Raw genomic sequence first — 144,179 nt, 5'->3', positions numbered from 1 at the left:
AAATCCATAGAAATGGAATCCCATGGTTGACCAGGGGTTGGTAATGGTTGTAACTGTCAGGAATGGCACTCTGTCAAGAGTGGCACAGGGTACCCAGGTAGGGTTTGGGTGGCTGTGCTGAAGTAAGATAGCAGATAAGCACACACAGCAGGAAGTTCAACAAGAAAGAAGAGTAGGAAACTGTAGCTGTGAGCCAAAAGGGGCAAAAGATACAAAGGTACAAACAAACTGGATTCCCTCTTGGGGTGTATGCTGAAATGGGAAAGAGTGATCCACGAACCTTAGGAAACTCCAGCCTTCTGCACAAATTGCTATAACAGAGGCCCACACTGTATGCTCATGGCTGGGAACCACAGCAGTGGGTGTCTGTAACACTGAAAACGCGACAAGGGAAGGGGCAGAGGTTGCCTGCCGGAAACCAACAGGCAAGCTCTGTACAAAGGGATTACATAAGACACATGAGAAGACAAGAACAGAAATATCCAGCGAAAAGGAAGTCAATGAGCAATCTAGCAGAAGGAAATGAAGGAAAGGCAGTTAGACTGAAATAGATAACCTAAGGTGGAGTACAGAGGACTCAAGGAAGAGAACAAGGGAGCAGCAGTCAGGAAAACAGAAGGGCTGCAAAGTAGGAAGCAGGTCTGCAGTCAAGAGTGGCACTAGGTGCAGGCAAACTGTAGTGGACTGCGGAGGACTGTAGTAGGCTGCAAGGCAGGGAGTCCAGAAGAACAGGACAGAGAGAGATTAGTAGTAGGCGACAGACAGAGAGCCCAAAAGAATAGGGCCGCGAGGTAGGGAGCCCAGAGGACAAGGGTTGTAGGCAGCCGGAGTGAGGCAGGCTGCAGGGCAGGGAGCCCAGAGGACAAGGACTATAGGCAGCCGGAGTGAGGCAGGCTGCAGGGCAGGGAGCCCAGAAGAGCAGGGCAGCAAGAAGTGAGCCCAGAGGAGCAGGGCCGCTGACTGTAGAGGGCTGCAGAGGACTGTAGTATGCTGCAAGGCAGGAAGCCCAGAGTACAAGGGCTGTTGGTAGAAGGCAGCGGAGCGTGATCGGCTGCAAGGCAGGGAGCCCAGAGGAGCAGGGCCGCTGACTGTAGAGGGCTGCAGAGGACTGTAGTAGGCTGCAAGGCAGGAAGCCCAGAGTACAAGGGCTGTTGGTAGAAGGCAGCGGAGCATGATCGGTTGCAAGGCAGGGAGCCCGGAAAGGGCACTGGGTCAAAACAGGAAAATGCAGCAACAGGAACAGCATACAAAGTAGAGGGTCAAGGCAAACAGGAGCGGGGAGATCTCAAGATGCAAGACACTGTGCTCCTGCAGGCAGCTGCTTATATACAGCACTGCCCTGTTCTGAGTCAGGCTAATTGACAGCACCTGGAGCAGCACACCTGAAGACAATCTGCCTCCTCCCTCTCTGGTCCTGAGCAGGTGGAAGCAGCACTGGACACTAGGGCTTCTGGGGATTGTGGTCCCAATAGCGATGAATGAGAATGGCCAGGAATTGAGGACTGTAGCCAGGTGCATTATGGTAAATGTAGTTAATTGAATAAAATAAGAAAGAACCAAAGTTGAGCAAATGGAAATAAAAGACCAAGGCGTGAAAAGGAGTTGTTCAAGGGGTATTAGTAGGATAAATGAGTACCAAGTAGTCCATGATGGTTGCCAATGCGTGCGCCAGCGGCGCGGGCTTGACATTAACAACCCTCTTTTCTTCACATGCTCTGCCTTGTTACGTGCACAGTTCTCACACATTTTCAAATAAATCTCCATATCTTGTTTTAATGTAGGCCACAAGAAATATCTTCCTAACATCTCTTGCATTTTCCTCAAACCTGCATGCCCTGCTAATGGAGACGTATGGCACCAGTATAACGCTTTGTTCTGTAATTCCTTCGTAGGTAAATACAATCTACCCTGATGATAGGGCAAACCTTCTCTCACGGTTCGTGCGGGATGTCTTTTCCTCCATTCTTGCAACTGACTGGTAACGCCTTCTTGACCTGATCAATGATTTTCTGTGTAACAGCCCCAATAATCTTGTCAGGCGAAATGATGGTCTTCATTTCCCCTACTGCATTGTCCACATTTTGCTGTCTGGATAAAGCATCCGCTTTTCCATTCTTACTGCCTGGTCTGAACGTAACCACAAAATCAAATTCATTAAAATACTGGGACCAGCGTAGCTGTCTAGGACTCAGAGATTGTGCTGTTTTGAAGTATTGTAAATTCTTGTGGTCTGTTATCACCACCACCTGATGCCTTGCACCCATCAAATAATGTCTCCACTCCACAAAAGCTAACCGAATTGCCAACAATTCCTTATGTTATGTTATGTTATGTTATTTTGCATTTGTATAGCGCCTTATATACCATTGGTATGGTCTGAAGGCGCTGGTAGTTTGAACGCCCTTGGGAACTGAAGTTCGGGTCAGTAGAGAGATTAGAGAGAGTCCAAAGGTGCGTGTGCGCACCAGGTATGTGTGCAGCGGGTGCGGATTCATGTGGTAGCTGCTTCTTAGCGGTAGGTGTGGTGGTTGAGAGATCAGGAGTATGTGTTCGGTCTGGCCGGAATTATCCAGGCCGATTGTGGCAGCGTTAGGCCTGAGGAGAAACGCCTGGCTGGGGGGTGTGAAACCAGCGATGTTTACTTAGAGTGATGGGGAGTGAGCGGCAGATGTTGATATGAGAACAGTTATACCGAATGGTGTCATAGTATCTCTATGTTCTAGTTGAGTGGTGGTGTAAGGAGAGAGTAAGCATGGGGTGTGATATGAAGTATGCTCTTTCAAACGTTCCTTGCATTCTAAAGCATAATATATATGTCACGCAATTCTGAGAGGTCGGGTCCGTTCTATGCATTTTGTTTCTCATCGTTCTATGCACTATTCATCCGCTCTACGTACTCGTCCGTTCAGCATACTCGTCAATTCAGCATACTCATCTGCTCTATATATCCATCCGCTCCATACACTCATTCGTTCTATGCGTTCATCCACTCCACAGACTCATCTGCCACTCATCTGCTCCGCAGTCATCCGCTCCACACAGCCATCCGCTCCGTATACAATCATATCATATACACTCGTCCGTTCCACATACACTCATCTGCTCCACGTACACTCGTCCGTTGGGCGTACACTCATTCGCTCCACGCACTTGTCCGCTCCACACACTCGTCTGCTCCTCAACACAATCGTCCGCTCCACACATTCGGTCAATCTATACACTCGTCCAATCTACCCACAATTGGGCACACTTCTAAATTCCACTTTTCTCAGAGAGGCTATTGGGCGCAGCTTCAAAATGCAATTGGGCACACTTCTAGGTGCAACTTTTCTCAGAGAGGCTATTGGGTACACTTCTAAATGCAATTGGGTACACTTCTAAATTCAACTTTTCTCAGAGAAGATATTGGGCGCAACTTCAAATGCATTTCGGCATGCTTCTAAATTCCACTTTTCTCAGAGAGGCTATTGGGCGCAACTTCAAAATGCAATTGGGCACACTTCTAGATGCAACTTTCTCAGAGAGGCTATTGGGCGCAACTTCAAAATGCAATTGGGCACACTTCTAGATGCAACTTTTCTCAGAGAGGCAATTGGGTACACTTTTAAATGCAATTGGGTACACTTCTAGATTCAACTTTTCTCAGAGAAGCTATTGGGTGCAACTTCTAAATGCAATTGGGTACACTTCTAAATTCAACTTTTCTCAGAGACGCTATTGGGTCCAACTTCTAAATGCAATTGGGCGCACTTCTAGATGCAATTGGGTACACTTCTAGATTCAGCTTTTCTCAGAGAGGCTATTGGGCGCAACTTCAAAATGCAATTGGGCGCACTTCTAAATTCAACTTATCTCAGAGAGGCTATTGGGCGCAACTTCAAGATGCAATTGGGCACACTTCTAAATTCAACTTTCTCAGAGAGGCTATTGGGTGCAACTTCTAAATGCAATTGGGTACACTTCAACTTCAACTTTTCTCAGAGAGGCTTTTGGGCGCAACTTCAAATGCAATTGGGCAAACTTCTAAATTCAACTTTTCTCAGAGACGCTATTGGGTGCAACTTCAAAATGCAATTGGGCGCACTTCTAAATTCCACTTTTCTCAGAGAGGCTATTGGGCGCAACTTCAAAATGCAATTGGGCACACTTCTAGATGCAACTTTTCTCAGAGAGGCTATTGGGTACACTTCTAAATGCAATTGGGTACACTTCTAAATTCAACTTTTCTCAGAGAGTATATTGGGCGCAACTTCAAATGCAATTGGGCATGCTTCTAAATTCCACTTTTCTCAGAGAGGCTATTGGGCGCAACTTCAAAATGCAATTGGGCACACTTCTAGATGCAACTTTCTCAGAGAGGCTATTGGGCGCAACTTCAAAATGCAATTGGGCACACTTCTAGATGCAACTTTTCTCAGAGAGGCAATTGGGTACACTTTTAAATGCAATTGGGTACACTTCTAGATTCAACTTTTCTCAGAGAAGCTATTGGGTGCAACTTCTAAATGCAATTGGGTACACTTCTAAATTCAACTTTTCTCAGAGACGCTATTGGGTCCAACTTCTAAATGCAATTGGGCGCACTTCTAGATGCAACTAACTTTCTCAGAGAGGCTTGGTTATTGGGCGCAGCTTCTAAATGCAATTGGGTACACTTCTAAATGCAATTGGGTACACTTTTAGATTCAACTTTTCTCAGAGAGGCTATTGGGCGCAACTTCAGAATGCAATTGGGCGCACTTCTAGATTCAACTAACTTTCTCAGAGAGGCTTGGTTATTGGGCGCAGCTTCTAAATGCAATTGGGTACACTTCTAAATGCAATTGGGTACACTTTTAGATTCCACTTTTCTCAGAGTGGCTATTGGGCGCAACTTCAGAATGCAATTGGGCGCACTTCTAGATTCAACTAACTTTCTCAGAGAGGCTTGGTTATTGGGCGCAGCTTCTAAATGCAATTGGGTACACTTCTAAATGCAATTGGGTACACTTCTAGATTCAACTTTCTCAGAGAGGCTATTGGGCGCAACTTCAGAATGCAATTGGGCACACTTCTAGATGCAACTTTTCTCAGAGAGGTTATTGGGCGCAGCTTCTAAATGCAATTGGGCACACTTCTAAATGCAATTGGGTACACTTCTAGATGCAATTGGGTACACTTCTAGATTCAACTTTTCTCAGAGAGGCTATTGGGTGCAACTTCTAAATGCAATTGGGTACACTTCTAGATGCAATTGCTACACTTCTAAATTCAACTTTTCTCAGAGAGGCTATTGGGCGCAACTTCAAAGTGCAATAGGGCACACTTCTAGATGCAATTGGGTACACTTCTAGAAGCAGTTGGGTACACTTCTGAATTCGACTTTTCTCAGAGAAGCTATTGGGTGCAACTTCAGAATGCAATTGGGCGCACTTCTAAGTTCAACTTTTCTCAGAGAGGCTATTGGGCGCAACTTCAGAATGCAATTGGGCACACTTCTAAATGCAATTGGGTACACTTCTAAATTCAACTTTTCTCAGAGAAGATATTGGGCGCAACTTCAAATGCATTTCGGCATGCTTCTAAATTCCACTTTTCTCAGAGAGGCTATTGGGCGCAACTTCAAAATGCAATTGGGCACACTTCTAGATGCAACTTTCTCAGAGAGGCTATTGGGCGCAACTTCAAAATGCAATTGGGCACACTTCTAGATGCAACTTTTCTCAGAGAGGCAATTGGGTACACTTTTAAATGCAATTGGGTACACTTCTAGATTCAACTTTTCTCAGAGAAGCTATTGGGTGCAACTTCTAAATGCAATTGGGTACACTTCTAAATTCAACTTTTCTCAGAGACGCTATTGGGTCCAACTTCTAAATGCAATTGGGCGCACTTCTAGATGCAATTGGGTACACTTCTAGATTCAGCTTTTCTCAGAGAGGCTATTGGGCGCAACTTCAAAATGCAATTGGGCGCACTTCTAAATTCAACTTATCTCAGAGAGGCTATTGGGCGCAACTTCAAGATGCAATTGGGCACACTTCTAAATTCAACTTTCTCAGAGAGGCTATTGGGTGCAACTTCTAAATGCAATTGGGTACACTTCAACTTCAACTTTTCTCAGAGAGGCTTTTGGGCGCAACTTCAAATGCAATTGGGCAAACTTCTAAATTCAACTTTTCTCAGAGACGCTATTGGGTGCAACTTCAAAATGCAATTGGGCGCACTTCTAAATTCCACTTTTCTCAGAGAGGCTATTGGGCGCAACTTCAAAATGCAATTGGGCACACTTCTAGATGCAACTTTTCTCAGAGAGGCTATTGGGTACACTTCTAAATGCAATTGGGTACACTTCTAAATTCAACTTTTCTCAGAGAGTATATTGGGCGCAACTTCAAATGCAATTGGGCATGCTTCTAAATTCCACTTTTCTCAGAGAGGCTATTGGGCGCAACTTCAAAATGCAATTGGGCACACTTCTAGATGCAACTTTCTCAGAGAGGCTATTGGGCGCAACTTCAAAATGCAATTGGGCACACTTCTAGATGCAACTTTTCTCAGAGAGGCAATTGGGTACACTTTTAAATGCAATTGGGTACACTTCTAGATTCAACTTTTCTCAGAGAAGCTATTGGGTGCAACTTCTAAATGCAATTGGGTACACTTCTAAATTCAACTTTTCTCAGAGACGCTATTGGGTCCAACTTCTAAATGCAATTGGGCGCACTTCTAGATGCAACTAACTTTCTCAGAGAGGCTTGGTTATTGGGCGCAGCTTCTAAATGCAATTGGGTACACTTCTAAATGCAATTGGGTACACTTTTAGATTCAACTTTTCTCAGAGAGGCTATTGGGCGCAACTTCAGAATGCAATTGGGCGCACTTCTAGATTCAACTAACTTTCTCAGAGAGGCTTGGTTATTGGGCGCAGCTTCTAAATGCAATTGGGTACACTTCTAAATGCAATTGGGTACACTTTTAGATTCCACTTTTCTCAGAGTGGCTATTGGGCGCAACTTCAGAATGCAATTGGGCGCACTTCTAGATTCAACTAACTTTCTCAGAGAGGCTTGGTTATTGGGCGCAGCTTCTAAATGCAATTGGGTACACTTCTAAATGCAATTGGGTACACTTCTAGATTCAACTTTCTCAGAGAGGCTATTGGGCGCAACTTCAGAATGCAATTGGGCACACTTCTAGATGCAACTTTTCTCAGAGAGGTTATTGGGCGCAGCTTCTAAATGCAATTGGGCACACTTCTAAATGCAATTGGGTACACTTCTAGATGCAATTGGGTACACTTCTAGATTCAACTTTTCTCAGAGAGGCTATTGGGTGCAACTTCTAAATGCAATTGGGTACACTTCTAGATGCAATTGCTACACTTCTAAATTCAACTTTTCTCAGAGAGGCTATTGGGCGCAACTTCAAAGTGCAATAGGGCACACTTCTAGATGCAATTGGGTACACTTCTAGAAGCAGTTGGGTACACTTCTGAATTCGACTTTTCTCAGAGAAGCTATTGGGTGCAACTTCAGAATGCAATTGGGCGCACTTCTAAGTTCAACTTTTCTCAGAGAGGCTATTGGGCGCAACTTCAGAATGCAATTGGGCACACTTCTAGATGCAATTGGGTACACTTCTGAATTCAACTTTTCTCAGAGAGGCTATTGGGCGCAACTTCAGAATGCAATTGGGCACACTTCTAGATGCAATTGGGTACACTTCTGAATTCAACCTTTCTCAGAGAGGCTATTGGGCGCAACTTCAAAATGCAATTGGGCACACTTCAAGATGCAACTTTTCTCCGAGAGGTTATTGGGCGCAGCTTCTAAATGCAATTGGGTACACTTCTAAATGCAATTGGGTACACTTCTAGATGCAATTGGGTACACTTCTAAATTCAGCTTTTCCCAGAGAGGCTATTGGGCGCAACTTCAAAATGCAATAGGGCACACTTCTAGATGCAACTTTTCTCCGAGAGGTTATTGGGCGCAGCTTCTAAATGCAATTGGGTACACTTCTAAATGCAATTGGGTACACTTCTAGTTGCAATTGGGTACACTTCTAAATTCAGCTTTTCTCAGAGAGGCTATTGGGCGCAACTTCAAAATGCAATAGGGCAGACTTCTAGATGCAACTTTTCTCAGAGAGGTTATTGGGCGCAGCTTCCAAATGCAATTGAGTACACTCCTAAATGCAATTGGGTACACTTCTAGATTCGACTTTCCTCAGAGAGGCTATTGGGTGCAACTTCTAAATGCAATTGGGTACACTTCTAGATGCAATTGGGTACACTTCTAAATTCAACTTTTCTCAGAGGGGCTATTGGGCGCAACTTCAGAGTGCAATTGGGCACACTTCTAAATTCCACTTTTCTCAGAGAGGCTATTGGGCGCAACTTCAAAATGCAATTGGGCACACTTCTAGATGCAACTTTCTCAGAGAGGCTATTGGGCGCAACTTCAAAATGCAATTGGGCACACTTCTAGATGCAACTTTTCTTAGAGAGGCTATTGGGTACACTTCTAAATGCAATTGGGTACACTTCTAGATTCAACTTTTCTCGGAGAGGCTATTCGGTGCAACTTCTAAATGCAATTGGGTACACTTCTAGATGCAATTGGTACACTTCTAAATTCAACTTTTCTCAGAGAGGCTATTGGGCGCAACTTCAGAATGCAATTGGGCGCACTTCTAAATTCAACTTTTCTCAGAGAGGCTATTGAGCGCAACTTCAAAATGCAATTGGGCACACTTCTAGATTCAACTTTTCTCAGAGAGGCTATTGGGCGCAACTTCAGAATGCAATTGGGCGCACTTCTAGATTCAACTAACTTTCTCAGAGAGGCTTGGTTATTGGGCGCAGCTTCTAAATGCAATTGGGTACACTTCTAAATGCAATTGGGTACACTTCTAGATTCAACTTTCTCAGAGAGGCTATTGGGCGCAACTTCAAAATGCAATTGGGCACACTTCTAGATGCAACTTTTCTCAGAGAGGTTATTGGGCGCAGCTTCTAAATGCAATTGGGCACACTTCTAAATGCAATTGGGTACACTTCTAGATGCAATTGGGTACACTTCTAGATTCAACTTTTCTCAGAGAGGCTATTGGGTGCAACTTCTAAATGCAATTGGGTACACTTCTAGATGCAATTGGTACACTTCTAAATTCAACTTTTCTCAGAGAGGCTATTGGGCGCAACTTCAAAGTGCAATAGGGCACACTTCTAGATGCAATTGGGTACACTTCTAGAATCAGTTGGGTACACTTCTGAATTCGACTTTTCTCAGAGAAGCTATTGGGTGCAACTTCAGAATGCAATTGGGCGCACTTCTAAGTTCAACTTTTCTCAGAGAGGCTATTGGGCGCAACTTCAGAATGCAATTGGGCACACTTCTAGATGCAATTGGGTACACTTCTGAATTCAACTTTTCTCAGAGAGGCTATTGGGCGCAACTTCAAAATGCAATTGGGCACACTTCTAGATGCAACTTTTCTCAGAGAGGTTATTGGGCGCAGCTTCTAAATGCAATTGGGTACACTTCTAAATGCAATTGGGTACACTTCTAGATGCAATTGGGTACACTTCTAAATTCAGCTTTTCTCAGAGAGGCTATTGGGCGCAACTTCAAAATGCAATAGGGCACACTTCTAGATGCAACTTTTCTCCGAGAGGTTATTGGGCGCAGCTTCTAAATGCAATTGGGTACACTTCTAAATGCAATTCGGTACACTTCTAGATGCAATTGGGTACACTTCTAAATTCAGCTTTTCTCAGAGAGGCTATTGGGCGCAACTTCAAAATGCAATAGGGCACACTTCTAGATGCAACTTTTCTCAGAGAGGTTATTGGGCGCAGCTTCTAAATGCAATTGGGTACACTCCTAAATGCAATTGGGTACACTTCTAGATTCGACTTTTCTCATAGAGGCTATTGGGTGCAACTTCTAAATGCAATTGGGTACACTTCTAGATGCAATTGGGTACACTTCTAAATTCAACTTTTCTCAGAGGGGCTATTGGGCGCAACTTCAGAGTGCAATTGGGCGCACTTCTAAATTCCACTTTTCTCAGAGAGGCTATTGGGCGCAACTTCAAAATGCAATTGGGCACACCACTAGATGCAACTTTCTCAGAGAGGCTATTGGGCGCAACTTCAAAATGCAATTGGGCACACTTCTAGATGCAACTTTTCTTAGAGAGGCTATTGGGTACACTTCTAAATGCAATTGGGTACACTTCTAGATTCAACTTTTCTCAGAGAGGCTATTGGGTGCAACTTCTAAATGCAATTGGGTACACTTCTAGATGCAATTGGGTACACTTCTGAATTCAACTTTTCTCAGAGAGGCTATTGGGCGCAACTTCAGAATGCAATTGGGCGCACTTCTAAATTCAACTTTTCTCAGAGAGGCTATTGAGCGCAACTTCAAAATGCAATTGGGCACACTTCTAGATGCAACTTTCTCAGAGAGGCTATTGGGCGCAACTTCAGAATGCAATTGGGCGCACTTCTAGATTCAACTAACTTTCTCAGAGAGGCTTGGTTATTGGCCGCAGCTTCTAAATGCAATTGGGTACACTTCTAAATGCAATTGGGTACACTTCTAGATTCAACTTTTCTCAGAGAGGCTATTGGGCGCAACTTCGGAATGCAATTGGGCGCACTTCTAGATTCAACTAACTTTCTCAGAGAGGCTTGGTTATTGGGCGCAGCTTCTAAATGCAATTGGGTACACTTCTAAATGCAATTGGGTACACTTCTAGATTCAACTTTCTCAGAGAGGCTATTGGGCGTAACTTCAGAATGCAATTGGGCACACTTCTAGATGCAACTTTTCTCAGAGAGGTTATTGGGCGCAGCTTCTAAATGCAATTGGGCACACTTCTAAATGCAATTGGGTGCACTTCTAGATGCAATTGGGTACACTTCTAGATTCAACTTTTCTCAGAGAGGCTATTGGATGCAACTTCTAAATGCAATTGGGTTCACTTCTAGATGCAATTGGTACACTTCTAAATTCAACTTTTCTCAGAGAGGCTATTGGGCGCAACTTCAAAGTGCAATAGGGCACACTTCTAGATGCAATTGGGTACACTTCTAGAAGCAGTTGGGTACACTTCTGAATTCAACTTTTCTCAGGGAGGTTATTGGGCGCAGCTTCTAAATGCAATTGGGGACACCTTTCACATGCAAGGACATCGTTTCTGAGTGCAACTATAATGAATTTACGTTGTTGATGCTGCATTAGAAGAGTGGTAGGGTAGTATGGCCTGAAGTAGTTCCTCATGCCCCTGCCCTTGCCACATTTACTTGTTGTTGGCTGCGGATACCTGCAGATACGATCTGGAGTTGTCCCTGAAGGAGTCATCCTTTGCCTCAGGTCCTTAGCCACAGGGGCTGCATGGGCAGAGGGCTGCCCTGGGAAGTGCAGTAATGGCCTGAGAAAGGAGGCCGGATGGCCAATCAGAGGATGGTGGGCGGGTCGGGAGGCGGGCTGCAGGGAACCAGGAGGCGGGGATCGAACGCGGGCTGCGGGAAGGACGCGGGCCGAGGAAGGAGGGATGGAATCAGAGGGAGAGCAGACTGGGCGCACACAAATGGCAGACAAAGCTAACACATTGGGAAGCACTCACCAGATGGAAATCAGGTGGAAATGAGGCACTGGAGAAGGCTGCAAGTCGGTACAGTCAACACACAAGGCCGGATGGCCAATCAGAGGATGGTGGGCAGGTCGGGAGGCGGGCTGCAGTGAACCAGGAAGCGGGGATCAAACGCGGGCTGCGGGAAGGACGCGGGCCGAGGAAGGAGGGATGGAATCAGAGGGAGAGCAGTCTGGGCATACACAAATGGCAGACAAAGCTAACACATTGGGAAACACTCACCAGATGGAAATCAGGTGGAAATGAGGCACTGTAGAAGGCCGCAAGTCGGTACAGTCAACACACAAGGCCGGATGGCCAATCAGAGGATGGTCGGTGGGTCGGGAGGCGGGCTGCAGGGAACCAGGAAGCGGGGATCGAACGCGGGCTGCGGGAAGGACGCGGGCCGAGGAAGGAGGATGGAATCAGAGGGAGAGCAGTCTGGGCGCACACAAATGGCAGACAAAGCTACCACATTGGGAAGCACTCACCAGATGGAAATTAGGTGGCAATGAGGCACTGGAGAAGGCCGCAAGTCGGTACAGTCAACACACAAGGCCGGATGGCCAATCAGAGGATGGTGGGCGGGTCGGGAGGCGGGCTGCAGGGAACCAGGAAGCGGGGATCGAACGCGGGCTGCGGGAAGGACGCGGGCCGAGGAAGGAGGGATGGAATCAGAGGGAGAGCAGTCTGGGCGCACACAAATGGCAGACAAAGCTAACACATTGGGAAGCACTCACCAGATGGAAATCAGGTGGAAATTTTGTTCATACCCTGACAATTTCTTAGAATAAAAGGCCACGGGATGCCATATTCCCTTTTCATCTTGCTGTGATAAGATAGCTCCCACTGCCACATTACTAGCATCTGTCTCCACCTGAAATGCTGTCTCTGGATTAGGATGTCTTAACACAGGTGCAGTAGTGAAGGCTATCTTTAATTGTTGGAAAGCTTTCTCTGTCTCCACACTCCATGTAATCCGCGCTGCCTTTTTGAGTAGTTGCGTAATTGGAGTAACAATCTTGGAGAAGTTGCTGATAAAGCATCTGTAGAAGTTGGCAAACCCTAAGAAGGATTGTATGTCTTTTATGCATTGTGGAGAAGGCCAGTCTATCACCACCTGAACCTTTTTTGGATCCATCACAATCCCCATGTTGGTCAAAGTAAACCCCAGAAACTCCACCTGGCTCACATGAAATGCACATTTCTCTGATTTCACACATAGTTGATATTCCTGTAACCTCTTCAATATTGCTCTCACATGTTTGACATGTTGCTCTAGGGAGTCTGATTAAATCAAAATGTCGTCAATGTACACAATTACAAAAAGGTCAATAAACTCATGCAATACCTCTTGGATAAAAAACTGAAAAGCTGCGGGAGCATTGCATAAACCAAACGGCATCACCAGATACTCAAATAATCCAAACTTGGTTCTGAATGCCGTTTTCCACTCATCTCCCTCTTTTACCCGTATCAAATGGTAAACTCCCCTTAAATCCATCTTGGTATAGATCTTTGCATTATTTACTTGGTCTAATAAAACCGAAATCAAAGGTAAAGGGAACCGGTTTTTGATGGTTACCTTATTTAATGCACGATAGTCTATGCTTGTGCATAATGTCCCCTCTTTCTTAGGAACAAAAAATAATGGTGACGAAACTGGGGAAGTAGAATGCCGAATAAATCCCTTTGACAACATCTCATCAAGATACTCTCGTAAGTGTTCATTTTCTTTTTCCGTAAGAGCATAAATCCTACTACAGGGTAATTTAGCACCTTCGTCTAACTCGATAACACAATCATAGGTCCTGTGAGGGGGCAACTGTTCCGCCACTCTCTTGTCAAACACTTTCTCAAATTCCTTGTATTGTGAGGGAATACTCTCTCCCACTGCTCCCACCATTTGGGCCACTGCTCCCTTCTCAATTAACAATGCTGCGGGACCTATTTCTGGTAGAATGTGTTCTTGGCACCTTTGCTCATCAAACCTCACTGTCTGCAGTTCCCAATCAATTCGAGGGTTATGCAATTTCAACCATGGCATCCCCAGAATCAACCCGAACTGCGGGGCTGCTATTAAATCAAAGGCAATTTCCTCTTGATGTCCTCCTACACAAATAATTTCCAATTTCTCAGTCTGTTTCCGTATGGGTCCTGATATTAATGGTGAACCATCTACTGACTGGACTCCTTCTACTTGATGTTTATCCAGTAGAGGTAACCCTAACTGGGTAGCCAATGTAATATCCACAAAATTACCTGTAGCCCCTGAATCTACCATGGCCATAACCTCCTGTTCAGTCAGAGCAAAACATAACGTCACCAGCATATATAAATGAGAAGTTGTACCCCCCACCGTATTTGCAATCCATCTGGGGAATCTCACCTCAAATGAGCCTGACACCTTTGTTCCCCCTAAGGCCGGCCCAATTCTTTTCCCGCCTCCTTCGCACTCTTTTCACCACTCTTCTGAGGGGTATTTGGACATGTCCTTAAAAAATGCCCTGCTTGCCCACAATACAAACACAACTTATTGATCCTACGTTGTTCCTTCTCTGCTGCCGACAAGGGTCCTCTGACACTTCCAATCTGCATTGGTTCCACTTTACTTGTCCTACCTCCCCTACTTCTGTCTAATCGTACAAAAGGCACTGCTTCTGGTCTCTTTTTATCACCTTTCCTCTCATTCATGCGGTGATCCAACCTCAAAGCTAGATCTATCATGGCGGTACATGTTCTGGGTTGGGGTTCCACCTGCGCAATTGCATCTTTAAGTTCCTCACTCAGTCCCTGGTAGAATAATACTGTCTGTTTGGCCACCGGCCACTCGGTCTCTATGACTAGCCTGTTAAACTGGGTTACATAAGTTACTAAGTCCTGCGCTCCCTGTTTTAATCCCAACAATTCCTTATCCTGAGCTAAGGACACCTCTCTTCGATCAAATAGTCTGCCAAATTCTGCCAAAAAACCATCCCAATTATATATCAAAGGGTCATCTTTCTGTACCAAGGGCATCGCCCATGCTGCAGCGTCCCCTGTCAAATAGGAAATGACAAAAGCTGTTCTAGCCTGGATCGTCTCAAAGGCTGTGGGTTTACACGAAAAATGAAGTCTACATTGCGTAGGGAACGTCATATATTTTTTAGGATCGACTGAAAAACGTTCTGGAGCTGCCAAAGGGACACTACTGGAGGGGTGGACAATTACCGTGGAATTCTGACTTGACGAGGCAGCTCCCATTGCACTAGCGCCTTCTAAAGGAGTCCTCTGGGCAACCAAACTTTACACTTGTGTTTTTAAATTATCAGATTCTTGTCTTGCATGAGCTAATTCTACCTGAATATCTTGGAGAGCCTTTAGCACGTCGGCCAAAGGCGGAGGAGTCGCTTCCATTTGGCTTGGGTGGTTATAAGTATCCCAATATGGGGATGGCTTATTATGTCAAGATCAACTAACAAAAGGGGAAGAGAGATCAACACTCTCCCCCGAACCACAGAAGCTGAATGAAGTTGACCCTCCCACCGTGGTTGGCACAGGTGCCTGATACAGTAAACAGGACACCACGTGGCAGCCAGTGGGGGGAAGAGGGTTAGGGAGAGGTTGTGGACAGGGTGGGAAGTTAGGAACACCGGATAGAGGATTAGGGGAAAATCTAGTTTGGATAGGACAGGGAACGTAACAGGAACAAGCCCTACACTCCCTGAAACCTTGTAGTAATACACCTTGATACATATACCACATTCATTTCCTAATAGCAACAACATATATAGCAAGCATGATGGAACATACAAAACCCTACCTATAAAATGTGCTTTTGCACTTCTTGAAACCTTGAAACCTTTTAGTAATACACCTTGATACAAGTTACCACATTCATTTGTGAATAGCAACACATACATAGCAAGCATGATGGAACATACAATTGGGATTGATCCCACTGTGAAGAAACATAACACATGGCCCCAATGGCAGGCGTAAGCAACACTTATAAACATGGCTCATGACATGGACAAAAACATAGCACATGAGCGTTTTGCTCCTTCATTGCTTCAGCCCCAATGTCTTTTCTACACCAGAGCACTCAAATGCCACTAGTACCACGTTATTTGCCCAAAACCTGAGAAGAAAGGGCAGGTATATAGTGTCCCATCACAAAACGTGGTACACAACACTAGCGACTAATCAGACCAGCTGCCATGCACTTGTGTCCATTACAGGGCCGTACTCATGCCTTCATTGAACCTGGCCCCTCCCCGAGCACCAGCTCCCCGCTCGGACGCTCACACCAACATCAATTACTTATCTTATGTCCGGGGCGCTTGGAAGCCCTCTCGGACGCCGTATCATGCGGCTCGTAGCAGCAGCAGCCTTACACCATTCTTTTCCTGCTGCAACTCTCTCCAGAATTTTCTGCCGCTGCCACCGCCGCTCCTCCTACGGTCTGTGAATCTCCTTCGTTCCGCCTGCAGCACATCCGTACACACCCAAAATAAGCCACACCTGCCGTGCGCGGTGGGCCCCCTAATAAGCAGTTCCTAATCACCGTCAGCTGGCCCCACGCGCGCACGGCGGATGACTACAGACTCCTCCCAGGTGCTGCTGGGAAGTGTAGTTTGTGCACAACTCTTGTTATTTCAATTGCGGCCGCCTCCTACCCTTATTCCTGACAGCATGGCAGTTCAAGAGGAGGTAAAAGACGGCGAATACCGAGAGGGTGACAAGGAGAGAAGTGACCTTACCCTTGCCGATCAAGGCCCGTGAAACCTCTGCAAACAGAAATATAACAAACAAAGGCCAGCGTGTTTTGCAGCAGATGTCAATGGCACACAAGACCCTCCTCTGCTGATTACCAAGCCGTGGGAGAGACGCTTGACTCGGTGGTACCAACCTTGACTCCAAAGAAAAGGAAAGCCAAGAGGTTCATCACAGCCGGTGACTCAAGGGAAGAGTCGATAAGAAACCAAACTGTGTTGAACGAAAAGCAGCAAGCAGCTAATTTGAACTTTGAAAGGTTTAAAGGAACTATTGAGAAAAGAGGGGGTAATCCAGCAACAGAGGCGTCCGGCACCACATTGGTGCTCATGCAGAAAGCTCTGGGCGATTACCCACTGGTAGAGACTACTGTAACCAGAAGGTCTTGGGAAGAGAGGTCAAAGTGGTCATACAGGAGTCTTGTAAAATCTCTGTACCCTCAAAAGTCTTTGACCGACAGAGGATTGTGAAGCTAAGGGAAATGAATTCTGCATGGTCAAATCAGTATGTTAAATGTTAATGTTAAAGGACATTTGTACCGTGCACTATCACCACCGTAGTGGTCCCTTGGCGCTATGAACAGTGTGTTTCGTAAGAGTTGGCAAGATTGAACCCGGTGGAGGGATGCTAACAAGAAGGGGCTAAATCTAAAGTCCCATAGTGAACTGTGTGGTAAATGTTGGCAAGAGTGAACCCGGCAGAGGGAAGCTGATACAAAGGGGCGAAGCTAAAAAGACATTAAGACTTGTGAAACTAAGAGTTATTGGAAGACCAGGGAAGTGAATTGTCCGCCTTGTCAAGTGGGTCTGAGCCCGGTCGAGGGAGATCCAGGGGTGAAAAGTCCTCACCCGAAGTCCATTTGGAAAGGAACTTTTTATTTGTTTGTTTGTTTGTTGTGGAATACAGAAGGCCCTCAAGAGCAAGAGACTTTTTATTGAAAAGAGACTTAACCATCGAAGAACCTGTTAGCTGGAATGGAAATGTTAGCTTGTGCTGAGAAAGCTTGAGCGTGTGCTGTGCTGCAAGGTCCCACCTTGTCCCGTGCTGAAAACATGGGGAAGGGAAACCCCTGGCACTCACATCCTGACTTATTATTTGGAACACTTCTTTCTTTATTGAAACCCTATCCCGCGCTCTTCTTGTAATTAGTTGTAAGGAATTGGCAATAGGTTTTCTTTCGTATAGGCCCTTTTATTTTGACGCAACGCCACGAGGACTGCCTTATTTTTCATTTGATGGTCGAGGCTTGCTCCCATTTTAGATTTGGGTTTAGATTAGGCATTTTTCCACCCTGCATTTACAGTTTAATAAACACCCTTAAACTGTGATCACTTGTGTCTGTCATTACTGTTGCCACCATGAGTACCTTACACAACACATAAAGAACAATAACACAGCCGGGACTGGTTGCGCACGCCTGTAATCCCAGCATGAGTCCCGTAGGCTGAGGTTGTGGATGGGTTTCGCAGCTGCTGCTGTTTGCATCCACTGGTAATCTGCGCTAGAGCAATCCTGAATATATTCTGTGTAACCCCAAGTGAAGGGGCATGTGTTCTGTTCCTGGTGAACCCCAAGAGAAGGGGATTTGTTTCTGTATCAAGTGGGATCTACGAAGTACTCGAGCAGTGGGCTGGGCCTCACAGACATAACCTCCAAAGAAAACGAAAAAAAAGAACACATAACAAATTATCAAAATATGAACAAAATACTGACAAATGAATTCATTCAGAGAAGACCACTAATGTGAAAGGGGGTTAGTATGGATACATTGCCATCTCCAATTATTTTGAATATTTTGTTTTTATATTTCTAGAGGTGCTGTGTCCTTTCTCAGGCCTATTAACATTTCCTTAAATATTTCTAAACTCTTTATCAAAGTGGTTTTAGTACAAGAATATTATAGTCTACTACCAGCGACGTTGCCTATTAAGGATGCATTGTTCAAAGGCAAACTATGACTGGTGACTGTTCAGCCTGTAAAATAACTGCATGCCACATGATGTTAGGCCTATTACAAACTTGTCTATGCAATAGAAAAGATAGAAAAAGTGACAGATCATACTTAAGGTATGCGTAATCTCTTTGTAAGTCATCTACTGAGAACTTGTGGAATTGACGATAGGTAGCTATCACCTACTGGGATATATTTCACTGAGAGGTGCACAGCACCATCGGATAGACGTTGTCTATGATGTCGCTAACCCTAAGGTAAAATGCACCCAGTAGTTGCAAGTGATCCATCTGCTGTTTCAATTTGGCCCATCTGCATATGTGTACAACCCCTGCACTGTCCCTTATAGACTAGCATTGTGGGCAGGGTGGAGTGGATGCATGAGGTACTACATACAACATATGAAATATGACAGGTCAAAGTAAGAGTTTGGCAGTGGGGGCAAACATTGTCTTTCCATGACTGCCACTTTACTGCCAATGCCCCCATGCCAAAAAATTCTAAGTTTGGGTTAAATCTGAGAAAGTGCCACCATCACTTGCTGGGTGGTTTTCCCCGAATGAACCTCCAAAAAAGGGAGGATCTCCCACCAGCAGAATTACTGTCAGTGGTAGATCCTCCAAATCCCAAATCCCAAATGAAGTCCTGTGACTGCAGGAATGGGGATCAGCACCTCCATTCCACCACTCGTCATCAGGTGGATTTACCGTGGTTGTGAGTGGAGGGAACAGTAAACGAGTTTGGCGGTATTTTGACCTTTCAATGAGGCCCCAAGCAGCCTCCCCCATAACACCACTGCACCCTAAAGAGGAAAAAAATACATGGCCGAGAACATGCTATATTTCCCTGCCATGATGTTGTCACAGTTATTTGGACTCTCATATTCCTCTGCTACGAGGTCACAACAGTAGGAAACAGTGTTCGGAAATGGAAACAGTTGCTAATGGCAGCAATGTTATTGAGGTAAATGGAACTCGCAAATCGTTGCTCTATCATTGTGTAATTTCTCCTAACAACCTCTCAGAGTGGCAACTTCCAAACCACTTTCAAGTTCATTCTGATGGGTGACTTTAATGTGTGGTGTGGAGATGCCTCGGATCTAGTACCATGAAAGTTGACTCATTTCCCAAAGAAAAGGGGTTTTAACCAGTAGATACATCAAGCCACCGGTTATAAGGGTCAAACTCTCGACTGGGTTGGTCCACTTCATACACAAACTTCTGAACTCAATGTATCCCCCCTGCCTCTAGTCAGAGCACTACTTCGTCATTTTTGACGTAATATTGCCCAAGCAACTAAGGAGGCTTGAAATACCCAGAATCACTTGAACGTCCAGAAATCCTTACAAACGTACCCCTGAGGCCATGGAGGCCATTTTATCACCTCTGACTTTGAACACTTCTAGGGCAAATTCAGTCTTTGATGTAGCCCTATGCATCAAGATAGGCTATCCAAGGCGGTCAATGCTATCGCTCCGTCCGAGGCGAGACTAGTTCTGGGAAAGAAAAAAAGTGAATGAATGGTACTCGCAGGAAGTACGCAGGTAGAAAGTTTTTAAAAAAGGAAACCTTTTAACATCTGGTTCAAATCTAAAGCACCATCACCTATTTAAAGGGAGCCCTTTTATACAAGAAGGCAATCATAGAAGCAAAACAATCTATGTTTAACACCATGATCTCCACCGAGGAACATGAGATGCAGATACTAAAGGAGCTGGAGAACCCATGTCCCAAAAGAACGGCAGGTGTTCTTAAGGACAGCGCCTGGTGCGCATCGATTCAAGAAGCCATGTTCAGTAGACTTCATAGGATCAAAGACAGCGAACAAGTGCAAGAGTAGCCTGATAAAAATAGGGATGGGATGGAGGGAGCTCCTGTTCAAAACGTGGAGACTCGTGGGGAGCCAGGCCAGATGGAGTTTAGTTTCCGCTCAGTAACAGAAGGGGAAATGGTGGATATCGTCCCGAAACTGAAGCCTTCCGCTCAGTAACAGAAGGGGAGATGGTGGATATTGTCCCGAAACTGAAGCCTTCCGCTCAGTAACAGAAGGGGAGATGGTGGATATCATCCCGAAACTGAAGCCTACCAGCTGGGCCAGAGATGTATATCCGGCTATTACAGTTAAGACCCATCTTCCGTCTTTGATTACCACCATAACAGAATGCAAGGAGTGAGGATTCCCAGAATATATAAAGAACGCATGGATCACGCCACTACTTAAAAAACCAGGTCTCGACGCGCTATGGCCAACTACCGGATAATTACGAATACGCCATTCTTGCTAAAAATACTTGGCATGTTGGCATACTTGCAAGTCTTGGATCACCTGCAGAGCAATATCATTTTGAGCAAATGGCTGTCAGGCTTCAGGCCAGTCCACCGGAACCCAGACAGCTCTGTTGGATTTGAAGTCGAACATCCGGCAATTCTTTGACAGGGGCCAGCTGGTATCACTTACGCTGCTAGATCTGTATGCAGTTTTCGACCTGGTGGACCATGCCCTGCTGACAGAGAGACTGCGAAAGGTGGCCGCTTTTTCCAACTCAGCAGCGGCCTGTGTAAAAACATTCTTGGAAAACCAGTCAGCAAGAGTTTGCAGTGGTACCGCAGGGGGAGCCCCAGTTAACGTTCTGTATGGGGTTCCACAAGGAGCCTGTCATTCTCTATCTCTCTTTAACATCTTTCCTCTACCACTATGTGATTTGATGGAGGACAAGGGGATCAAGTTCACAAACTAAGCAGATGATACGCGCTCGGCGTAATTTCCCAGTCCAGAGTTTATCAAGAGGACTTGCATGCAGTGCATTAACAGGGCGTATCTACTGGTCCAGGCCTGAATGGTGAAGAACGGGCTCGCTCGTAATGACGACAAGACCCAGCTCATGATTGCTGGCACCAGGGCCAGGTTACGCAACCTGAGTCCTGACTATCAGCACTTCAAGATCGCAGGCTGTAAGATCGTCATGCAAGCTGAGGTTAAAACGCTGGGGGTCCAACTGGACCAGACCATGAGCACGCATTCCCAGGTCAGTAGTATCGTTTTCCGCGTCAGCTTACCATATCAAACTTCTGACACAGATTCGACCATTTTTGTCCAAGAAAAACTGTATCACTGTGGCTAGGCCTTCTATCGGCTCAAAATTGTATTATTGTGGCAGCCTCCTGGTGGGCATGCCAAAACTTCAGGTAATCCAGAACAGCATGGTGAGAGTGGCAGAAGGGCTCAAACTGAGCGATCACATCTCTCAAGCCAGGAGAAAGCGCTACTGGCTGCCTGTGGGAGCCCGAATCACTCATCGCCTGCTCACGATTACTCACAAAAGTCCCGCATGCAACCCCCCGAGTATCTGGTAGAAAGCCTGATTACAAAACACATGCAAAGGTCATTAAGATCCAATGACACCATTCTGCTCTCTGTCCCTAGGACGAAACTAGGGACCTAATTCACAGAAGCCTTTTAGAATGGCAAACCCCCACTGGAAAACGTTCTGTGAATCAGGGCCTAAATATAGTAGGGAAGGGTGCTTAGTTTGCTGCGGCACCCAGGGCGTGGAATGCTCTGCCCCCGGACCTGAGAAGCATAGAATCCCTGGGGACTTTCAAATGCAACTTGAAAACAAACCTCTTTAAGTTATCCCGGGTCTTATTTAAGACGCCATGGTCTGGGACGTATTCTAACATGCTATTATTTTCATGTGGATTGTGTGTGCTTATGCTATGTGCTTGCACCCCTTTTGGGGCCAGCGCTCTTATGCCTTCGGTCCGCCCAGCGCTCTATAAAAAACTAAAATAAATAAATAAACTTGTGCCAACAATACTAATGGCACCACGCCGTTTCGCACCAATGTGTATGGCACTGCACAGCATGGGTATTACAAAAAGGGGGGTGTCCCCCGCCTTCGGGTATACCAATATGCCCCTTGCACTTGGTGCACGCTGCATACGTTGGCCAGGGCGGAACTCATTGGCATGCAACTGAACTAGTTTCCCACGCAGAGGCAGAGAATATAGTGCCACGGCGGTCATATTGAATGTGCCAAAGACCACCCTCAGGTGAACTTTACATTTGTAGTGTGCCAGGGCACAATTGCGAACATGCCAGAGGGGCTGAAGGGGGCTGACCATGCCTAGGGGTCTCTGTCCTGTTGCTGCTGCTAGAGGCAAGGTAGGCTGGATGTATTGGCAGCCCCTGTGCCATCAGCCTTGCCAGGCTACATACATGTGGAACTGGGGCATCAAGGCAATGCCCCTACATACATGACGACATTATCCATCCCATTCGGGAGGCGCTAGTCCAGCCCTGGTTTTAACTTTGAATTCTGGGAATTGTAGCCCTAGATCTATAGTGGGGGACTACAAGTCCCAGAATTCAAAGTTAACCCCAGAACTGAACTATCAACACTCAAATGGAATGGACTATATTGGCATGCGTGCCCCTCCTCACATACATTATAGGGCACATACCCTATAACGAACACATTCTAATCAATTCTCACCTTGTCCTTGCCACTGTCCTCACTATTTGAGGTGAGGACGTATGCAGGAGACATACAACCTTGCTTTCCGAATTAAGAAAAAAGCTTTTGGGAATGATGACTCCCTTGTTATTCTTATGCAGAGGACTATGAGGAAAAACATCCCTCCAGATCAGTTTGGGGGAAGCAGCTCACAGGCTGCCTGGTAGGTAAGGAAGTGGGCCAGTGGTCGAAGTGCACGAAAAGAAGCAGTGGAACTATGTTCCCTGCTGGCCTGCCCCTGCTCCCCACAAACCCCATTGCCACAACCCCCCACACACAATACACCCCCCAAACACTTGCACCTGCTGTTTAAGGGAACGTTCAGTGCAGTGCACTGAAAGGGAAGGTTTCAACTTCTTCCTAAACTTTTTATTTTAAAACAAAACCATTCCGGAATGGTTTCTTTTTAAAATAAAAGTATAGGAGCTGTACAAGCTAATTTAAAAAAGTATAGGAGCGCCGCTCCCGCTCACTTCGACCACTGAAGTGGGCTTTCCCTTGCGCAGGGGGTTGTCGGAGTACCCTCAGCAGGGCTGCAGGGCATCTGCGTGCAGCCACCTGGGACACTACCCATACCTTTGAACCGCAGTATATATTGGTTCTTTGTAGTTCTTCCATGGTACAGTAAAGCACGCATGTTGCAGCAGGTCACGGTCTTTTATTGTTCATTAAATACGAGGCCCTGCGCTTCATTCCCAGGTAATTCCTTTACTGCCACTTTTTTTGGTGGTAACAGAATGACCTCCATTTTTCCTGCACCACCAAATTACAAGTTTTGGCGAAATTACCACCAGCGGAATTACAGACGGGTTATTCTGCCAATTTTGAGAGGCACAACGCCAACCAGCCACCACTTAGATGATACGAAAGATTATTCATAACACGCTTAATACCTAGAGGTTTCGATTTCGATGCGCAGACCTGGGGATCAAACATGTGTTGCTCCGTGTCCTCTTGTTTCCATGGCGAGCACATTGCCCTGAGCTATCCTCTCAATGGCGGTGAGGGGATCCGATTTTGGTGGTATTTCAGTGGAATTACCACCGAATTTCTTCCAAACTGAAAATGATGCCCACTGTTTTCATATTTGTATTTATTTTTGTTTATATAGCGCTTTACACCAAAGCGCTGCACACTTTAACAACAAGATACATATGACAATAACATTATTATTTATTTATTTGGTTGCATTTATCAAGCGCACTTGCAGCCCATGAGCATGGAGGAGCTGTTACAGATGATAAGCAGACTTAAGTTACAGGCGGGGGCCCATTATAACAGTAACAGTAGAAGCAATTTACCATTGAGAATCAGACCAACAAAACAATAAGTAGAGCAATTAACTGGGGGGGGAGAAGGAGAGTAGTGCAGTAGAACTAAGAGGGAGAGGGAGGGGAAGAGGGGGTGGAGGGAAACGGATGGGGTGAAGGGTGAGAAGGGGCAAGGGGGCATAGCCTTGGATATAAGGATAATTAAGTGCAAGGGTGACAAGGAGCCAATGCCTCGATTTATTATCAGTAACAGACTAAATCCAACTCTTTCTCTGTTTGTATATGTAATACAGGTTATACAATTGATACAACTGTGAAACTTTTTTTTGCAATTGATATGCCCCCAATAATGCTGCCTCGGTCGGGTAGCTTCATGCTGTACGCGAGGCTGCTACCCTGTCCGTTTAAAGGCACACTACCTAGAGAACCCCTGATCTATTAAAGAAACGTCACCCTGGCAGATCCCTAGCCAGCGTCATAAATACAGAGGCTGTCACGTCGATCCCGAGACCACAGGCTCGTCTTCTCAGTCATGCCCATCCCGGGGGCCATAAGATCGCGAGACTGTTGAATAATGCGTGGCTTTTGTAGTAAGTCAAAGGAGCTTCTGTTACTGTTTTTATCCACTGCCGTGTGATTTGGCTGCCAGTGGGTGGTGGCCAACTGCCCCAAATCCCTCTCCCTTCTTAAAACACATCTGAAGACACAGAGAGGCTGCGCCCGGCTGTAAATCACGTGCTCTTCTCTTTTCCTGTTTCAACAGCTATTGCCAGGAATGGGCACTGGTTGATGTTCGAATTAGTGTGAATCATACCGACTCTTTGCTAGTCCACTCTGGCCAAAATACTTAACCCAGGACAATGTGGTATTCTTGTGGACCACCTGAACCCCCAGGGCCTGTCACACTCTGCATTCATTCACAAAGGACACGGAGGCTGAAGGTGGGCTGCAACTCGTCTTTATTTCTCTGGATTCAAACTGGAACTTCTTCTTCTTCTTCTTAATTATCGAACGCGTGGGCGGACCCACGCAGGCGCTTCCCCATCCTAAAGGATGATGTGCACCAACCCCACCAATCAACACACAGGCCACACTTCCACACAAATCACCAGCTACCCAACCACAAACAACCACACCCCCCAATCCAACACCACCAGCCACCCCACCGCAAACACACACTCCCCACCACTCAAAACACCACCCAGTGAGCCCCGGAGACAGGCGCGCAGACCCGCGAGACCCCAGCCCGTACACCTACACATGCGCTTCAGGCGAGGCACCGCGCGCCGCCCCCCACCCACCGCGACCAACCCGAGCGACACCCACACTTCCACACGAACCTCCAGCCACCAAACCACAAACAACCACTACCCCCAATTCAACACCAGCCACACCCCACCAATCCACACCAACAGTCACAACACCCCAAACTCACACCACGCAGCGAGCCCAGAGACCGGCGCGCAGACCCGCGAGACCCCAGCCCATACGCCTACACATGCGCTTCAGGCGAGGCACCGCGCGCTGCCGCCCACCCACCACGACCAACCCAAGCGACACCCACACTTCCACACGAACCTCCAGGACCAAACCACAAACAACCACTACCCCCAATTCAACACCACCAGCCACCCTACCGCAAACAACCACACCCCACCAATCGTCACAACACCCCAAACTCACACCACCCAGCGAGCCCGTAGACGGGCACGCAGACCCGCAAGACCCGAGCCCGTACGCCTACACATGCGCTTCAGGCGAGGCACCGCGCGCTGCCGCCTACCCACCGCGACCAACCCGAGCGACACCCACACTTCCACACGAACCTCCAGCCACCAAAGCACAAACAACCACTACCCCCAATTCAACACCACCAGCCACCCTACTGCAAACAACCACACCCCACCAATCCACACCAACAGTCACAACACCCCAAACTCACACCACCCAGCGAGCCCGGAGACCGGCGCGCAGACCCGCAAGACCCCAGCCCGTACGCCTACACATGCGCTTCAGGCGAGGCACCGCGTGCTGCCGCCCACCCACCACAACCAACCTGAGCGACACCCACACTTCCACACGAACCTCCAGCCACCAAACCACAAACAACCACTACCCCCAATTCAACACCACCAGCCACCCTACCACAAACAACCACACCCAACCAATCCACACCAACAGCTACCCTACCGCAAACAAACGCCCCCACCAACTCACACCCCGTCCCCAGCTCCACCAACTACCCGCCACTTCCAAACGCATCCGCCACCCGCGCAACACCTCTCAACAGCCCAACCACATTCCCGAAACATGCCGCCGCACTTCAGCGTCTAGTCCCCATTCCTCTACGAGACATGTCAACCCGTCACTCCATCCTGAACATGCCGCCCTCACTGAAAACGGCTTCTCTTTATTGGAGATGGCGAGTCGGGGGAGATCACCTGGCTCTCCGAGAGTAGCAGCCCCTGCTTCTCCGCCTTGCCTTCCCTCTCGTGCAAAACAGATGACGAAATGAACGCTTCCAAACTGGAACTGATCTCCCTTCCGTTGCTCGCCCCTCCTCCTCCCACTGCCCCATGTCCCTCCCCACGTGACATGAGCCAATGACGACACCACAGACCATAAACTACAAATGAATTATGAGTCGCAGGACTCAACCTTTCATCCTTTCAAACTTGCTAACGTTATGCTATGTTAAGATGAATTATACTGCGCACCGCTGCCATTTCCATGAGTACTCTGGGCGTAGATAAAGATTAAGGACCTGAGTCGGATTGGAGTGTGGGCTGCCGGTGTAGGCCATATAGCCATGATTACCGCTGCACTTTAGGTGTAGTTGGGTGCTGATGATATGCCCGAGAGGGTTTCTCCAGTAATGTTAACGAGGTGTGGCTGAGTAGTTTTGCAGTAGGTTCATTTGCTTTGGGTTGGTCTGGCATTACACACCTCTTTAAGCCTCTGGCACTCTCAGGTCGGTGTGTATGTGTACTTGGGTGTCCAGGAATGGCTCATCTGGGCTGTTAAGTTTCTCGTTGTGGTGGGTGTGGCTGACCCGGGTGTGTGTATGACTGTTGGTTCCTTAGCTGGGCAGCCATGGCATTGGTAGTTTGCTGAGATCTTGATTTTGTAGGTTATTCTTGGCGTCTATCTGGGTTTGTATTTGGTTTTGGGAGCATGCTGTGCCCATTCGCCTGGGCACATGTCCTCCTCCTGTGTGAGCTGTGTGGTTCCTTGCTTGGTATGGGGACGAATTCTGAGGTGCTTGTTTCTTTCCGTTGACCACTGTGGGTGTGAAGGTGATTGGGGGGCTAGCTGCATGTATTGTTGTGTTACTATAGTGTTTAGCATAGGGAAGTGTCTAAGCCAAGCGTTAGGTGTGCGGAGTGAGGAGTGCGTAAGGGGCACAGTGGTCCTTTGCCATTCGCATATGGCGAGTAAGTCTGCAGCGACCTGAATTACATTCAGTTTTTCTGCCTCCGTATGCGGCGGAAGTACGAATAAGTGACCCAGTGTTTGCTAAACAGTTTGGAAACCAAACAGTCAGTGACTGCGGGCGAGAGGCCTTGGAGCCGACCGTCGGTTTGTTTTGGAACCATGCTTCTAAGTGTCTCTGGCATAACCCGTGCACCCGTCCATTTGGACCCATTACATAGAAACTGCTCATTCCACATTCAACGCCCAGATTGTTTTTTGTTTTTGGCATAAAAAGGCAGCAGATTTATTTTCCACAACATCATAAAACCACACTGCACACATTAGTGGAAATAACTCAGAAGATGCGGCGACTGCTCCGTGTCCAACCATCTGCTTCCCCCTTTCTTTCCCAAAGTCCAGTATAGGCCCAACTCTCCCAACCCTTTGCGCCTGAGCCTCGCCTGCCCATGCAGGTGTTTCGTGGGCGGGGAGAGTGCCGTTTCCTTGGGGGAAGCTGAGCCCTTGTTGTTCCCCCAGACGCCCCTGCCACTTAGGCTCCCAAGGGGCGCTGGTCAGAGAAGCGAAAGACCCTTCTGTCTTTCTCCTGGCTCATCCGGAGTCTGTCTCTTGTGCTTGGTTGCCCAAACACCGCCACAGGTGGGTTACCGCCCACCGTGGCTCCCCCCTTTTCCCCTCTCACATTTCCAGGATTTTGGTGCATAGATTCCAATAAAAAAGATCCATCCCCATTGGTGACAAGTGTACCCCATCCTTGAGATAATACTCTGGTGACTTCAAGTTGATCAGGCCGTGCCTGATCTGCCCAAATCCTCTGCCCCTGCAGAATTTGGCAATTGCGCAATTCAACTTCTGCCTGGATCTCTCCACGGCTGCGTGATTCTCCGTGCCCCTCCACTCTGGTCTTGGTATTAGCTCCGACCAGATGATTTCCGTTTCTTCCAGTTGTTCTGCCAGCTTCTGTAATGAGAACATCATTTCCCGCATTAAAGCCCCCCTCCCCAGGCTTGTCCACTCATTACCCACCAGATGTATGACTAGTATGTCTGGCTTTTGCTGTTTCCCCAGCAACTTGCGCACCTGCCCCTGCAGTTGCCCCCGTTTCATTCCGGGCACCCCGTGCCACCCAATCCTGAACTCGCCGGCCGTCAACCCCTCCTGCTCCGCCGTCCAGCTTGCCCCTGCCCTAGACACAAATGAGTGTCCTATCACCCAGACAGATCTCCTTCTCCTCCGGGCTGGTGCTAACGGGATGAGAAGACTGCATGTCAACCTTACCGTATTTCCAGTTATGCCCGATCTAGGGGGTACTTCAGTCCCCTCCACCTTTCCGTCCTACCTTGACCTGCTCTTGCACCACCAGCTCCCAGTTCTAATGTGCCTGATAACCGCCTGCCCCTGCAGGTGTTTTTGGGCTGAGAGAGCCCCTTTTGTTCGAGGAAGCTGAGCCCTCGTTGCCACCACCAGACGCCACTGCCGTTTTTTGGCTCCCAAGAGGCGCTGGTCCGACTCCGCCCCTTGCATTGTCGGCTTGGGACTCTGCCTTAACCAGGGCCAGCCTGCTCTGGGGAACACTTCTGCCCCTGCCACCTTTAAACAGCCTCTGCGCACCAATCTTAATAAATCCACTCTGCCCCCGGCATTCCTCCTGAGTTTGTGTAGACTAAACACGAGGCACTGTACATACTGACTTGTATTCTGGCACTACAGAAAGGTACGGGATAGTGGCTCATACGGCAGTGTGCAAAACCGATGCCCAACCGCCTCATTCTACTCCTGCTCCTTTGTTCCCAACAGGACCCCCTTGATTGAAACGTATCCACCCTTTTGTTTCGAACCCATGGCGTTAAATATTTCCAATTTAACCTCCCTCTGCACCCCATCAATCGTCTGTTGAGTTCTACCCCCCTAAAATGACATCTGCCCTTCGTGGGCGTTAACTATTTGCTATTATTGTTTGAAACTTATCCCCTTTTTTACTTCATACTCCTGGCGTTATATTGTTTCAATCTAACGGATCCCCGGGCCCAATCCAAAATATTTTGAGTTGTGTATCAGTATCCTTCATGGCCACCTCTGCAGCTCAATGGGTAGCCTGAGCCCTCTCCCCCGCTTCAGTGCCATTGCAACTACCAGACCACGCAGTGATATGGTACCCCACCATGTCCGAAACCTGGACCGCCTCTCTTGTAGGGTATGCCCTCTTGTGCATCCACCTCGGTGGATCAGCAATTGACCTGAGCGCCTCAGCAATCTTCACCCCTTGTCCAATTCATATATGCCTCATACCGTGAACACTAGTTTCTGTACAGATATGGTAGCCTACAAGGGTATCCATCTACCTACTTGCCCTTATTACCTCCCTGGATGTGGGGGGGCGACGGAGGGGCCCTGAAAGCCAAAGCACTAACCGCAACTAACTGAATTGCTTTGGTATGTGCTATGATGCGTTATTTATAACATGCTTAATACCCAGAAGTTTATCGAACGCATTCAGTGCCTGACCTGTGCTGTTCCCTGACCTCTTGCTCTCCAGGCGAGAATGTTGCCGCTATGCCATCCTCCCAGGACATATTGCAAATTATCAACCTCCTCTTCTCCGCCTGAGTGCACTCCTTTTAGTGACCATGAACCACCGTGTGGATCCTCACAGAAATCCCCAGAAGCTGCGCTGCTCCATCTCCTCTTGCTCAAAAGGTGATAATGTTGCCACTGAGCCAACCTCCCGGGAAATATGGAAAACTATCAACCTTTTCTTCACTGCCTGAGCGCCCTCATTATTACTGACCGTGACCACCGTGTGAGCCCTCACAGTAAAACACTTGCTTGCCACGTGGGCCTTGATCCACTTGTCCCCGTATTGTGCCTCCCTTCCCTGTGGCAATTACCATATAAAAGAGGACCATTAAATGAGAGCAAAACAATTTGAGACCCCTTTCAGCCACAATGTGCCCCAATCAATTGTGAAGTGCGCTCCTACACCTAGGAACCCTGATACCCTGTCTGCATGTGTCCTACACTTGCCACTCTCGCGAGTTGGGAAGCCAAGGACGCTAGATGAGAGGTGGCTACCCCCACACCAAGTATACTGGCCGCCGCGTGGCGTCCTAACGCAAATTGTTAATAGAACACCACCACTGGTGCCCCATGGCCCCGCAAAGCAATGGGAGGATCTACCCTCCTTCCAGATGTCAAGAGATTCCGAGTATTGGTGCCCTGCTTATCCACACCCGAGTGAGGTATATGGGAGGGGAGTTCGTCCAATTAGACTTGAGCTACCAAGCCGTATTCCCCACCAGCAGACCATCCCCAAGCCATGCCTACTTTAGGCCCCGCTGCAGGTCCAACCTGAACTCTGCTCCTTAGTTAACACCAACTATGGCTAACAACGGAAGCTACACCATCCGCCCGCAGCAATGACTATTTTGCATTCCCAATAGGTAAATCTCGTAACCTGTACCTATTAAAGAAACATGCCCGTTCATTTCACCTGTCCTGGGCCTCCTCCGCCCTGAGGGGACGATGTGCAAGCCCTGAAAAGCTCTAAATAAGCTGAAGGACAACAGTAACAAAGGGGGAACCCCAAACTGTTCAGAATAATCACAAAAAGGAATATGTCTTCAGCTACCATTCCAGCAAGGTGGGTGATCTCAAATAACACACGACCCAGGGCCTTCGCTACCCCTTCTTTCCCATGGCTTCCTATGGTTGGTGTTGCGCGACACTGTGCCAGCTACACCCAATCCCGGACGGTCCTACTTTGCAACACCACTACCACCTCCTGCCCATATTAGCAATACATTTCCCAGGCCCGCCCTGCAAACCACGGCGCAATAAACCCCACAAATCACCATACCTTACCCACATTGTTTGCCACAGCCTGCTAACTGCTGCCCAAGGGCGACTATTAATTCCTCATCTGCCCATGTCCCGCTGACTGTAACCAAGACCCAATTATATGTCCCGTTGCACCGGTCTTTGCATCTGAAATAACTACACCAATTTTTCACCCCTTACTACTCATGCAACCCTTCTCCGAAAAGTTGGTGAACAAGAGTTGTCAGCCTGCTGCCCTTATTTGTCCCCAACCACCAATGCGGAATGGGCCCCTGTGCCCCTACCCTCATGATAATGTAGTAAGTGAATCTCCTTTTGAACAACGGGCCTTGACGCCAAGTGCCCCACCTGTGCACTTTCACACATAAGAACTCCCTAAGCAAAGGCGTCCTGCCTGGAGTTTTCCGCCCCGGGAAGCAAAATAGCCGTAGAAAACCAAACGCTGAGTTTGCCGCATAGCTCTTAAAGGCATGGTCTAGTAAAAATGTTTATTGTCCCTACGAGTCGGCCATGTTTTTTTAAGCCTAAGTGGCTCGATTTTAGAAAACTTTCCTATGGGCCTTACCCGAGTTTTCGTCCATTAAACGCACGCGAAAACAAGCACCAGGGAGCCGCCATTTTCTGATAATACTATCTTTTCCCCGATCGCCCTGGCTGACCTGCTTTTGCGGCACTAAATCAATTCCCCCACCCCTGAGCCTGACATTATCAAAACATTCATATTCCCCGCCTCTCCCCGTGACGTTACTGTGCTGCGTAGGCGAAAGCGCCCAGTCGTCTTCAGCGTGACTCCACACAGAACCCGGAAACCAACACAGATCAACTCACAACACAGCGCGCCACAATCGGAATATGAAACTGTACTTTAAAATGAAACAGCAACACGGTACATTTGGTAAAGTACATTTATTTGACATTAAATGTTTAGAGAATATTCAGCAATTGCCATATGAACTCCGGAAGCCATTTATTTTCTTTTATCTGTATCCGCAATAACTGTTCCGTTTCATCTTGAGTCACGCGCTGTTCCTTTATGGTACACAGGGTGTTCATTTTCGTAAAAAGAATCACTTTGGAAGCACGGTGAACCGCAAGGCTGTTCCATCAACTAGGCACTAGTCCAGCCTAAAGGTTGTTATGTTGCTTCTAGCCACTAGTACAGCGTAAGGGCATGTGGGCCCTTGGCGATCGTCCCATAATATGGTGTTCGTGCTCCAGTTGTTGACACGAAGCTGCAGGTGTCTGCTGAAGAATCCATCCGCCGGTCTCTCAAACAGATGGCAGTGGCAGAATGGGATCAAATACCTGTTATGAAAACAAAAAAATGATAATTAGTCTCGCTAGCCGAACTTCATTAATATTACTAATTTTATTTATTACGGCCGATCAGAAAGTATTTGCTTGCAAGGGTAGTTCAATGGAGTATGTTCGTCTCTAAAATCAATGCGAAAAGTAACGAGATAAATCGAGTCCAACACACAATGATAAACGACAGTTAGTCTACACGCGTGATGAATGATATCATATATGATATGGCATTTGTAACGCGCCTATACTCAAGTGTTTCTAGGGGTGATGAGGCAGGTGGGGAACAAGGGCAGACAGACAACGATCCTACTAGGCCAGGTGTCTTTCTGATCGCGCACGGGGAAGGGCTGTACATGGTTAGTTGAATACAAATTAAATAATAGGGCCAGCTGGTGGCAAGTGCAAGGTAAATGCCGGGAGAAGGGGCTGAAGGATACAGAGACAGTCCCGTAGTGCAGGTAGGCAGTGCAGGGAGGGAAAAGTGGCTGGGCCAAGGACCGAGATCGGTGAGACCAGTGGACCTGCATGCCCATGTGCCCACTACAAACAGTTTTACTTGTTTTTCCTAGCTCTTCATTCATTCATTTATTCATGCATCCATTCATTTGAAATTTCCATTGTGTCTCTTCGTAATGCAGTCTGTAAAACGGACCGTGCTCTTGACAACGATTTTTCGTATACTGACCTAAAATGAAACTCGGTCTAGTTTCTGAATTTTCTGCCTTATCGTCTCTTACGTTATTGCGCACTCCCTTCAAATGTAGTTCTTTCGGCATGGTCCCTGTCTCAAGGTCAAAAAACAATAGACCCTTATACTTCCAGTGCGACTTGTGGACCTCATCTGGGCGCTGTCCTTCGCATTCTTTATTTGCAACATCACGTAGTATAGGCATCTGTGAGAACTTGAAGTTTAGAATCCGTCTATGTAGTGCGCCTCAATGTGCAAATGCGAACTGGCTTCTCTCCCAAATGCCACTGCCCGCTTGGCTGGCGCGTTCTAAGTGCCCCAATTTTGTCCCCGTTGTCTGCGAGCTTTGCAGCCCAAATTGAGACATTTAATTTTTGGCGGAAGGTCAGGGAAAGTATAAAGTACCACAGGAGTTGAGTTACAAGTGAGATTTATTGTTTGTTTGTTTGTTGTATTATTTGCAATACGCAAGCCTCCCCTCTGTTAACAGTGCGCAGCATTTACATTTACATGAGATGAGACATGAGAAAAATATATACATACACATATGTGAGGTGAATAGAGAGAATTCAAAGATGACACCCAGCTTGTTCGCCACCCATGATGGTGAAGGTAGGGGTTAGGTTTACAGGTACACTGTACAATAACATTTATTTACAAAAAGACAATCTTATTGCAATTATTTAAACCGGGATTTGTACTTCACAATCAGCTGTGCTTCGGGTGGGCATGGCACAGTCGCAATGTTCGGTGGCAATGGATCACTGCTCTGTACAGAAACATCCAAAATTCCATATCTGTGCTTCTCTAACACAGCAACAATAAGGCCTTTCACAAAGTCGAACTGCATTTCATCATAGACTGGTTTGATCACCCATTGCTTACTTCGTTTTGAAAACACCTTAGTGTAGCGAGGCATCCTTACTTTACCCCTAGTCCTAGATTGTTCACGTCCGACATTGCTGTTATGGGCCAAGACCGCTAGTAGAGTGCGATGTTTCATGCCCCGAAAGCTAAAATGCAAGCGCTTTGGCCTGTACTTTAGGCACATATTGTGGAACACCTCCAAATCTCCTGTGTGACAGAATTCTGTCAGTCCCCTCAAATCTCTTGATAGAGTTTTGTCAAAAACAATCTTCTCAATGGCGTTGTGTGTCAGTGAAGATGGAATCAACCACTTCTTCTTCCGTGCCTCCTCTGGGGACAAAGGGCCATGTTCACATTGGTGGAAATGTTCATTTGCTGTCCAGCGGCGAACGTTGGTACAGTGGTGCATCAGTGACCGCCATTTTTCAAGTAGTATTTCCACTGACCCCTCACAAGTTTTTGAGCTCCACCAAAGATGGTTGGTGATAGAATGTGACCACTGCAAAATACTTTCAAAACCTTTTTTTTTCCCTGCAGCCGAGATTTTCTTATTGATTGATTTAGCAAGATGCCATACGTCAAATTGATGTTTAATATGTGGGAACTGCTCTCTCATTGTCTTGGCAATTGAAATGTGTCTATCAGTGGCTATGAGGTCGATGTGCATTCCCCTCGATTGTAGATATTCCACTGATTTTATAAAACCTAGTTGCTCCATGGCCACTGAGGATGTACATTGTGTTACCTGCACGACCACCGAACTCACAATTTTCTTACTATCCATGTCCTGAAAGTGGTAGGTGCAGTACTTGGCAGAAAATCCAGGGCTGTCGCACTGTCCATCGCCGGCTAGCCTGAATCGTTTGCCTTCGAATGTACTTGCTAGAGACAATTGTTCAATTTTCCAAGCATCACTAATGGCCGGAAACAGATAATCACGTTGGTATATGTAGTACAGCACTTTAGAAATGAAATGGAGTCCCACAAACTGAAAGAAAGCCTCTAACTTTCTAAAACTGGAGCCACTAAAAAGTGATGCAGCTGCACACAGTAGATTGCCTGCTGGCAGTTTCCCCAGCATTGGTTGTGCAGACCATGAGAACCTATGATTTAATCGACAGGTGGCATTTATTTTGACGTTGCTGCCTTTTATTTGACGAGTCACATTAATCAAGGGCTTCCCACATAGTTTCCCTCTAATGGAATGCACACATTTCCGCATACTTATAATTTCCATCAAACAACTGTCGAATACAATGTATTTGCTCTCTTTCATTAGACTGTCATCCTGCGTCAACGTTGTTTCGGCCTGTGACGTTGTGGAGATTTCAACACATTGGAAAGTAATATCGCTGATATCAAGTTCTGATGCGTCTATGGATGCTGCGGCTGGTTCATTCTCTGTCATTTCAACATCTATTACTTCAACATTGATGGGAGAACACAACAATGTCGACAGGTTTTTTGGTGGCACATTTTTGGCGGGTGTAGATTGTGTAAATTGATCTGCAACTACTTCAGAGCTATCTTCAATACATTCAATAACATCTTCTTGTGGTGGTGCGGTCGCACTGTAGCTATGGTCCAATGCAACTTTGCTGTAGTCTCCAAACACAGTTACTTCATGTTCTGGCCATTGGACATGAGCATCTCGAGCCTGAACACGCCTCGCCTCAATTAATAGTTCCTCCATAGTGTACACGGTCTGGCAAGCCACATCTCTCATTCGCTTCACTGTCTGTGTGTGTATAGTTCTGACACCCACGGGTAACTGGAGGAGATATTGGAAAAGGGATGTTCAGTTTAAACACAAGATGGAGTGTAGTAGAATTGACTGGAAAAAAACATAAAATAGTCCCCAGCACAAACATTTTTTTAAAGTTATGAACTGTTTGTAACTAACCTTTTTTTGTTTTTTTTTCTTTGCAACATTTTTGACTCGACCTTCAACATCTGCACGCTGCAGCTCCAATTCGTTTCCGCATGTCCTCCCTTCCTCTTGCGCTGCAACGACTATATTTTCTGTATCCGCATAGACAGCACGGAATGAGGCTCCATCGTCTCCCTGAAACATAGTACTTTCATTACTATGTATCAAAATATTGTTAGCATAAAACACACGTGAGGACGAACACACAGGTACATCTCAATAGCCAAACATGATTTAAACATTGTGTGCAACAATCAAACGACAAGTATTGGACCAGTGATGATCTATTTCGATGGAACTGTCAGTATCCATACCTCTGGCTCTGCATGGACTGCCATGAATGGTTGTATTGGAGAGGAGGCATCCGCATCTCACTGAAACACAGTACTTGCATTAGTATGCTTTTCAATATTGGAAACACAACACACACTTGGGGTCGACGGCACAGGTACATATAAAGAGATAACCACAAATGATGCATTGTCCAAAAGAATCAAGGAAAATCCAAATATGATCACATTTCATCGACTTATTTCAACGATTCCTTTACATCTGCATCATCTAAATGAGATGTTGTGATTGTGGTGGAAGCTCCGTCGTCTCCCTGACAGTACTTGGATTAGTATGGTTTTCAATATTGGAAACATAACACACATTTGGGGTCGAACGCACAGGTACATATAAAGAGATAACCGCAAATGATGCATTGTCCAAAAGAATCAAGGAAAATCTAAATATGATCACATTTCATCGACTTTTTCCAACGAATTATTTACATCTGCATTATCTAAATTAGATGTTGTGATTGTAGTGGAAGCTTCGTCGTCTCCCTGAAACACAGCACTTGCGTTAATAGGGAAGAAAGTATAGCAAATGGAATCACGTTATATGATCACGCATGATGGAGCTGTCATTATCCATACCTCGTGCTGCTGAAGAATATCTATGGATGTTGCAAATGTAGTGCGCACTTCCGAAAGCTGTTGCGCCGATTCGTATACTTGAATGTCAGGCTCTGCATCAAGTGCAGGGGTTGACGCTCCATCAACTGCCTGAAACATAGTACTTGCATTAGTGAGGATTACAATTGTGAAAACATAACACACACCTGGGGTCGACAGCACAGGTACATTTCAACGGCTAACCACGAATTAAACATTGTGTAGAACAATCAAATGACAAGAATTCCAGCTCTGATGATGACGCTCGATGGAGCTGTCAGTATCCATACCTCCTGCTGTTGAAGAACATCTAGCAATGTTGTAGATGTGGCGGACGCTTCAGCATCTCCCTGAAAGACAGTACTTGCATTAGTATGGATAACACTAATTATAACTGAAAACAAACACCAGTGGACGATAACTAAGGTTTATATCAATTGGAAAGCAGTAACCAAACATTCGGTAAAATAATTACACGATAGAATAAAACTATTACTTGACATGCATAAAACAAGTATGTAGCAGATTAGCATAGTAAGATTACCTGATACACACTAGAAGTGGTTGATAACTGCGACCACGTCAAGGATGTAGAATGTTCTTGCTTCAGATTCAAGGGATAGTCAAGAAGTTGTAAAGGTCAATTAATGATTGATAATGAAATGCCAATATTAAAAATAGCCATGAAAGGCGACAGAATACTTGAAAAATGCTCAATACAGCACAGTTCCCTGTCCCCATATATATATACATTGCGTTTGTGGGTTATGAAATCGAAAAAGAATATATTGGTAAATGTCATTATTCAAAAAACTATACAATCATATCAATATCGAAATTATTACAAGGGATAGAACACCTACAATATCAATTAATCCGTTCGGATACCTACACACTACCCCAAGGCCTAAAGCTAAATCCGGACACTTGACTCACCGGTGGCGGAATGTGGACGAATAGAGTGGGAATAGCGTTTTCGAGCAATTTCCGTGTCGTTCGCCGTTTATTCTTCTTTGTTACCCAAGATGTTGTGTACATGTCCAAGGAAAAGTGCCGGCTGCAGATGCGGTATCGATCACCCCTCTTGTCCTGTAAGACTTGTTGGACTCTACTTTCCAGCTCATCCAGTGGATATCCGCAATGTCTGACCCATTCTCTTATTCGATCAACAGTTTTCAGGAATACATGCATGGTAGTGCCTTCAGATTTCGCATGGGTCTTCGAAGGGCAACCGCTAATCGAACAGGCAGGCATTGTTGATAAATCTGAAAAGTAAATATCGACATTATTATACAATCTTCAAGAATAAAGATTTGATACAAAAGTAAATGAATCATACAATGATCAATGCAAGGTTTGTTTTGGTCGCAGGAACTATACCAGTTCATTATGTGCGGCTTAGTATTTGCATAAGTTGCAGAAATGTATAAATGATGTGACTAAAAACTGAACATGTGACTCATCCCTTGGATGTTCTGTATTGCACGAGAAGGAAACATGCTTACATCATAGACTGGAATCCCAAAGGATGCAATTCGATGACAATTGACACAGATGAAAATAAATAGATCTATTGATAGCATAGCAATGGAAACTCAAGTCAATAGCAATGAGACCAATGAACATAGCACTATTGGGTACTCTACTCGCACATAGATAGAAATTTAAAAATCTGCGAAATATGACCAGGATACATGGCCTTACCTTGACCAACAAACAGTTGGATTCAGCAAGCAGAGCAGTTAACAGAATAGGTGAATAGGTGGATGGCCACATGTAGGCACTGATGGGTATGCTCGAAGCGGTCACAGAAGTTCACGGATAGCACGACGATGAGCAGATTAGCATAGATCTCAGTGGTTCCCTGGTAGCACGTTCAGGAGTTGACTTGCAAAGCACAAAGATGTTCTCATGAGACATATCGAGTGGTTTTTAAAGTATTAGAAACTGGGGTGTATTTGTGAATGAATGGCGTATGTATGTCGTGGTATTAGGGGGGTGCCTGCTTGAAGGGGAGGCCTGCATGGAGATACGGGGTCTGAGGAGGCCATGTGACCGATGGCCCCTTGGCGTGGGACACCTTTTGAAGTGTACATGTAGTTTGGCACCTTGGCCTTTCGGGCCCCTGACAGCCCCCCATGCCAGCGCTCATCCACTGGCGCGAACCGCCTTTGATACAGGGGGGTGGGATGGATGGCCCTGGGGCGTGCAGATAAGGCACAGGAAGACTGCTGAATGGAGACACACTTATGTGGATTGCAGGGGGGCGGCCTGCTTCAAGGGGAGGCCTGGCTGGAGACACAGGGTCTGAGGAGGCCATGTGACCGATGGCCCCTTGGCGTGGGACACCTTTTGAAGTGTACATGTAGTTTGGCACCTTGGCCTTTCGCGCCCCTGACAGCCCCCCATGCCAGCGCGCATCCACCGGCGTGAACCGCCTTTATATCAATATACAGTATATTGCCTTTATATCAATGATAGTATATCGTTGCTTATCAATAACAAATGCCACATACCGGAGATTCTTGTGAGCCCAGACCCACACTTCAACCGGTGTATTATAGTGGTCAAGACCCTAAGGCCTGTATAATCCAATGGTAATTGTTAGTATAGATATATGTGTGACTTTTATAGAGACAAAACCTACTGAAAGACTTTGAACAAGTGTTATTTAGTGCATGCATTATCAAGAATATGTTATGTTAGCTTAGATAGATAGTGACCACCCTGCTTCACAGCGACCAGACCTTCACCCATTCGGAGCACAGATGTCTGACGTCCATCCTTGAATGGAGACACACTTGATTCATTTAAAAAATCGAGACAACCGTTGTTAAAATATATGTGGTGTTTTATTTTGTATCTTATTTTCATGACACAAAAATACAAGACTTTAAAGATTATACAGGTCAGGTTGCAGCACAGCGAGAGAAAATCCCCTGTACTCACCGCTGTCACTCGGGAACGTTTCTCTAATGGCACGAACGGCACAGGCGGGTATCACTCTTCGAACGCGGTGTCCAAGCCTCCCGTGAAGCCACCATGTAAAGGAACGATAGGCCACCAGCCTGTACCACCTGTGAAAAGGAATGAAACAAACTGTTTTTAAATGACCAAGATAAGTTTAATAAACGTTTGTTGTCAATGACAATTCTTGTAACTAATGGCATTCTGCACGGACAAATGCTATCTAGACAATGCACACTATTGAACGACTTACATGCGTTACAATGATATGTAGATGTAATTTTGGATATAGTAGAAGAACATGAAATAGGAGTGGCATGACAAGCAGAGTATACTTACTCGTTACTCGGATTACGAGGACGAACAGTTGCACGAAGTTCGTGCATAAGCACCATCATTATTCTCAACACGGCCCGTGTGAGGCAGGCTGCCCTGACGTCTGGCAGTTCGGTGATGCATTGCGGTCGTGGCTCGCCTTCCGAAATGTAGGCCAGGCATCTCGAGTTTTCTCGGCAGCAGCAGTTCTCGTCCTCAGTTGGCATTAGCTTGCACCGATTGCATGTGCACCAGGTGGAGACGCCGTCCATTCGACTAGGCCCAGGCTCTTCATCTGTTGATTCGTCCTGCCAACTGCCGTCCGAATCCCCATCGTTTTCGCGTGCTTCCCTTTCCAGTAGTTCCTCCTCTGTATACTCGGGCTCGTACATGTAGAGCATTATTGTAGCCATTGTGTGTTAAACAAACTAAAATAATTTATAGCGGTGGTACTGGTATCTGTTCACACGGGCTACAAGCGGCGAAGGTAGCTGACCAGAGCACTGAAACGAGTCAGAGAATACTCAAAGTAGCACAGAGAGAGGAATGGAATCGGAAATCTGCTGCTGTGCGTTGTGAAACGGTCTGTTTATACTTATTGAGGAAAGAGGCGTCCTGACATTTCCATGGCGACACGTCATTAGCTGAAGCGCAGCGAATGTTGACACGAGACCTGCTTTGGCGTTGTGAAATGGCCGGTACGCGTCTGCTGATGACAGGCTCAGGGGCGGGGGATATGATTTAGTGCCGCAAAAGCAGGTCAGCCAGGGCGATGGGGGAAATGATAGGATTATCACAAAATGGCAGCTCCCTGGTGCTTGTTTTCGCGTGCGTTTAATGGACGAAAACTCGGGTAAGGTCCATAGGAAAGTTTTCTAAAATCGAGCCACTTAGGCTTAAAAAAACATGGCCGACCCGTAGGGACAATAAATATTTTTACTATACCATGCCTTTAACTGCATGATAGCAGCCGACTGAGGAAAATGCAATAGTCGAACAATAGTTCAGCCCCAACCATTATTTACGTGCAAAACCAGCAAAATCGAAGTGTGAATGTCCTGGGGTGTGAACTATTACAATGGCACCGAAAGGCATGTAAAGTTGAACCCTAAGTCGAGCGTTACATTACATGGGACCCAAAAATACGAGGTGCGGCCCAGCGGCCTACAGGATTTAAAACCAACGCTTGCACTACATTCACCGTTACATACATTAACAGCGCTCAATCAAGCTTTGTATCTTCGTAAAAGGCTCCCTTCAACCCCAAACAGCAGTGCACCTTCCATTTTCCACTGCTCAGTCGCAATCTCCCTGCGCTGGGGAGGCCATTCACATTTAATACAGCTGTGATCGAGGCCATACTTCCACTAATGTGTTACAGAAGAATCCCGCGGCAGATTTAAAGAACACGTGTTATCAATAAGCCTACCCAGGCTTTGGTGTTTGTATAACCTGACATAACAATTGCCAATTAATATGGCTGCATGCTGCCCGCCTTGTTACCACATGTGCCCCATTCCATGGTCATAACCCCCGTCCGGTGATACAGCCCATTGAATGAAAACACAGTCTACTTATCACTCTCGCCACTGGTGGCTGTACCAGCAAGTTTTGACAACCATGCACCCCCACTTGATATGGGGGGGGACACCCAGCTCATTACACTGGACCCAAGCGCCAGCGGTGAGCCTCCAACCTCACTAACCCTCCCCCAGCACACGGCCACCCCCTGCAGCAACGTGAGTGCCGCTCAACAGTCTCGCAAAACCCATTTATCGCTCTCCGACATTTCTCCCCACTGCCCTTCTTAACCGGAAAGCATTTAGGGATAGCCTTGAAGTTCTAATTTCCTAATTCCAAAGACAGGTAATGCTATTTTCCTACACCCCCTTAACGTATTATTCGTGTTACCATGCATTACCCGTCCCCGTGGCATCTGTGATTGTGCGACCCCTGCCTGCATTTCTGTCTCTTCTAGCCGCCATCCGCTCTGCTGTCTGATTCTACTGCCCGACGTGCCAGCCGTTAAGATGGAAGTCTTTCCTAACACTGGTGCACCATCAAGCCTAGGCCCGAGATGGAACCTTTGGATAGAACATCTCGAGATGTATTTTAGAGCCATGGGGGAGGTGAATGACCAGGCAAAGATGTCGACTCTCATTTATGCGGCAGGACCAGCAGTTCATAAAATGTTTAAGATTTTGCAACCAGTTGATGACTCCTTCGTTGCAGCAAAACATTTCTTGAGGGAGTAATTCATGCTGCTAATCAACCTGGACTATGAGAGGTTTGTCATGTGCCACGCCAAACAGAAGGATGATGAGGCATTGGACGCATTTCATGGCAGGCTGAGACAGCTAGCATCCATATGTGCATGGGACAATGAAGAGAGCATGATGTGCCAGTAGCTCATTCAGGGATGCACCTCTCGAAAAATGTGATGCCAAGTGCTGAGAAAGCCTGGGTTAACTGTGGAGCGTGTCCTGGAAATGGGCTGCTCACATGAGTTGGCAGACACACATGCGTGCAAAATGGATGCTGCAATACGAATGTTGAAAAAATGTACGATGGATATGCCATAGGACGTCCACAAGGTACTAGAGGGGCGCAAAAGTGTATGGCTCTGCTGAAAGAGAAAAGTCTTGAACCTGTCTGTGCCATGTCTATAGTGTGGGTATGATCTTCCACACGCAACTGAGTGTCCAGCCAAGGGCCGGATGTGCGGTAGGTGTGGTAACCCCAACCATTTTGCATGCATGTGTCGTGCACCAGTCGCGGTGTCGGTACAGAGGGGACCAGTCAGAATGGGTCCGTTTGTCCAGAGGCATCCTCAAAATGTGGCTTTCATGGATCAGGAAGAAGACCAGAGTGGGTGAGAATTGGAAGACGAAGATCACGAAGAAATTGCCTTCATCTCCAACGTGTGCAAACTGAAGGCGATGAAGAGACAGCAGCAGAGATATTTGGTCAGTGTCAACGGGTCTGAGGTGCCTCTGCTGGTCGACACGAGAGCCTCTGTGAATGTCATGGCGCTGAAACACTATGAAGCATTGCTGAACCCCCCCATGTGCTGGGCCTGCCAATGGTCCGCATTTTTACGTGTGGTGGAGACAGACCCATTCCACTGATGGGGGCATTCATCACCCAAGTTGGGCATGGAACAAACTTCATTAAGGCAAGATTTTTTGTTACAAACCTCAGCGATAATACTTAACTCATCTGTGCTGCAAAAGAATTGTTGAAAATTGTGATTTTTTTCCTATGGCGTCTACGTTGGGGATGTTATAAATATAATTGGTTATTTATTATGCACTTAATACCCAGAGGTTTCTAAGCACGGACCCGGGGATCAAATTTGTGTTTCTCTGTGTTGTCTTGCTTCCAAGGCGAGTGTGTTGCCCCTGAGCTATCCTCCCGCGACCAGGCGGTCATAGAGAGATTTTCTGATGTCTTTATTAGTACTGGGAAATTGGTGGCTGGACCTGTCAGGCTGCACATAGACAACTTGATTCACCCAGTAGCCCTCAAACATAGGAGAATCTCATTCCATCTGAGGGAACAGGCGGGCAAGGAGCTGGATCAGTTGGGTCAGCTGGACATCATTGAGAAGTTGGAGGGCCCAACACCATGGGTGTCTGCAATTGTGGTGGCAAGGAAACCCAAGCAGCTGGACTCTGTCTGGATTTGTGTAAACATGCGTTTGCCAAATAAATCAATCAAAAGGGAACACCTAACGCCCACCATCGATGGCATTGTTGCGTATCTTGAAGGAGCGACATTTTTCATGAAACTTGACTTAAGGATAGGATAACATCAGGTTGTACTCCATCCTGAGTCGAGGCACAATACCACGTTCACCACACAGAGAGGACAATATCGCTATAAGTGACTCAGTTTTGGGGTCTCGTCTGCGGTGTAGGTGTTTCAAAACATCATCAGAGGAGTCTTGGCAGATCTGGATGGTGTCCTGAACATTAGTGACGACATTCTCGTTTTTGCAAGCTCGGAAATGGAACACATGGGGCGACTGGTCAAAAGGATAAAATTGCTAGGGCGTACTCTACATGAAGATAAATGTGAGTTATTCAAGACGAGCATTAACTTCTTTGGGTTTGTTTTCCAAGAAGGGGGTGTGTCACCAGACCCGCGGAAGGTGAAAGACATTAAAGAGGCAAAACCTACAGAGAAACTGTCAGAAGTATGCAGCTTCCTGGGAATGGTGACTTGTTGTGGACGATTCATTAGGAACCTTGCCACCCTATCAGAGCTCTTAAGGAATCTGACAAAAAAAGGCACAGCGGGGCCTGCTGGAAAGGCTGCGTTTGACAAGGTCAAGGAGGCCCTCACAGCAATGATACCATGGTGCTTTTTGATCCATCTTTCGCGTCAGAAATTGTGGTCGATGCGAGCCTGTTTGGGCTGGCGGCTGTACTGGCTCAGCAGGATGCAAGTGGGAATATGAAACCGGTGGCGTTCGCTAGCCAAGCCCTGCTGCAGACGGAGCAACAGTACTATCAAATTGAGCAAGAGGCACTGGCGGTCCTCTGGGGATGCCGACACTTCTGTTTATACATTCTGGGAAGAACATTAAATGTAGTCACCGACCACAAACTCTTTGTTTCCGATCATGGCAGGCTTGTCATCGAAACCACCGGCCAGGAGTGAAAGATGGATGCTGCCCTACTGGAATATGGAGTGTGTCTGGTGTATAGACATTGGGCAAATAACACTGCAGATTATCTCCCAAGACTGGAGAGGCAGAGGCGGATGAGTCTGTCCAAGTCATAATTGAATCCTCTACTCCAAATTCGATGTCCATTCAGGAGTTGACCACCGTGTCCGAAGAGGACGAGTGATTCCACCTCCTCTGTGCGTTGAAAAAGGGGGAGTGGAAGTGGATCCTGGAAGGTTTGAGCAAAAAGACTCATAGTGCCTGTACAATGCTCGAGCAACTGTGGTAGGTCTGGGAGGAACTAGCTTTCTCTGACTCAGGTTTGCCACTGAGGGGGCCAAAGATGGTGATTCCTTTGTGAAAAATTCAGCAAATCGTTGCATTGGCGCATCAAGGTCATCAGGGTGCAGCCAAAACTAAGGCATGCCTGAGGCTTAAGGTGTGGTTCCCGAATTTGGAAAGATGTGTTGACGAATTTGTGGCAGGATGTGTGTGGTGCCAAACGGCTGCCCTGGCGCAACTTGAATCATGGTTCAAGTCTATGCCGAGAAGTTGCTACCCATGGGAGACAGTACACGTTGACTTTGGATCTGCTGGTCGGGACACACACTTCGTGGTGTTCATTGATTAATGGACGAGATATTCGGAAGTCGAATTTGTGGAATGCATGGCATTTGACCACATTGTATCAGTGCTAGAAAAAGTAATTGGCTTCCATGATTTCCTGAAGGAAATCTGCTCAGACAATGGATCACCACCCAAGGAGAGAGTTTTGGACAGTTCATGCTGGACTGTGGAATTCGCCACAGGAGGATTTCACTGGTGTGACCAAGGGAAAATGGGGGGGCGTACGTTTCATGCAAACTCTCTACAACGTATTTTGCATTGCCCATGACAGGGCCAGTGTCTGAGAAGGGCCCTGTGCCAGATCTTGAGGGAGTACCGAGCGACTCCCCACTGCTTGGCGGGTGTTGCCCTCGCAGAGGCGCTGTTCAAAAGATCTCCTCAGGGTCTGTTGCCGGACCTGGGGAGGATAGCACCTGCGGAAATTGATGAGAGGGTCTCCGGAGAAAGTAGTGCCAGAAATGAAAATGGTAAAACCTTTGCAGGGGTCTACAGCCACTTCATTTGGCACCCGGAGACAAAGTACTGGTGAGGAACAAACATTTGCAAGGAAAACTCTCATTGACCTATGAACCTCCACCCATGGACATGGTGGAAGAGAAAGAAAGGGTCAATGGTGACCGCATCAGATGGGAGTGCCACAGTGACGAGGAGCTTGAGCTTCTATTAAAAAGTCGGTGAGGGTGGTCAGGTGGGGGCTACGCCATAGAATGCGAATGACAAAGAACCATAGGAAGGAGCAGATGACAGCGTTCACCGAGAACCAGATGACTAAGGCGTGGCAGGTGATGGAAGGCCAAGCTGGGGAGAGGGAAGGCGGAACCCTCAATGCACTATACTATACAAAGTAGGCCCTCCTCTCAAAATTACTATTTGCTGGACGCATAAAGAAAAGGGCTATGTCAAGATGCTCACCAATGATATTATAAGTATGTTAGTTGTGTTTACTTCTATGGGGGTGGGAGAGGAGAAAGAACTGTTAAATTGTATTCCACATTACTCTTTGTTGTTATGAAAAAGGAGTGTGATGTTGCCGCTTTAAGACGGACACGACAGAGTGACGTAACTCTGTCGCAGCAATAAAAGGGTCATCACTGTGGTTCCATGGCAGTGCACGCGCGGTGCCTGGCCGAGCAACATGTGTCTCTGAGTCCTCTGTGGGGGTGTCCGGGTTTACCTCTGCGACAGGCCTTGAGGCTCTGATAAAAATAAGTTACGTAACTCCATTGCGTAGGTCTTAAAGAGGCAAAACCACACATGGCTCTAAACAACCAGTGACAGAATGTTAACAAGTGTAGCCCTTATAAGACCCTCATTGGAATGCACACTCTCCCACGTAAGCAGAACACTGTCCCCTCACTTTACTGCCTAGGGGGACTGTTTCCTCGGTGTGCCTTTTACCAAGTTTATGAGGTAAGAAAATGAAAAAAGCGTGCACAGTGTTTAACCTGTGGTGTTTATTTTATTATTTGTTTTAAATGTTCGATACACCTAAGCCCAATATTCTGAAGTAATATTCACTATCACTTAAAACGTGCCTTCACGTAGACAAGGAGCAGCGGTTTGTATCAGTGGTGGAGGAGGAGGGGGCGCAGTGGTTATGGACGTCTTGGTGAACACGGCAGAGGGGCGGGGCTATGCTTGGGGCGGGGGGCCCGCTGCTTTCACGCCAATTAACGCGCATCAAAGACCTTTTAGGAATGCGAGTCCCGTGGTAATCATGAGTTAAGGAGAAGGGGGATTAGGAGGGCTGTGGGTTACTGCGACACAGCAGTCGGGCAGCGCGGCAAGCAGAGGTACGTTTGAGTGAGCTGGCGGGCGTGCCCTTTAGACGCAAAATCGCTGCGGGAATTGCAGGTGCGTCTTTCTAATGCGGGGGATTTCTTGGTCTGTTTTATGGGGGCTCTGGCGACATGGCGGTTCACCTGGACAGTCTTCGCTTGGGAGTCGCTCCGGCTCCCCTGGGTCGCAAAGCTCTCTAACGCCAGACAAGTTCGCGCAGCGTAAAGACGCGCCACTGGCGCAGATACTCTGCGCTACATCCACTTGAAAAGTACCACGCACGATTGGACGCTACTTTGTGGGGAAGGTGGTTCCGGCTCCTTTGAATGGAAGAGCACCGGCACTTATCGAGCCTAGTACCCGCGGCACTTCTCTTTAGGGTGTCAATTAGGGGCCGGTTCACGGTTCTCTGGCAAATGCTGCTTCCAGTCCCCAAAGCGCTTAAATCACTGACCCTACTTGACATTCAGTTTTACTTTGTTTCATTTAATTTGTTCTGTGCTACTAGATTGTTTTCACGAATCCGATGAATTAATATCAATTTTACTGCGCGGGCTGGGAAACGCAGCGTGAGCGAAAACCTAAAAGCCCCAAAGCACCCCTCGGCAAAGGCTCGATTGGGCCCAGTCCAGTGTAACAAAACGACACCAATTACTTTTCGACAATGATACTGCAGACTCATTTCCTTTTCTGTGACTCGCTGGGGGTGAAACTGTGAACAAAGTATCAGTGGTCGTTACGAATAGACGGGAAGTGTCACTTAAAGTGTCAGTTGTAAACATTGCCCTAAGAAGATTAGATTTGTGTAAAACTGAACATGAGAGGCGCTGCCTAATGTGCGAATGGATCCCTCCATAGGACAGGTTTGGAAACCTTAACGACCACCTGGGGTCCTTGACGTTAATACAAGCCGTTGTTACTATTATTTTACTTGCAGTTCCTCCAGTATTATTGTTTTTATTTGCATGAATTGACCCTCTTTCAACGCACATCAGAGCGAACTGAGAGCGTGATCATTTACGTTGTTTTGTGCTGTTACGCAGGCAGTTGCTCGGATCCAATACTGCAAAACGTTGAATTGCCCACATTCCCTACCAACAATGCAACTGCTTGTGGGCGAGTGAGTGGAAGTAGTGTAGGGTGTAATCCGACCGCTATCGGGTAATATTATCTCCACCATATATATGGTCGTGGGGTAAGGCCATAGGTGATATTATTAATGGGGATAATTTATGGGCTAAATGGGACTGGGTGTTGCAGGGGTGTCCCCTGCTCCATTAAAAAAAATGATGGGGGTTGCAGGGGTGTCCCCTGCAGGTTCCATGGCTTGACTTGGCCGCAAAAATATGGTGATGTCTTGTATGGCGATTATTTTTGCAGGGATATTAACATATGGAACCATCTCAACGTTCTCGACTGATTGCACTGTTGTGCCCTGTCTTAACGGTTCTGATACCACAACCCTTGGTGAGGTGGCCACCGTCGGGTAGCCACCACTCGCATGCAGTGCATGCATGTGGTCCTTGGTGCTGTATTTCATGCCGGGAGCTTGGGTATGCTCACGGTGGGAGCTGTGTTGGCAGACACCATTGCGAACATGTTGTCCTGCTATTGTGCTGTTGATGTCCACCAAAGTCTTCTACCTCCCTCCGCTGTAGGTGAAATGGTGCCAGAGCTCCCTGGCTGCATGAGAAAGTCCACATCGGGTCAGTAAACCTGGAGGGTGGTTGTGCACAGGGTCCCCACACACATGCAGTAACGCATGTTGTACATATTGGAATTGGTGGAGGGAATCTGAATAAATATGTCCTGTGTGGATTTCTTTCCATGTCCTCGAAGCCTGGATTGAGGACTTTGTAGGTATGGCACTTCTAATGTGGTCTTGTATAGCTCCCTTCTGCCAGTTTTGTTGGCCTTGCTGTTTGTGTCTCTGCTCGACAGTGGGTTGGTAGGAGTGGGCAGTCTGTGTATCGGCCACTTTCACTTTCTAAAAATAGGCAAATACTTCTCAAAAATAAAAAATGGGGAGTAAAAATACTCCCAAAAAAAAGACATTTCGAATCTTATGCCCCTACTTTTCGCCCTCACAGCTCCATGGATATGCTTGTAGTAGTACTACAGCAAGACACTACCATTAGAAGTGCCCAATCGGAAGACCTTACATACATCTTTTAATGTGGATGTACAACTAGGTGCAAAAAATACTTTATTACAAAAACACTTTCAGTTAAAACATTTACTCGCTTATAAAAATACTCATTGGGAAATGGACTTGCATTCTGACTCCCTAAAAATAAAAATCAATTTTATTCCCAACTTTAAGCAAGCATTGGCAAACCCAACAGTTTTGGCTTGTGTAGAAGTAGTAGGCATTTGCTAGGCACTGCTATTATATGCCCCGGTACTCGTGCCATTTTGCAGCTGCAGCTCACATCGATGCAAAGTTCATTCCACAACGGCAATGCCTGTCAAATGCCTTTCCGGTGCCTACACACAAACCAAAACTGTTCACGTTGCCTCTTTGTTACGGGATAAGACCATGATTTATTTGTGAATGGGCCCCTAAGAATGTATCAGTGGAATATATGGATTTGAGTGCCGCTTGACTTCTGAAAGACTGTATTAACTATTGTTTGTTTGTTGGAATTGCTCTCTGTGCTTGTATCATGCTGTTTTCCGTCAACAAAAATTGCAAAAAAAATCGAATTCATTTGTGAGTAAGTTACTAATATAGTTTAACTTTTAGATGGTACACCTAAACATACGGGTTGTGTGAGTTAACAAAAACAATGTGCAGTTAGTAGTACAAGGGGAAGATGTCACGCGCAGCTAGGCTTGCATGGCTGATCTAATCAATTTTCACTCTTAAAGTGCTCGGTTCATAAATGCATCGGTGGTGAACGGTGAGTGAGCAGTTCTCACTGCCACCCGGTGCTCTACACAGACCCACCTCTGGCACAGACAGTTGCCCCCTAAAACATTAGTAAAATAACTGGATGCCTACTTCTTAAATCCACACTAAATTAAAGGGTGCATGAAAGGTTCTTCTCTGAGAATGCACTTGCCTCTAGTTGTCCATCTCACACTGGGCAAAATTTAAAGCCATTATTTTCCAGTCACTCGGCTATTGCATGGATCGGACCACAATCATGCGACAGACTTCCATGTCCACAGTTAAACAATTGTAAATGCCTTTGGCCTGTGGACGTGCCTGGTGGGAGGCATGTTAATGGATTCCTCGAAGGTGCAAAGATCTGCTAGATTCCATTGGAATTTCTAGCGTCACTCCTGCATCACAATCTGATATTGGAGGAGATGCCATCACATTTCTATGGCCGAGTGCATGGGGTGATGGATTCTGAAACTAGGATCCTGGTCGCCACTCTGCCATAGAAGACTCTGAAAAAGCGCTCGAGATTTTCATGTTGGGCGACAGAAGGTGCCACTGCAGGCCGCAGCATGCTGGATTATCCGGTGTGTAATTTGAGTCATGTTCTGCATCATGACATTACCCAAAAAGTCCTAGCTCCTACACACATAAAAGGACGCACACTAGACTGGATAGCCAACCATAACTGTGACATCACCATCTCTAGTATTCTTCCTCAAATATGGATGGACCACTATCTTATATGCTTTACAGCCAGCATAGAGCCTCCCAAACCCAACCAGAATAAAATAGTACCCCCCAAGCCAACGAGAAGCAAAAAAGAAATCGCGGCTGAAAAACTTCTCCCACTACTCCTGCCAGTTCCAGTGAATCTAACCCTAGCGAGTTAGTTGAGTCATTTAACAATTCTATGACCAAAGCTGTGGACTTGATTGTCCCTATCAAATTCCATAAAAGTAAACGTGAAACTCACCTTAACTCATGGTTCACCCCCCAACTCAAAGAAATGCGCATCCAAAAACGCAAACTCCAAGCTATCTGGAGGCATACCCCTTCTGCTGACAATAAAACCACACTTGCCAACTTTGCCAAAAGCTACAAGAAGGAAATAATTCAAACTAAAAAAGATTCATTCAATGAAAGAATCAGTAAAGCCAACTCGAACTCCAAAGAACTCTTCACTATTCTCCGGGAATTGGAAAACCCAATTGCCGCTACAATGTCCCCAAGGACAAACTTTGGTGCACCAGCATCCAAAATGCCCTAGCAAATAAAATCACAACCCTTCAATCTAAAATTGCTAAGAAAAAAGCCTCCTTGAGCCCTAGTGGAACTCGTACCACCCCACTGAAAGAGATACCCAGCACTTCAACCCAAAGCAATTGTAAACCCTTCAGGTTTACAAACATCTCTATACTGGAAACCGAAAAGGTTATTCTACCCCTTAAACCATCGAACTGCCAAGGCGACAGTTGCCCTGCGCAAATCATCAAGGATGCAGCCAGAGATTTAGCACCCTTCATCTCGAAACTAATCAACGCCTCCTTCAATAGGAGTACTGTACCCACAAACCTTAAAGAATCTTGAGTACTGCCCCTACTCAAAAAAGACACTTGACCCAGCAATCCCCACCAACTGCAGGCCCATTACTACGGTCCCATTTCTGCTTAAAATCATCGATAGAGTAGCCTACCTCCAGATCCAAAACTATCTGGAGTCACACCAGCTATTAGGTTCACGGCAATCTGGCTTCAGACCACTTCACGGTACTGAAACGGCCCTAATCGACCTCAAGACACAAATCGACAAGTTGAAGGAAAAAGGTATAACGGCTATGCTCCTCCTCCTTGACCTATCAGCGGCCTTCGACCTGGTCGATCATGCAGTATTATGCAACCACTTAGCGTCTGCCGCCCATTTCTCAAGTAAAGCTATAGCATGGGTACAATCCTTCCTAGCTAACCGTACGATGAGTGTTCTCCCCTGTAGCTGCAGCGAACCCAATCCAGACCACTTGTGGTGTCCCACAAGGCTCATGTGTCTCCCCAACGATGTATAATATATTTACTAAGCCACTCTTCGACAAACTTGACAGATTAGGGGTAACCTATACTAATTATGCAGACGATACGCAGATTCTCATACCACTATCAGGCAACTTTGTCGAAGTCACAGCTCTAGTAAATAAAATGTACCTCCTCATTCAGGCATGGATGGCCTCCCACGGCCTCTGCCTAAATGACGACAAAACTGAGATGCTGATCTTGGGTTCTGACGGCGCCAATTATCGCAATTTCAACATAGATCCTAACACAATCAAGGTGGCAACCGAGGTAAGAACACTAGGCTTTTACCTTGATTCCACTCTATCTCTCAAAAAACAAGTTAATACCTTGGCATCTTCTACAGCGTACACCTGTAAATTAATCGGGACCTGTAGACCTTACCTCTCCAAAACTAACTGCATCACACTAGCTACCACATTAGTAATGTCGAAGCTGGACTATTGTAATGCCCTCTATGCAGGAGCTAATAAAACTATCATAAATAAAATGCAAATCCTTCAAACGCTCTTAGAGCAGCCCTCGACATACCCCGTAGAGTACATATTTCCAACATCAGGAAAGACCACCACTGGCTAAAAATCAGCGACAGTCCTTCTCAAGACACTCTCTCACACACAAAGGGCTCAACAACGCAGCACCCCCCTACATCTCGGCCAGATTGACCAGAAAATCATCCAGCCACCACACCAGAGCTACTAACCACTTCCTGCTAGAAACCCCTAGATTTAGACTATCTAAAGCGGGCGGAGCAAGCTTCCCAGTTAGAGCTGCCCAGGCCTGGAATGCATTGTCCACTGCATTGAGAGCAAACTTATCCTATTCCAGCTTTAGAAGCAAGGTAAAAAACTGGTTCTGGTCTAACGACAACTAATTTTCGCGTTACCGGTTCAAAGACTATTTTGCCTTTACCTTCTACCTCTCTGTTAGATGTACTCTTAACATTGTAACATGCTAGCTCTCATCTCAACTGCTTGTATTGACCTGTATGCACTGTACTCCGTATGTATGTAACCTAAGTTTAAGTAACCTTGTACCTCCTGCGCCCGGGTAACCCTGGGTTTTGTGCGCATTATCAAATAATAAACATAAACATTAGCTAGCACTGCTCCTTGCAGGGCCTCGTTTAGAGAGTGGCACGCCCACTAAGCCTTCGCTCTCCCACCCCCCAAGTCACCCCCTAGGAGCGCTTTGAGTGTGTGACATGGAGCGCTTCTTCCACACGGAGGCATGCTTAAACATCCAGATCTGAGCCTCTAGTGTGGAAAGACGGCCATACAAGCCAGTTTTGACCCCCAATGAGGGCTGCAATGCAAAACGAGCATTGGCAAAGGTAACATGCAAAAGACTCGGAGGGGCAATGAATAATAAAATGGTCTCTGCGTAAGCGTTTAGAGTGCATTATTAAGGAGTACGTGAACTGAAATATTTTGGCATTTCATTTACTACCTCTTACTAAATGTAACCGTTTGAGACAGTGCCACACACTCTGATCAAGCTTGTATGTTTTAAATGGGAATCCTCTCCGGCCAGAGAGCCACTCAGGGATTTGGGCAGCCGGGAACAGAAGGAAGGCAAAGGGAGTGGAGAGGGTCCGGGGAAAGAGAAGTGCTAAAGGCACCGAATATTAAAGTTAAAACTGAGTTTGTCTCTGGACAATTGCAGAGGCCTCACGGGGTAATGCAGCAAAAAGTACTTGGGACACCCTCAAGCACAGCACCCACACGAGCACAGCACCAATGATTCTAAAATTAAATTTGAGAAATACAGCCTTTTTATAAATAGTCCTCATGTGCTGTGATCGAGGATGGGGAATTCCATCCTCGATCACAGCATGCCCCGATTGATCGAATGCTGAAATAAAATGGTGGCCCTCTGTACAGAAAGACTGCAGAACCAATGGCATCCTCCTGACATAATTATCTGCAATGCCATTGGGCCGTGTTTACTTCATGAGACACTCGAACACCACCCACAAATCAGTACATGAAGAATTTGAAAGCCATTTTACGAAACACTCAACAGTGAATTCTTTATGTTGAAAACCAGATAAATTAAAATATGTAACATATCTGAAAAGATGCAGTAAATATTTTTAGAAGCATCAACCAAGTCAAAACTTTTGAATAACATTAAAACGTGGCCGCTGCCATTTTGGAGGGAAAAATGGCTGACAAATCCACCACACAGTAGAAATGTGGATAGGTGGGAATGGGAGGAAAAAGCTCAATGATTTCACTTGGCGATGGGCGTTATGTGGGTCTACCACATACTACCTTGTATGCCAACCTGCATTGAAAAGCATTACAACAAACCTGCATCCAAAGCCCCTGTTTCAAGCTCTCATGTTAGAACTCTTATTTTAATGACAATAGTTTCGTAGGTAGCGCTTTCAGCGCCACCTAATAGCCAAAACTGGGGAGCAAAATACAAATACTCCCACTTCTAAAACTTGTCTGGCGCACTGTTTGCAGCGCCCACATACTCGGAACCGTCATTTGCTGCTCTCCTGCTTTGCAATTCTGTGTGTTTCCAGATCATTATAGTCTGTGAATGGGCTCCTCCCACAGTATTTAGAACGTGGTGCTTTCTTCCATCTGATTAAATCAAATGTTACTTAAACAATGGGGTAGACACCTTTTTTTTAAATGACTTTGGTGCGACACTCTACCTCTAGAAAGTGATCTTACCAAGTAGGGTTTTTGTCGGGGCAGGGATGTTTAAACTTGATCGAGCTGGCCTAAAACATTGTTTGTTTTTTTTCTTTCCTCCTTACAGGTGGTTCCAGTACCTCCTGTCAGCTTTACAACATGCCCCGCTCCTCAGCCTCTCATGCCTCTGATGCAGCATTTAGCGATCGAGGGCATGGGCCCAGTGGCCTCAATGCGGAGGAGTGAGTACCTTGCATACACGCTGAGCCACCCACCCCTGACACAACAGTGGATTATTCTTGTTTTCTATTCTGCATGCTATCGTGACACACATTTTTCCCTTCTTGGATGCACGTACTCCAAAAAACAGTTGCAGTGGTTTTTTTGTGGTCTTCTGTTCGCCCTTGGGCCACTCCAGATGTTTGGGACTAAAACTCCCATTGTCTCTGGTGGCAGGTTCAATAGCAAAGCATCATGGGAGTCATAGTCCTAACGCCTATGGAGATCTGCAGGATGCAGACCCCTGCATACATTTTCTCTTAACCAATGATTCCGTCCATGTCCCTAACCTGCATCTCGCTCAGTGTATTCTGGCATCAGTGTACCTGATGGGGTCAGTGTACCTGATGGGGGATCTTCGTGATTATTGCGAAAGGAGCGCGTCCGGCCTGTTCCCTGCGCTGGGTCTAAAGGCATGTGGTGTCACTTCCCTGATGTCATAATGGTGTACGTTTGTATGACAATCCTGCCTGCGATATCATTGGTTGTGAGTGCTACCCATGACATTTTGGTAAATGTATGCTACCACCGTTCTCTCCCCTTGTCCCCTGCTTTGTTGTGACTTTTTGAGCTGCTTAATCGGTTTCTTCTGGATGGCCTCCCTTCTTTGAAAGACCGTGCCCGTTCTGTGTGGTGCTTTGATGGGGGGATGCAGAGTATACAGGAAGGACAGTACAACGTCCCCGCAGTGCTACAGGACTGGCGCAGTATCTTTTCCCATTTTTGGGTAGGCTAGTGGTCCGCATGATTCTACCCCGGTAGGAATGGTTGACTGCTTGCGTTAAGAATCCCAGAAATGTTGCGCGATCCATCTGAACAGGACATACTAAGTATGTGTGTTGCCTCCAAAGTGAATGACGTTTCAAAATAGTCCTAGCCCGTTCAGTGAGAATTGGACCGTTTTATGTGGTTTCTTTAATGCCAACTCCAAAAACTCACTTGGAGGCGCTACCTTAGGTTGTTCTGAAGCTCCTGCTTCAGGTGGGTGAATGGGGTGAAGAGCAGGTGGATGTTCGGTGTTCGTGGGAAAGTGTCGGTGAAGGTGGATGCAGGGAGTTCAGAATGGAGGAGGGGGGAGGAGGTGATGCTGAATCGGTTGAGGATAGGTCATGTGGGGCTGAATGACTGTCTATTTCGAATAGGGAAGCGTGAATCAAGGGACTGTGCGGTGTGTGGGGGGCCTGAAACGGTGGGACATTTTTTGATTAGGTGTGAAAGACATGTTGCAGAGAGAGAATTGATGAGGGTTCGGTTGACTGCGTTGGGTGTGGCTGAGCTGAGTGGGAGGACTATACTGGGAGGTGATGGGGAGAGAGGCAGGAGGAGGAGTAGTGTGATGTTGGATTTTGTGAGGCAGACGGGGAGGTGGGAGGAGTTGTGAGCTTAAATGGAGCCAAATAATAATTAGTGGGTACGGTGCACATCATCCTATAGGATGGGGAAGCGCCTGCGTGGGTCCTCCCACGCCTCCGATAATTAAGAAGAAGATGACGCAGGCGCAGAAGGCACGAACGCCATGTGACTGAATCGCCCAGTACATCCTGAACAGGACAGGAGTGCCGCAAGTGCATGGGAACACAAGGAGGGGCTTTTGGTTGAAATGGTGACTAGTCGTGCCTCACTAGTACAGTGGGTGAAGAGCATGGGGGGGTTGGGTGGGTAAAAAAGCTGCGTGCTTCAGAGCAAGGTGTTTAGTATTTCCCTCGCGTGGTGATCATCTTCTGCTAATTGAGTCCGGGTTATGGTTATCCTTTAACTTGCCACACGTTTGTGCACTATTGATCGTGTAATAGTATGATTTTGGGGGGATGGAGGGCGAGATGATTTCCTCACGCTTGAATGCAAGTCCTTCGTTTCATGCGCGAGAGCACATTCGCGTACTAAAGATGGCGGCGCTTAACATTGTGCTTCGGTTTGTATGTAATTTGGTGGCGCCTTTTCGAATATAAGAGCATGGCAACAAACAATGGTCAAATAAAAATTTGAGAGAATATGGCGTGCAGGACGTCCTTTCACTTGCTATTTTGCTCGTTTTTGCATTATAATTATTATTACCATCTTGATTCTCGACCACAAAAGCACACTGCAGTGATTTGGCATTGCGTTAAGGCACTAAAAATGTACTTGGGTACCGGCTATCTCTCCTGCAATATATTCCTAGTTGCGCGTTATGTGTATGTATACACGCATGAGCTGATATTACACTTCAGCTGATATGCTGTCCCTCAATTAGGCCTGAATAGGTGGGCCCTCCCAGTTAATGATTTAAGGTGGGGAGTATAGATCCTCTATGAATCATTGAGAAGTATCCCCAATTTATTTTATAATTTGGCCTCCCTGCGACCCTGAAACTTGAGTAAAACGGTTTCCAGCTCCGCAGCTCAAGACCTTCCTCTTCTCTTCCCCCTTTGCTCCCCCTCTCCCCTGCTGATCTGTTCTCTCTTGGTACTGTGCACCTGGCCACCCTCTGTCCTTCGAGCCCAGGTACTTGCTCACCCTGCCACCCTCCTGCACTGCCTTTGGGCCACCCCTTGCACTGGAGTCTGTGGCCATACAGCCCCCACCCACTTTTCTTTTACACGTCCGATCTACCCTATCTGCTCAACCTAGCACTTGCTGGCTGCACTACCACTGTTTATCACATTTATTGTTTTACTTATTGCCTCTCCTCTGTCCCGCACTTTCCACTTCTCCTTCCATGCACTTCTCCCCCCTTTTCCCTCTCCCATGCACTTGCGTGTTCTCAATGTCACTGGGCCTAGTAAGATGGTTGTTTTTTTGTTCTCCCCTGTTCACCTCCCTTTGCCTAGTCGCGCTCTGTAACACTTGTGTATGAGCGCGATATAAATATCATTTCATTTCATTGGGCATTTGTAAGGTGCTTGTACATCAAGAAAATGTTGTTTCAAAGCACCCACAGGTAAAAGTGAAGGGAACAAGGCACACATTGAGACAATGGAATACGCCAACTACAGAAGTGGTCCTACTAGGCTTTATGAACATTTGGATTGTGCAAGTGCATAGAGAAGGGGAAAGGGGTAAGTGCTAGAGGATCCACGGAGTGAAGTGCCAGGGAGGAAGTTATTGCAACAGTTATGTGCGAGAGCCGGTTGCTATGGCAACAGGTAAGTTCCAGGCAGTGGCCACTTGATGGGAGAGGGGTCAGCAGCCCATAGTAGGTGCAGGCACTTGAGGCAGCACAGGCAGAGTGGTGCCCGAAGTCTAGGGGGAGAGGGGTGGATGCTACCAGCGAACGGACTGAAGGCCAGGACCCAGAAGGATACAGAAGGGGCCCATGCCACAATCCCAGCTACGGTGGGGTTTAGCACAATATTGGATGATGGAAATGGGAAGGAGTAACTTGTTTAATGCCAGCATGAGACTGGCTAATTGCATTCTCCTTCTGATACTGGGGCCGGTTTTATTCCTGCAAAAAAAATGCCAGAAATCCTGGACACTATGATTTTGGGGCTTTTAATGTACACTGGAAGATACTTTGACAGGGTTGATTCTGTGATCTCACTCGCAGGGCAATGCCCACTTGCTGGTTCTGTCTGCGATGAGCACCCTGCATCAACGGTCTTCTTGGTCATCTCTTCACGCTACAGGTTGCCATTTTATAACCAGCTTGAAGATTACAACAGAGGCGCAGGTGTCGCCCTTAATGGATATGGTGTCTAAACAGATTTGTGATTGAACCATGAATGAGAATTTTTTGCAGTAAAACATTTGCAAACTTTAGAGCTACAAAGCAATAGTTAACTTGTAAGGTTTTTGTGTAGAGCTGGGTGGGAGTGGGTAGATCCACGATCTGTAGGCAAAATGGTGGCAGTGAAGGGCTTAGGGGGTAACCTGCTGAGAGGTGGGCCAGCATTTAGAATGCTGCACACCCCATTGTCATAACAATGGCACCACATCTGATCCTAAACATAAATATTTGGCTTTTGCTCATTTGCATCACAACAAACTTTTTTTTTTCTTTTTGCATAAAATTACACTTCCCTGTAAGACCCAGACCATGGTCTAAAGCTTGCATTTTGGCTAATTTGCATTCCTGCAATTCCTTGCACATGAGCCATCTTGCGGGGATTGCACTGCAACCAATAATAGCCCAGCAGAGACCTATCCATGCCAACGTTGCTTAAATATATGGTCCTCCTATGCACTAACCAATGCAGTGTTACAGTTTGGCTTAAATATACTGTCCCCAAAACACTGTATATAGGATGACCATAAATTTTAGCACACAGTAAGATCCTGTTTGTAGGGCAATCACAGCACGGATAGCTCCCTGCACCCTGTTGGCAGCTGCCCACAGGGTGCACTTGAATGGCTGCAGTGCCTAAGGCACCACGCCAAACGCAGCATACTGCATGCAGGAAGTAAAAACACAACTGGATTGTTATGTTGGCGATGGGCAGCGATATGAAAACTTAATTTTTGTTCACACTATTTAGTTTCCTTATACATGTGTTTATCGACTGATTTTTCTAAATGTACATAGCTCCAGTGACCCTTCCAATATTGACTGGCAGACAAGTGGCTGATGCCAACATTGGGATGCATTTGTTGGCTCTGCCCTCGCTGATCTCCTTCCCAAGGTGGTGGGGCAAGGGTTGGCTGTCGCGTAGTGGGGAGGTTGGCAAGAAGTCCATGGACCTGCTGTGAAACCCCAAATCTAGTGACTGCTCTGGTGCAGTGCCTTGGCCTCTTGCCCTCTTTGACCTACATGGACCCTAAGAAGGCAGTAATCCTACAACACCTTAGGGTTGTGTATGGATGGTATGGGTTGGGCAGGAGAAGAATCCGTAGGCGTGGGAAAGGGAAGTAATATGTGAGGACTGATTATAGGCTGGGTGTACCCCTGGAGGCAAACTGTTCACATTGCACTGTGGGAATTAACATCGCTCCATAGGGCTCACTGTCGGGCAAGCCCGATTTCTGTTGCAACATTTTGTTTTGGTTGGATTTGTATTTTTGTATGACACCAGAGTGGACACTAGCACCATGGGGGTGGTCTGGGCTGTTGGGAGTTTAGGGGCATCAGCTGGGGGTTCGGCCTGGCTGATGTGTGAGTAAGACGGAGCATTCACTGTAATTTTCACATGAGCCCATTTCAGTGTCCTAATGGCGAGCTTCATTGCCTTCCTCTCCTGAAATGCCCGCAGAAGAGATGGAGGGAATGTCTTTGTCAAATTGTGGAGGTTGAAGGCTGATGTGGTCCTAGACTGAACAATCCTGCAGATCAGGAGTTTTTATAGTAAAGAAAATGAGTTTGTATACTGCTGTATAAAACCCCCGTTGGTGTGTGGTCGGGTCCTCTCGAGGAGGATTGCTTTTGGTGGAAACCTCTGTAGAAAATATCCGTTTTGTATTGGGCTCAGTGTATGGACATTGCAATGTCAGTAGACCGCTGTCCTGTAATTTTTTTGGACCGCAAAAATGTTGAATGGCAAACTTTTGCTTTTTTTTTTTTTTTTTGTCGAAATGCCATTCTTTCGAATGACAATTTCTTAGAAAATAAATTTGAGTGCCGTCGACATGGGTTAAGGTTAGGGTTGGGGCATGGGTTAGGGGGGGGAGGGTGGCGTGGTGGTTGGGGGGGGGGGGGCTGGGGGAGAACTCCCAACCCCCAATATACACTAAAACCTTGAAACGTTACATGGAGCTGTCCAGTGCTGTAATTTCAGCACTGGACAGCTGCATCTAACGTTGCAAAAGTACAAAAAAACATTGAAATGCTACTTTTAACATGTAAAATTGCATTTCAATTGAAACCAGTCCATGACTATTGTCTACGGATTGGGTTTCGAAATATATAGGCTCTCAGCTTTGTTTTATCACTATAAACCCAGCAGACACATCTACAATGTCAATTCTTCAGACATCTGAACGCTTACAGGGCTCAAATGTTGCCCTAGGCAGAATTTTAATTGTTATGGGTGGATTGCTCGGCAGACTGCAGTTATGTGAGGAGGAAGGGAGCTGCTAGCAGGTATGTGCACAATGTAGTATGTTTCGAAGGTTAGGAACACCCCCATGTACAAGGAATACTTTCTATTCCCTGGTTCATAATTCCCACTTTTGCCAATCATGATTTCAGATGTGCACGTCGGAACACTGTGTCAAAATTGAAGAGGGGGACCGAGGAATATTTGATCATGTACATCAAAGATGGACTGCCCCTGTGTAACAGTGGGACCATCAACTTGATCCTGCCTGAGCGAGTTCATTGAGCCCCTGGGGAAATCAATTGTAAACTACTTTGCAGGTCACATGAGTCCCGCAGGTGAACAAACATTATGGCTGGTTTTAAGGCTGTTATTAGAGGTGAGCTTCTAAGCTGGTCATGCCTTTTTAGGAGGCAGGGTTGGCTGAGTAAAAGGCCCAGGCCTCCAAGCAGCTCAGGAACAAATATGCTTCATATGAGAACTGAGGACAAGTGTGTAGTGGAGACTGGAAGGTTTAGCTCCTTAGCTGAGGAGGGTTTCCCAGTAGACGACCATGCTGGGAATGTGGAGATGGGAGATTTGCCAGAAGGCTGAAAGGATGTTCTTCCTTCATGCATCCAATATCTGGTTGACGAAAATCGCTCCAATAACCACTAAAAGGCATCTGAACAGTTTGTGTTCCTCAGTTTCTATCCACTGAAACCTGGCTCTTGAAGAGGGAGTGAAGCTGGCGAGGCAAGTCCAGCTTGAGGAAGTAACCACTGTTCTCAGCCCGTGTTAAAACTCTGCGAAACCCTTAGGCCATAACAGAATACTGGTAGAGTTTTATCAGACTTCTCGACATACTTCGGCCCAGTCTTGTGTAGACTATATAGTTGTATCCTGGGCAAGGGCATTTTCTGCTCTTAACATGAGGCTTTGATCATCCCCAAATACACCAGAAGCAAGAATGGTCACTCCATATTGCTCAATGTTGTCACAATGCATTCCAAGACATTTTGCAAATGGACTGGAGAACTGCATGCGTTGCATCAAACCAGTCTTCGATGGGCTTTAATGGGGGGAAACTTTTGCTAGGGCTATCCCAGCGCCTCTGGCCTTTATTGATGCTGGGAAAGCATTTGATAAGAATACATTGCAAGTTCCTATGCAAATTGAGATTTGAAGTCAGGTTCTTGAAGCGATGGTCTATACCAGGTGCGGTTGCAAGGCTCTGGGCTACTGAGGTCATTTTGTATGCATTCCGCTTGGAAAGGGTCACCATGCAGGCATGCCCACGTCTCCCTTTATGCGGGTGAAAAGGTGTGTAGGGTTTCTGCCAGCTTTTGGCAGTTAAAAGTGGTCAAATGCTGTACATGTTCAACCAGTTGGAGTTCAGATTAAAAGAATGCCATTTTCAAACTTTCACAAAGGTTGCACATTATGGGCAATACTTGAAGAGGTGGGCAGATTGTCTGGACACCAGATTAACTGGTCAGAAGCGAGGAATACTAGAGCATTTGGCCAGGACGGACCATTTCGAGGCCACGTATTGTATGTGGTTGGGAGAATTGTGCATTTGGGCAGGTACTTGGTTTGTGACCGCTGAAAGCTAGTGTAGACCACTGTGAATAAGGCGGTAGAAATGTGTAGGGAGACGTGGAAGAAACATTGCCCACAAGTTATGCAGCCACTTAACTTTAGAATTTAGTAAATGTATGCCAAAGAAGTTTTCCAGAGTTTCTTCTGGGGGCGTGGGAGAGCACTGAAGATCCCTCCTTTATTTACTGTCGCACAGCTTCAAAAAGGGTAGATTTGTTTATCCAAATCTTGAGGTACCACAGAGGTTTTCAGTGCAAGAAGGTGTTCAAGCAAGGCCCAAAAACCATGCCGCCATGGGTTAACATAGCTCCCAGAGTTCTTCCATTCGCCCTGAGCAGCCTATGCTTATTGGGGACAGCTCCCCATGTAGGGCGGGCCCATCCTACAGTTGGCGGTTTGTTAAAACCTCGATCACCTGGTTGGGTGAAAAAAAAAATACAAGCCTCTGGGGGGGATGAACGGAGGGGGTGGGGAGGGTTCCTTGACTATTGTTGCTGGGGGTGTGGGAGTTAGGAGGGTGGTATGTGACTGTCACTGTCCTAGTGTTTGTGAAGGTTTCTGCATAGCGGTTGGCTGAACCTGATGGGGATATGCTCGCATGGTTGCGCACCAAGATTTGGAAAGCCTTCACTCGCAGGAGTATAATCCATGTTCTAGCAAGGGCCCGTGTAACTGGGTTAGAATGGCCTTGATCATAGCCAAGAAGCAGATACTGAAGGCTTGGAATACTAAGAGCAAGCTGCAAGATTGGATCATGGACCTCCAAATTTCTATCAGAAATATGAGGGCGGTGTATGCGAGGCGAGATGACGAGGACCTCTACTTAGATATGTGGGTCTTTTAATTAACTGTATGAAGGGGCTAATTCTGGTGCAGTTTGCGGAGGAGTTTGGACCCTACCCCTCCTTTATTTGTGCATCTGAGAAGTGAAAGTAACATGCTATTTTGATAGTAGTATTTGGGTATTTATATTGTCTCTATAATCAGCTCTATGGTATGGGGTGAGTATCTTTTATTAACCTTGTTGCAGAACAGTTTGAGGGAATAATAATTTGTTGTACACCTGTTACTTGAACCTGAGGGCTGTTCAAATTGTTTGAGATCTTCCTTGCGGCCTTCGAGAAAATTCTACCCAGCAGGAGTAAAAGGATGAGTAGAGGCTAAACGGCCTACTGTTCCCGATCCCATTACGGGCAGTTGAGTGAGATGCCTACTATGCATTTTGTAGTAATGTGGGCAGAGGGAAGACCATATACTCTCGGAATGTGATTCAAGATTGGTGTGCCGCCAATGATCTTTGTCTGAATGTCAGCAAGACGGAGATCCTCCTCATCGGCACACCTTCACCATCCTTTTCCCCCTCACTCTCTGGCCAGCTTCCCTTGGCCCTCCTGCTACCCCCACCTGTGAGGCTAAGAACCTCATGGGTCATCTTTGACTCAACACTTTCCTTCTCCACCCACACCTGACGTCTCTAAAGTCAAAACCTCCTACTGCACCTCCTCCGAGGTACTCTGCCTTTCCTCTCCTTCCCCCAGAAGCTCATGATCTCTCAAGTTTTGGTTCTCTCTAGGTTGGACTATTGTAGCCTCTTTCTAAATCTACCTGCCTCTACTCTCTGCAACTAATCCAGAACAAGACTGCAAGACTTGTCCTTGGCCTCAAGCCCTGGGATCATATCTCTCCAGCTCTGAAATCTCCCCAATGGCTCCCAGTGGATGCAAGGATTAAATTCAAAACCCTCTGCATTGTCCACAAGGTTTTCTGGGGACTCGGTCCAAAATACCTTCAGCTATCCCTCCGCAAATACCTCCCCTCTCGAGCTCTTCGCTCCTCTACCTCTAACTCGGGGTCAGTCGTTTTTTGAAGAAACGAGCTGGGGGTAGATCTGTCTTCGGCTGGCACCTCCCTTTGGAACAGCCTGCCTGCCACTCTAAAACCTGAGCAGAACCATCTCCGGTTCCGGAAGCACCTTAAGACCTTCCTCTTTTCTTCTGCCTTCGCTCCCCTGCTGATCTGTTCTCTCTTGGTACCGTGCACCTGGCCACCCTGTCTCCTGGGCCCGGGTACCTGCTCACCCTGCCTCCGGGCTACCCCTTCCACTGGGGTCTGTATCTGTACCCATAGAGCCTCCGCCCCTTTTTCTTCCTGCACTTATCAGACCTACCCTGTCGGCTGCCTTAAACCTAGCACTTGCAAATTGCTGGCTGCACAACCACTGTTTGTTGCCTTTATTTATCTGTTTCTCCTTTGCTTTGCACTATCTACTTCTCCCCCCCCCCTCGCATGCACTTGCGAATTCTCAATGTCACTGGGCCTAGTAAGATCGTTGTTTTTGTTCTCCCCTGTTCCCCTCCCTTGCCTTGTCGTGCTCTGAAACACTTGTGTACGAGCGCGATAAATAAAATATCAATGCAGTAGCCACCCAAGCAGAAGTCCAAAATAAAGGCATGTACAAACAAGGTTCTATATGTAAGTTGAAAAATGCTACACAAAACCCATCCATGAGGCTAGAACACAGAATATGCATTGGGATATGCAACCCTATGGGTAGTGAATTGGGAGTGAAGGGCAAGTAAACACCAGTATTCGTTAAAGGATCTTCTTGTGTGCAAAAGGGATTAAGATGACCTAACCATTCTCTAGGGTACAAAAGGCCAACTGGGCAGCATTAGTCAATCAAGCCTTTTGCGGTTCAACCTCATCTGACCAAGCTTCTCAGTACTATTTATGTCACGTTGTTCCAGAGAGGGGGAGCATGTATTGAGGCTATGTTCATTGCTGTTTGAGGCAATGACGTGTTAAACTAACTCTGTGCAGTAATCTGGTTTGATAGTGAAGAACATAGCTTGAAATATCGGTCGAATGACTAAGGTAGGTCCTGTTCGTTTGAACTGGGTTGAATTGCAATAGTTGATGGTGGAAATATCCTGCCTGTCACTGACTCCTCAGTTGCTGCGTGTCCCAATCCAGGGACTCTAGCGTAAGGGATGTCCTTATTCTCGTTCGACAACACACATGGGATGCTGGTCCAGCACCTGCAGGGGTCCTTCACCTCCAGTGCACTGGTGTAGCTAGTGGGGGGGCAGGTCTTGCTCTAGCAGCAAGTCACCCCCAATGTGCCGTGGGGAAGGTTGAGGAGCAGAGCTTTCCTCTGGCTTAGACACATCTTCACATAACTGGCAGAGGGCTTTGTAAAATTCCCCTCTCCTAACTCCTTGGGTATTTGTTCCAAAGTGAAATGGAGGAGCATGAGCCGAGCATGAGACTCCTTCAGTCAAAAGCCCACAGGTGGTTTCACTAAAGCAAGCCTGCTTTAAGAGGTCCAATCCCTATGCTTGAGATTAGTGGTCGTTGTCTTCTGACATCGCACCCCAAAGTGCCTTGTGCTGAAGGAAGTGCAGGGGACGGAAAGGAAGAGTAGAGATGGAGAAACAAGATGACGGAATCTTCACCCGACTGGACTGAGCTCCCTCTGTCTACACTAACCCCACCCACGTGCCTTGTCAGTGGCCTCAAGAGCCCTATTGGTACGCAGCACCCTGCTGCCTGGCTAGTCCTTTTGGCATGGGTGTGTCCTGGATTCATGTTTCACAGGCCAGCTCCTGATGGAGAGGTGTTAACATGCATAGGCATCCATTCTCCTGCCTGACTGCCTGGCCAGAATACACACACACACCTTGTACATCTGGGTTAAGCTCACAAGACTGACATGTGATAGCATGTTGACCTGGCTACTAGCCACCAGGCCTTCAACTGAGACATGGCTTATAAAGTCTAACTGCCACCAGGATAGTAACTCTCCTAGTGATTTGGTTTTGGGAGCAGGGGTGCATATCTTAAATGCAGTCCATGTGCTGCAATTACTTGGCTGCCACTGCAGCTGTTGGCAGGGACGTCATTTGGGGGTCGCCAGGGGTCGCAACTGCGACCTCTGTGGTGTCCCTTGCGACCTCTGTGGTGTCCCTTGCGACCTCTACTAAAAAAAAAAAAAATTTTTTTTTTTTTTTTTTTTTTTTTAAGTTATGCAAGCTCCTGGGCTGTGGCTCTTTACTTCTGGGGTGGCTGGCTTTCTTGTTCAGGCCCCTTAAAAAAAAAGACTTGAGGCACTTGTTCTTATTTTTCTTCTAACACTTTCAGCACTGACCCTAAATAAGAAAGAATAGGTATACCAAATAATGTGTCTTTCTGGAATTCTATACAGTAATTGCTGGCCTCATTAAATGTTTATTTCAGGCACACTTCAGGGGGTGAGTCACTGATTTAGTCTGTTCTTAAACGCCTCACTAAGCCTAAGCCGTTCATCCTTCTGAGGTCGATAAATGAGTACCAACACAGGTTGGGTGATATTGGGTGTATATTTTTTCTATATAAAGCGCTTAATGATGTGTTATTATATAGCACTTACGCTTATCATTTGGTCATGGACGTCTGCTTGCATACACAGTCATTTGGTAATACGGGCCAATAAACACTGAACTTAATGATACATATGGCGATCCATTCTTGTATGAATGTACATCATATAGTGATATCATAACTATATTTTTCATAGTATACAATGCTATGTGATGCCACTTCCTGTTTTTTCAACGGGTGAAATGTTGTGTACCATCGCTACCCGCTATATCACTTTGGGGCGGGGTCTAATGACATCACTTCCTGTGATGTCATCAGAGGGTCAAGGGTCGGGTGATGTCACTTCCGCTACCCCTGGCATTTTGGTGAAATGACGTCCCTGGCTGTTGGGTGGGCACATGTGACCCCCCCCCTCTCAACCTGCTCTCACTGGGGGGGGCAGGATCCTGATGCAGCAGGGCACAGGTGTACACTATGCTTTTGGCATGCCGTGTATAAAGGGGAGCTCTTATAAGCAGACCCCCCCCTTTCTTAGGTGGAATTACCCACATCATTTTATTAGGAAAAATCAAAGCTAGGGCTTCTACATCCTTGTCACATGACTGCTATGCTAAATCATACATTTCTGTTTATTCTGAAAAAACCTAAACTTGTGGTGAAAAAAATAACTGGGAAGTTTACTTTGGGGACAAACATTTTCACAGGTGGAGGGAAAGAACCACTTGCCATGTGTTTACGTGAAGGATTATACAATGTAAGGAGTTCAAAACATATTGGACCTTTAGTGTTAGTAGGATGGAGTTGTGCCAAATGTAGATCCTCAGTTGTATTTCAACATAAATTGCACCCAAAAATAGGCAGGCAACTTGGGTTAAATAGACTCCATTCGGTCTGTTCTCTGCCCTTGAGGTGCGCACACCATGTCCCATTATGTTCTGTGCCTGGAGCTGAATCCTTGGGCGCGTGACGTTATATGGTTGTTGCTTTGACATTTATTCATATATGCCGCTCCTTATGGACGGTAGCAAAGAAATTAAATTGCTTGAAGGGATCATTAATGACACTGTTGCAACACTGTGGATTTGATCAGCAAACTAAAAACTAAGCGGATGTGCCATGTGAAATAACTTTGAGAAATGGAAATGATTAATTAACATGGAATAATTTTGCAACACCCAGAACCGACAAGAGAAACTTTGACTACAACAAGAGACGATGCTAAGTTGAATAGGACACAAGTGACACCCTTAAGGACAGGAATCGCCATCCCTAGCCAACTCAATGCCAACATCACACGCCCCATAATCGCTACCAAGTATCATACTTGTATAGAGTTGTGTAAATGTTAGCAGTTGCCACACTTGAACTAAGTTGTGGACATTGGCACGGGCACCGACCGTATGAAGTAGTGAATGAAAGCAGGTGCCGCCCCTTGACGTAATTGCAGTCTAAGGCATGTGCTACGTTTCAAAGGGGATGGGAGGAATAGCCTGCAAAAAATGAATAAGACAACGAATGCCAACCACCCGCCACATATGGATGGAGTACCCCTGGCTAGTCAATGCTTCACACCGACTGGATTGGGAATGCTCTCTGGGCCAGATTGTAAGGGACGCACACACGCCTGCATGCCCCGCATACAGACGGGTGTCAAGTATGTGGCCAAAGCCGAAGTTTGGGTAGGGTTATGAATGTGAGTGGACGCCATGTGTGAAAGGGACTGAGTATCGGACGGCCCAGATCAGTACAGAATACAAAGAGATGCTCCTGCTGCGCCGATCAGGACAGAATACAAAGAGATGCTCCTGCTGCGCCCCACCTGGAGAGAACTGAAACTCAGCGCCGCAATGCCAATTTACCAATCCACTAACAATTTCACCCCTCTGCATACACCTCTTAAACTCTAACCAAACCCAACCAAAAAACCTACAACACAACAATCCACACAAACTTCACTGCACTGCAACAAAACAAATAACAGACTCTCACAACCGCACACGACTACCGACTGCAGAACACTCCAAGCCCAGCCAACGGACCCACCAGGCTGAGGCTGCCAACAGCACATCACTGCTCTCTTGCACTTTTCCAGCTTTTTGCCTACTAACTCACCCCTTCTCTTTTTTTTTTTTTAAGAGCTGCCAGGGGACAACTCCGGTGGTGATGGTGTGCGCTACAAATATCCTTTAACATTAACTATAGCCAATGTAGGTCATATGCGTTTCCTCTCAACAGTCCATAATGAGATGGGAAGGTTTGTGCATGGCGGGATGACTGGCTACCATTTCCTTTTTAATTATTCAATCATGGCATTTACGAGTTTATGCACTAACGCATTTACACCATGTGGGTTCCCAGTTAGTGTAAATGTGGGGCGGAGCGTTTATCAATGGGGTTGATCTGGTCGGCTTGAGTGATGGTTTTCCTTTTCACACTTTCTTACACGAAGATCATTGTCAAGCAGCAATTGACTATGCAATAGGATGCATGAATTGCATTTTTGGATTACTACTGTTCTAATATTTTGTATTACACAATTAAATTAATTGTGAATAAGTGTTCGACCCTGTTTGAGGAACGCCAGAAATTTCCACAAGTATGACCGGGTCTAATTTCTGAAACGGGGGTTCAGGCAAGGTCAACTTTGCACCAATGACACAGGAACCGAGGTTCGCCGCTTTGGGGAATCTGAAGAGGCTATGGTTGGTGTTCAGGAAAGCAACCTAGAATCGTAAGAGAATTGGGGTAGATTAAGATCAGAGTAGAATTCAAATTGGGAATGATGGTTCCCTCGCCACACCCCTGAAGTGGTACTATATCGGTTCTGTGGCAACAGAAAATCAGAGCAGTGTTCATAGAAAAACCACCAGTCTGAGGGGAAATTAATTGGTTCAGGTTGCTAACCAGACGTATTCATTTTTGCGGGAGACCACAAAGTGATATGGATCAGTGTGGTGTGTTTTCTTGGAGAGAACACCAAATGAGTGGTTAAAGCAAGGCAACTGAGGCGGTGGATTTAATTGGATGGTTTATTTCTCTATCTTTGGCTGGAAGCTTGGGGTTCCATGTGCTGCATTTGCTACTAGAATGTGTGGTGGGTCGTCTACAGCAGATGTAGCCGCTGTGCTGCTGCTAATGGAATGAGTGGTGGGGCCATGGCAGCAGTCACTCTACTGCTTTGGTTACTCATTGCCAGTTTGAAGGGCCTTGAGGTAGTGGATTGACAATTTCCCCAACAAATTACTGTAACCATTCTGTGCTCCGCCGCAGCCACACCAGGAGTTCTAGAGCCCCTTTGTAAGTAAATTGAATACATCGTGCAATCCAACAAAATGTAGAACTGGGGAGCATGCAGGGTGGGGGGGTGTGGGGTTTGGGGCAGGGGGCATTGGGGCAGGTTCCTATCGGGATGCAACATCTGTCGATTGAGAGGTGTTTTTTGTTTTTTGATGTGGAAAATATTCATCCCACCTCCATGTTCAGAGCCTGAAACATTGCAAGGGTAGAGACCAGGAAGGGATGCATCTAGTTGGTGTTAAATAACATTACTGCAGCTGCTCTACTTACGGGAGACGCTGACATAGAGCATGGCATTGTTAGCATTTCGGAAGTCTTGTATCTGTTAAAATGTGGTCAGTCCTTGATGGGTCACCTGGTTTATGACTTACAGGTGCGGCTCCATCTGCTGAAGATTGATTAGATGAACCTGTGATTAGGTTTTAAGGTGTTGCCTAATGGGTATGTGAAGCTACGCGCTTCACTTTAAACTGACTTGCCTTCTGGATCCATGCTTTAAAATGTATATATACACACACACCAGCAGTAGCGGCCATGTAGTTATGGTTAAGTTGCTAAACCCATAGGAAGAGCACTTTTTGGGCGGCTTATGCTCCCCGGGGACGAATCCTCACCAAACTTGCAGAAACAGGATATGGACCGCTCTGAATTTATTTGTGAGATTTCATCCAGCGGGGCAAAGTTATAGGGGGGGGTCCCAAATGTTCATGTTTTTTCCATAGACCTAATGGGGGGGGGGGAAACTTTGCACACGGCTACAGCCCAAACCGCTGGACGGATTTTCACCAATTTCCGGCAGGAGCGACGGCTTTGTCCCGAAAGCCTGCTTTTGTTAATTTGGTGTAAATCCGTCTAGTTTTTTTTAATTTTTTTTTTAAAATGTAAGTCAAAAAAATTCTATGTCTGCCCGACAGGACACAGATTATCGGCTTGCGCCATGTCCGCGGACACGCGATGTGTTTGCTGATTGGCTGGGATGAAGCGTGAGGTGTATCGGATTTTTGGAAACGCCCGCCATCTTGGATTTGCGGCCAGTGTCCGCAGACATTGCGGTAAAAACATCTTAAAAACAACATTGCACTTGTCAAACTTATCAAATAATCTCTGGGGAGGTGAGGGGTGATGAGGATGAGATGGGATATGGCTGCAAGAAGCAAAAACAGGTGTTTTTAATCGCGAAAGTCTGAACAGTTCGAATGTTCACGAACAGTCCTGTGAAGTTCGGGGACATATCAGATGTTTGGGGACAGTTTTTGGATGGCTTATAACTTGGTGCTACTTAATGAAAATGCAATTATATTCCTGACCTAATCCCGAATGAGTTTACATAGTTTGGTGGGATTCTGTCGAGAGGGTAAAACTAGAGGGTGGGTCCCAAAATTATGTAAAGGCTTATAAATTAGGTGCCATTTGTCAAATCTACACATAGGTTTGCATAAAAATCATAGATCTAGATATAAATGTTTTTGAGAAGTTTGGTAGGATTTTGTCAAAAGGGAGCAGAATTAGAGGGGGGGTCCCAAAATACTGTAAAGGCTTATAAATGTGGTGCCATTTGACAAATCTACACATAGGTTTGCAAAAAGATCATAGATCTAGATATAAATGTTTTCATAAAGTCTGGATTTTGTCAAGTTGGGGCTAAGTTGTATGATTGTATGTGCATACATTTGACACTTTTGAAAAAATAAAACATGAGTGGATCTCCAGCAAACTTTTGTGCATTGGCAAGGACCTGAAAGCATGGTGCCCGTGTTTATTTTTTGACAAGCGTCATAATGTAGGTACAAAAAATAGTGATATATCTTTGCTGACTGAGGTGTAGCCTGTGGCCATATTGTCCAGGTCAGGGAATAAGGTCATGGCTACTGGCCATGACTATGAGGGACAACACATGGATTTAAAGTGGCCATGTCCACCTGGGACAGGCTTTGTGGTGAAGTTATTCGAAATTGGGATAGATTTGAAAGGGAAGAAAAATGTGCTCATGGTAATAATGCCTTGGGGTTCTCTTTTTGACTTCTACAGGTTTCCATGGAAAGCGAAGAGGGGTCCTGTATGGAACCCCGCCTTCCCATTCCATGGTGGCCATCTTGGAAAAGGATTTTCCTTCCTGCAGCGTCCAGGTGTAGGAAGAAAAATCCTTTATTTTTTTTTTTTTCAGCACCTAGGGTGCTAATAGCCTTCCTCCCCATTACAAGGGCTGGAAGAGGGAGGGGGGAATAATGGTCCAGAGACCTCGTTATCCACCCTCGCTTCGCTTGGGCTGATAACTTGGGCTGCTGGGCTGGCATCGACTGTTCCATTCCCTGGAACGAAGGATGAATGCCACAATATTCCCATTAGCATAACACACAATGCAAATGGAAATGTTGAAAAATCGTTTGAGAAATATAAAGTAGATGGCAGTCTTTATTTATTTTTTTAGTTCTATTTTCTAACTGTGAAAGGTGGTTCCTAAAGGAACATTTCTTTTTGTTTTTGGATTTTTTTTTTTGGCCAGGAAAGCTAAGAAGCAAATGTGGGGAGGAAATGAGGGAAGAGGCATCAAACACTAATATGGAGGGGTAGGTGGACAGGGCATAATGTTGGGTGTGTTATTTCTAAGGTAGGTGGTAGTGTTTCTCATGCTCCTTGATTACAGCAGTGGTGGTGGCTCTTGGGGAGGAGGGATGGCATTAGCTGATGCCATTTTAAGATAAATAGCAGTTTTGCTAAGTGTGTACTAGATTGTTAATGGATAATGACTAGGACTAGGTGTTGGAGCTGTGCAAGGAAAACTTTGAAGTTGAAATTTCCTAGATGAGTAGAAAATGCAGTTCCGAACTTTCCGCGAAGCACGGATCTTAACATGAAGTGCGGACGGGTTCTCGGACACGTCGTGCTGCATGCCAGCATATGGTCATCTGGCACTGTCCGGAAGGTCCGCAATGAAGTCAGATGTTCGTAGACGTCCAAGGATGCAAAACTAGTTGACAGTGTTGCAAAACGTGTATAGAAGTGTTAAAAATTAATCTAGAAGGTGGGAAATGGCAGTGTTAAGTTGACACTTTTTGTAAACTGCACACAAATATTTCTATATTGAAGTATGATATTAGTAAGTTGTGGGAAAATAGCACACACTGGAAAAAATCCATGCAAATCAATGAAAAAACATTGTTAAAGGGATGTTATGGTTGTTACACTAATAACCTTTGAAATTCAATGAAAAAACGTTGTTAAAGGATGTTATGGTTAAGATGCACATTTGTGATGTCATCTTTGATGTCCTGGGTGTTAGTCTTAGCAGTGCACGGCAGTGCACGGTGGTGGCGTGAATTATGGTTGCTTAGTTTACCATAACTGGCAAATTTCAGTTTTTTCTCGGTTTTACTTGTAACCATAACGTCCCTTTTAACAAAGTTATTTCATAGGTTTTTATTAGTGCAACTTCACCATAACTTCCCTTTTTAAGTGTTTTTTGTTTTTTATTGAGGTGTGTGTGTGTGTAATATATATATATATATATATATATATATATATTTTTTTTTTCATATTTGGGGAAACACTGAGTTTCTATCATCGCAGATAAATTACCATTGGAGAGCTGTAGAAAGGATTTCTATCCATTTAACGAGGAGAACTACTCAATCCTGCATTGTGCACTTTGGATGACCACCTTGAAACATTTGTTTTCACCTACTCCATACTTGCAAGTTGGCGAGTACCTACCACCAGCCCCCCCAGTGAATCTCATCCCAGTAATGTTTTTACCAACTTTATCTGTACCTGGCCACTAATAATTGACCTTATGCCACAGATGTAGATATGAATCTGCATCCAAGATGGAAGTGTATATCCTGACACAATTCCCTCTTCTAGATTCAAGTGTGGTTGTACACCAAGGTAGGCTTTTTCTATAATCCTTCTTGTTGATTAAACCCCCCCCCTCCCCAACTGGCAAGACATTATTACTAATCGGTTGAAATATCGCAACAGGTCGAGCACCATCCTCGCCCCCCAAGAAAATATCCCCACTAAGATCTTGCTCATCAAGGGTCCCACGTACTTGCACTAAGGAGAATTTGTAAACCACCTGTAAATCTTGTACATTCTCCTATAAACTCAGTGTCAAATCAAATTTGGTCCTTAATGGGTAATATTCACGAAAGCTCTTTACTTTTAGACACTTGTCAACTGCTGAAGATTTGCACGCTTCTGATAAAGGGAGGTATCTACCAAATGCATAGAGCGCAATTATTTTTTGATTACTACTTGTTTATTATCTGTGTATTAATAGACGACTGCCACTTGTCAGCACATTCTAAATTACTGAAGGCGAAACCAATGGTTTGAAAATTGTTGAATTACTATTGAGTTTGGGTCATTCCTTCAGTATAGTTGGTGTGCATGGGACTGGAGTGTCCAATTTTGGACACTATTTTTGTACCGATATCGTCGGGTGTCTCTAGAAGTCACCCCAATTATCAGCAGAGAACACTTCACGCCCCACAACAAGACCAGAAGAAGTTACTGTCTTTTACTAGAAAACCAATGACCGGGATCACACCAAAAAAACAAGTATCCTCTGGAGCTCTCTGAAGCATGTCACCCAGTTTCATCCTGGTGACTTCACAAGTTCAGGTTCCATCCCAGAAACTTATCTGACATTTACATTTTGTCAGTTTGGGTGTGCTAAATAAAGAAGCTATATGGGTTAGGTCTACCATTGGATAGCCATATCTAGTGGCTCATGTTGCAGGGTCGCAGACGATTGGCCCTTGCAACAAACAAATGATATCCCTATGTGAAAGGTGAATCTGGATTGGGCAGAATGTGTGCGCTCCCATCCCTGGGACCCTGGACGGTTACCAGACTGGGTGTATGGGCAACGGGAATGATAATGGAGGTGTGAAGTGTTCTCTAATGTTGCAATCTGTGATCACCTAAGCCTGGGAGAGTGCATTCAGCAAGCAGTTTGTGGGCAACACTTGTACCGTTTGTTCTCTGGTTCAGTGGGAACAGTGCACTTTGTCTAATTCGGTTGAATGGGCATTGTCCTGTTCGGCTGGGTCACGTGTTCTGAGACCACGAAATTAAGCTGTCCTGCTTGTAATGAGGAGTTTAGCCTGATTTTCTGCAAGTAGTTCATTGTCTTGGTAACTGGAATCTTCACTTGTCCTTGGCTGGGTTCCTTGTTTCTGCTTGCATCTGGTAATCATGGCGACCTTTCTGTGTACCCAAGGCATGTCTCTCCTTTCTCATTCACTTCCATATCATTCCTTATGGCCTCTCCATGTTGGTGGCAGTCAAGCATGTGCAAGCTAGATGTATGGATACTTGGCATCTTGCGGTTTCAGCTTTGGTGAAGATGTGAATATAGAGATCTGTGTGTTCATCCTATAACTACGTGGGTCATAAGCATGTGCGTCTTGCCTATATGCAATAAACTAGTGCATGTTCGTGTAACTTCATGAATGGATGAATATGTACTTCATGTATAAGTGTGGCTACATTAGTGATGTTGGTGACTGAAGTAATTGATTTCTGGCTTTGCAATCAAATTGCTCTGTCATTTCCTTATTGTCCAAATCACTGATTGGGTATGGTTTGAACAGCTTTCTGAAGGTAATGCTTCTCACACCTGCAGTACAACTGCGGTAATGAGGCATCTGTCATTTCTCTGCTGTCTTGTGGGGGCCACAAGGGTGGTATTTGGCTCTCCATCTATGCTTTCTTTCAGAAGATTGATCTTGTGCAGAAGAGGAGCAGCCCTCCTGCATGATGGTGGGAGAAACTCGGAAGGTTAAGTAGCAGAATATTAGAAAATCTCTGGAGAACCGGGTTCATCCGGCAAGTCTGCAAGACCTAATTGTAGTTGGTACTACTGATGCCAGCGTGTATGATGCAATAGACACAGAGCATGGTAAATGGATGAAACCAACACTGAACCAAGCACACACTGCCCAGGGAGAAAGTGCCAGTACTCTTACCGTCTACTGTTAGTCTTGCGTAGCTCGTGGTGCTATAACAGTCCTCGTCTTCAGCAGTTACACCTGCTGTGTCTCAACAACCTTTGCACTGCACTCTTGACACGTACAACTTGTTTGTGAAAGTAACTGTTTCACAGGTGCACAGTACAATAAAAGATAAACCAGAGCAACCTATTTAAACCTCTATAAATTAAATTCAAGCGGGATAATGGACACACAAATGCATCTCGGCCAAAACGAATCACCCCTAGTTCCGTATATTGAAGAGACCACGTGGCAACCATAACCTTCAGTCCGATCAAAAGTATAAAAGCCCCTCAAACTGTCAGTTTCCTCAGCGATGGAACTACATTCCGTTTCCTTATCCCGCCATAGACTGGACAAGAGAATGCATTACAATCAATTGGACAAAAGAGGCATTGTGCCTTCCTGCAAAGAAATGCACCATGCAGTCTAGTTAATAGAATATCAACCTTTTTAATCGGTTTTACTCTCCACTCGTGATCCACTAGAGGTGTTCCCTCAGGTTCAGCCTCTTCAGAATGAAGCAATTGCCTCCAGTCTTCCCTCTTCCACAGAGTGTAGACCCACCTTCAAGGCTGCCTTTCCCCTTTGTGTGAGCCACCTAGAAAAGGGTAGAGGGCTGTCTGTGCACGAGCCACCAACTCTTATGACAACTTCCTACCAGCAGTGTTCAAAGTGAGCGTTTGGGAGCGGTTCCCCTATTTTTTTTATATTTATTTTGCCTGTTCCTATACTATTTTAAAAAGAAACTGTTTACAAATGGTTTTGTTTTAAAATGAGTGTTGGAAGAAGTTCACTTCGTTTTAAGGGGTTTGTATTGTGCGTGGGAGGGGGTGTGGTGACAGATTTCGTGGAGAGCGGGGGCGGACCAGCAGGGAACATAGTTCCAATACCTCTTTGTACACGAAGGGCCGCTTTCAAGACCCTGCATCACTCGCCATGCAGTGGACAAGAACGGCCCATTATACCTGCAAGGAAAGAGAAAACCATACCTCCCATCCCGCACCCTAAAGTCGAGCACTGCCCTCCTTTTAGTAATTCCAAACTCTAACTCTGTCAGGATCGGAGGATCCGCTTTCTCAACCTTGGCCCCGACTCTGTGGCACTCGCTTCCCCCACAAATTCAGCACACCCAAGACTGACATTCCGCAAAACTCCAAAAACGTGTCTCTTTCCAAAATGCCAACCACAACCCTCTGAAGCGATTGAAACCCTAGCAACCCGATGACTAAATGCACAATGGAACTCCCAACAACATCCTCAATGAATACACCCATTTAGTTTGGCTATTATACATCTGTATGACTAAAATGCAGACTAATGATCTCCTTAGGTCATAACTCCTCACAATTGAGTCAATGTATGCCCAGCCCCTCTAGTCCCCTTGATGTTACTGTGTGCTACCAGCCTCTGTTGGTTCCCCATGCTGTCGCTGTGTACCTCCTGCCCTCTTGTCACCCTGTATTGTCTCAGAGTACCCCTCTAGTCCCCCATGCCATCACTGTAGGCCCAGCTCCTCTAGTCCCTGTGCTGCTGCTATGTGCCCCTCCGTGTTGTCCACCATGTAGTCCCTGTTGCCCAGCCCCCTCTAGTCCCCGTGATGTCCCTGTGTATCGCCGTGTGCACCAAGCCCCTGCTGGTTCCTATGATGCACTGTCCCCAGCCCCCTCTGGTCCTGTGTCGGGGTTGTCACTGTGTACCCCCTACGCTCTGATTCTGCATGATGTTGCTGTAAACCCTCTGGTCCCCCGTGCTGTCACTGTATGCCCAACCCTCTAGTTCCCACAATGTCACTTTGTACACTCTGTGCCCCCAGGATCTTTGGTTCCCTGTTGCTGCTGTGTATCTACTTGCCCTCTCGCTCCATGTGATGTCACTGTGTGCCCCGTTTGGTCCTGTGTTGTCACTCTATACCCCCTCCCCTCTGATTCCATGAGCTGTCACTGTATGCCCGAGCCCTCTAGTCCCTGGGATGTCTGTACCCTTCCCGCCAGTCTGCATGTTTTTGCCACGCAACACCGGACCCTCTGGTCCCTCGTGATGTTGCAGTCTGCCCAGGCACCTTGTTTTCCTTTGTCGCTGTATAGTTAACCACAATCCCTCAGGTTGTGGGTACATGGCCCAGACCCTCTGGTTCCTTGTCGCTGTGCCCCACAGCCTCCCATACCACATGCTCTCGCTGTGTGCCCAGCCCCTCATGATCCCCTTGATGTTGCTGTGTCCCCAGCACCCTCTGGTGTTCGGTCAAATGTTCGAATGCATTTGGTCAAATGACAAAATGCTCTAGTCAATTTGACCGAAAACAAAGGTCGTTTTTTTGCTCTAGTATACGTAAAAAAAAGTGTTTTAACACCAAAAACAGGGGTTTTTGGGGGTACCCCCCCCAAAAAAATCGACCTTTTTTCAGTCAATATTGTCATTCGATCAAATGCATTCGACCTATAACCACACCCTCCCTCTGTGGGCTTGCATTACACTTGTGCTACATTGTGTGTCCTGCTCTTGTCATGCTATTTCTTCTGTGTGTGTGTGTGTGTGTGTGTGTGTGTGTGTGTGTGAGGGAGAGAGATTGGGCCACTTGCTGTGACTGAGACGTGTTGGACCTCCTGTCTGTGTCTTGGTACTTGCACTGCCTGGGTGTCCCCAGGCCGAGTGCAATGGGTAGTCTTCACATTCTTGCTGTTCATGGCCCATGAGATTGTCTTTGCGTAGTCCCTTGTTCCCTCCCTTGTCATTGAGCGCTCTTGAAGCGCATTGTGTGTGGGCGCGGTGTGGATGAACCTTCAGATATCATATCACTATGCTTGCTCTCTACACCACACAATTTGAGTGCAGCTACACCATCAATTCAGCCTAGCTGCTCAGATACAAACACTTTCCCATGAACACCTCGTCATTCTAATAAAACGCAGGTTTATCCCATGAGAAAACCAGCCTAGCTGCACATATGCGTCCCACAGGCAGAACCCAGACTTGGTGTCCACCCACCGACTGCACACATTGAACCGATACCACTCCCACCACACCTAATGCTAGAATGAAGCTACCATTAAGCAACTACATCCGCTGCACACTTAACTGGTGCACCCAAGCACCTTTCGACACCCTGCTCCTTCAATTGACCTGGACTGCGGTCCCTGAGAGCGTTCAACCTACCAGCACTTTGAGGTCATACCAATGATATATAGAGCAGTATATAAATGCCAAATCTAACTTGGACCACTGCCTCTGCCTACCAGCACTTGTTCGATGGTATGCTTGCTGTGTGAACTCCACACAGCCTAACCAAACCCACAAAGCAATATAGCATTAATGGATCCTCTGTTGCATGCTTCAGGCTTCTGAATGGCAATTGACTCCCTCACCAGAGTTGGAAGCTCCTGGGCTCCTCATTTGAGCATTTAATCTCGACCTAGAATTGAAGTGCTTAGAAAACCTCTAGGTGACCTAGGCCTAATCTGCCTCAAGATCAAAAGGGTTAAGCTGTCCCTGCCCCCCTTGCCCCCACTTACACTGTATTAAAATATTTAATTTTTGTTATAAACTGTTACCAGTGACTGGAATTCAAACCTGCGTTGTCTCCCAAGACAAACTCGTTGCCTCTCAGCTATCCTCGCAGTCTATTTAGGAAAAGAAAAATGTGATTGCTGAACCAGCTATAAGGCCCTGGTTATGGAAGGGAGGTGAGCTGGCAGTTGATGTTGCAATTCCAAAATGGGGGTGATCAGTTTTAAGGCTTCAAACATTTAGCGCAATGGGAAGTTCAGGAGTGTACACAGCGTTTATGCAGCCATAGGCAGAAATGTTATCTTCTGGAGGCCATCTCTTGGTGATTGCTGCTCCCACCAACCCCTGTAGGAGTATTTGTCTTTGTCTGCAAACTCTATGAGCACCTTCACTTAACATCCTGCAGTGCCAGAGGGGCACAACATCCTTTTCTCTTCGGGTTGTCTGCCTGATGTGAATGTCTGACCTGGTGAGTAATGGCCGTGCCAGCAGCAGAGGGGTCCATATACTTGCAAGCTGCTTGTCCGTAAGGGACATTTAAATGTGAGTTATTTCAGTACCACAAGGCCCTGTGGTTTGCACTCTGCCGTTTTGAACTTCCAAATGAGCAGAAAGGGACAACCATGGGTTTGTTGGCGTATTTTGACTCCCCATTCCTCTATGGATTATGGTGCAGAGGGATGCTCGATTCTAGTTCACTGCTTTGCAAGGGCCTACTCGGGGTACCTCTTTTAATATTTACCACAGCACGATGACCATAAGCCACAGCGCTATAAACCGCCCATTCATGCATCTTGAAGGGTATGCCGAATTTTGGGACCCAACACCCACCTGTTTAGAGCCCATACCTACATAGTGCATGCAGTAGCCCTCAGGGAGCAGCCGGTCACTCTTTGGTGGCAGTGGCTAACATATCTTGAGCAGCTGACCTTGCACTATTTGGGTTTGGGCTTCCGTAAGAAGTAGGTTTTGTGAATGCCTTTGATATTTAATGAAGCCAATTACTCGGTTTGTAATCTCGCACCAGGAAGGCCATTTCACCAACATGGCAGGGGTAGTGGAAGTGACATCACACGGCCCTTGACCTGACATCACAGGAAGTGATTTCATTTGACCCGCCCCAAGTGACAACACAGGAAGTGATGGCACACAATTTTTCACCCCCTTGACAAAACAGGAAGTGGCATCATATAGTATTCCTCAGTAAAGTAAAAAAAATATGGTTACGATATCACTAATATGATACACATTTTTAGCATCATGCCTGAAGGTGAGGACTTAGTCTGTGACCCACCCCCCCTTTTTTTAAATGGTTTTCTTGGCATTCTTGTTGCTGTTCTCCCCTGCTCCCACCCTACCCACATCCTGATCTCCCCTCCTCGCTTCCTCCTGCACTTCCCCTGAGCCTCTGATTGGGCCTGGAGGCTTATTTGCATCCATCCTCCCAGGGCAGCCCATTGCCCGTGCTACCCCCTCTGGCGAAGGGGCCCAAGGCAAAGGGAAGCTCCTACAGTAGCAGCTCCAGACTCAGTGGAGCATGCAGCGCAGCCGTCAACCAGCAGTGACTGATAAGCTAAGAAAGGTGCAAACAGGGGCAACAGCCATTTCTGCTCCCTATTAAACTGTTCCACCTCTCCTATACTGTTCCACCTGATTACTCCTTTTCCCAGAATGCTTTAGTCTGCTGCAGGTCTGCCAAATTGTATGTTTTCTATATTGTGCACTGGGGGGGGGGGGGGGGTCTTTCCATGAAACTCAAATGTAGGTGTTTTGCTTTTCTGCTGTATGTTGAAACCTAGGCTTTATCCTTCTATCCAGGAATCTTGCAAATGGGTGTTCTGCTTTTCTGCTAGGCTTTTCACTAGGCTGGACACTTGAATCAAGATTGTTGCATTGGTGTTTTGCTTTGTGCTTCTCCTTCATCTGCTCTCAGGCCTCCCTTGCCCCCCACCTCCCTCTCCCTCCTAGTCTCCTTTTTCTCTCCCACATCACCTGGTAAGGTCTGTGGATGGCTCTGAGTATTATCGTGACAGGTGTGCTCCTGCTCCTCTAGAACTCCATGGATAACATTGCCTCCCTTGCTCTAGCCTTGTGGGGGATTTAGTGACCACTCCTTGCCTCTGGCTCCTTCCTGCTTCCCCTCAAGTACTCACTTGTGCACACTCCACAAAAATGCAAGTGAACTGATTCACTTGGACTTGATGTTTCCCTCTCCTGATCGTTACCCTTTCCTCCCTGCCCTGCACTTCTCCTCCTCCCATTCTCCCCCCTTTTCTGATACTGCACTTGCACCCTCCAAATTGTCTCTTGACCTAGTAGGAACGTTGTTTGTCTTCTCTGTTCGCACCCTTCCCTAGTTTCTCCTCATCGCCCCCTGCCCCCTGTATTCTTGTTGCGCCACTTGCATGATCCGAATGTCTCAAGAGCCAGAGGCGTAGCCAGGACTGTCTAACGAGTGTGGCCTGAGGCTACTGTAGTTGGGCCCACTACAGTGACATTAACATCTGTAAATGCCCACACAGTGCTGCTGAGTGGGCATTTAGAAATTGCGGGTGGGACTTGCCTGCTCAGGCCCTACCCTGTCTATGCCTCTGTCAAGACCTAGTGTTTTTTGTCCCTGTTACCTCCCCCTCCCTGGTCTTGATGCGCCTTGATTTTGCTGTATAGGCACATTATAAATGCAAGAAGGGGTCACCATATGAAGCGTTCATATCGGTGTTAATAGCATGTATTGCCAAATGATTGTGAATGTAAGCCGATATCCAACACAACAACCTGGACTATTGTACATCACTCGGGCTAAACTGTAAGTGGACATAGCATCTCGAAGAGACCTAAACCCCAAAGCAGACCTCCAGTGCCTGACAAGTGTCTGGCCATAGACTGGAAACGGCAACAGACCAACACGAGCCCAACCAGAGAAACAATTGTCTGGAGGGTTACCATAGCTCTGCCAGTGGTTAAGGATTTGAAACCTTCCAGCCACCAACTTTCTGTTTTGCTTATTTGGTAAGTAACCCAGTTAATTATTTTTTTTTTTAAGAGGGGAAGGATTTCAGGTCACAGTAATTAGTTTTTTAAAATTGTATCTTAAAATGTAAACTGCAGCAGCTCCATGTCATCACTGCTAGAAAAGGCCAATTTTATCATTTCTTTGGCCTTTTTTGTCTTGCTTAATGCCAGCCTCCTCCAGCTTCTAAGCACTGGAACAAGAACTGAACCCATGTTGCACTGCATCCTCTCGTTCCCGAAGCACATCTGTTGCCCCTGAGCCATTTTTAATTTTAAATGTTTTTGCGCTTGAAGCAACAGATGGCAGAATTAACTTCCAAGGTGAGGACAACTTCATGTAAATTAACTCTTGCCTCTCACCTTGCTTCTATCTACAGTGTGTCTGTGATGCAGGTGTGGTAGATCTGGGTCGGGTCACAGTGCCCAGGCAGGATTGTTGGCACATGCCACTGCGGCCCACCCCTCCTCACGGGCCCAGTGGCTCACTGGATGTGCAAAGCAGACAACGAGAAATGCTGAGACTTGTGTTCATGTGGTGCTGTTGCTGCTCTTACCTAGTCACAGCTAGCTAGACCTAGATCCCATACCTTTTTTCTGCTGCTACATTACTGGGTATGAGCTGCAGACACCCCCGCCTCTGGACCCATCCATTCAGGCCTTCTTCACTAATGGACTGCGAACCTGTTAATGATGGCAGCTTCATGGTTTTTCCTGCACTGCTGTTATTTCTCTAGCTAACAAGATCTAGATTCCAGGTGAAAAAAGCTGTGGCACATTTAACTGAATTTACAACTGCCTTTTTCAGATGCAACACAGATCTATTTGCTCTTGGCACTGCCTCGTTGTCCAATGGCCCAGGTGTCGAAGGGATTGCATAGGGGGAGTCGGGAGTAGCTGCTGCTACCCCTCGCAATCCCAAATGACGTTCCTGTCCTGCACATTTGGTGGATGGGGTTGTGGGGGGGAGGGGAGGAAAGAAGCAGCTTTTCTGGCCTGGAGGTAAAGTGAGTGGACGGCTTACATGGGGGTGCATATTTTGGCTTTTTAAAAATGACATCTACAGCTAGTAGAGGGATAGAATGGCAAATTCCTCCTGCTTCTTGGGGGTGGTATTTGAACTATCTCCCTTCATGGGAACCAATGGTGGTGGACAATCTGCCATTTGGGTCCTCTTCTGTTGGAAGAAAACGCTAGTAACTGGCATGCTGTAGAATTGTGTGGTTGTGATGGATCTGCACAGTCCCTGGTATGCTCTTGTATCTAGATAGTCTGCTGAAAGGGATTGGTGAGGCGTACAGGCAGGGGAGTGGCCGCAAACATGTTCTGTGTTGCTGATGCTCTACCTATTGGCAAATGGCTCGGTGTGCTTGGAGGTAGTTGATGGGACCAGGCCTCTGGATGCTTGCATTATTGATGGAGTAGCGAGCCTCCCATGGCTTTCTCTCAGCACCTTTTTGGCCATCCTGCATCGCAGGCTTCATCTGACCCTTGGGTAGAGGGACCGCTATACAGGTTCACTGATGTGGCCCCGAGACTTTGTAGCTGGTGCTAGATTCTGGTTCCTCTCCTGAGTGGGGATTGGTTGGGTGAAGTTCGTTCCCGCCCCCCCCCCCCCCCCAACAAAGATGAGGGGCAGTAGGCTGGGTGAAGGCTGGTGGTGATTGTGCCCTGGTTCCTTCTGCGGAAGGGTACACATTTCATTGGTGTCAACCCTTGAAGCAGGCCTAGAAGCTGTGGCTCCCTGAGAACTTGAGTTCAAAGGGGGACGGCATGCAGGACAATCAGTGTTTAGCTGATCTTGCCTGGTGGTATGGCTCTCCTCGCAAGCTGCTGTATGGTGCGACCGCAGTTGGATAGTGCACTCTACGACCAAAATAAATCCTGTCTTCAAGCCATCTCGATCCTTTTTGCACCAGGTTAACAAAAATTAAAGGAATGGAGGAGATCTATTGCGAGTGAAATCCACCAGCAGTTTATTTTTTATTGTTTTTTTTTTTTATTTGAGTGATGCAGTCTTCAATTATTTACTGTGTGGAAGCGCTGTTGAGCAGCCCAAGATGGCTGCTTAGCTTCTGAGCTCCGTGTGGCTCCGGCAAAAATCCGCTTACAGCTGTGGCTAACTTCACCCTGGACACCATCTTGCTGAGCTGTTGCTCGCTCCCTTCCGATTGCATCTTAAAAATTCCAGCTCGGATCGGACTTCAGAAGCCCGTCTACGGCTTTCTCGGCGGCGGCTGGCCGTTAACTTGCTGAGGTCTCGGCGCACACCCAGCTCCCGCCCCCTCTTCCCTGGCCCCCTGTGCCTGCAGCTGGCGGTGGAGCGTGAAAAGCGGTGCCTGTGTGCTCCGCCCCGCCCCCCCCTGTGCTAACCGTGACTGGCCACGAGGAGGTGGGACTGCCCTTCCTGCTGCAGCGGCCCCCCCTAGGAACGTGCCGTTGAACGAGTGGGACTGCTGCAGGGGCCTGCGCTGGAGTGCGCCCCAATCCACTCCATTGCCTCCAGTGCCGAACTTTCCACCATCAGACGGTGTGAGGCGGCTGCGCTGGAGCCTGGCTGTCGCTCGAGATCTGTGTGCTGCGGGCCTGCACAGAGGCCCATACTGATCAGGTGAGTAACGGGGGAGGTGCCCGTGTTGGTGGGATTACAGCGCCCCACGGACCCACCACCAGCCCGCTGCCTGGTCGCCCATTGGGACGGCAAGACACTTCCTTCTACCCTGACTTGGGCCATTGAACCCTGCCTACTGACTCTGGAGAGTGGGCTCACGGGAGCTCGTGCTAACAGCGCCAGACACCTTACCATCCTGCAGCACTGGGGCTCCAAGCCTCACTATAGCCCCCCTCTGCTGGCGAACACTTGCAATCAAGGGGCTCCTATAAATGCTGTGCGCTCAGCCTCCACTTTGCCCCCCTTTTGCAATGACTGGGCTCCGGGGGAGCGGGCCCTGTCGGGCTGAACAAATGCATCGCCTTCCAGCCTAATAAGGGAGTGAGCCCCTACACCACAACCACTACAGTTTTCCAGGTAACTACTCACTCCCGTGGGTTGGCGACTTCCTCTTCTTGGCCCCTGAGTGGCCCAACACTCCACCCGGCTGCGGCCTCCTTGCCTCCACTGCTGCCATAGCCTGACCGCCCTGCCGACACAGGAGGAAGTGCCTACCGTCCTCCAATACCCTGGACTCCTTGCCCTCCCCCATCGGCTGCACCTGTGGGCCCCTGCCACATCCAGGGTTGCACTAGCAATGTCAAACAGATCCAGAGGAATCTCTAAGGGGGGAGCCATGGATACATTTACCAAGACTGTCCCGAGGGCCGAGGCAGGGCACGCTTCATCCCTGCAGGAGGAACCTGAGTCTGACCCTCACCCCTGTGCAATGGCCCCTGATTTGACTACACTTAGGGAATCTATGGCCAAAAAATTTCGCCTCCTTCCACGAGAAGCTGGACGACCTCAATGCCAATGTCGCCTCCTTGAAAACGCGAGTGGATCAAGCAGGGACCAGAATCACTGATGCGGAAAATGGGATATCCGCAAATGTAGATTAAATTCATGTACTGCAGAACACAGTTGCCTCTGTGTCGCGCGACATGAAGAATGTGAGAGCAAAGTGCAACGATTTGGAGTTGCGCTCTTGCAGAAACAACCTGCGTATTATTGGGGTCCCTGAGAACGCCCTTAAGGGGCGCATGGAGGATGCCGTCGAAACCTTACTCAAACACCACCTAGGCAACCCGGCCCTTTCACCACATTTCACCCATTGAACGAGCCCACCGAGCTTTGTCACCACGCCCTAAGCCGGGTGACATCCCAAGGCCCATCATCGCCAGGATTCTTAATTACAGGAACCTCATCCTCTGCTTGTCACGCGAGAAAGTACGCTTCGAGGCCCACACCATTAGGATTTTCGCAGATTTCTCAATAGTAGTACAACAGGAGAAGCGTCAATTCCTCGGCGTCAAATTGCTTAGGGAACGCAGCGTCCCGTATGCCATCCTGTTTCCGGCGCGACTCAAAATTACTCACAATGGCAAACTGTACTTCTTCACTGTCTCTGACGAAGCGGTGAAATTCATCGAGGCGCACATACCACTTCACAATCCAGCGGGCGACTGTGCCAACGATGATAAACCATGTGCGGCCTAGCTCAACGTTGCCAAACCCATCTAGTAATCCTTGATTCAGAATGTGACGATGGCAATATTGTACTGCAAACTTGGCTCTCTACCACATGCATCCGGGCTATGGCTCAGCCCCTGAATTTTGGACATTGATCTCCTTTTCCCTCCCAGGGTGTGGAGCTGGTCATGAGCCCTAGATACTTCCTCAGTGTCATCTTGCTTTTGATAACCTACTGGCTTCAGAGGACTGACATAGGGTCCGTTTACAGCAGAAACCTGTCTGACAGCTCACGCTGTCCTACACGACATTCAAACTGCAGACCACACAGCAAAAGCACACCTCACTGCATTTGCAATGCGTATGTTTAGTTGGTTGTTACTGCTTGTTGGCCCCTGTTGGGCCTTGAAAGGGGCCTATCCCTGTTCGATCTTGCCCTCTGACGTCTACTTCCCAGCGAGTGTCGGCACAATTGGTGGCACCTGCATTCAGGGTGGGGGGATCTGCACTGCTAGTTGGGGGTGGGCAGTGAGGGTGGGGGGAGGTAATGTTGGGGATATGGGAAATTCTATTGCAAAAGGTGGAGGCAGACTGGCAGATGACAGGACATCGGGGCGGCCGCATAGGGGCAGATCCCGCCTTGCATGTTCTCTACAACAACAGTGGTGGGATGTTCCCTAGACTCTTAAAATGCCTACAACAGTGATGTCCTGGAACATCTGGGGCTTGAGTAACTACACCAAGGCTCGTAAAATCATGACCTGTGCTAATGGATACAGCTGCAAAATATTACTGTTGCAGGAAACGCACTCCACGGGCCCTCTGACTAAGTGTATGGCACCATCAGGGGGTCCCCACAGATATTCCACCTCATACTCAACTCTGGCCAGAGGGGTGTTGACGATGATTCACTAATCACTTAAGTTTGTACTCCACGAGCTATATAGACCCAAGGGAAGATGCGTCATATTGCATTGTGCAATAGCTAACAGAGAATATCTATTGGTGAATACCTATGGCCCTAACGTGGACTCCCCCCCGACTTTGTTGACCTGGTGGTATCTATATTGCTGGGCTATGTGGGGGTGCAGATCATCTGGGGGGAGAGGATATGAATTTCATATTAGACACCACTGGACAGAAGAGGCACAGCTCGCAGACCACTGTCCGGTGCGGCACGTAGACTGCTAGCGCACAGCACAACACTCGATATTCGAGACGCAAGGCGGGCTCTGCATCCACAAACACGCATATACACTCGCTACTCCTCATGTTCCTTCTATCAAGCGCAATGCTGGGGAGAGTGGTGAAAGCACAAATACTTGCTCACACCCTATCGGATAATTCACCGATCTTGATATCCCTAGAACTGGGAGCATCTGCCCCTGCCATCGCATGGCAATTCAAGTCTTCCGCCCTACAGGAGATCGTATTCAAGGCAGACATCCTTGCCGACATCCTGTCCTATTTTGAGCTCAATACACCCCAGTTCACCACCTTGGGAGTCCGATGGGATGCTTTCAAAGCATTTATCAGGGGAATGTCATATCTAGGGAGGCCGGAGTCCTCAAAACTATAAGAGCAGCCCTTGGCTGCTCCGAATCCAAACTGCGCGAACTAGAGGGCTCACCCGACGTTAGTTGACCCTGCTACCCTTTCCCAAATTAGCAAAGAACTCCAATTCTTCAATGAACAGGCCACTAGGGAACTCCAATACTTTAGCCGTCAACAAGCTGCGCGGAAATGTGGAGAGGGGGGATAGACCCGGCAAAACACTGGCCGCCTTGGCTAGGAGTGAGTGGGGTCAAACTCGGATCACTTGCGTCAAGGATAGCCAGGGGGCAGTACGACCAGCAGATCCTGGAAGTCTTTACAGACTTCTACTCAGAACTATAGTCTCAATCCCCCCCCCCCCAAAGCACAGTGGTTCCCATATGCGAGACCTCCTCGGGCAGATACCCACGACCTATATCTCCCCCGCAACCAGAGACCAACTGGACTCCCCTATCCTATTAGATAAAATAGTTGAGGCCATATCCAAGTTCCCTAGGGGGAAGGCAGCGGGTCCCGACGGGCTTATGGCAGAATTCTACCAGGAGCATGTGGCTAATCTGGCCCCCAAACTACTCCGGCTAGGGTCCCTTCCCCCAACATTGTGCGAGGCCGTCATAACGGTCCTACTCAAACCCGGTAAGCAGTGCGGATCATACAGGCCCCTCTCGCTAATGAATTTGGACACAAATCTTCACCGAAGTAATTGCCAATTGCTTCCTTCCGGTCATGTCATATATGGTCCATGACGACCAGTCAGGCTTCGTGCCTGGGAGAGCCACATCCCATAACATTAGAAGATTGCTTAATGTCATGTCGCGAATTGACCAGGGTGCGAGTGCAGTTGAGGTCATACTAGATGCCCAGAAGGCATTCGACATGGTGTCCTGGAAGTATATGTGGCTGGTATTGGAAACTATGGGCATAGGGCCTAACGTGATTGCATATATTAAGTTATTATACACCTCCCCAATGGCCAGGGTTCAGGTCAACTCACAGACGTCGGGCCTGATCCCTCTTTAGAGGCACCCGACAGGTATGCCCGTTCTCCCTGATCCTCTTTGCCCTGGCAATAGAGCCAATGGCGAACCATGTCAGGGAGCGACGCTCACGTAAAGGGATACGACTGGAAGACACCCCTGAAATTATTTCACTCTATGCGGATGACATGGTATTGTTCATAAGAGACCCTGCTGTTCATCTTGACCCAATCTTACGCGATATCACCCGTACAGGTACCCACTCCGGGTTCACTATAAACTATAGTAAATCCGAGATCTTCCCCCTCACCAGCTCCACGCTACAGCCCGCCACGGAGTACCCACTTCGCTGGTCCCCTGATGGGATTAAGTATCTGGGAGTCCAGGTGTCCCTGACCAAAGATGCATTACTAGCTGACAACTACCTGGCCGCGGCAGAGCAAGCCGAAGCCAAAATGGCGCGCTGGCGCTCCCTTCCACTATCACTAGCCGGGAGACTATCACTGGTGATATTACTCCCCAAGTTGCTGTACATATTCAGCAATGTACCTATTTGGCTCCGAAAAGATACTTTACAAACCTACACAAGCTGTGCGCTCAATTCTTATGGCACTCTGGCGCTGTGCGTAAAACAAAATGGTCTGACATGACACTCCCCTATGATACAGGGGTTTCACCGCCCCTGATAGTCTACGGTACTGGATCGCTGCACAGGCACAGTTCACTTCTTGCTGGTGTCCTGGGCCCCCTTCTCGTCCCCATGTCAAGCTGGAGACTCTGGCGGCAGCAGGCACCAATGTAATGGGGGTCATTACGACCCAGGCGCTAATTGCGCCAACTTTACCACCATGGTGTAAACTATGTTTACACCATGGTGGATGGCGGATTTACCGCCCCATTCCAAGGTGAGTGGGGCGGTAAATCCCCATTTTCCCTTCCCTATTCCCATTTTTGCCCCATAGGGCATAATGGGAGTAGGGAAGGCGCTAATTACGCCACCGTAAATTACGGTGGCGTAATTAGCATCATGGCAGGTTAGCGCCATGGATTTTAACGGCTGCTAAAAGCAGCCGTTAAAATCAGAATAGGCGTTAAGGGTTAACGACGGCGTTAACCCTTAACGCCTGGGTCGTAATGAGGCCCAATGTCTTTAATACTACATCAGCAGTATGAACTGGACTCGCCCATTGACCCGGTCCAAACCACTGTGCAAGCCTGGTGTCGGATAATCGAGACTTGTGCCAAACAACACCCATACTACAAGTGGCTCCCCGCCTGGCGATTTCCCGGGCTGGAACCCACACATGACGCCGCCCTGGCGTGACACTGGGAGGCCCTGGGGTACCTTGCTCTAACTGATTTCTACCCAGATGGGCAGTTTAACACCACAAATGTGGAGACCGGGTCACTCGGGTTCTGCTCTGGAACTTCTGCAGTTTTACAGACTCCGTGCCGCCTTCCGTAATGCATGGCCTGACTTCCCCAATGAACCCCTGGACTCCCCTGGGATTGCCTACATCGTCAATTCGGGCAGCGCTCGTGGGGTGGTTTCTTCTCTGTACAAGCTGTTACTGACTGCTGGCCCTCCCCAGCCCTCCAAGGCCCGGGACGACGGAGTCCGAGCTGGAGTTGGAACTCACTGACCATCTGTGGGAGAAGATGTGCTCTCCTACCAACAGCGTTTCCCTTAACTTTTGCTATCGAACCATACAGTACAAATTGCTAAACGGGCTGTACTACACCCCACGCAGGATCTCGGTTTGTGCATTCTGACCCACGGCTCTGTCCTCGCTGCGGCACGGAGGGTGCTGGCCATTTACACATGTTCTGGGGCTGCCCGAGGCTAGCCACATTCTGGGGCAAGATCCTAGAAACACTATCCGAAATCACTGATGCTGTGGTTGATCCCAACCCGATGGGAATTCTGTTTGGGGTGTGGCAGACTGAGGGGGCTAAAAGTATGGCTAAGTTCCTGAATGTGAGCTGTATAGAAACTAAGAAATGTGTTTTACAGAATTGGAAGAGCACCCCCCCGCCCCATTCCAGAAATGGTTAAACCTACTCACGTGGTCCTGTAATTGTGAAGAGTTTCTTGGTATGATCCCAGCTCGCTCCCGCCCCAAAAACATATGGTCTACCTTTAGCAGCTACCTGAACAGCTTAAACGAAACCTCCTCTGTGGACGATTCCCCCCAGACGTCTCCTTTAAGTGCTGAAGAACTTGATGCTCTGTGATCTCATTCCCCGCCTGCTGTTGTCTCATTGTTTCTGTATACTCCTGTAATATGTACATGTACCAAATTTCTTGCCTGCTCTGATGTATGTGTATGCTATATGCCTCTGCCAACAAAAATAAGTTTATTTACTGCAGGCAAAGTAGTTCTTGCATTTTATCAGAATTATTGGGTGACCATAAACCGTCGAGTTTGGCAATACATTCAGCCGGGCACATTCTTGTGTCATTAACGTGATTGGCAGAGCGAGGCTCTGATTCCTATTACACCTCCTGCCTCTTAAGCAGTGTGTCGCTGCCCAACTGCTATGAAATTGTCCAGGATCTCATCCTTGCCGTGTCCATCGGGCGCAACTGGTTTTATATATATTTTTTGTTATTGTTTTTGCATGGTCAGAGGGGCCAGTGTGATGCTGACACTGTGTCAATGTACATCTTCACCCACGTTGAACTTGTGTGTGAAAGCGTTAGAGGATAGAGGTGACGCTCCTGCAACTGTGTGAATGAAGTGCAGTGTTTGTTACTGGGGGTAAACATGGGGGCATTGCAGCGACACCTACAGTGGCATCTAAACTGTTGATTGTGTTCCACCCGATGGGTTTAAAATTCAGCTCCTGCCAATGTCGTTTCAGATCCGCCGGAATTGTAATTCTGGCGATAGTGGTCGCAGTCCTGTTCATCGTGGGATGTTGGTATTTCAAAAGACGCAGTGGCTACGCAATACTTGGGGTACGTGTTTTCCAAGAGTTTTGAACTTGAGCTGTACATGATGGGGGGGAAAAAATAATTAAATGTCACAATGAATTTGGAAGCGTGGTGGTTCTTTTCAGATCCAGGAAGTGTTCATGCTAAGACCTGAAATAGTTGAAAATCATGACTCCATGTTCTCGCCGAACAGCCCCCTCCCCACCCCCTGCAATCATGAAGTCTAAAACCTAAATGTGGCTCGTGATTTCTGATTGCGATGTACAACAACTATAGCACCACGAATTTGGCAGAGGAAAAACAAGACCTGGTAAAACACGACACCCCAACTTGTATGGGACCCCCCCCCCCCACCCCTCTGAGAACCATTGAGCAGTATCGTGCTACTGTATAGAAATTTGCCAGGATACAAGCAGGCTTCATTGGACACCAACTGCTCACCAAGTGGTATGTACATTTCTAATTTCAGATCCGATTTACGATGGCCTATAAATCGGAAATGCTCCCTGAGGAGCCAATCTCTTTAATTGGTTCTAGTAAGATTACGACACGGGCCTATTTCTAGTATGGTAGGGATGGAGTCTTCAGAACATTAGGTTGCCTTTACAGCAGCAAGAAAAACAAATAAAGATGCTCCTGACTGCCACCACCCTTTCACTTCTCAGCCAATTATGCTTGGTCTTTCGATAGCTCTTCCCCCTCACTGGTGTTAGCAAGTCCTCTAGCCAAATTGTGACTAGATGTTTGTAAGGGGGGGTGGAGCGAGTGGGGAGGGGGCTTCTCTGTTCCCCCTCAGTGAGTGAACCTTTTTCCACACATTGGTCCCATCTTTGGGATACTTTGTATTTCTTGTGTTTTTTTTTTTTTTTTTTTTTGCCACACGGAGCATTCCCCCTTTTGGGGTGGGGCCAAGCCTGATTTGCATATGGTCTTTCCCTTCTGTAATGGCTTGGCAGGCGAAGAACGGTGGTCTGGAGGGTTGCCCAGAGCATTGCCAGTGGTTAAGATTAATTCTAAACCTTCCAGCCATCACCTCTTTGTTTTTGCTATGTCACCCCGAGTGGGACGGGTATGCCCAGACGTGGGTCCCGTGCCTGCTGGGCCTAGAGACCCAAGCTACTCCTCACTGATGAGCCCCAACAAGGGCGAAACATGTTTGGGGATGCTTGTGGTCTCGTGCAGAAGGGATGTGGCCTAGCAGTTTGTGCTGGACCGCCCCTTTTGGGGTGGGGCCAAGCCTGATTTGCATATGGTCTTTCCCTTCTGTAATGGCTTGGCAGGCGAAGAACGGTGGTCTGGAGGGTTGCCCAGAGCATTGCCAGTGGTTAAGATTAATTCTAAACCTTCCAGCCATCACCTCTTTGTTTTTGCTATGTCACCCCGAGTGGGACGGGTATGCCCAGACGTGGGTCCCGTGCCTGCTGGGCCTAGAGACCCAAGCTACTCCTCACTGATGAGCCCCAACAAGGGCGAAACATGTTTGGGGATGCTTGTGGTCTCGTGCAGAAGGGATGTGGCCTAGCAGTTTGGGCTGGACCGCCCCTTTTGGGGTGGGGCCAAGCCTGATTTGCATATGGTCTTTCCCTTCTGTAATGGCTTGGCAGGCGAAGAACGGTGGTCTGGAGGGTTGCCCAGAGCATTGCCAGTGGTTAAGATTAATTCTAAACCTTCCAGCCATCACCTCTTTGTTTTTGCTATGACACGGAGCATTCTGTGCAGTGTGCCTCCTATCTTTTTCTAGTGTGAGATCGGCACAGCCCACCTTTTGGGAAATGCTGAGGGGCTACATAGTATCCCCTTTCTCACTGCTCCTGTAACTTTTCAGTTAGTGACGGGCTAACCTGAATGAATGGCTTGAAGTGGTTTTATCCCACCAACATTTGTGCATTTTTTTTACTTTAGACTGTACCCACAGCGAGTGCACAGAAGGGTCAACAGTGACCCAGAATGGTGACTATTTTCTTTTTTTTTCTGTTGCCATTTCTTATTGGCTTGTCCTGTTTTGGTTGTTCGTCTGCTGTGCTGGGTGGGGGTGGTCCTGGTCTGACTTCTTCGCCAGAATCCTTTGAACTCTGCCAAGGTTCCAGTGTGCCTGAGGACCGGAAAATGGGGAGGACTCCAGCTCTGCTGTGCTTTGTCTTCAGGTGTGCCTGCCTGGAATGGGTTCCAACTGGAGAGGCGGCCTCCCAGAGTTTGGATGGTGCATGGGTACTGTTTGTCTGAGTTCCTGCATAAAAGGCATCGATCCTGAGGCTGAAGACCTGACCCCTGGAACTGAGAGGCCACAACCGCAGTTACTTCCAGATGACCAGAGATGTCTGATGTCCGGCTCTCTTCCCCTACCTTGTTCCATGAATCGGGAGAACTCCAAGGATGACTCTCGCCTAAACTGGTAGGACCAATCTGTCTTGAGACTACCTGCATTTTGAGCCATCCCACAACGAGCTGTGTCCTTCCCTTGCTGCAAAACTCCAATACCCTGGGACTTGTAGGTACTGTGTAGTGCATAGTCTTCCGAAGATCCTCATGAAACTTTGGACTTCTTCCAGATCTCCGAGGTAAGATTCCACCCCTGTCCCCGCACTAGAGTGCAGGACAGAGAAAGCGAGACAAATCAACAGGCAGTATTGTTTTTCACTGGTGCTTCCGGAAAAGGCACCAAAATCACAGCACCAAGAAGAATCACGCCACTGCAAGATCTGCCTAACTAGGAATCTGGTGACCAGGTCACTGCTGCATCTTCACCCAAGGTACTGTGAGACTCTTGGTAGCACTTGAGCTGAATTGCTGCTCCTCTGTTGCTGGAGTGACCATTTGTCCATACATGTTTGCCCACACCGGTGATCTCTCAAAGTCCCTGACTTTTTCCTACAAAGATTACTTGCTACAGAAGACTTCCTTCAACTATCCCTCTGTAAATGCCTCCCTTCTCGAGCCCTTCGCTCCTCTACTTCTAACTCCCTCAGGGTTAGTTATTTTGTAAAGAAACGAGCTTGGGGTAGATCTTTCTTCTGCAGATGCCTCCCTAGGGAACAGCCTCCCGGCCACTCTGAAACTTGAGGAAAACCATCTCCTGTTCTGGAAGTCTCTTTGCCTCTGCCCACCTCATCCCCTGTTGATCTGTTTCTTCTCTTGGCATTGTGCACCTGGCCACCCTCTGTCATTCGGGCCCAGGTACTTGCTCACCTTGCCACCCTCTACACTAGGGTTCTGTATCTGTACCCATACAGCCCCTCCCACTTTTCTTCTGCACTTATCAGATCTACCTTATCTGACCAACTTTCACCTGCCACTTGCTAGCTGCACTACCTTTATTTTATTTAAAATACATGCCCTTTTCCCTTTTTATATAAATAAAATATAATTTAATTTCCTCTGGAACTTTCTACAGTTGTGCCTTACCTGTTTTGCCCTTCAAACTGACACACTCCTAACTAGTTGGAGATGGACTTCTTAAATGTTGGGCCTCAAATATTTGTAGTATTTACCTTTATTAGTATTATTTCATTACCTGAAAAAGTATGTTACTTAACTTGCATTGTACCATTCTGAAAGTATTACAAAGTGGTTTACTGTGAAAAATGCATTGGTTTTTCTAAGTGACTTCTTGTGTTATAGTACTTGCCGTTACCTTGGTGTACATCAAATCCATTATTTACTTTTAGTGCCAGTGTTTCTTTGGCCTATGTGTATACTCTAGTTCCTTGTACCACCTGCCGCCCTTTCTCCTTCCTGAGATGATCCTGGCTGCTCAGCCATTGCTACCAACAAAACTGGCGTGATTTAGAGTTGAAGCCCTGTGTTCCAAGTCTTCTTAAGTCCTACATAATGTGGACTTAAAACATTTTGACTAGTATGTAGACTTGCAAATAAAGACTTGCCCCCCCTGACCAGAAAGGTTTGGCTGTCATTGCACCCCTAGCGGCATGTGTCCCTGTAACCAACTGGCACCGTGCATGCCTGTGTCAATGTTCTAAACTGAGACACTGACCTAAGATTGTACACAGGCTGAAAGTTTTAAACTAATGCAAAAGGTGTAGGGTTCATGGTATGACTTAATAGCCAAGGTGATTGCATAGGATAGGATGGGGAGGTGAGGGGGGGGGGGGCCTCAAGGGTTGGCATGCACTGAGGGAAGGAACTAGTTCCTCTATAATAATGGTCCAGCATGCTCCAAGTTGTCCATCAAAGCAAATGAGTAACTAAGTTTCAACGACCAATTGATCAATCCAGGGACATGCGAAGTGTGGAAAGGAAGTGTTCAAAAGGTACCATGGCACATCAAAGTGGTCCCTCAACAAGGATGCTGTCACTCCTCCTAGTGTTGTACCGGCGGGTTAATCCAGTCCTTTGACCCTTGACTTGGGAAATATTTCTTCATCCATGCACCTCTAGCTCTTGGGCAGTTGGGTGCTTTCAGGGTCCTCCTGCTGACGGTCTCTTGAAAATGTCTTTGGTGTATTCATTTCATGCTGGCACTAACATCCTAGCAGACTGGGCCACCAGTTGATACTTTAAGTGTATCAGGTGTCCTCTGGTGGGGTTTGGCAGGTAAGCATAGGCCTACATTCACCCTCCTGTTTCCTTGCACAACCCTCTTCCTCCATTGTCTCTTCTCGACTACTTCTCCCAAATGCCATCTTCTCTCTAACCCTCTCTTGTATCTCTCCCCTCCAACAATATTTCTTGTCTCTCCATGAATCACTTCCCTCTGGTAGTGCCCTCCTTCTGCCACTTAGCAGGGTTTATGACCTATTACATGTGCACAAGCCATTAATGTACGTGCTTTGGATTTACACGATTGGCAGAAGATTAGCCTTCTGCCTACATATTCTTTGTTTCCCATGTTTAGTTCACACAAGGAGTGTTGTTATACGGGTATTCTGTTAGAAGCTTTCTATTACTACATTTGATTTGCTTGCATACTGGAATTTAGTACTAATCCTATTTTTCAATGTTTTTGTTTTGCGTTTTTTTTTAACACGTTTGGTTATATTGATTATGACAAAAGGGTCTAGCCCTGAAGACGGATTACATCCAAAATAATGCATTGGCAAAATTGAACCTATTGACACTGCCTCAACTGAGAATTAACTCTGTTGTTTTGATATCATCACAACTATAATAGTTGGGACCAATTTGCTGACTGCAGCTCAGTTTAGAGCATAGCGAGAGCACATATTTTTATTTTTTGACACGTTTTTAAAAAATCATAAATAGCCTTGTGCCAAAGGCTTTTCACCATTGGGATCTGAAACTTCGATTAATAAAGTAAGGACTTGTTGAATGCGATTGTGTAGTATAATGGTGGAATAACATAGTGGTGGCCACCTGCATTTGTGTTGGTGCCCTCCTTGCCAACAATGGATTGCCTTAGTGCGATCTCCTGCCTCTTTCCTCAGACGTTTTTATGGGAGGGCAAAAGGGGCACTTGCCCAGGGCCCCCACCTTGGAGGGGGCCCCACAATGCTAGCTGATATGATAAGATTCCATTGTTCAGCAGTCTTAATTAAATAGCACACATCAGGATATTTCATGGTGTGCGGCTGAGGCTCTAAACCATTGCCTTTCGTGCATTCTGCCTTGATTCAATTCATCATGTATTGCTTTCTGTGTTCACTGTGGTATACATAGTTTTGTGTTCCTTACGGCACAACTCTGTAGCATTCTTTCCTTCCTGTGGGAATTATGTTGATCATGTGCAATAGGCAATGGTGGAATCCATATTGATAAATTGAGTACCACGATGGTTCAGAAGGTAGCTCAGTGTGTGAAGCACCCATTGCAGAGATGTGTTCATATGCAAAATTAGAATATCAAGGCTGGCTGAGACTTTCCTATGTCTGAAGTTTATAAACCTGCCTGCATATGTACTTGGTTTTGCAGCATCTATTATATGCAATGTACCTGCACCAGATAGGTGTTGCTATAAAAACTAACATATCATCCGTATGGTGAAGGTCTAGAAATTGGTTTATTCACATGGCGTGTTGTAAAACCTAGGCAATCTCCTCCAACAATGGCATAAACTGTTAGTCCAAGAGGTGAATAAGTATCCAAATTCAAGACTCTGGAACAGCGTTCATGCTTGTATCCTGGATTTGCCAACAGTGGATACAGTGATCCTGGTCATATCATCTAATATATCTTGCATTACTGTGCTGTCTTCTGTGAGGTTTGCCTTCTTGCATGCTGCTGGTATCGTTTAGCCCATTACTTTATCTTTCTTCTTATGTAGGCCATTTAGGTGGAAGGGTTGGTAGTCAGAAGAGAGCGGACCATATGTTGCAGGCCTCAGGCAAGCATATTTTAAGGTCTGCTTGTTTGACACAAAAACTGTTAGCTTTTTGATAAAAGGCAAAGGTTTTTATGCACATTTATAAATGAAAATGTCACGAGCCATTGTTTTGGAAGTATTTAAAGCTTTAAAATACAAATTAAATGTGTTAAATCACATCGCTTGGTGTGCTGGTTCTTATATACTTCCCTTGACGATGGAGAGAATGAAGCTAGAATCCTTCCCATTTTGCATAACACCCTTCTATAATATTTTGTTTAAAAATTGTCATGTTTGGTCATGTGATTGGTGTACTTTCAAAGAATGTTCCTTAATAAAATGAGATTATATCGCACACCACAGGCATTTGTTCCTTTGATATCTAACGGCAACACTATTTGAAAACCATATCCCACTTCTAATCTCCGACTGTCTGGATAAAGACGCCTTCCTGGTAGCTTTTACTCTGCCTCCACTATCCATGCTACGGTATGTGTTGCGGTCTCCTTCCTTCCAGTTGTTTACTAGAACCGAAACCCCTTTGTAGACTGTTAATGGTGGCCTTCAAATGCTACCTGTTTATCATTCTGATTAGAACAAGAATGAAGATGGTAAGGGGACTTAAAGGGAGTAAACGTGCTTATTATGTTATTATGCTGCGAGACAGCATATCAACTTATAGGTTGCGAGCGCGACGGGTGGGGGACGTAACCAGTATTTTTGATCCCTTAATTCCTTTGATTTGGTGGAGGGGGGGTCCCAAAGATGTCTGTGCCCAGGGCCCCAAAAGTGCTTAAAATGGCCCTGTCTTTCCTCGCTATCCCCCACCATCTCCATTTTTGATATTCTCCCTCCTACAACAGTTGTTTCTCCTTCGAGGTGGCATTCCTGTCAAATACCAACCACCCCTTCAACTTTCACAACCACCAGATCTGACCCCTTCTCACGACTCTTCCTCAAATGCCACTGTTACTATAAACTCTCCCCATGTTTTCCCCTTACCAGACACCATACCTCCCAATTCTTCACGTGGCTCTCCACTTGGTCTGCCAGGGTTTGAAGCCCCGCGACAGCTCCCCTAGGGGTGGTCAATCGCTTCCTGGTCTAGCCCCTGCACTCTCTTGGCTGGTATTTTGAGACATTGGTTCTGTCTTGGCTGTTGAGGATCGTCTGTCTTAGAATTGGGACCGTGTACTGTCATGTGGTCTGCAAGGGGCCAACCTAATATTATGAAGACGGCAGCCATTCTGAAACCAAAGCGGCAGGGATAGCTCCTGTGGTTCCTTTAAGAATAAAGTCAAGGAGTCCTCTCCTGTCCATCAGCATATCTACAGTATTAGCACAATAATGGGAGGCAGCAGGGCTAGACTTCCGTCTCCTCCCATTCTTGTGTGCTGTATGTGTTGCAGAGGTATAAGGCCTCCGCTTACAAACCAAACACGTAATGGGGGCAGGGGGGAATCTTCCCCTACTTGCAGACAGCAGAGCCTCCATGCACACAGTTGGACTGTGCTGCATGCCACTTAAGCAAGGGGGTGGAGCCCCTGCCTGCCTGTAACCAGCCACCACTCCTAGGCCTGCGTAAGGGACTGTCCAACCCTTTGACCGACCTAGCTAATGTGAAAGGTTAACAGTTTACAAAATAAACATTACAGCCCTTCTTTTTCTGTGGCATTTGCATGTTTTGTAGCTACTGCTATTTATCCATGGTTGTTCATTGTAGCATACTTTAATCTTTGGAAGTTCCCATTGGTGTTCTTGCAGCCAGTCTATTGAGTAATATGGAGGATCTTCAGCTTGGCACATTTTCCCTTGGTGCACCTCGCTCACAAGGGTACACTCTTTTGCTGAGACTGGACGCGTGACGGCGCATCCAGCTACTCCAGTTGACTGGTCAGACCACAGCAAAACAAGAGGTGAAGACATTGCTGTGGGCAACCCTCCAGACCATCGGTCTTTGCATGCCAAGCCATTAGAAAAGGGTAAAGACCATATGCAAATCAGTTCAGGCTGAATCAAGCCTGCTTGGTCACATCTCTTCTGCACAAGACCACTTCATCATCCCATTCACTTGTCTCATTCTCATAGTCTCTACTTGTCGGAAGACCCTGTTCTATTCCTCACTGGAATTGGGTAGAACCTAGTACTTTGGCTACTTTGAATTCTACCGATTAACTAGGCGCTTGCTGTGTGTTGGGTGTTGGGGAGAATTCTCAGGAATGTGCTAATTCCTCTCTACCCTGGAGACCGCCAGCAACTTTGCTGGATTTTGAGGACTTGAATTTTTAACCTGGAGAGAGACAGTTGTTCCCCACCCCCATTCTCATGCATTTTAATGTGATTTTGAACTGTTTCCTTTGGTTGTAGAGTCTGACAAATGCCATAGGCATCATCTTTTACATTGTGACACACTGCACCTTCAGTGCAGTGGCACAGGGAAGTCTTTCAGATTTCCCAAAGGTTTAAATACCTTCTCTTGGATAAACTACTGTTTCCAAGAGCAGTAAAGTGAAATTGACTTTAGTTACATTTGTAACTTTCTAAATCCAGCACACCCTATCTTACAATAGGGTGCTGGAGGGGTTACTTAGTATCCACTTTGTCTAGCTTCTCTTTTGTTACCCTTTCCTCGCTGAATGTCTGGTGGAAGTGGTTTACTTTTAACTACCATGGTGTGCATTTACCGCGGGCTGCGTTTGCAGCTGCAGTAAAGCACCCAAGGGTGCCATTTGTGTCAAAATGACCCTGGTCTTATTTTTTCACCATTTCTTTGTGGAAAGGTCCTTCTTGATATTTACTCTGCGCACCAAACCAGGTTTGGTCCCTTTGTTCATTTTGCCTTTGGCAGGATTCATGAGTGAAGCCCGCCTCTGTCTCCAGGGTGTCTGGTGGGGGCAGAAAGTAAGGGAGGTGCCCGAAACTCCCTGTGCTTCATCTCCTAGGAGACCGGAATGCACTCTTAGGTGATTGGCCGGCTGGGAGACCAACAGCTAGGCTGGAATGAATGGGAGAAACCTGAATAAAAGGCGAGGCTTTTTGGCTTGGAAGGCAGAGTCGACCGCAGGACGAAGGAATCCTGAAGAGGACGCCTGCTGCAACTCCTGAACCGTTGATTTGCCCAGTGAAGCCCTGCTGCTGTGCTGAAACTAAGTGGTATCGACAGAGAAGCCCCTGAAAGAACATCTCCCTTGAGTTGGTGGGATCAATCAACTCCAAAGTAAGCCACCTGGACATCCTCTCAGAGCTGGTTGCCATTCCACTGCAGTTGCTGCTGGCCAGGCTATTCAGTTCCAAGAGCTCCAGGAAGATCCTCCGGATTCCCAGGAAGCAGGACTGACCGAGCCTGAGCCCCCTCAGAGTGCAGGACCCCAGAATCAAGGAAAGGCCATCTCGACAGCCAGGAACCATGGTGTTACTATTTGTGGTAGACGCGAGGAGCTGAAACACTGAAGTGCCACGTGTTTGAAGATTGCCGGTTGCGATCGGTGTTCGTCGCAGTGCAGGAGTCCCTGGAAGTCCTCCCTCTTGTCCCCACGACTGAGGCCCAGGAACACCAGGATCTGCAGAGCTGCACAGGAACAGAAGTCATCTGCTGCACCTTTCTTCAACCCAAAGGTACTTGCCTCTTGTTGTGCCACCTTGCTTGTCTTCGTTTTGTCTGGGTTGACTCTGTAGAGTTGCTGATGGCTTCTTTACCTCACCAGCTTAATCGGCTTGTGACCCTACTTTGTATTTCTTCTTGTACTACAAAGACTTCTAAAACATTGTGCAATACTTCTACTTAGCTGCAAAAAGTGCTTCAGTTCACCTTGCCTTTTGCTAACTTAACAATGGTTGGCCTGACTCCCTGAATGACTCGTCTCTCCTCTGCTTAGGTGTTGCCTTCCTTCCAGGATGCGGTTGACTAACCTTGCATTGGGGGTTACCAAAGGTATTTACCTGCTCCAGAATATTTGTGTGATCTCTTGTTTTGTTCTAATAACCTTTTTCCTTTGACATATTCATAAATCTGATTCTAAATGCAACAGTGATATATTAATGTCCCCAGCACCCGAACTGTTGAAGTCATCTGAGGGTGTAGGTAGTGTCTGTGGCCCATCCCAAATGGGTACTAGCTGAAATCTTAGTGTGTATTTTATCTTAGTGTGTATTTTAGAAGTGCATTTGAGTGTGAATATTATATTGCCCCTTCTAAAGACGGCTTACATTGACTGTTCAATTTAATAATGTTTAATCAAGAAACCTTGTGTTGTTTATACTCTCTAACTCCCTTACAGCTCACATTGACCACTCTTGCGATAAGCCTGGCTGCTCAACCATCTACCAACCTATGTAGTACAGACTTCTACCAAAGGTTGGGTTCCTATTGCCAGGAGGTCAGGGTTGTTGTAGTGCACCCAAAGGGTACTGCATACAATCTTGCCTAACACTGTAAAGTGTGCACCCTCTTTGCACCCTGCAAGCAGCCTTTTGTCCTGGCCGCAATGAACTTGTGCTATTGGAAGACTTGGAAAAAAAGCAGATTCTTGGGGATGGCTAATCCATGATCAAGAACTGTCCTTTAACCAGCCTTGGAGACAAGTCCACCAAAACAAATTGCATATGGGCTTGAGCAGGATATCTGTTGCTCATTGGAACTATCCCAGGTCTTCCAAAGTAGAGCTGTAGGTTCTAATGGTATTTGGGGGTGTCCACTGGGTAGAGGGGGGGAAAAGATCCATCCACCCCCCCCAAATTGTGAGTAATCTGGTTGGTTGCAAGAACCGTGGGCTGCACTTTGCTTTTGGCCTTTTGGATTATCAGACCGATGGGTATATCCTTGGGTAATCCTGGACATGTCTACAATCCATGGAACCTGGCTTGTTATGGCCAAAGTGGTTGACTAATTCTACCTTTTTTGACTCTGGAATGATACCTCACGGTGCTGCTTCAGAGGAGGTATTGAGGAAATGAAGGGTGTTCCTCATGGTTTATAGTGGTGATGTCAAAAAAAAAAAGTTGAAAATAGAAATGTCAAACATATAGATATCATTAAGAGTCAATTTTTCGAAAAAGTCAATTAATATGACCAATAACCCGAAATAAATAAACAGGACGAGTATCGTTTACTAGGGGGGGGGGTCCCCTCCCAACCCCCCCTCACCTGACGCCCTGAGCCACCCCCCCCCCAACCTCTGATCACCCACTCATCCCTCATACTGAAAAGAAGAGGGTAAGAAATGGTTAAACTCATAGGTGACAACCACGAGTAAAGAACCTTGTTTTGGTACCAAGAAACCAGTAACGGCTGTGGAAAACCGTCATTACCTGACAGAACATCACCTGAGGACGTACTGCAGGAAATCGATTGGATCTGATTGAGACCCAAAACAGGTAAGACAAACGAGCATGTAACTAAACATAAATATATCATATAACACACAGTAGAATAAAAACACAAATAATAAAGTTAATTTTCTCGTTTATTTTAGGATAAAAAATGGAAAACAAAGTGGAATTCATAACCATGCAAAAGGGAGGAAAGCAGTTAGTTTTGAATGGATATGTATTCTATAAAGAACGCCAAAATAAAGGACGCGTTTACTGCAGATGCACAGAATATACGAAATGCAACGCACGAGCGATAACAGTGGGCTCAGATGTACAAGGTAAACATGAACACAATCATATGCCAGATCAAACTAATATCATCAGAAAAACATTAACCGAACTGAAAAGAAAAGCCATTGAAAGTGATGGGGAAGCTAGTGGATCTGTGCTTAAAGATGTTTGTGGCAAATTACCAACCCATATAACGGCTCAATTACCGGCTGAGAAATTTATGCAGCGCACAATAAACCGCACTACACAGCTAAAAGAAAATCTGCCACCGGCGCCAATGTTTTATAAGGATATAACAATCCCAGATATTTTCAAACTAACTGACAAAGGCGATCATTTTTACCACGCCACAATGGAGTTAAATAGGGAAAAAATCTTAGTATTTTCTACTGCAGCGAACTTTGAACATATGGCTCGTAGTAAAATATGGCAAAGTGACACTACATTTAAGGTGTGCCCGCAACCTTTTTATCAATTTTACACAGTACATGGAACAATAAACGAAAAAATAATACCACTTGTATATATTTTAATGCCTAAGAAAACTGAGGAAACATACAGAATCGTGTAAAGTAAAATTAAAGACACTGCACCAGAATCAAACCCAGAAACCATAATCATGGACTATGAATCATCACAAATTAAGGGATTTTCTTCGATTTACAAAGACAAGGGTTCAGGGATATTTTTCATTTCACGCAGAGTGTTTGGCGAAAGATACAGAAATTGGGATTAGGTACTAAGTATACGGAGGACAGTTGCTATCAATTTAACATAAAAAAACTGTTTGCATTGGCATTTGTAGAGGAAAATAATGTTGATTTTTTATGAACATTTAATAGAGACAGAATACTATAAAAATCATGAAGAGGACAATACTGATTTACTGGACTACTTCGAAAACACATGGATAGGGCAGTTAACTCGCAGTGGAACTAGGCGCAGGCCAAAATACTCAATACAATTATGGAATTGTTACCAGGTAACGTTGGAAAATACACCACGAACCAACAACACACGAAGGCTGGCAGAGCCACTTAAATAAAAATTTTAACATGCACAATCCAAATTTATGGCACTTTTTGCGAGATTTAAAAGAACAGCACCAAGAAATTCGGTTGTCACAAACACTTTCATTGGCTAACCAAGCACCGAAACGCAAAAAATACAGGGATTACGACAGTAAACTGGTAAAACTAGTACAAGATTTTAACGTGGACAATAAGGAAAATTACTTACATTCTGTGGCTTTCAACTTAAAATGTTAATAATACTTACGATTCGTAGTCATCTGGAATCCAATGTAGGATAGGTGAGGAAAATCCAGAAAAAACAACCAGGAAATCCATAAAACCACATCTGCATCGGCAACCAAACAAAATTCCAAATCCAGTGAGGAACAAAAAAACGAGCAATCCAAGACAAAAAAAACAATAAATCAGAGTTTGAAGCTGCAATCCTTGTGAATGTTCCGAGAAAAAATGCAAGAAAAAAAACATAATCCAGTAAGAAAAATTATGTTGATCCAAGCGAAAAACCAAAAAAAAGGAAATCCAATACATCCAAACGACCTGGTTAATCCAGTGGGGAAAAAAAACGCTTCAACCAAGAAAAATCCCAAAAAATCCATGAATGGAGCAACGGAGAGGCGACCGCAGGAGAACCGTTTGCTAAATGAACTTTAAACATGGCGGTCACGTATACGTAGCAGGACGTAACATGCGTAAGAAACAATAACAAACTTTATATTTAGTTAAATACATATTTAAAGAGCAATAGCACCATCTGATGGACGTTAAATATATTGCAAGTTGGAATGTATTTTAAAGTGATCTAAACATATCTATTTATATATTTACATGTTAAATGAAAAAATGACATTTACTGTTACAAAAACTTACATGTTAAATGAAATACAAAAATATATGTTAATTTCGAATAAATATAGAAAAAATTCAACATTATTGTTTTTCGACATTGTTTTCTAAAAATGTTTTTTCGACTTTCTACATTATGACTGACCACCGTTCCTCATGTCTGGGGGAAGAAGTTCAGGGTCTCCTCTCCAGCTGTAGCATTCGGGTTGCTGGCCTAGAACAAAGGTACCATAGGCCTTCGGAAGTCCTACAAACTGTTTGGACCTGGTGGATTGGCACTGAATTGCGTGAGCACCAGTCCACCCCACTGCAAATCCATGGGAATCATTCAGCCTGAATATTCAGTTGTCTGAGCAGGGAAAACTCCCACAACGCGATGGCCAGGTCATTCTGGCCCACTCTAATGACATGTTGACGTAATTATTCCTCATTTCTTAGAATACATTTTCCAAATGATATTTTAAAAAAAGAAAAATATGCAACCACTTAAATGTGAGAATACTGAACTCTAGGGCAGGAGAAGTAAGAAGAGGACTTGCTAAGATATGCCATAGGCTGAAAATGATAGATGGAAGGACTAGGGGGCTTAAAGGACCACGAAGTTTTCTGTTTGTAAAATATGAACTGGGTTTGCAGCCTTTTTGCACGTAGACTGAGCATGTATGATTTTAAAGTAATAACTTTTGGGTGTTTTCACAATTGTCTTTCACTGAGCTGTTTTTGGTTCCCAACCACTTGCATGTAGCTGCACACGCTGCCTCGTTTTATTCATGCCCACCCTCCTGGCACTGACAGAGCTATGAGCACTTTATTTTTTCCTCTGCATTTCGTTTGCGGAAGACCCCTAAATCTGACTACAAAGCCGAATCTATCGTTCAACCTTTCTAAACTAGTGTTTTTTGTGTTGCTAGGCTTGGGATTGGACTTCAGCTGCATGCTATATAGAACCATACAATGGAATCATTTACATTAAGGATCTACATTGTTGTGACTGAAGAAAAGTGTTTGACAACGAACTGGCTCCTCCCCTTCCACTTTTTCATTCGACTCTGTGGAAGACCATTTTAATTACTCTGCTGTCTTTAACGACCACTTGCCTAAACTGAGCAAAAATATCGTTTACATCTCATACACTCCTCGATTTGATAATTTAAATGTGATACTGTTGTTTCATGTGACACTTTTGACTCGTAGCAACTGCTGAAGGCTTTTTGTTGAACATGAGTTGACTGTGTATTTTCATTGTTCAGTTCCAGAGACCCCCGTTTGGTTCTGGCGCAGTAAAATCCTTGTTCAGAGGAGGACCGCGTGAAGAAGCTGTACCGCTGGATGGGAAACTGCCTCTGCCAGAGTACAGCAGCTTAGACCTTGGATCCTCGGTGAGCAGATCGAGGGCACCCCTTTTGACTTTGTTTAGCCAAGATGTTCAGGGGCACCTAGGCAGCGGCCTAGTGGCGTGCCAGGTGTTTTGGACGGACTCCCATGATACTCACCTTGACTGTACTGGCTACGGCTGGTGGGAGTTGTATGGAGAGCCAAAGGTTAGACACCACGACCTTGTGTCGGAGCCACTAAAAAAACACAACTAGTCCAGTCTGGGGCACAGAACGCCCAGATCAATCCATGTGTGTGATGCCAAAAGACTGTCAATTGCCTCAGTGTTGTCTTGTCTTACTGGTAAATAGCACTGTTATTGGCCTCTAGGACAATAATTGTGTCCTGTGTCCACCCACTTGGCCCAGAAGTTTAGGTTCTGCTTCAATGATGCAGAACGGAATATATAATTTTTTTTTTTACTCGTGGCTCTCCAGTCAAGATTCCACAGGTCACTTTCCCTCAAGTACTTTGTGTGGCCGCTGCTGTGCCCTCCCCTTGCCCCCCCGCTTATTTATTCTCACTTTTCTGCCTGCTCCATATAGTATGCATGCAATTGAGAAATTAAAGGAACTCAAAAACCGATTATTTAAAGATTACAATGGTATTGACCTGCAGGCGCCGAGACCGGGAAAGGTTCGTTGGAGAAGTGAGCGGGTGTGACGCACTAAATTGCAGGGTCCAATGGCACTCCTATTTCACTGTTCGCTTCCCTTCTTTTTGCTTGGGCCGATCTGTTAACCCAATCGGTTGGAGGGGGGGGGTTAGGGGGGGGTCACCTGTTGTCTGCTGGCCAGATTGTTCCATGGGAAGGCTTGCTCATGCTTTGTGCAGTCTCTGGGCCTATTCTTGCCACGTGACTGGTTTGGGCATGTCTCTTGCTGACCTTTAGCTGGCATGAATACACTGCAGCAGAAGGCCTTGTAGAAGGCTTTTCTTTTTGGAAAATGTATTTTAGTCTCAAATATATACAAATTGCCATACAATTAACGCATACATATTTAATACATCTTATAATGCTGATACAATGAAATTCCCCGCCCACAGTTTTCAAGGTTCACATTTATATTCCATCAGTTAGTATGGTGTAAAATGTACCCCAAATCTTTTCAAACAATGCAATTGTCTTTTCTCTGCGATACTCTTTCAATATCCTCCAGATTATGCATCTCTACAAGCCACACTGCAATATCAACAGTTTGTTGTCTTCCATCCTCTTAGGATTGTTTTTTGCCCACCATGGCGCTTCTGAAAATCCATTTTTTTCCGACTAATGGTCAGATCTTCCAACATCAAATGGCCTTGTAGAAGGTTGGTTGGCAACTTGCTTTCTTTAGTTTTCCACACTGGGTCTGAACAGCATCAGATCTGGGCACCTGGAAAATATCCTTGCATTCTGAAATGCAAATGGGCCATTTCTTTTCGTTTAGGAATACGAGGTGGTGGTACGCCACATGGAATTGTTTTGCTGTGCAACTTTGATATTTTGTGCTCTGAGCTGCCCACTGTATGGCTGTTCGTCTTGTCTTGCGTTTCATTGCATCCAATATTCGCTTTGAAGGGATACTCTGCTCCATAATCTCTCCCTGTAGAACTGTTTCTGCCAAACCCATTATGTCTTGATTAGCAAGACCTCTGATTTTTATAAGGATGGTTCCAGACAAGCACGCAATCGTTCACGTGCTGGCCTATGTGTACTCTGAGCCAGGAAGCGGGACTTGAGGCCCTTCCTCCTCCTCCACCGCCACCACCTGCCATGGCGGAGGCAATTCAGGTTCCATGTAGCTAGGCTGCTGCCTGGGTTCAGCAAGCATCCTTGGGAGATCGTAGGTAGGGCTGCATTCTATGATTTCTAGAAGATTGATGGCCGAAAGAGGTTCTTCAACTAGGCCTTACAAGGCGGTGCAGCTCAGGCAGAGGGATGCTTGGTGGAAGAGGGTTGCTTGCGTAGCAGCTGCATCTTTGGATCATATGAAGCCTGTAGTTTCTGTAGCCAAGGGTACGTTACTGGGCTTTCATTGCTCTTAATTTCTAAATGTTTCCCCTGCTGCACATCCTCCTGGAGAGGGTATGGTATGGGGAGACTGAGTTGGCGTAATGTAGGTGCCTTTCTCATGGCTACGGCTCCTTTTGCTAAATGTTGCTGCTAATGAATGAGGCGGGTGGTGGCAAGTTTCCAAGCCTGAGTCTTTTCTCTAACCCCATCCCCCACATTGGCTGTTGCTCTGCTGCTAACAGCGGAAGTTAAACCTGTGACATGCACAGGCTACTGGTTCATGCTGCTGCCACTGCATGGCAGTGGTTGGAGGTAATCGTGATGGCCGGACGGTCATTTGCAGGTGCACACCAATAATCAGATGTTGCTTCTACCTTGCAGGGAATAATACCTCTTGACCATGCACAGCCTACAACACTAATTCAGGTTTTGAGTGGCACTACCTGGTTGCTGGGGGTAGTATTGTGGCACAAGTGACATTTCAGACCTGAATTTTCAAGTGTGTGGGTGTTGCATTTTCGAGAAACCGAATGTTTCCTAGAATTGGCCAAAGAGGATTGGCAGTAATTGAATGGGCAGAGCTGTTTGGTGTATGCCAGGATCGTGCATGTGTGGTGATCTGTTTTCCATACCCCCTGCCCGCGCCCCCCAAACCCCCCCGCCCCCACACCTTGAAATCTGAGAGGCTTGAGTTTCTGGAGGCAGACGGGGGTGGTGGAGTTGGACACTCCACAATAAACCTACCAAGGTTCTTCCCCGCTTGCCTGCCTGCCCCAAGATGGGTCCCTGTGCTGCAAGACCGCCCGCTAGCGCCACAGGATTTTAAAATCCTGTGCCCCTGTCCCACTGCTGTTCTACAGTGCCACCCTCTACCATGGCAAATACATTTTTGTTCCAGAGTGGCAAACCTCTACCTATGCCAAACCAATCTATTCGGAAACGCCCACTTAAGACCAAATCTAGTGCAACTGTGGCACCTTGACTCGACACAACAGCTGGGCGCCGTTTCCTCCTGATTAATATGGGGCCTAAGCTTCCTGTGGAAAAGCCCAACGCCCACCCATTTCCTACACTCCCCCCTCCCCCACAGATCTCAGCATTGGCTACTCTGTAGCAGACAGATCTTTGAAACTCAATGGCAGACCTAGCATAGAGGTTAAAAATCCGACTTCTGTTTCAGCAAAATGTAAAGCTTTTTTTTTTTTAATTTTTTTTTAACTACTTAGAAGTGCTGGAGTCTTTGGTTCTTTATAATTGCTTTATTTTCTCTTTATTCCTCTAGGGTCCTGGCGCTCCCCCAGCCTATGCTAAAGTCTCCGGAGAAGCCCCCATGCCGCCGCCATATTCCCCATGAGGCAGTGGATTCACTCGCTCTGCCCACAGCATTGCTTCACTGGTTCCCACCATGGCCTGCTTCAGATCTCCATTAGGCGGAAGTGCGTCAGAACCAGCGTTTGGCTTGTGCTTTAGCGCATACCAGCAAAGCATACGTTGAAGACTCCTTTCTCCCGTTCCCTCCTCCTCTCCCCCCCTCCCCCCCCCCGGCACTGTGGTGATTGGTTTTCGGAAAGCACTTGATGGAATGGGGATTTCGAAATTCCGATTTGGTTTTGACTGACCGCTGCATTGAAAGTGAAAGCAAAAACTCCATGTTTTTTTGTGCCGCTAGTCCTCCTTTTATAAACAGATTGCGCACACATTCAAGAGCTGTCGCGTACAAGTACTTCGATTAAACTTTGCTCTGTTATAAATCCATGGATGTAGTTTATTGTTGGTGGACGAGTTGTGCTGTCAGTTGTGGTGCTTATTAGTACAACATGTATTTAAAAAAAAAAAAAAAAATGTGTACACCTTGCATCCATGCAGGATCCAAATAAAATAAAAGATACAGAGGTCACGGGGGACTGGCTCAACTGGGTACATTCCTCCTTGTTAGACTGGATGTCCAGAATATGCTGGGTGAAGGCTGCCTCCTCTCAAGCTTCTATTTCAAAATGGTGTCACTCAGGAGGCCTATACGTCTCCCCTGCTATTTAACTTTTACATCAGGCCCTTGTGCAGCAAGCTGGAAGACGTGATATATGTTAAGGCATTTATAACGCGTCTGTACACAAGTGTTTTAAGGTGCAACGAGGCAAGGGAGGGAAGACTGGGAAGGTGCAAGGGTGGGGGGGTTGGAGGGGGGAGTGCAGGTGTGCAGTTGGCAGGGAGGGTGCCTGGGCCCCAGAAATACAGGGTAGCCAGATAACCAGTGCAGTTTCAGATTCAGCCAGGAGAGGAGAGAAAGCGGAAACAAAGAGGAATGTCTTGAGGTGCTTTCGGAACCATAGATGGTGCTCCAAGTTTCAGGGAGGCCCCAGCAGAAGAAAGATCCACCAACTTGCTGCTTGGAGAAGCGACTAACCCTGAGGGAGTTTGAGGCGGATGAGCTTGAAGGAAGATATTTAGGAAGAGAGTTGAAGGTCTTTTGCACAATGCAGATGGTTTTGAACTTCATCCTTGCTGCCACTGGGGTCCAGTGCAAGAGATTTCAGTCCTGGCGAGATACGATCCATGGGCTTGAGGCCAAAGACAAGTCTCAGTCTTGTTTTGGATGAGTTGCAGAGAGTAGAAGCAGGCAGATTTAGAAGCTGTTGCTGTAGTCCAGCCTAGCTCTGGAGACGGTGAGCTTCTTGGGGAAGGAGAGGAAGGTAGTGTGACTTCTTGGGGACGTCGGAGGTGTGGGGAGAGAAGGAAAGTGTGGAGTCAAAGATGACCCCAAGGTTTTTAGCCTCACAGGTTGGAGCAGGAAAAGTGCCAAGAGCAGCTGGCCATAGTGATAGGAAAGGAGGGAGCAGGTGTGCTGATGAGGAGAATCTTGGTCTTACTGGCATTAAGGCAGAAATCACTAGCGGCACACCACTCCTGGATGGCAGACAGTCAGAGATGAGAGAAGGGGAAGAGGTGGCAGAAGGGAGCCTGAAAATGAGGCGTCAACCACATAGCACTGAAAGTTGGGGCAGAGAGCGGCAATGCGGTGGGCAAGAAGTGCCAGGTATTGCTTGAACAGCCAAGGAGAGAGGTTAGGCCCTTGGGGGAACACCACAGATTGAGAGGAAGGACCCAAGTTGGACCTGGGACGGTCGGTCACAGAGGAAGGCCAGTCAAGCCAGGGCCTGATCGGTGATACCTGGACATGGTGTCATCAGCATAGTTGGAAAAGATCCCCAATTGGTGTCTGAATTATCTGGCGACTACAGTAGAGACTGACTAGTCACCTGGAATACATCTATTACTTGATTAGTCCTGGATGAACACCAATTGGATGTGCCTTGATGGCCATTAAACGGAGCTACTGCATCTCAAAGGCTAAAGTTGATCCCAAATACCAGTCCTTAGTCCTGGATGACTAACGTTCCTGGTGCTGATGGTCAGAATGCTGGGCGCATATCTCAACTCGCCTCTACTACCATGCCAACCAGGTGTTCAAAAACTGCTCTTATTTTCGCTTGTTGGAAAATGCATCCATTCTTGTCCGAGGAAAAACTGTGTCTCTATCGCTCTGCAGTTATACTGTCCAGATTTGATTGATGTAGCTCACTCCTGATCAGAGCCAGTAAGTAATCTTTATACTCCAGCATTCTGAGTGAATTGAAGTTTAGACAAATTGTAAAAGGCAAAACAAGGTGGGGGAATCTTACTACTTCCAGTAGACGAGATCTTCCCTGGCTCCCAATTACCACTCGTATCTCCTTCAAAGTAGCAGTGTTCGTGCATAATTAGATGTTGGGGACCCCCCGGCTAGCATCTAGAAGGACTAAAGCATCTGCATATGCTAGCCGAGAGATCCTATGTGTTCATAGCCGAAGAGGCTTCCAATTGGAGCGCACCAGTGTCGGAGGTCTGCAAGATGAAGGGTAACAAGAAAAGGGGCAAATGTACACCCCTGCTTCAAGCCAAACCTTTGGTAGTGGTCTCACCTGAACTTGAAATTCTTATTGCCTTGGGATCCTTAAGATGATTGTACTAAAGTCAAAATAAACCTCAATCAAATAGCTTTTGCCATAGCCTCTTCCTACAGATGGTGCTGAAGGCAGCACTAAAGTCACAAAAGAAAGGGTCACCTGTGTCTGCATCAGCCAGTTGTATTCAATGTCACCTAAAGGGACTATATTAGTCAATGTGCCAGCACCCTTCATGAAACCTGTTTGCTACGTAGGTATCGGGTTGGCCTCTTACGCCCAAGATGTTAATTCGGACCAGACCCCAGCAAAAATGTTGGCGGGTGCGTCCAGCATTGCCAACAACCTGTATTTTTGGGGTCCGACTTAAATCCTTCTTGTAAATAGAAACGATACTTCTGATGTTTGTTAATCTGCTTAGAATCACATGCTGTGCATAGGTCCGACATCCAGTGGTCACTGCGGAGTATTGCATTTTGTTTTTCGTAGTCGAAAAGGGGACGTCGACAAGGCGTGTCTGTAACACTATCCCTATAGTGACGTGCGTTGTACCCACAATCCCTCACGCGTCGAGGTCCCTCAGATTGTTTTTTTCCGCCCAGCTTATGGTCGCCTTACGCAGAGCTCCTAGAGAGATATTGCTAAACAATTACTACGGACCTCGGTCCTTAATATATACTCATTGTTAAAGATCCCTCCCCTCGACGTTAGCTGTGAAGCTGTTTCTCCGCCGAGCAAGTTTTCGACGGAGGAGAAGAGACGGAGGAGATCCTCCGGCGCTGCCGAACACGTGGCCAGGCCTCGCCGGCCAACATACAGTAGGGAGAGTGGGGGTTTCAAACTTTTACCTTCTCGTCGAGAATGTCTTTCTTTCTCCCCTATCTTTCCCTTGGGGTTGTTATCACCAGTTTTCATTGCCTCAGCTATGGAGAGGAAGTTTTGCCCACGCTGTAGGGGCAAATACACTTGGAAGGACAAACACAAGCTCTGTAATCGTTGCTTGCCCCTCGATCATAAGGAGGACAGCTGCGCGGCCTGTAAGCTCTTGAAACCAAGAACTCTTAAAGAACGGAAAGTTAAGAGGTGGGCGGACTACGCTATGTCGAAGTCCATTTCCTCACCCGCCGCCGCTGTTACAGAAAGTGACGAGGAGGGTGATAACTCGACGTCCGTTACGGAAGTCATTAACCCCCAGAAGGAGCGCTCGCGCTCCTCGATGTCCGTCCCCGGCCCCGACGGGCTCGGCTCACGCCCTGCTTATGGGGATGAACACCCCGGCGACAAGGACGCACACAGACCCCATAGGCCTAAGCACACAACCCACGGCTCTTCTTCGTCCAGGACGAAGGATCCACCAGCGCCGAAGGGGACGCAGGGCACTCCGGCGTCGACCTCAGACCGCAAGGGTCTCAAGCCCCACCCGCAAACGCAGCCGCGACCAGCGATTGGGCTTTCATCTAATACGGGCTCTACCTCAAAAACATCCGACGTAACGCTCCATAGAGCGGCCGTCGAAAAACAACGCGCAACGCAGGCAACGCCGACTCCAGAACCCTCGACTGACGAACTCGTCGTCGAGAGTCTGGCGAGGATTGTTTCCGAGGACAAACGTAAGCGGACGACGAAACAGACGTCGAATACCGCACCGAAGGAAATAGAAACGCCGAAAAAGCACAAGAGTAGCCAGGAACTGCCCAATCCATCTAAAGGCACTTCTGAACTACCGAAGGGCTTTTCTGAGGGCGACGGAAACCTTTCGTCGACGTTGTGGGAGCGTTCGAACCGTTTTGACGATGAAAACACTGATTTCCCCCCTCTAGACTATTCAGGGGTTCCCCATGAGACCCTGGAAAGACTCCATTCTTGTATGGAAAAGATGGAGAGGTTCTTGGGTAGCCAAAACCCACCCACACCCAAAAGACCAAGAGAATGGACCCAGCATGACCCTAGGGTCAAGATTCCTAGGCTGTTTCCCCCTTCTATAGATGCAGATGCATATGACCTCACTGAAGAGGAGCAATACCTCCAGGAAGATGAGTGTTTAGGTGGAGAGGGAAAACATGAGGAGGAGAGGTTTGAGGAAGACCCTTACACTAGCGCAGGAGCTTTTGAGGAAGATACAGCTACCTCACAGCCCTGGCACTCCCCATCAGTGCAGCCTTGGCAATCCCCATCAGTGCACTCAGACCCTGATGTCTTTCACCCTTCTCCTCCCAAGGACTCACCTATTGGGAACACCTCCCCCATAGATGACCAGCCTTCACTTAATGCACTATTGCGCAAGGCAGCAGCGCATTTTGAAATAGACACAGGGGAGACTCTTCCGGACATAGACTTTGTAGAAAAAGTTATTAAAGAAAAAGCCCCGGTCAGCCAGTCCATTCCGCTCCTGGCTTCTATAAAGAGAAGAATAACTCCTTCCCTTTCCAATCCGGCCTTAGTCAGAGGGGTCAACCCTCGGATAGAAAAGCTCTTCAGCCCTTCGTCTTCTGACCCTTTGTACATGAGGGGACATTCTATTCCGGACTCTCTGGTAGTGACAAACACAAGAAAGAGAGCGGGGGTACCACTATCTACTAGTGAGGCACCACCTGACAAAGAGGGCAAGAAGCTCTATGCACTCGGGAAGAGAATCACGACCTCCGCCGCCTTCTCAACCAGGATCGCGAATAACAATTCCCTACTAGCTAGCTACGCAGATGCACAGTGGAGCAAACTGCGCAGCGAAGCAGAGGACGCACCAGAACCCCTGCGTTCACGCCTGTTGGCTACTATATCAGAGGGTACTCTTGTAAACCAGGGCATCGTAAAGAACTCCTTAGATGCCGCAGAGACAGCTGGCCGCTCCCTGGTTCAGGGAATACTTCTCAAACGCCATGTCTGGCTGCGCAATTCGGGATTTAAGCCAGAAACTCAGGCTTCCCTAATAAATAAGCCCATAGAGCAAACACATCTGTTTGGGAAAGCAGTTGATGAGGCACTAGAACATGCGAAGAAGGAGTTTGATACCATCAAGACTCTTGACCAAATTTCTAGGCCACCTAACAGACGCAGCTATGGCAATAGACGCTCCTTTCGTGGCCAACGCCAGCAGCAAAGCCAACAACAATTTTACTCTGCTACCAACTGGCCCGCTAACCAGAACACCCAGTTCAGTCAAAGAGGCCAACGGCGTGGCAAAGGAAGAGGGCGCGGCTCCAGTCCAAAAGGCCCCACGCCCAATACCAACAAATGACCCAAAGATTCGGGTCCCCTCCCATGCATCACCGGTCGGGGGCCGGCTAACATCGTTCCTTTCAGCATGGGAGGGAATAACGTCAGACCGCTGGGTATTATCCACCATAGCCCACGGATACTGCATCGAATTCAACGGTTCCCCGAAATACAGACCCCCACGGAATCGACGCATAACACCGGAACACCTCACCATTCTTCTTCAAGAAGTAGAAGAGCTACTAAAAAAAGAAGCTATAGAGGCTGTTCCCCTATCTCAGGTAACAGAAGGTATTTATTCAGTGTACTTCCTTGTACCCAAAAAGGACTTAACCATGCGCCCTGTATTAGATCTGCGCCCAGCGAACAACTTTGTCAAACCCCAAAAGTTTCGTATGGTGACCCTGCAGGAAGTAATCCCACTGTTATCACAGGGGGATTACATGACAACACTAGACATGAAAGATGCATACTTTCATATTTTAATGTTGCCAGCGCACAGAAAATACCTCAGGTTCAAGATAGAGAACAAACACTATCAGTTCAGAGTACTACCCTTCGGGATAGCATCTGCACCAAGGGTATTTACGAAGGTACTGGCAGTGGCAGCGGCCCACCTGCGCAGATTATCCATCCCGGTTTACCCGTACCTCGACGACTGGCTCATAACAGGGGATTCTTACGAAACATGCTTCTCCAATACCCAAAGGACCGTAGACCTTTTGTCCCAACTGGGCTTCTCCATCAACGAAAAGAAGTCCAGCTTAGACCCCAGCCAAATCAAACAATTCCTAGGGGCTCTAATTCGAACAAAGGACGGCCTCGTCTTCCCCTCCAACGAGAGGGTCCAAAACATGCTGTTTCAGATCCCCCAATATGTGGCAGGTCGAGAGGTGACGGTACGCAAAGCAATGCGCTTGCTAGGGATGATGGCGTCATGCATTTATTTGGTACCTCACGCGCGCCTGCGCCCAATGCAAGAGTGGCTCTACAGCCAGTGGTGTCAGGCCAGCGGACAATGGGACGATCTGGTGGTGGTCTCGCAGGCCTTGGTTCTCTCGCTACGGTGGTGGACAAAGGAAAACCTGTTATTAGGGAAAACTTTTGCCACACCCGCAGTGGAAGCCACTCTAACCACAGACGCATCCCTTACAGGATGGGGGGCTCACCTATCCCATCAGACTGCTCACGGAGTGTGGACTCCGAGCTTAGCATCCAAGCATATAAACCTGCTGGAACTATTAGCAGTGTTCAAAGCACTGAAAGCCTTTCAGGAGCACTTACAAGGAAAGACAGTGATGGTCCTCACAGACAGCACCACAGCCATGCACTATCTCAACAAACAAGGGGGCACTCACTCTCCAGGACTGTCCAAGCTGTCCCAGAATATATGGAAGTGGGCTCTCAAACACAACATGTTCCTACTATCACAACATGTACCAGGGGAACTCAATCTGCTAGCAGACAAACTCAGCAGAGACTTCCCCCCTACCCAAAGAGTACGAATGGCAATTACACGAAGACATCGTCTTAGACGTCTTCACGCAATGGGGTTTCCTGGAAATAGACCTGTTCGCAACCCTGGAGAACTCACAATGCCAAAGTTACGCCTCCAGGTACCCCCAGAACCAGTCCAAGGGGAACGGTCTGTTGATTCAATGGTCAGGGAAATTTGTTTACGCCTTTCCCCCGACTCCCCTCCTCAACAAAGTGATGCACCAGGAGCAGGTTACCATGATACTAGTAGCCCCAATGTGGGCCCGGCAGCCATGGTTCGCTCACTTGATGGAAATGTCCCTATCTCCCCCAATGAAACTTCCCTGCCCGTACAACATGCTGTCACAAGACAAGGGCAGGACACTGCATCCATGCCCTCAGACCATGAACTTAGCAGCCTGGCTCCTGAGATCATAGAATTTGGACATTTACATCTCCCTCAGAGATGTATGGACATCCTCAGGGAATCCAGAAAACCTAATACTCGCCACTGCTATTCTAGCAAGTGGAAAAGATTTGTCATCTGGTGTAGAAGTAAGAACATCAACCCGGTGGACTGCTCTGCCACTAACATTATTCTGTACTTGACCCATTTACTGGATTCAGGTCTAGTGTTTAATTCCATTAAAGTCCACCTAGCGGCACTTTCTGCATACACCACTTCCCAACTTAGTGTCGTGGTGGAAGATACCAGTTATCAAGGCCTTTATGGAAGGCGTAAAGAGAATACACCCCCCGATAGCTAACCCAGCTCCCGGATGGGACTTAAACGTGGTACTTTCTAGACTCATGGGCACTCCTTTCGAACCCATGCACAAGGCAACTCTTAAATACCTCACTCTTAAGACTGCTTTCCTAATAGCTATCACCTCCATTAGGAGAGTAAGTGAACTACAGGCTCTTTCTGTACTAGACCCCTTCGTATCAGTTCACAAGGATAAGGTGGTTCTCCGCACACACCCAAGGTTTGCACCAAAATTCATCTCCAAATTTCATGTAAACCAATCTATAGAACTACCAACGTTCTTTCAAAACCCTTCCAGCTTGGGAGAAAAAAGTCTGCATACACTAGATGTACGCAGAGCTGTCATGTTCTACATGGAAAGAACCAGATCACTGAGAAAGACTAATCAGTTCTTTGTCTCGGTGGCAGCAGGAAGAGAAGGAGATGCCGTCTCTAAGTCCACTATATCTAGATGGATTGTACAATGCATCACTCTCTGTTCACTCTTGCTAAGAGAGAACTACCCTTCAAGCCAAGAGCACATTCCACTCGAGGCACTGGGGCTTCCATAGCATTCATTGCAAATGTTCCCCTTGAGGCCATCTGCAAAGCGGCTACCTGGAGTTCTGTGCACACCTTTACAAAACACTACTGTCTAGATGCACACTCTACATCTGACTCCCAGGTGGGGCAGGCAGTATTAAGACATCTTTTCTCTACTGTTCCTTCTCATAACCCACCGCCAACTCCGGGTACTGCTCGCTAGTCTATGCACAGCATGTGATTCTAAGCAGATTAACAAACATCAGAAGACAATGCATTACTTACCGTAAAAGCATTTCTGATGGTTGTATCTGCTTAGATTCACATGCGCCCGCCCTTCCTCCCCGCTCGGATGGAAGGAACATAGACATCCTCTACTATATTTCTCTTTTCTGTACTCACTCACGTCTAGAAGGCTCCCTCAGGGCAGAAAAATACAAACAGAGGGACCTCGACGCGTGAGGGATTGTGGGTACAACGCACGTCACTATAGGGATAGTGTTACAGACACGCCTTGTCGACGTCCCCTTTTCGACTACGAAAAACAAAATGCAATACTCCGCAGTGACCACTGGATGTCGGACCTATGCACAGCATGTGAATCTAAGCAGATACAACCATCAGAAATGCTTTTACGGTAAGTAATGCATTGTCATTCCCGCCATGCCAAAGGGACTGGACTAATGGAAAAAGCACGTTTCCCCCCACTATTTATTTTTTAAATAAGGCCATTAGAGGTACCATCTGGGCCAGAGGTGTGTGAGTTCAATGATATGCCTCAGATCCCTCGGTAAGTGCCAGTGGGCCATACTGAGATTAACCATAAAAAGGGGCAGTTGAATGTGTACGCAAAGTACTCTTAAAGAGCATGGCCCAACTATCACTGGGCACGTTGCCAAACGTTAATGCAGGAGTTGACCGAGACCTGATGAATTGTCAGAATAACTGCTTCTCCATGTGAACCGAAGCTACCAATGCTTGCCACCTCTTTCCGCTTTAGCCAGGTGCAATACAGTCACTTCCGTTTATTTACTATACCTGCAATTGTTGAGACATCGGAGGCACAAGCTATCAATTTCCCACCGTCTCTTCTCGGACTTCTCTTAGCTTGAGGAATATTTTATGGTGATTTTATGAATACTAGGGAGCTGTTGATCTAGAGCCAACTTTCAAAGCTGCCGCCAAGTGATCTGTCCTCACCACTTGGGTTTGGCCTGCAGTGAAGATAAAAAAAGATTCAGAGGGTCCTCCCTAACTTTCATGTCATGCAGCTTTTGCATGAAATTTCCATGATACCCAAGAAACTGTCAAATTAGTTATTGGCGTTACACTGAGTGCACACGGTAATGCCTGAAATTGTCTCCCATTGTAGTTCTGAAAACGCGAGTTCCCCTATTTCATTAAAGGTCAGATTTGAAGCCTTGTACTCCATGTGTATGATTGAGTTTGCAGATTTAGGTGAATTCTTATTGTATTCCATAGCTTTTGGAATACTCTTTTGCAATATCTTACCCCCCTCCCCCAAACACACCCACGCCACAAAGGAGGAATTGGCACATCTTGCTCTTACTGGGCACCCTTTCATAATTTCTTTCTAGGTAGTAATATAGCACAAGCATTCATGGTACAGTGGAATTTGCTTTGTCGTTTGGCGTGGTATGTGCAAACCATTTCCAAAACCTAGCACTTGCTCAACAGTGAAACTGACATGATGACAATTGTGAAAAGGTCAATTAGTATACAACCTAATTGGGCACTTGAAAATAAAAATCTTCAATCCCACCCTCACTTGAGTCTTTAGAACCACTAAGCTATTAAGTCTATAGATATGAGGATTTTTGCTAACCTGACCCAGAAGTCTAGTAGCCCAGCATAGATCCTGTGGTGGTCTGAATTGTACCTCTTTTTGGGGTGTCCCATTGTATTAAAACATTTGAATGGAGTAGGTTCATAGTATGCACATCACCAGTCTGATTTGAGCGCAGTAGGTGGGTACAGATCGCCCATCTTCGAAGTTGGTCAGAATGAGTAATTAACATTCCAGGGTATCGGAATAAACAGACATTACTGTATAAAAAGGAAGTTCATGCCTGTGTTGGAAGGAACACCCCTTGTCTTCATTTACTGAAGGCTATGTAGGTTTGTCATGTTCCTGCCTAAATGGAACATCCATGGAATAAGTCAATCTAATAAACTAATAGCACAGTCCCAATCCCCTGCCCTCGCCTGCTGCAAGAAGTTTGGGTTCCTCCCTGGCAAGTTCTGCCTTGCGTGATGGCTGCCACCTTTTCCATTTTGTGGTGGCCAGATTTTCTTTTCCATTACAAAAAAGAATGTGGCTTGTGGTGTTGCACGTTCCTTATTCACTTAAAAAATAATCCTACCCCCCCCCCCCCCCCACTTGGTGCCAATAGCGTAAGCACCAGGTTGGCAGAGGGGGGCTGTCAAGGGCTTAGCTGGTAACAACCTGCAGGCCTCGTGGGGGGGCTTTTTTCTCAGGTCCCAGTATGACTGGGTTAGCAGGCTGTTACCGGGCAAGGCTGCCCCGCCCTATCGGGTGCTTAATACTACAGTAGGGTACAGGTGGCTCTTGTGCACATATTGCAGTGGGTTTAATAAAACCTTTAAAGTCCACTTTTTTTTTAACCACAATTGCTTCAGGTAGATGGGTGGGTGACCCGTGCAAAGCATTATCACTTCTAACTGGTACGTTATCTGCATTGACTGCCCCACTAAGGGCCCTGTGGCACAAAAAGTAATTCTGAAGTGGTCAGCAAGCAGACGACCGTGTAGATGTGTGGTGGCTGGGGAATGAAACTGGGACGTGATTGTACAGTTTCAAGGGCCCCCTTTTGTGAATGAGGGAGAATCAAGGATCCATGTAGGGTCACACAGGTCTCTTTAGAATGTGGTTAAAAATTCACAGGAAGACAATGTCACGCACATGTGCAAATACAGCTGTTGCCGAGGGCCTGGAGTTGTGATTGGTTTGCATCACTTTATCTGAAGTTCCAGGCAGCAGGAAGCCCTATTTTGAGGTCTGGCACTGAATTTCATTTGTAGCTCTTCCCAATGTGACCACTGGTTTAACCATAATGAACCACAACAAACGCCTGGATCATTACACATCATTAAAAAGAAGAGAGCTGGTCAGGAGCCCATTCAAATGAATTCCCCTACACTCGAGAGGATGGTTCTCTGCTGTATTGCCTTATACAGTGGGGGGGTTGGAGGGAAAGAATGTACCACATCGCCCACTACCATTGGATCACACTTCAACCCAGATGGGTCTTTGGCTTTACTACTTTTACTAGGTTTGCTCTTTAATGGGAGAATGGTTCATCTGAATGTTGCCTTTGCAGAGCTAGTGTACCCTTTTTGAGTGACCCAGGATAGACGAGGTTCCAATCCCCAGTTCAGAGAAGCATGTATTCTCACCCCTTGCTTCACAGGCTTGGAACCTTCTGTCTATTGCAGTTTGTGAAATGGGAGCATTTGTATGTACTGCTAGTATTTGATCAAACCCTAAATTGGCAAATACCGCCAACTTTACCATCCACTCAAATGCTGCTGGTTTTACGTAACTAACCCCCCACCCCTCCAAAAAAAGCCGGTCTAATCATTTTTCCTTGTCTTGTCCAGAACACATGTCATGTGACTAACTAAAGATACACATGCAAATCAAAAGATTCGGATATATAGATGAAAAACACATGCACCCTTAAACTATACTGAAGTCACGTGCACTCCTGCACCTCATCAGACACTGTAACACTATTAAACGAGGGAGGACAAGTCACAATACTATATCTTCATGATAAATACTCTAATATAGAAAGATGTTATGTAAAAAAGAATGCATTTTTCGTATGCATCACACTTGGTAACAAATAAGAAAAATAACCTACCAATAGCAGACAAGACCAGCATACCATAATTGTACAACACATCTTTTAGACGAAAACAAATTGGGAAACCACACCACTTTAAAGATAAAGATGCATCAGTTCCCCAGTGCAACAACTAATACAGTGTTGTACTTCAGTAATCCAAAGTAGATTGGGAATGTCAATAAACCACCTTGAATGTATGTGTTCATAGGTAGACCCTACCTGTTTCTGTCCCTAGAGCTCTATGCTGGACGTTCATCAGGAGTCCAACCATTACCTTTTCCAACTGAACAAATTAGACCAGCAACGTTGAGTAGAGAATGTTAATTTTGCATCCTTTTAGACCAGGCAGTCAATTTTCACTATTCAGAAGGTCCAAGTCTTCATACATTTAGAGTAGTCAACAACCTCTAAAATGTATTACAAATATTGAATGGGGATTTATTGCCTTTACGCCACTTGGAAATTCCTGGATATCAGGTGGCAGAAACTGTAGGTCTGTCAGTATCTCACTGGAATCCTGGTGGGATACCGGCCAACTTGAGTGCCCCCCCCATATTGAGTGCAGGCCCCCCTAACCACAAACACTAGCACGACCCCTCATGCCCCCCCCCCCCCTATAGCTTGTTGTCTGTCAGAGGCTGACTTGCAAATCAAGGGTGTCTACATGTGAGCCTGGCCAAGGGAAGGCGGTGAGGGGCAAATAATTAGTGACTGAGCAATGTAGGCTAGGCAAGGGGGATTGAGTTAAAGGATGGAGAAAAGGAAACTGGTCTGAAAGTACATCAATGGCGGGAAGAGGCATTGAGCATGGCGTACAAGGGAAGTGCACTGGATGGTGATGGGTAAATGAGAGGTGCACAGCTGGGAAGGTAAGTCGGCAGGTTGAGTGCTGCTGAGATCCGTGCCTGACCTGCATGTCACTGTGAGTCTCACTTGAAGCCCCCACCCCCTTACTTTCTTTTTTCTAACAGTGATGCATAGTTGCTGTATGAACACATGTTTCAATTAAGACTGCTATTTTCCAGTTTGCTTCATCATGTGACTTGGTGCTTTGGAAGTAATCACAAATGTACAGATTATAATTCAAGCAAGTTTATTATATTTATAATCTTGGTCTATATAATTGTGTGTACTTGGATTTTATTGTCTCTAGTTACAGATGATTAATAGGCTCCACTCTTGTAGGTAGATTGGATTGGGTCTTTGAAATCCATTTATTGAACAGTATACTGGTTTAGACCTTGGATAACAACTTTCAGATCGGGTTTTGTTGGTTCTAATATTGAAGTTGGAATAAGAGAAGGTGAAGTTGCCCCTGCTCTCTTTTTATAACCAAGAAGACTAGGCCAAATTCCCACCTTGTGATCCTGAGAAAATCACTGTTCCTTATCTTCCTTCTGTGCCTGTAGAGAAAATTGCACTCATATGGGTTTATAATCTACAGTGTTACTCCATAAATAGTTATATGCATTTATATAATGTGTACTGTTGGGGAGGCAAGCTGCCAAGTTAGGGTCTTGTTGGGCTGTAGGGGTTCCAGGTATGTTTTTTTTTTTTTTTTGTGCGGAGGCAGAAAGCCAGTTATGCGTCTTGCCACGCCAGCTTCCGTTTGACTGGTTCAGTAAAGGCGTAGATCTACCAAAGAATTCAAGTTTGCTACTACTTTACATTGGTCTAAAATTTAAGATGGGGCGTGGGTGGTGATGCAGCCACCTGTCAAATTGAGACATGAGGAAGGGTTCAAATCCCAGTTTTCCCATTTTCACCAATTATATTATCCTGGTGAAATCATTGTACTATGTTTGGTTTGTGGGAGAGTGTCCTGTGGTCTGGTTCTCTGAGAAACCATGACAAAGGTACGTTGTGTAAGAGGAAAGTCATATCAACTATAAACTTGGGGAGTGGCTGTTATTGAATTGGGAGTGTCTGCATTGCGCTCTTGGGCGACTGAACTGTGCCTGGGCCAGAAAGTTCTACTGGCCCCCTAGACCAACCAAATGTTGCCAGTCCTCTCCTGATTTCATGGATCATTATGGATCACTTTGTGTGGTCTTGTTAGACCGTTGCTCCATGGCAAAGTTGTGCATCTAACACCTGTGGGTGGATGCCCTCTGTGTTTTGCTGCCATCGACATGACTGGGTTAATGGCTTTTCGAATACTATCACATTTAGGTTCCATCGAAAGCTTGTTCAGTATCTTAGAATTGCTCCTGTTAATATGAGCTGGCTATGGCTTTGGGCATGTGCTGTGAGGAGGGACACGCTGCCTTTGGTTGTTTGGTACCCACCCCCGCCCCTCAAAATCTGATTGAGCAGCCCGAGCTCTGAGACATCCCTATGTGGGAGGGGGGGTGATGGCCTAAGCAGAGAAGGGGGCACAGTACAAACAAAAGAGCAGTGTTATGTGCACACAAGGTAAACTCACTAAGGTGAGAAGAGAAAGTTAATGTAAAACTTATTGGACAGCAGATGTTTCCAGAATTCCATAATATTCCAGTATGTCCAGGTCCTGGGTGGTGAAGTGAGTAGGATGGACAGCCATGAAGTGTTTCTTAATGACGTGAAGTACCAGGCAGTGACTGTGAACTGGCAACAAGAGAAAAATGGCTGATTTTTGCTTTGCATGAGCACCTGTTTCTGAAGAGTTTAGCTGGAAATGTGCACACTTGGACATTATCAACCGTCACAGTTTTTCGATCTCGGAGAAGTGGTGCACTCCTTGTTTCATACGCAGTAACTAATCATGTTGGTGGTCTTTTCTACGAAGGTATGCGTTTGTATGGCCTCGGAGGCCAAAAGATTGGCATCAGTGTGACACTTTGACCATTTATAAAGCGTTCACCTATTGATAATTGAGTACCATTCATGTAGCACAATCCACACAACCCTTTTCTCTAGGAGTGCATAGACTATGCATCAATCAATGCCATTATATCAACCATGTGATTTATAAAGGGCTGAGCAGGCCAGGAGTAGAACCTGCCATCAGCAGAGTACTGGGCTTCTGGCCCACAGCTATGTCTCAAATGAGAAGAGGACCGTGTGAGCAGAATAGTCCATAACAGACCATTGTCTGTTACTCTGTGTAAAGCACTAAGCTGTCACACATGTGATCACACATCTCTGAATTTACTCAAAACATTTCAGAGTGGTACATTTGACCGAAGACCATAATACCAAAAATATTAAATATGGGGTAAGGGGTTAAAATGTATCTGGATTGGGTTGGGGTGGAATTAAGGATAGGAAATTGGGAGGCTTGGAGCTGAGTGGGAGCCCAAAAATTAAAAACAAAATTGCTGTGGTTTTTGGTATTTTGTTTGCTTGTAATATACCACTCTGATTTGTCTGTCGGTAAAATCACACACAACCATCTCTGCATGCCATTGGGTAGTGCACTGCTGCCTCTAACTGGAAGACCTGTGACATATTCTAGCGTATGCAATAGCAGTTGATCTGCTGTGTGAAGGGTTTACTCGATGCCACCTCACTTCTGACTGGGCTTTACCAAAGGTACACGTATTGGGTAGGTGGTGATGTTCTAACCCAGCCAATTGGTTGCAAATTGCGGGCTCTGCTTTTTGTACTTTATAATTGTGAAAAGGTATAGCAGGTAACAAGGTCGTTGCATAGGACAAATTGTAATGTTTGGCTCTTGTGTAGATATGAGAGAGATGTTTGCCAGACACTGTCATAATGGTACAACCTTGACAAAAAATTGCAACAACTGGAAAATGGTGAATACCTGGGCTTATGTCAATTCCTTGCAAGACCTATCCACAAACCACAACTGCTACCTTTGCCAATGCTTTTTTTTTATATTCTTAAAATATTTTGGTGTTCTGGGGAAGAAGAAATCGCTGACGGACCCATAGGTCAGCGCTCACCCTCCAGAACTTGTAAGACAAGATAGCTGCACCATGTGAGGACAGGGGGTGCAGGATTCACTTACTCCAGCATGACTCAATATTGAGAACTCAGTAAGTTGGCAAAGGGAAGTCTGTTTAATGACCATTACATCAAACAGAGAAACAAATGGGAATCAACAGCATTGCGATCACCTGTCTCGCTCAGACTTACTCGAACCTCAGTAGAACAGCAATTCTTATAGGCAAAAATCGTCATCACTGACGTCTAATTCTACAAAAAATCATCATGCAATATAATTGGTTAGGAAAGGTAACTTAAGTATAGATGTTATATCTGTATATGATAATAGGGCATGTGGATTGGATAACTTATCGGGTGGGCGTCTACGCCCATCCCTCTACATCACGCATAATAGACGTCACTACATCTATGACGTCCTATTGTTTACAGTATCTATAGGACTCCAGGTAACTTGGTCTATTGTGATTGGGCAGGTTACACCCCTAGACATAAATGTCCACTTTAATTAGCGTGTTTTTCTCAAACGGCAAAAACCATGTTTTAATGGATCAAATTACACTCTTTACCACATGGATAAACCTAATAGTATATATAACAAAAAAAGGGTGTAAACACCGTACAATATACCACAGAGGTGACAAACGCCAGGGATCGTATATTCCCGAATATACTTGTTCATACATTAATTTATTTAATAAATGATCATTACATAAAATTCATAGTTAAACACATAATATATAAAACATCAAAAGACTGTACTTCACAAAACACATACAAATCCCGAATATGGGTTGATTCTGCTGATCTGTAAATTAACTCTGTGTGGAACTCCACACTGGAGAAATTTCTCTTTTAACTAGGTTTAATTGGTCCTTGCTCAGTAACCCAACTTGTACAAGTTTCTGTCCTAGAAACACAGATTAATGTGGGACATTCATCAGGGGTAAAGTGATATGTGTTTTTTTTTTTTCTTTTCTCTCTCAAAGGTGATGGTGATTCCTCCTACCACTTTCTTGCAGCCATAGAATTTCTAAAATTGACTCCCTGTGGAATAAAACAAAATCTATTACTAATTTTGTACGGCTGTTTGTATCTTATAATTTAGACTACAAACATCAGCACCCTATCCTTCTTTCTAGTCCTTTAATCTCTTCCTTCCATCTTTCTCTCTCTCTCTCCTTTGCGTCTCATCAGACCTCTCCCTTGGCCTCAAATCATCACTTCCTTTTCCATCCAACTTCAGCAATATTTGACCTCCCATCCATCCATCTTTTGCGAATGCTATCTCGTCACCTCTACCTTAATTTCCTTTCCGTTTATTTCCCTCTCTCTCCTTATCTGGAGGTGCACAACTCCGTGCCCAATCTTTCCCTTCATCTTCGCATCTCTCTTTGTCCCTTAAGACTGCAGAGGCGATATTGTTTTCCTGTGCTTTTCCCTTATTATCGTCACTACTGTACGTAGGCGACTCATATGCGAGGTTGTTATACCCTATGGCTGCTTTAAGTTCTCTTCGTGTGTAAAGACCCTCTGACTTGCTTCCTTCAATGACTGGCTCAGGCGGGGCTGGTGGCGAGGTAGGCGTCTCACCCCCCTCCATACATATATTTAGTATCCAGTCTGTGGGTGGTTCTTCCAACTTCGTTTCTTCAAACATTTTCCACAACTATAGAACAGCAAGACGTTTCTCTTACTTCTTGCCCGAATATAGGTAAAAATCGTCATCACTGACTTCTAATTCTACAAAAAATCATCATGCAATATAATTGGTTAGGAAAGGTAACTTAAGTATATCTGTATATGATAATAGGGCATGTGGATTGGATAACTCTTATCGGGTGGGTGTCTATGCCCATCCCTCTACATCACGCATAATAGACGTCACTACATCCATGACGTCCTATTGTTTACAGTATCTATAGGACTCCAGGTAACTTGGTCTATTGTGATTGGGCAGGTTACACCCCTAGACATAAATTTCCACTTTTAATTAGCAGCATGCAGAACGGACACCCCTGTGCCTGGTGTCCAAGGTTTCACCCTGCCTCCCTTCCATCAATCAATCAGTGCTTTAGGGTGATGAGTCAATTAGTTGGCTAAGGCTGGCCTCGCAACTGTAGTCTTATTGGGAAAAATTATGGCATCCTCGGGTCCTGGATGACATCAGGCGATGGTACTTCTTTGCGCCTGGCTGGTCACGTGTTAGTTCACCATGAATCTGCTTCAGTTTCCAGCTTTTAGTGCATTTAATTCTGTTTCAGCCTTGCCACCTGCATGGGGCCCCCTTATCTTAACCTTCATGAGGCAGGCTGGTATGCTCTGAAGTTGGAGTCTTGTGAGCTGACTCTCTCCTCCCCTTCTCTGGTTGACCTCGATTTCCTAGGCATGAGCCGCTCTTTGTTGAGTTTCGATTCCGCTCCTTCACTTGCCTTTGGCTGGGTTTCAAAACTTGGCCTGTCAGGCCTCTGGCCGCCTGGGTACATTTCTGCTTTTACAAAATGGAGTCGCATTTGTATAATGTTGTTCTATTGAGGTAGATATATGGTTGGCGCTTGCCGCTCCATCCTCTACTAAGCATTGCTAGCAGTATTGATTTGTTAGCATCTTGCATTTCAGGCCTATTTACACACGTTTAACAGGACGGTTGCGTCCATCTTGTCTCGTAGCACTGTTTCCTCACGTTGTAAAATGTGTCCTCTCTGTGTCTATTCCATTCATTTTCATAGTTACTCGCACTGGCGTGTTATCTTCGATAGCTGCTTTTGTTTATTCACAAGTCTGTTCAGGCTCTCGTGTCATTTCCACTGGCCTTCCATTAAGGCTTTTGGGGTCTCTTCGTGGACCGTGTGTAGGTACTCCTCATTTTGTATCAACGGCTGGTATGGCTGTCTGATAGGGTACCGTGCTGCCCAGGGTTGTCTGGTTATGGGTGCTTCAACCAATACGTCACATACCTTGGTGAGTACGCTCCTGGTACCTCAAAATGAGGGGAAGGGGTGCAGGCCATGTCTGGGACCTCCTCTACACCCCCCCCCCCCCCTCTAGTCGGTTCATCAACCACTTCTGCACCCTCCTTTGCATTCATTTCCTTTGATTCTTCGGTGTCATGCTCATCGTCTTCAGCGTTGGTACATGATAGTGTGAATGTGTGAGCCTTTGGAGTCCATATTTTTATCACTCCCTTCAAACTCCCTGCTGTTTTCACATGTTCGTCTTTGTTCCATGTCATTAGCTGACATTGTCCATTTGAGCTGCAGTTGATCCATTTTCCTTCATACCACCTTCGTTGCTTAGGGTATGTGAACTTTGTTCCCTCTGGCGCAAATTTGCTGGCGTTCACAAAGTCTTATTTCTTCATCAGTCAGGTCTCTGGGCTGCCATCCTGGCTCAACATCAACCATTATTTTCATCCCTATGGCTTTCGTCGCAGTTTTCTGGCACTGTGTAATGATTATCTTGATAACACAGAATCCTAGTGATACCATTGCTAGTAGAGCTCCCAGAAACTTGAATAATCTGCCATCCATTGTGGGACCCATGAGAATAGGTCTCCAAACCAGCTGTCATCGTCCACTTCATCACTTTCATTGATCATCTGGTTTTTCAGGCTTGTCAACATGCTTATCGCCTCTGTTAGGGTTCCGTTTTCTTTATTGTGTGATGGTACAAATGTGCAACATGATTCTCTGATTTTTGCACAAACACCTCTATCCATTGCAGTGATCCTGTCAAGCACATATCTGTTTTGGAGGGTCATCAGTCTGATTGCTCTCAGCTCTTCTTTGATCGCGTTGAATCCTTTTATAGTGGTATTGATGGTCTGCAATAACTCCCATCTGGTTATCTGCAACCATTTAGTATTCACTCCAACTTTGATGTGGGGCAGGAGTAGTTTGGTGAATACTGTTGAGGTGAGGCTGAACAGCCTGTGTTTGTACGGGATTGCGTGGAATGCCTCTTCTGATTTGGGAGAAAAGTAATTTTCCCTCTTCATCCGGGATACCAGTTCCACAGATCTCCTTCTTAGATGAGCATCTGCTTTCGGGAAACTGTCCAACTTCAGGTCATTCTTAGGGATCACTAGCGCGGGAACATGGAAGTTCACTAGTGTGCATATGCCTCCCCAGTTCTTCGGCAACCTTATGTACGCCTTGGATCCACACGCCCAGTAATGGTACATAATGACTGCGGTTCCTTGTGTCATTCCTGGAGCTTCAAAGATTCTTCCGCAGTTTTGATTCTCTCCCATCTTCCTTGTGCAATTGTTTCTAAAGCATAGTTTTGGGATGTCCAGTGGCACTATCTGCAGCGGTCCCCCTCTATCTTCGACCCATGTTAGTAAATTTACTAGCTTTGGCCACAGAGGTTTGCATAACCTCTGTGAATTCTCTATTGCTTCCTTGCAGGCCCCAAGGACCATCCATGCTCGGCAGATTACTACTCTGTCCTCCCATCCATCTGGGGAGACCACCGACCCCCAGATCTGCATTTGGCCTCTGTTCTTCCAGATTTGAGCCTCTTCTGCAGTCTTCCCTTGAACATTCAGTCTCGGGTTAACTTCCCATTTTATCCCTGATCCTTTGATGCCAGGGTTCTCGTACCTGATCACATGATTTCTGGTGTGCGCTCCGTTTCTTGTTTTAATGTCCTGGACGTAGCCATCTTCATCCGGGTAATCCTTTTCGTTGGCCCATATCAACGAGGCATCTCTTCCCATAGATTGTCCTCTGGTGTTGCACATTGCTACATGTGACATAGTGTGCTTTAGGTACATCAATTTCTACAGCCACGAAGATCTTGGATTTTCCCAGGCTGTATGGTAGGAGAGCACAGATGAAGCATTCTCCTTCCGACTGCCTTCGTCCTACTTCCTTCATGTGCTGGTACCATATGTTGTTTCCGAGATGGGCTGTGCTGTCCAGGTAATCATTAAGTTCATTGTTATCTTCGTGTGGGCTTCTCTTGATTCTCAGCATTCTTCTGTAGTTTGCTGTGACCATGTCTCTAAATGCGTCTTTGCTGCTTTTCCTCTCTGGGTGTCTCGGTGGAACAGGCTGCCTTGCTATGGTAGGAGAAGGTTTTGTGTTTCTCATCCGCTCCTCTTGTTGGTTTTCATTGTGGTTCTCTGGCCACCATTGGCTCACCATCTCCTCAGCGTGAGGCTGAGTTATAGATCTGGTGCTTGTTTGCAGTGCTTGAGCTGGCGGGCTTGTCGTTATAGTCTCTGCAGTTCTATGTTCCAGCTCCTCGTGCAGTTTCTCTGCTCTGACTATGAATGGTAACAAATAGTCTATCAGCATTTGTGTTTTATCTGTGAATTCCTTTGTGGCTACTTCTGTTCTTTTGAGACATTTTGCTATGCCCTCTCTCTCTAGTGGTTCACTTGGCTCCTCTTGAGTACTTCCACTGTTTTCTGGAATAGATTGTTCAGCATGCAGTCTCCTCTTCTCTGCTGCTTTCGTTGGAGGCCCTGTAGCCATTGACACTTGCCCTTGTCTGTGTGCATCCTGTGGGTGGGTGGGTGGGTGAGTGAGTGCAGTGGTCAGTGCAGTGCTTTCATTCATTCCATGCTGACCCTGTCTCCAGCTTTTCTCTTCATTTGTTACCTCAAATGTGTCTAAATCATTGCTCGTTACATTTAAATTGAGTTTGTTACTTTTATCATCGGGTTTTCTTGGGACTGGAATGACTATATAGGGGCTGGGTGCTTTCGTAGGCTCCAGATGTTCATTATCTGGTGGGTGCACTGAGATTGGGGTACTTCGCGCACCAATAAAGAAAGCAGTTCTGATTGTTAATGACAGAAACACAATAATAATAACTATACATATACACACAATTGTTTGGAATGACAATTTGCAGCATTTTCTTCCAGAGAAGTGGGGGGCACCCTTCTGTTGGGGGTAAAACCAAGTTACTGTTCTGGGCCCCCATTTCGAATGAGTTCATAGTCAATTAATTCCTTCTTTTGCTCTGGTCTCGTATTTGGAGAGTTTGTTACTATTAGAGGGACGAGTGCTTCTCCAAATGTCCCCTCCTCACGTGAGTGGCGACGGTAGTCTCTAGGTACTCAGTACAGGTCCTGTGCTAGATTATGGAAAAGGGTTAGGCTAGCACCTTTGGTACATCACATTCATTATACATATCGATAATAGGTGAGGTCCCAATGCACGCCTCAAATTTGTCTTGGTCCTGAGAACATGCTGGAACTTGCTCAATGCGAAAGAAGGAAAAGCTGGAACTGCTAAAAATCACACAAAATAAAATGTTGTAAAAACAAAAGTGAACATATGAGAAAAATGAAAATAAGATGGTGAAGTTCTTGTGTACACTCCTTTCACTCGGACTCTCGGCGACAAGTTGAAGAACAGTGTCTCTCTCCTTGAACTGCTCCACGGCGGAAAGTTTATTGGAATCTCCTCTTCACAAGGTTCTCCTCAGGAGTTGATGAACATAATTACGTATCAGTTGTGCTACGATGGCTCTCAGGAGCTTGTTTAATTGTGCATTTTTTACTGGGTCTCTGAGGAATGCGGGTATGTCAACATTGCTGGGTCTACCCACTAGTTCTGGAAAGTTCTCAATGAGGTATAAGAAGACATTGTATGCATATCTGCTGTTGACCACATTCGCTCTGATTTTCTGGTCTCTAGATCACAGGCCTTTCTTGTGATGTGAACAGTCTTTACACTTTCCTGCTGCGTGGATTGCGACCATGTAGTTCAGTTTGTACCACACTTGGTTTAGGAATTTGTTTCTTGCATCTCTGCTAAAGGTTAAGGTATCTGTGGTTCTCCCGACAAGTCCTGGGCATTCCTCTATGATGCGGAAGAAGAGTGTGTATGTCAGTACATCAATGATCACTTGTGCTGAAAGCATCTGCTGGTAACTCGCCCTACAATTGATGGATGTCTCTAATACTAGCCGGAAACAAGAAAGCACATCCTCTGTGATGTTTCTACTGGGGGATACTATAAGTTCTGTGAACAAAGTCTCAATACTGATTGCTTTAGGATACTGTGTTACACTCTCAGGCAATGTCTTACTTGCAGTCTATCAGAGTCTTGATTCTTTGTACTAATTGAGCATGTCATACTTTCGAAAGGTCATTCTATTAATGTTGTTGCAGCTTAGGATGTGCTTCTCTTTACCTTGCAACTGGGATGTACAGAGTGTTCGTTATGTCCTTATTTCCCCTTGCTTGGGGAACCTGTCCAGTTCTATGCCACACTTTGCATCCAGGTTCTTTGTCTTTGTCTTGGTTTTCTGCTCATGCGTCGTCCTTCCTCGCCATGGATCTTGTCTGCACGTGCTGAGGTTCTTAGCCGTTGTCTGTAGATTCTTTGCAGTTGGATGCAGCAGGAGGGCTCTCTCCTATATAGGGTTTAATGTCATTCAGGAAGATCCATGCCCTTCTGCCCTGGAGCTTGACGGTGGAGGGGGTGCAGTCCTCTACAATGAAAGGGCCATTAAATCTTGGCTTGTCCCACCTTTTCCTGGTAAAGTTCTTCACAAGTACGCTGTCCCCAGGGAAAATGAGGGGTGCATGTACACCTTGCTCGGTATCTGCTTCAGCACTTCCTGCTGAGTTTCGTGCTGCACCGTCCCCTTTTCGCCATCGCTGCAGCTGGCCTGTAATGACAGAGGCACTGGATGTCATACAGTCAAGGTACTTTTGCATCTCTGTTCCCAGAACCTCTCTAGTCGGCTGGGCATCACAACTAGCTCCATCTCGAGAGGGGGGGGGGGAGGGTGGTAAGAGGGGTCCTCATCCTTGTGCCTGTAACTATCTCGTGCGGCGTGAGATGATGTTCAGAGCCTGGCTGGTTAAGTGCATACAATGCCAATGATAGACCGTGCAGCTATCCCTTCCTTAATGTGAGCTTCAACTTGGCTATCCTCTCCTTAAGCAAGCCATTGACCCGTTCACATATTCCGTTCACCTCAGGTTGATACGCCGACTAGAACTTATGCTTTATACCAAACAACAAGCTAATCTGTTCGAACACTGCATTAACAAAGTGTGCCCTGTTATCTGATCTCATTACTTCACACACCCCCCACCTAGGGAACACCTCCCTCACTAGGAACTTGGCAGCACAGGCAGCATCTGGGTGTGTACAGGGACCTGCTTCTATCCATCTAGAGAATGGACACACCACCACAATTAAATACCTGTACCCGTTGCACACTTGAATAATGTCGACGTAGTCGACATGCAAGTGCCGGAATGGTCCATTTGTTCTGGGTATGACTCCTCTCACTACTTTGTCTGCCCAGCAGTGAATTGCTGGCAGATTATGCAGGTTACCATAAAAAATGCAACATGCTCTGCTAAATTTGGTGTGAACCAGTCTTCTGCGAGCGTTGCTTCCACACATTTTTCACCTACTGAGGTGCCTCCCCTGGAGCTCCATTAGCTGTGTCTGCCCCATATTGCTATAGGCTTCTGGTGTGGCTCGTGCTACCATCATCCTCTCATTGGTATGTGCCACCTCCACATCCTTGATTGTTTCAGTTTTGGATGCCATGCGCTTGGCTTCCGTGTCCGCTTCATGATTTCCACGTGACAAGAAATCTGTCCCCTTGTTATGAGTGACGCATTTCACGACCGCTATGCCCACTGGGAGCTGTAGTGCTTTTATCAGCCTGTCCAATAAGGCTGCATGTTGCACTGGCATGCCGTCTGCTCGGAGGTAGCCCCTCCTTTTTCAGCGCGCTAGACTTGCATGTTCTGTGGACGTCACATAGGCTGAGTCACTGTACACAGTTACTTCCTGGTCTGCATGAATCTCAATGGCGAGTATCAGTGCCAGCAGTTCTGCAGCTTGCGCAGAATAGTGAGAGGGTATTTGCGCACTGATGAGCACTCGAAACTCTCCGTTCGCTAGGTGTTTTATCACGGCCACGCCTGTATACCTTTGTCCGTCTTCTTGGTTGATTCTTGAAGAACCGTCAATAAAGACGATCTCTCCACTTGCCAGGACGTTTTCCTTTACCCTGGGGTTCTCATAGAATTCCTCATAGTTCGCACAGTCGTGTATAGGTTCTCCCTCTGTGACTGGCTCAGCTATGAATGTAGCAGGATTCACAGTTTTACATCAAACTATTTTGATTAATGGGTTAGAGATAATCACCTCATAGGTGGATGCTCTCTGAAATGTCAGTGTGCCCTTTGGCTTCTCTAGTATGGCGAACAGCGAATGTTCAACATATAATGTCATGGAGCACCCCATCACAATGGATGACGCTTTTTCGATAGCGAATGCGGCAGCAGCTAGATTTTGTTTGCACTGTAAGTGGCCCTTCACAACCAGGTCCAGACCCCCGCTGTAATATGCTAGGGGCTTGTACCCCAGCGAGGTTCGCTGCGCGAGCACTGCCATCACAAAATTACCATCAGAGTGCGAGAACAGGTAGAATTCCTCTGCATAATTAGGAATCCCGAAAACTGGGGCCTTACAAATTGCCCCCTTGAGTTCTGCAAACCCTTTTTCCATTGCCTCAGTCAATTCAATTTCTCCTTTTGTTGCCTGGACTTTCTTTAAAGCCTGAAGCAAGGGCTTGGTATACGAGCTGTAGTCAAAGACCCATGCTCTGACATAATTTCACAGGCCTAAGAAGCTCTGCATTTGTTTTAACGTGCGCGGCTTGGCCGTGTTCATGATGGCTTCAGCCCTTTCTGGGGTTACCTTCTTTCCCTCATGAGAGAACAGTTGCCCTATGTACAACACCTCCTGTTGACAGTACTGCAACTTTTCCCTATCAACTTTGTATCCCTTTTCAGCTAATATAGTCAATAGCTGGACAGAGTTGCGCCTGCAATGCTCTTCGGTGGTGCTGCAGATCAGAATGTCATCTACATACTGAAAAACAACACTGTCCACTGCAATATTGCCTAGGTCCATTTGCAGGACTCTGTTGAAAACAGACAGACTCGCAATACCCCTGTGGCAACCTCGTGCTTTTCAGGCGCATTTGTCTGAAGGTGAATGACGTCAGGTCCTGAGAGTCCCTGTGCAGTGGAATTGAGAAAAATGCGTTTTTAAATCAATCACCGTGAAATATTTTGCCCCAGTGGGTATATTACACAGTATTGTGGATAGATTGGGGACTAGAGGGAACTCAGCTTCAACTATATTGTTTAATGCTCGTAAATCTTGGATTAAACGCCAGGACCCTCCCTTTGATTTTTTGACAGGGTAAATCACCGTATTGCACAGTGATTCTGATGTCACTAGGATGCTCTGCTCCATCATGGCGGAAATTGTCTTCGCGATCCCTTCATCTGCCTCTCTGGACATGGGATATTGTCGCACTTGTGGTAAAATTGCTCCTGGTTTCAGTTTAATTTTCACTTCACCTGCCCCCTTCAGGAGGCCTAGGTCATAGGGCCCTGTAGTCCATACCGCGACAGGCACTTGGGCCATGTCGTCATCAAAGTATTCTGGACATACCAGCATCATTCTCTGTGGCACCTCCGTCTGATCATTTTGACCCAAAATGTGAGACTTACTTCCACTCTTGTCTCCTCTAGGTCAGGGTGCTCTTCGAACAGATCGTCATCGGTGACGTCAGTCACTCGATACCCTTCTTCGATGGTGATAATCGCACACCATTGTCTGCCTTCGTCATCATATCCTTCGACCAATACCACTTTCCCTCGCACTGCGGCAGATTGTATCATTAAGGGAAATAATTGCCCCTCCTCTTCGTGCATGGGTATTCTTGGCCTGAACAGAAACTCATCAGGGGTTCTCATAGTTTGGTCTGCGAGGCCTGGCAGTCCCGCCATAAGCACCCGCACGCCATATGCAAAGACTTCTGGCTCTAACAGTACAGCTCTCATGGATATACGTCCTGAGTATGCTCTGATCATTTCACGCACATTTGAATAATGCATTCCTGGAGTGGAGCACACTATAGCATTCTCGGTGAACGAGATGGTCATGTTTAATTTAGTCATCGGGTCTCGGCCCAGAATATTTACTGGGGTCTGACGTGAATATAATAGGGATACATTAATTTCGCGCTCTCCCACTGAGACTGGGATTGTGTCTGTAAAGGGAACTCTACTATGGGCTCCAGTGAAACTCTGAGTATCTATAGCCTCGCCGGACAAGGAAAATGTGCCCTCTTGTATGCACAAGCGCGTTGAACCCGTGTCAACTAAGAAGGAATATTCTTTCCCCCCCTATGGTGACATTAACCCTTGGTTCCCTGTTAGGGTCTGGTGTCACTGATAGGATAGAGCACATCAGAGTCCCCCGTGAGCTGTCCTATTTCATATATAAGTTCGTCCCACTGTATACTTGTTGATTTCCCCCAGCCCCAGGGTTAACTCCCCCTCTGGAGCTAGTGCCCTGTAACATTTGAGGTGGTGCCTGCTGGGGTTGTCCCTGCGGCAAGTTCCCCATGTTTGGTGTTTGAACCACTTGCGGTGCACCTTGTTGTACTGTGTAATTTTGTGCACCGCCCTGTTGCGGGATGGCAGGCTGATTCACCATGCCTGCCCCCATCCCTGGGCTGTTTTGCCACATTCCTTGGCTTCTGCACATGCGCGCCACGTGTCCTCTCATTCCACACAGCCAACACGCTGGCGGTGGTCGGGTCATCTGTCTATCTGGCATAGCTGGACCGCCCATCTGCGTATTCTGAAAGCCATTGTGATTATTCTGAAAGCCTCCCTGGTTACCGCGACACCCTCCTTGATTACTCTGCCATCCTCTTCCTCCAAAACCCCTTCCTCTTGGGTAAAATCCTGCATTACCCTGATTATTCTGCGATGGGTTGGTCACTTGTTGTGCACTTGGTTCGGCTGGGCTGGTGAGCATGGCTCCCTCAAGAGCATACTTCGAGAGCTTATTTTGCACCAGCCTCCTTTTTCCGATTCTTTTCTTGCAACAATCTACAGTAGTGTGTGATTGTCAACTGTATTTCGGCCCATGGTTTTGCTTCTACTCCTACCAGTTTTTTGAGCTGATTCTGCACCGGTTCAGGCAACCCTTGGCAAAATATGTGGTAGAATACAGGGATAGATTTCGTCCAAGACTCGTGCATTTCGAGCACCCAACGTCTTAAAAAGTCTTAAAAAATCAACGGGTCTTCTGACTTTCATTTTTCGAGTCATTATAGCCCCCATATCAGAAGTGTCTGGATATAGTGTTCGCAGCACTTTCCACACTGCTGCCCTACAGTTATTAAATGGTGCTCCGTCATGGGAAGTGTTAGTTAGGGTTACCCTAGGATAGCATGCTCGTTTCCGTACATCCTCTGCTCTTTCACCAAGTATGGCAATTAGGAGGCCCTTAATGTCCCCTATCGCTAAGGTGACACCCCCTGTCATTTTCTCTAACTCGTGTATCCACTTTCCGGCTCCCGATGTCAGCATTGGAAGCTTATTTTTAAGGTTCTCTTGGGCCATGTGTGGCCATGGAATATATTGTGGTCTTGTTCCCCCCTTTTTTAGCAACGGGAATTGGTATGCACAGTCCTCCTTCTCTTTCCCCATAGCTCTCCGGTCTATCGCTGGGGTGGCATTCCTGCCTTGCCGTCTACCTGGCAATGCCCTTAATCTGTCTGCATAGGCAGGTGCTGATGCCCCCCTCTGACCATCAGACTTCGGTGCCCTACTTGTGGACCCGCTAGCGTCTGACCATCGTACCTCTCGGTCCCCTGGGAGCCGTTTTTCATACCGACTCCCTTCCTCATGTGCTACATCCTCCACTTCCCCGCCGGAGTCAGATCCTGAATACTCCCAGTTTACACAACTCCTTGCATCTTCTTCGTTCTGACCAATCTCCAGCCTGTCTAGGGACAGTCCTCTGCTGCCACTACTTCGGGTGACATCCTCAGTGTCACATAGCTGAGTGCTCTCTAAGCGCTCAATTTCCCTTGCCCCCATTGGATATCTGCTCCAGCACCATCTCGTTGTATATTTTACCGATCGTTTCCCCAATGCTTCTGGTGTCGAAGTCCTCTTCTATATTTTGTCCCGCTTGTACCTGGTACTGCATCGCTTGCAGGAAAGAATTCTTCTATGTCTTCCCATTCTACTGTAGGATTGGGTTTAATCACTTCCCGCTCCAAATATTCAAGATCCCGTGCCCTCTGTCTGCGCTTACGTTCTACTTCCTCATCTATTTCCTTTCGCTGCTTTGCTTCTTCTCTAGCCTTATCTACTTCCCTCGTTTCTATGTTCCTTTGCCCTTCTACTTTCCTCATCTTCTCGCTTTTTTACTTCCCTTTCATGCACTCTCCTTTCTTCCTCTAACCGTAACATGTTCTGCCTGTACTTTTTATAGGCTGCGTACTGTGTGTGACTGAGCGGTACTCCTTGCTCTTCGCGATATAGTTCTCGCCTTAGCCTATCCTTCTTTCTAGTCCTTTAATCTCTTCCTTCCATCTTTCTCTCTCTCTCTCTCCTTTGCGTCTCATCAGACCTCTCCCTTGGCCTCAAATCATCACTTCCTTTTCCATCCAACTTCAGCAATATTTGACCTCCCATCCATTCATCTTTTGCGAATGCTATCTCGTCACCTCTACCTTAATTTCCTTTCCGTTTATTTCCCTCTCTCTCCTTATCTGGAGGTGCACAACTCCGTGCCCAATCTTTCCCTTCATCTTCGCATCTCTCTTTGTCCCTTAAGACTGCAGAGGCGATATTGTTTTCCTGTGCTTTTCCCTTATTATCGTCACTACTGTACGTAGGCGACTCATATGCGAGGTTGTTATACCCTATGGCTGCTTTAAGTTCTCTTCGTGTGTAAAGACCCTCTGACTTGCTTCCTTCAATGACTGGCTCAGGCGGGGCTGGTGGCGAGGTAGGCGTCTCACCCGCCTCCATACATATATTTAGTATCCAGTCTGTGGGTGGTTCTTCCACCTTCGTTTCTTCAAACATTTTCCACAACTATAGAACAGCAAGACGTTTCTCTTACTTCTTGCCCGAATATAGGTAAAAATCGTCATCACTGACTTCTAATTCTACAAAAAATCATCATGCAATATAATTGGTTAGGAAAGGTAACTTAAGTATAGGTGTTATATCTGTATATGATAATAGGGCATGTGGATTGGATAACTCTTATCGGGTGGGTGTCTATGCCCATCCCTCTACATCACGCATAATAGACGTCACTACATCTATGACGTCCTATTGTTTACAGTATCTATAGGACTCCAGGTAACGTGGTCTATTGTGATTGGGCAGGTTACACCCCTAGACATAAATTTCCACTTTTAATTAGCAGCATGCAGAACGGACACCCCTGTGCCTGGTGTCCAAGGTTTCACCCTGCCTCCCTTCCATCAATCAATCAATCCGTGCTTTAGGGTGATGAGTCAATTAGTTGGCTAAGGCTGGCCTCAAAACTGTAGTCTCTTATCGGGAAAAGTTATGGCATCCTCGGGTCCTGGATGACATCAGGCGATGGTACTTCTTAGCGCCTGGCTGGTCACATGTTAGTTCACCATGAATCTGCTTCAGTTTCCAGCTTTTAGTGCATTTAATTCTGTTTCAGCCTCGCCACCTGCATGGGCCCCCCTTATCTTGACCTTCATGAGGCAGGCTGGTATGCTCTGAAGTTGGAGTCTTGTGAGCTGATGCTCTCCTCCCCTTCTCTGGTTGACCTCGATTTCCTAGGCATGAGCCGCTCTTTGTTGAGTTTTGATTCCGCTCCTTCACTTGCCTTTGGCTGGGTTTCGAAATTTGGCCTGTCAGGCCTCTGGGCGCCTGGGTACATTTCTGCTTTTACAAAATGGAGTTGCATTTGTATAATGTCCTATTGAGGTAGATATATGGTTGGCGCTTGCTGCTCTATCTTCTACTAAGCATTGCTAGCAGTATCGATTTCTTAGCATCTTGCGTTTCAAGTCTATTTACACACGTTTAACAGGACCGTTGCTTCCATCTTGTCTCGTAGCACTGTTTCCTCACATTGTAACATTGTCGTAGTTACTTGCACTGGCGTGTTATCTTCGATAGCTGCTTTTGTTTATTCACAGGTTTGTTAAGGCCCTCGTGTCATTTCCACTGGCCTTCCATTAAGGATTTTGGGGTCTCTTTGTGGACCGTGTGTAGGTACTCCTCATTTCGTATCAACGGCTGGTATGTCTGTCTGATATGGTACCGTGCTGCCCAGGGTTGTCTGGTTATGGGTGCTTCAACTGGTATGGATCTTCTGATGTATACCGGACAGAGTCCCAGTGCAGCTCTTTGTAGGTTCATTTGCTCTTCATAATTTGTCATTTTATGTCACATACCTTGGCGAGCACGCTTCTGGTACCTCAAAATGAGGGGAAGGGGTGCAGGCCATGTCTGGGACCTCCTTTACACTGGTAAAAGAACCAAACAGATGTTTCATAATTGTTCCATGGTCTATGTGGCAGGAGCCCTTCAGCACCCTCCAAGTTCCCCTTTACATGGAGGATATTCTGTGGTTCAAAAACCTGCAAGTCTTTTGTTCAAAAGTGGCACCTGATTTAAGTTGTTGGTCATGTCCTCCATAATGGAGTCTCTCCTGTAAACCTTTTACGGTGCCTCTGTTCAACCGCCCCACCCGCTCCCATTTCCAAAGTGGCTCTTTCTATAACCAATGAGTCTCGTTATGGCAGTAATGGGAACAATAGCTGTAATGGAATTACTGCAATTTGTCTTCACTGGCTAATTCCCAGTAGTACACCATTGGTGGTAATTCCCCCAGTACTAGTTATGCTGGATGAACTGGTGCCAAAAAAGCAAATTGTAATTCCACCATATTACAAGGTGAAATGATGGCAAAATAGTTGGTGGTAAATGCATGCTGCTGACAACCATAATACATCTAGAAGAGTACTTCAGGCCAACACCTTCCACAAACCCCACTTCCAGCCCCCTAGCAGACATGGCTGCCATAATTGCTGCTGTACATTGAGCTTCAGAGACATGCAGCTGCCGAGGATATGGGCTCATTGACGGCAGCGGATATGTGTGAGGAGGCCACCCAAGCATCGTGTCAGACCCTCTGTGAACAGGGACACAACAGCCAAGCTGCTGACCATCCTACAGGCAGACCCCCTGACATCTCCCCCCTGCTGAAGCTAAGCCCAGGCATCTTTACATTGTTGGAATGCTACAGGGCATGGCCCAGCTAACCTTCTCAAACGTTATGGAACAGGTGCTTGATTCACCATTTTTTTTATTTTTATTTCATACAGTTTAAACAAACTTTTGAAATATAAATACCTTTAAATGATCAATACATAATACCTTGAGGAGTATTGGAGAAAAATAAACTAAAATCAAAAACAAGAAAGAAAAACAAGGCTATGAACTGACAGACAATTAACTGAATGCACTGTTAATGGAACAGGTGCTTGAAGCACCATGACATTGCAAGGCCTGTCATGCTGAACCAGGTGTATGCCACAGCCCACTTCCTTAAGGTGGTTGCTGTACTTACCCCGTATGGCACTGGTCCTCTCCCCTGGCACAGGAATGCACGTACTGCAACAGGTTGCAGTACCATTTGATAAATATACAAAGGACGCGTAATGCCGATTTAACTGTAGGACACACTTCTGCCTGGTTCAACCCATGATGCAGGGGTCTTTTGAAACAGCACCTTGCCAGGATGCATGGACAAATGCAGGGCATTGTACATGGATATTGGGTAAGTAGCAAAACTGACTGCAACGCACATGTGGAGCAAAG

The 144,179-nt window shown here is 46.5% G+C and overlaps 1 protein-coding gene across 2 annotated transcripts; it reads left to right on the top strand.

The window, feature by feature from the left end:
• The first annotated feature begins 46,792 nt into the window (after positions 1-46,792).
• On the top strand, positions 46,793-111,539 carry MLANA (melan-A). 2 transcript variants are annotated; one of them, XM_069626022.1, is made up of 5 exons: positions 46,793-47,115; positions 55,216-55,330; positions 92,587-92,683; positions 107,665-107,793; positions 111,067-111,539. In XM_069626022.1, exons 2-5 carry the CDS (start codon positions 55,248-55,250, stop codon positions 111,136-111,138), a joined length of 381 nt encoding a protein of 126 aa, XP_069482123.1. In that variant the 5' UTR covers positions 46,793-47,115; positions 55,216-55,247; the 3' UTR covers positions 111,139-111,539. The 2 variants fall into 2 exon arrangements, with proteins under 2 accessions (XP_069482123.1, XP_069482122.1); XM_069626021.1 differs by lacking the exon at positions 46,793-47,115 and adding an exon at positions 47,369-47,498.
• Positions 111,540-144,179: the final 32,640 nt, after the last annotated feature.

This window comes from Ambystoma mexicanum, chromosome 6p (genome assembly GCF_040938575.1).
Source record: "Ambystoma mexicanum isolate Mex_15411 chromosome 6p, UKY_AmexF1_1, whole genome shotgun sequence".
NCBI lineage: Eukaryota > Metazoa > Chordata > Amphibia > Caudata > Ambystomatidae > Ambystoma > Ambystoma mexicanum.
Note: the sequence above shows the minus strand (reverse complement) of the source record. Positions and strands in the feature narration are given on the sequence as shown.

Excerpts from the sequence above, each read along its gene's own strand:
- MLANA (XM_069626022.1), top strand. The coding sequence starts at position 55,248 with ATGCCCCGCTCCTCAGCCTCTCATGCCTCTGATGCAGCATTTAGCGAT. Across the intron at positions 55,331-92,586 it reads AGTGGCCTCAATGCGGAGGA|ATCCGCCGGAATTGTAATTC; the intron begins GTGAGTACCTTG and ends ATGTCGTTTCAG. Across the intron at positions 92,684-107,664 it reads GTGGCTACGCAATACTTGGG|TTCCAGAGACCCCCGTTTGG; the intron begins GTACGTGTTTTC and ends TTCATTGTTCAG.